Source organism: Eutrema salsugineum, unplaced genomic scaffold (assembly GCF_000478725.1).
Source record: "Eutrema salsugineum unplaced genomic scaffold, Eutsalg1_0 scaffold_6, whole genome shotgun sequence".
NCBI classification, from domain to species: Eukaryota; Viridiplantae; Streptophyta; class Magnoliopsida; order Brassicales; family Brassicaceae; genus Eutrema; species Eutrema salsugineum.
Genome location: NW_006256547.1, coordinates 9,145,431 through 9,289,609, shown reverse-complemented (window position 1 = coordinate 9,289,609; position 144,179 = coordinate 9,145,431). Strand labels below are relative to the sequence as shown.

General features: G+C 38.5%; 8 protein-coding genes, 3 non-coding genes and 1 pseudogene across 12 annotated transcripts; 7 read left to right on the top strand and 5 right to left on the bottom strand.

Annotated features, from left to right (window-relative positions):
* The first annotated feature begins 5,869 nt into the window (after window positions 1–5,869).
* On the top strand, window positions 5,870–7,387 carry LOC18012189 (protein-tyrosine-phosphatase IBR5). Its single transcript, XM_006395887.2, has 5 exons — window positions 5,870–6,195; window positions 6,699–6,798; window positions 6,900–6,957; window positions 7,047–7,153; window positions 7,244–7,387. Exons 1-5 carry the CDS (start codon window positions 5,971–5,973, stop codon window positions 7,381–7,383), a joined length of 630 nt encoding a protein of 209 aa, XP_006395949.1. The 5' UTR covers window positions 5,870–5,970; the 3' UTR covers window positions 7,384–7,387.
* Window positions 7,388–7,434: 47 nt separating this feature from the next.
* LOC18012188 lies at window positions 7,435–11,078 on the bottom strand. The gene is made up of 11 exons (XM_006395885.2): window positions 10,944–11,078; window positions 10,516–10,834; window positions 9,650–9,853; window positions 9,478–9,558; window positions 9,301–9,387; window positions 9,128–9,223; window positions 8,977–9,030; window positions 8,134–8,885; window positions 7,982–8,030; window positions 7,842–7,881; window positions 7,435–7,750 (listed from the first exon to the last, which is right to left on the bottom strand). The coding sequence occupies exons 2-11, from the start codon at window positions 10,798–10,800 to the stop codon at window positions 7,596–7,598; spliced, it is 1,803 nt and encodes a 600-aa protein (XP_006395947.1). The 5' UTR covers window positions 10,801–10,834; window positions 10,944–11,078; the 3' UTR covers window positions 7,435–7,595.
* Window positions 11,079–14,723: 3,645 nt separating this feature from the next.
* LOC112083456 lies at window positions 14,724–21,011 on the top strand (annotated as a pseudogene).
* A 5,252-nt stretch (window positions 21,012–26,263) lies between these two features.
* LOC112083455 lies at window positions 26,264–27,482 on the top strand. Its single transcript, XM_024151483.1, has 5 exons — window positions 26,264–26,404; window positions 26,489–26,753; window positions 26,910–26,988; window positions 27,067–27,197; window positions 27,472–27,482. The coding sequence occupies exons 1-5, from the start codon at window positions 26,264–26,266 to the stop codon at window positions 27,480–27,482; spliced, it is 627 nt and encodes a 208-aa protein (XP_024007251.1).
* A 1,094-nt stretch (window positions 27,483–28,576) lies between these two features.
* On the top strand, window positions 28,577–31,589 carry LOC112083454. Its single transcript, XM_024151482.1, has 7 exons — window positions 28,577–28,714; window positions 28,806–28,973; window positions 30,748–30,895; window positions 30,974–31,036; window positions 31,264–31,287; window positions 31,383–31,467; window positions 31,538–31,589. The coding sequence occupies exons 1-7, from the start codon at window positions 28,577–28,579 to the stop codon at window positions 31,587–31,589; spliced, it is 678 nt and encodes a 225-aa protein (XP_024007250.1).
* Window positions 31,590–57,865: 26,276 nt separating this feature from the next.
* Window positions 57,866–85,762, bottom strand: LOC112083453. The gene is made up of 8 exons (XM_024151481.1): window positions 85,560–85,762; window positions 85,148–85,436; window positions 84,881–84,967; window positions 84,292–84,802; window positions 83,693–83,952; window positions 83,566–83,611; window positions 83,180–83,475; window positions 57,866–58,000 (listed from the first exon to the last, which is right to left on the bottom strand). The coding sequence occupies exons 1-8, from the start codon at window positions 85,760–85,762 to the stop codon at window positions 57,866–57,868; spliced, it is 1,827 nt and encodes a 608-aa protein (XP_024007249.1).
* LOC112083593 lies at window positions 62,851–62,957 on the bottom strand. Its single transcript, XR_002897729.1, has one exon. It is a non-coding gene; the product is annotated as a small nucleolar RNA R71 (small nucleolar RNA).
* Window positions 85,763–98,534: 12,772 nt separating the features above from the next.
* On the bottom strand, window positions 98,535–99,434 carry LOC18012187. Its single transcript, XM_024151480.1, has one exon. The coding sequence runs from the start codon at window positions 99,432–99,434 to the stop codon at window positions 98,535–98,537; it is 900 nt and encodes a 299-aa protein (XP_024007248.1).
* Window positions 99,435–100,503: 1,069 nt separating this feature from the next.
* LOC112083704 lies at window positions 100,504–100,610 on the top strand. The gene has a single exon (XR_002897840.1). It is a non-coding gene; the product is annotated as a small nucleolar RNA R71 (small nucleolar RNA).
* A 1,811-nt stretch (window positions 100,611–102,421) lies between these two features.
* LOC112083549 lies at window positions 102,422–114,962 on the top strand. Of its 2 annotated transcripts, none has more exons than XM_024151764.1 (3): window positions 102,422–102,604; window positions 102,706–102,757; window positions 114,347–114,962. In XM_024151764.1, the coding sequence occupies exons 2-3, from the start codon at window positions 102,723–102,725 to the stop codon at window positions 114,747–114,749; spliced, it is 438 nt and encodes a 145-aa protein (XP_024007532.1). In that variant the 5' UTR covers window positions 102,422–102,604; window positions 102,706–102,722; the 3' UTR covers window positions 114,750–114,962. The 2 variants fall into 2 exon arrangements, with proteins under 2 accessions (XP_024007532.1, XP_024007531.1); XM_024151763.1 differs by having other exon boundaries at window positions 102,695–102,757.
* Window positions 114,963–116,345: 1,383 nt separating this feature from the next.
* Window positions 116,346–133,238, top strand: LOC112083452 (the record flags this gene model as incomplete). Its single annotated transcript, XM_024151479.1, has 2 exons — window positions 116,346–117,278; window positions 132,489–133,238. Coding segments are annotated over exons 1-2 (1,683 nt in total), but the record flags the coding sequence as incomplete, so codon positions are not given.
* On the bottom strand, window positions 130,080–130,186 carry LOC112083603. Its single transcript, XR_002897739.1, has one exon. It is a non-coding gene; the product is annotated as a small nucleolar RNA R71 (small nucleolar RNA).
* Window positions 133,239–144,179: the final 10,941 nt, after the last annotated feature.

Sequence of the window (144,179 nt, the reverse complement as noted above, 5' to 3'; positions counted from 1 at the left end):
CGTATCATTTTTCCAACCTCAATTCCGGAACCCTATACACCAGAGAGTATTAGAGACTATAAATACATGTCATTTAGGTCGTTTTTTAAGAGAGAATAAGAGAGGCAAAATACTTTTACAGAAATTTTACTTTAAGCTTTGTTTTTAGGTTTTAGGGAGAGAGAGATCTGTCTCTTGAACCCTTGTTCTTTCTTTTCAATTTCGGTTTCTATTCTACTTTTTAATACTATGCTTTTGATTTCGTTTATTATGTCTGAGTAGTTTTATTGTTGGGATTAAGGGATTTTCGATGGGGATTTATATGTTCGGTGAGGATTCCATGAGCTTTTGAGCCAAATCTTAGAACTTTTTCTTCTGAATTCGTTTTTACTGCATAAGAGTAGCGTCATGAACTACAATCTGATTCAGATGCTTGGTGACACGAAAGTGTTCATCCGGTGTCAGATCTAGTTTGGGAGAGCAAAACAAACATAGGAGTGGAAACCTAGCTATGGGCGATTTGTGAATGCTGACGAGTCTTAAACATAATGCATCTCTTCTTTTCCAGGGCCAGAGTGGAAACCTACTGGTCAGGGTTGAGAAAGATAGTTGTCTATGATCACGACAGTGGCGTATTCATATGTCCGTGACTCCGGTTCGAAAAGTTTAAGCTAAGATCTTATCAAATTTACTCTCTAGCAATGTTTTGAATCGTTCATACCCCTGAGAAAACTTCCCTGAACCCCAGCGCCTTTTTTCTTATAGATTTACACCGATTTTCATTCAAGCTTTAGTCTAGTTTATTTGCTTTTTCAATCGATTTTCATTTAAGCAATTAGGTTAGCCGTTTTTCTCGTTTTTACCCGTTTTCGTTAAGTTTAGTTATTAGGTCATTAATTCCCGTAGTTTCTCTTTAAAATTCGTTTTTACATTTTAAACACACCACCAAAACCCTCACAAAACTCGCCTGGTTCTAGACTTCCTTACTTTATATTTCTTTCGAAGGCTTTTGCAGGAAAGATCCTCCTTCCCTGTGGATTCGATCCCTAAGTACTACAATCGATCAGCTGTGCACTTGCGGCTATTGATTTCATTTAGGGTAAAATATAACAACCCTCAACACCACACCGCATCAAGTTTTTGGCGCTGTTTCCGGGGAAGGCACGCGTTTTCTTTTCCGCAAAACCCTAAGAAAGGTTGGTAAATCAACTCTAGAACCCTTTTTCTGCATATTTCCATTTTTCGGTTATTTTGTTTCATTTCAGAAGATATGGATCCTATAAATCGAAATCCACACTATGAGGAAGGTTTCTATAACACTCCTCAAGCCACCAGACGCAGAGAGAAGCAATACTTACGCGATCTCTACGAAGAAATTCGAACCGAAGACTACAGAACATTCCAAAACGAGCCATACGTACCTCCAATGGCAAACCCTAGACATCCTGTTCGTCGTGTGCCTTACCAAGACGAAAACGTCCAGCTCAGTCATCGGTTGAGTCGACTAGAAACGGTGGTCATGCACTTAATCGCCGCTCAAGCGACATCAAGAGCCGCCCTTCACGAGAAAATTGACAACATGTCAACTCACTTTAACAAAAAGCTTGAGGATCTTTCTGCTCAAGTTAAAACCATCGAGACTCAAGAAAACAAGGATGCTGAGACTATCAAGGAGAGGATAGAAGCAGTCGAAGGACGAGTTGGAGAAAATGAAGTTTGCATTCGCAAAGCCAGTGGGAACATCCGCACCTTAGAGGTCAAGCTCGATGAAGCAGAACAAACTATTAACGACCACAACAACCAAACTTACTCTTATGTGGAAGAAATTTGGGATGGAGTACACAAGGTTCAAGACAAAGCCGAAGAAATCGACTCAACCGTGGACAAAGTAGTTTGTGCCCTAGATGAAGTTGAAGGGAAGGTCGAAAAGCTTATGAAAGGATGTGAAACGAACGGCTCGGCGCTTCCCATCAAAGATCTTGACCTAAAAGAAGAGGAGACAGAGTTGGAGGACCCAAAAACCAGTTTAGATAGCAAAGGAGAAGATGAAACAGCTAAACCCTCCCGATGTCCCTCTCCCGCAGTCACGACTCACGCGACTGCGGCCAACAATCCTCCAGCCGCGGTCGTGAGCCTCCTACCCGCGGCAAACCACTCTCCACACGCGGTCGTACAGCCTCCACCCACGGCAAATAGTCGGTCAGATACGTTTCAGCCCCTTTCTATTCTTACAGGTCAATGTTCATTAGATACATCTGCTGGGATGGTCAAAACCCCTTTTCATGAGCAAACGGTGTACGCCATCAGCTCCAAAACATCTCAAGAAGAAAATGAGGTACTTCCCTGCAACATAGTTTTAGCATATGAGGATGAATATGAAGGGCAATACCTCGAAGATGAAGACTACCGTCTGTTCATAGAAGGAGGCAATCCAGACAAAATGATGGAATTAGGAGCACCGATCTCCAGGGAAAGACTCATTGAATTCAACAAGTTTGTGAAATCGATCCATCTTTACACAAGTTTCGATGATATATGGCATCTTGGTTGTTTGCAAGTTTTCTTTAGGTACAGCAAGGAGACAAAAAGAGGATATCCGAACCTATTTTGGGAGGGCCAGACGCCTGACTTTTCCTAGAACATCACCTGATGCTGCAATCTATTCAATCCACCTTCAAAGACCTGAAGAATGCAGCCACTACACCAACAAAAACAGCAAAGAGAAGCTCGATGAATTCAATGATGTAGTCCGAAATTTGCATGAAGGAATCACCTTTGCCAGAGCTTGCAAGGACTTCATGATAGGCCATTACTTCTGTGAGAGCAAGGAATCAATTCCTGAGATAGAAGACTTGTTCAATCATGCCAGAACAGGTAAACCTGTTCGAACACTTCACAAAATCGAAGGTGTAGGTCAGTTCCTTATTTCTTGTTCTATTAGAGGAGAAATGTTTAAAAACGTGCTTTGTGATTCTGGAGCTTGTCTTAACATGATGTCCAAGGCAATTGCTTTGAGACTTGGTATTAAACACCTGCGCAGGACTAGAGAAAAGATTAGTCTAGCTGATGATTCCAATGCAACGCCTCAAGGAATAGCTCATGAAATTCCTTTGAGAATAGGAGATTGCATAGTGCCTGTCGACTTCTACATTGTCAAAACGAGAGACGCAACATATCCAGAGATTCTCGGATGGTCTTTTCTAGCAACTTCTGGAGCTATAATGGACTGGCCAAACCGGTGTCAGATCTAGTTTGGGAGAGCAAAACAAACATAGGAGTGGAAACCTAACTATGGGCGATTTGTGAATGCTGACGAGTCTTAAACATAATGCATCTGTTCTTTTCCAGGGCCAGAGTGGAAACCTACTGGTCAGGGTTAAGAGAGATAGTTGTCTATAATCACGACAGTGGCGTATTCATACGTCCGTGACTCCAGTTCAAAAAGTTTAAGCTAAGATTTTATCAAATTTACTCTCTAGCAATGTTTTGAATCGTTCATACCCCTGAGAAAACTTCCCTAAACCCCAACGCCTTTTTTCTTATAGATTTACACCGATTTTCATTCAAGCTTTAGTCTAGTTTATTTTCTCTTTCAATCGATTTTCATTTAGGCAATTAGGTTAGCCGTTTTTCTCGTTTTTACCCGTTTTCGTTAAGTTTAGTTATTAGGTCATTTTAATTCCCGTAGTTTCTCTTTAAAATTTGTTTTTACGTTTTAAACAAACCACCAAAACCCTCACAAAACTCGCCTGGTTCTAGACTTCCTTACTTTTATATTTCTTTCGAAGGCTTTTGCAGGAAAGATCCTCCTTCCCTGTGGATTCGATTCCTAAGTACTACAATCGATCAGTTGTGCACTTGTGGCTATTGATTTCATTTAGGGTAAAACTTGACAACCCTCAACACCACACCGCATCAAAGATCCGATTCCGAAGTACTGTGCTGATATCAAATGGTTAACTCAGGAGGTCAAAGAACGTGATGAGAAGGTCGAGGCAATGGAGCAGCAGCATGAACAGTTGGCAACCGCTCACACCGAGACCCGAGATGAGCTAGCTAAGATGAAAGTAATTATTGAGTCGCGTTTTCCGGATCTATTTAAATAGTTTTGGTTTTTTTTTATTATAAGAATAGTTTTTTTTGACAATTTATGTTTTTTTTTATATTTGTGAACAATGTATGTTTTTTTTGTTTTGGAATTTAATTTTGAATTATGATTTTTAAAATTTAATTAGTAATTATTATTAAATTATTTTTTTATTAAAATAGGAATTATTTTTTATCCATCAGAAAGTCGTTGGAAAGGGTCCGTCGATAATTCGTAGGAAAACTGACTGATATATTTCCGACCAAAACTGACACTTTCTTTCAGACGACTTTCCGACGGTTCTACGAAAACAGGTTCCGACAATAATAAGTCGGAAATTCATCAGAAAGAAAATCGTTAGTTTTTTGTCAGAAATATTCGACGCTTTTCTAACGACCTATTCTGATGGATTCCTGACCACTACTTAATTTCTGACGAGCTCAAAATCGACAGATTGATTTGGTCGGTAATCCGTGGAAAATGGTGTTTTCCGACTGATTAGAGACGGATATGGCCGTCAGAATTTCCCTGTTTTCTTGTTGTGCAAGAAAAGATTGTGTTGGAAATCAGGTGCTGATAAATACCAGGTGTTTTTACTGCTAAGAAGACGTGGCAGAATAACCCGCAGACCCATACTTCAATGGATTGGTATGAGAGAATTTAGTTTAATCACTTTACTCCTAAATACTCTTTTTTAGCATGGTTAGCGATTCATAATTGGTTAGCTACAAGTGATCTCATGCAAAGTTGGAATGTTGGTGTGAACTCTAGTTGTGTGTTCTGTCTTGACCCTTTGGAAACATGTTCACACCTGTTTTTCTCGTGTCATTATGGGAAAGCAGTATGGATGGCGCTTAGTAGAGGTCTGCTCGGCTCATGTTTTTCAACGGACTATGGAACTCTTTTGAGCATTATCAGAAGCACAAACACAGATTGATTGAAAACTTTCCTTATCCGTTATGTCTTCCAAATTACTACTTATAGCTTTTGGAGGGAATGAAATAGCCGAAAGCATGGTGAAACACCAGTCCCTTAAGATCGGCTAATCAAGATGATCGACAAGCAAGTGCGAAATAAACTTTCACCGATTCGAGTTTCAGGTGCTAGAAAATACGATGAGTGCCTACAACTATGGTTTGCCACAAGAACCTAAAACTTTTTTCTCTATTGCTTTCAAATTTCTATTTAATGTAACATTAGTTATATAAATCAGTTTTTTTTGTGAATAGAATTTTATACTCATTTAAAAAAAGTACAAAAACAGATTGTCGTGCTTTCGGTGTAAACATCATTTTTACTAATACGAAATAATCTAATGCAAAAACTATAGCTATATTTTGGTTTGCAATCATGCAAGTCATAACTGATATGAAAACTTTTTGTTCAAACGTATAACAAAAAAGATTTCTTTTTTGTTATCTAATCTAAAATTCTCAGAAAAAAAAAAATTTTAGTCCACGAGACCTAGAGATATTGTCTATTTTCTGAGAAAACGGCCAATTCTTTTCTAAACTCTTCCAAATGATTCCGATTAGAATATGAACAATTTAGATGTCCAATTTCATATCTCTAACTCTTTATAATTTGAATTTTCATACGCAAACTATTTTTTTTTCCACCGTACAATATACTCGGTTCTACCATGGATTGACAAATTGTTTTAATTATCATTTAAAAAAAAGTTCAGAAATAAACACAAACTTAAAAAATAAATAAATAAGAAAGCCTATTGATATATACACTCTGTTAGTCTGTTCTTTGCTAATATATATATATATTCTGTTCATGTCTACTTTCTCGGTTCTCCTCACATACTCGCTCTTCTAGGTCTTGGAGAGTCCTTTCTTCTGATCGTCGATCGTCGAGCCTGAAAACCATTACTGATCTTGATTTTGCCGACTGCAATGGGGAAGAGAGAAGGTGAAGATCCTTGCCGTGTTTGTCGGCATTATCATAACTACGAGAAAGGAGAGACCTGCGACATCTGCGGCCACTACGGTAAGGCGGCGCCAATCCAAAGCAGCTCTTTTCCTTCGGAAATTTTGCCGGAATTTCTCTATCTCGGTGGATACGACAGCGCTTCGAACTTTAAAGTTGATGAGACTCTGGGAATCTCTCGCATTCTCAATGTAAATTCTTTGATCCAAAAATCACTTATTTTTCTTTCACCGTAAAAAAAGATCGCAACTTTGAAGATTTAATTTTGGTTTTTTGATAAAAGATCACAACTTTGGATGATGACAATGATAGTTTGAATAGCTCACATGGTATAGTTTGATTTTCTGGTGAAAGTTGCTGTCTTTCACCATTAAAATATAGCAACTTCAGGGTTTTAGTTTGGTTTCTTCAAAAAAAAGATTGCAACTTTTCATTGGTTACAGTGATAAATTAATTTGTCTCCTGAACTAATCACCTAATCAAATGCGAGGTTCACATGTTATAGTTTGGTTAATAGTGAAAGTTGCAATCTTTCACCATTGAAAAGATAGCAACTTTAAAGTTTTTAGTTTTGTTTCTTCCTCGTTGGTTTACTGGTGAAAGCTTCCTGAAAGTTTTTATCTTTCACCATTAAAAAGATAGCAATTTTCAAGGTTCTTAGTGTGGTTTCTTCCTCCTTGTTGGTTTTACGCAGACAGTTCCTTTGTGCGAGAATCTCTACCCAAGATCATTCACGTATCATCGTCTTCAGAATGAAAAGGCTTTAGAATTTGACAGTGCCATCCACTTCTTAGGTTTGAATTTTTTAGGAAAATCTTTCTATTTGTTTTCCGCCTCATTCTTGGGTATGAGAAGAGATGTCTCACTATTGGTTTGATTAACAATTTTGTTTCAGAAGAATGTGAAAATGAGAAGTCTCGTGTTCTTGTGCACTGTATGTCAGGGAGAAACAGGTGAGTGATTAGAATAGAAATACAACAGTGTTATTAGAGACACTTCTTGTTAAATTTCTCTTACACAAGTAGTGATTTGTTTCTGACAGATCACCAGCGATTGTGATTGCTTACTTGATGAAACGCAAACGGTGGAGTTTGGCTGAGAGTTACCAGTGGGTCCAAAACCGAAGACCATCGATTGATATAAGTACAGGTAAATCTTACTGGACAATGGATACTTTTAAGCTTTGGATTGAACAATCAAGTTAAAGTTCCTGATATTGTTACTTTTGGTTTGAAACAGAGTTCCAGCAACAGCTTAGAGAGTTTGAAAAGAGGTTAACTAAATCAAGAGATGGCTATGGATTACCTGAGCTCAATAATCAACTTCAAGACTTGGCTTTCGAACCGGTGAACGATGATATTCGCATGGATACCTGTTAACACTGAGGGCCGATTTTACTTGTAGATACCTTCTGAGAGTTCGGTTTGAGGAATTTTACAATGTTTTAACTCTCTTCTTGTGATGATTTACCTTTTTAAATTTCTATTGATATCATGTTCTGCTGTACAGTCAGCAGATTCACACATTCCATTTAACAGAACCACTTCTTATAAATTCAGTCTTTACAGTGTAACATGTACGTAATATTTGGCTACGAACCTGTGGTGTGTGATTCGATCATGGACTTAGCAATCCACAAGAGGCCTGGGTCATTACGTTTCAGTACCAAATATGGTTCTTGTGTTCCAGTGTTTTCCCATACCATCTCTTCGACAAAGCCAACCACGGAAAGGATCTCAACGGCAGCTGCAAAAAGCCAAAAACATCCCACCCAAGATCGGTTAACACATATATCTTATTATACACAATCTATTATCAGAAGATAAAAAAAAAAAACCTGCAAAGTTGAGTATCTTGCGCTTAATTGCAGGGTTTCCCTGAAATGGCAGTCATGTAGTTTTTAGAAATCAGACGGTCCCTTAATATATTAACTCAAATAAGGAACTAAATGATAATCAAAGGCTAATGATTCCATACCTTACGCAGCCTTCTAAATTTCATTTCATTTGGCTGTTCAATTATGTTCCTGGAACATTCCAAAAAAAGTAATAAGTCAGTATCTTCACTCACATAACAATGGACTTAAATCTGCAGACACGGTTGTAAGTTGCCAAGAGCTGACAAGGTACCTCACTATTTTGAGAAGCATTTGCAGCACATTGGTCGCTTCAACAGTGCTAACTCCAGTTTTCAAGGCATTTATGGCTTTCTTGAGACGGTTAGAGATGATGGTAACAGAGTCTTGGATCCTTTGAATCTCCAAATCATCTGGATCAGGCTCATCAACCACAATGATTGTTTCATCTGCATTAGGCTCTCCAGGAGGTCTCTTCAGATCATTTGAAATTTCCATATTCTCAACATCCATTATACTTGTGAGTGTTTCTAAGTCATCCGGATCAGGTTCATTATCATCTTCAGCATGGCCAGGAAGATTACTCGCCATTTCAGTTGAGCCTGAGTGATGTTCTGGTGCAGATGCATCTCTAGAATTTGATGGAATCCATGAGTGACCTTGATCGATTTCTGTTGTACCATTTTCAGTGGTTTCATCTGGATCAGGCTCAACTTTAGCTTTAGGGAGACTTGGCTGATTATTCTCATCACGAACATCAACCAATTCATCAGGATCAGGTTTGAGTTTCGAAACACCAGCGTCTTTGTTTTCACTTGCGTGGGAGAGACGGCGATAAGCAGCAGCAACAGACGATTCACGAGCATTTCTCAGATTATCGTATTGATTTCCACCAAGCCTCTGAGAAAAAGTTTCATGTTCATCAACGAAGTGGTCTTCCTCATCATAGTCATTCATAATTTTCGTTCCATTTAAAGTGTGACCCCTTGATTTAGTCCAATCTAAGCTTTCAGCTTCTTTATTCAACTGTCACACAAACACTCATTTGTAAAATCTCCACCAATATAAAACTGAGATAACAGAGACATATTTGTTAACCGTTGTATATATAAATTACCTGTCTATCAAGAGCATAAAAGTTTTCATCATGTTCCGTGTATACCATGTGAGCCTGAGATATTGATTCAGAGAATATTAGCTCTTAAATGAAACTCATGCAGTAATGTTCAGATTTTGCGGAATTTCAAGTTGCACAGTAATTAACGTACAAGCTCATGCAATAGAGTCTTTTTTATGCTCTGGTACTTTCTGAATCCCTTGAGATCATCAGTCCGAAGACGTAGAGAAATCTCCTCTCCTTGATTCTACATGAGCCAATGTCAAACATTTGAGAAAATCAACGCAAGAACAGACAAAGGAACAGAGGACGTGATAGTGTTACCTTGTTGAAGCCTAGAAGACATTTCGGACTGACACCAACATAACCAACTGGGGCGAATTCTGACATAATTCTTACTCTCCAACGATGCTACAAACGCAAAACGAAACCCGATTGGTATATTATCGATATATGCTGACTCAGATGCATGATAAGTATCTCATTACATGTAAATATAACCTTGTTCATAACCGCGACAATACCAGGGTCTGCTGCAAGCATGTGCATTCTCTTTAGAGCATCAGAAGCAGGAGGGTTTAACTGCATGAACAAACGTCTCGAGTGTCAATTTATATAGACGCAAAAACACAAGTATAAATTTTAGACATGGCAATTTGGGGATATTACTTACCACTATACCCGGGATTTGAAGAGTACGGAAATCACAGAAGATGTAAGGTCCCTGTGGAAGCTTGATTGACGTGTTAGACAACTTCTTTTGCCTAAGCCTTCTCTCTTCTTCCTCAAAGCCAAGTATTCTCATGTCAGGCATTGCATTTTTCAGAACACCGTTGACCTCTTCTTCAGACACTCCCATCATTCTGATAGCTTTATCCTAAAAACAAGAAGAAAGTAAATCAATAATAAGAAAAGATTACAAGAGCTTTTGTATACTTTAAAAAAAGAGATAAACTAAACACATTTGACAAGCTTTGGAAAAATGCGTAGTGAGACTAAATACATACACTTTAAGTGGTGAATAAATCAATCGATATGGGAATACAATAACTGTTTAAACAACCAAAACAATGAACAAGATTGAATTCTCGCCTACTTTGCTACATATTGATTATCCCAATGCACCCTTTCTTTTATTCGATAACTGGGGTAGATATTGGGCCGAAACCGGAAATTTTAGCCACTTAAAGCGTCTACAATAGCCAAAAGGAACAACAACGATATTCGTATTTGGTAGAACTTGTTCCAGAGTCCTCTATACACATGAACAAACCACTAGACCACACACTAGTTGCTTAAAGATTTGTAACTCCAACTTTATGGCATGTCCCGGAAGAGACTCCCAATTCAACCTTAAGCTATAATTACAACAATGATAGCAAAGTCTACTAATTAAACCAAATTAAGGAAAGAGCGTTTTCTAAATTCTTGTATCTATCTATTTTATGTAATTTCCTCACAAATTTTCAGTTTAATAGAACTAGTGTTCCTACAACAACAACATTTCAGGAAAAATCAAACGAAAACGAAAAATCGAACCTCAATTATGGAAGATTCTTGCAAGCTCAAGCTCGAGTGTTCATCAGAGAAAGGCAAAAACAATCTTGACCCTTTTTCATTCAACCGAGGAACGATCAAACGGAGCGTCTCCGCCGTAACGCCGGTTAATTTCATCAATTCATAACCCAAATCCTTTAGATTTGACCCGGAATCGATCTGGAGAGTGTATTTGTTTCCTTTCCATACAACAGAAACTTTCATTGTTCTTCCAGAATATTCTTCCATGCGATGAGATAACTCTAAGCTACTATCGCCAACGGCCATGGATCAGGAATTGGATCGATCACATCTACAATTTCTACATATGAATTGAGTTTTTCACCCCAAAAATAAACAAAAATCCAGCGGAAAATTCAATTTCATCTCAAATTCCAAGAGCGAAGAACAGAGATATGATTGAGTCGTACCTTGATTTCCGACGAGCTCGAGGTTTTGTGGCGAAAGCGAATTATATAGCTAACAAGATTTCAATTAGACAGAACAACAAAGATTAATAGGAATGAATTATCCTTTAGACTTGTCGAAGAAGAGAAGGAAAGGACTCTATATATATATATATCCAATATATTAAAGTGGAGACATTATTTAATTCTATGATTAAAATTGATATTTAGATACATCATTAATTTATTTAATTTTAATTCTCCTATTATCTTTATATCTAAACAGAACGTTATTTTTTAAAATACATTTAACTGCAATAATTTTTTCAAATACGTGTTCTTCATATATTTTATTATTAACTGTATATTTCCATCTATAGTTTTATTAATCATTAATTTTCTTCTGATCTTTTTGAACTTCCAAATATTATTTTTGTATTATGTATATATTCTCTTATTAATTATTATTTATACAAGTTGAATGAACATAATTTTACAATAAATATTTGCAAATTAATATTATTAAGGAGATTACGTTATTCATAATTCACGTTATACATTATTTCTACCTTAACTTATATATTATTCACAAACATATAAACATTTCTATATTAGTTAATTATTTAGGTAATTCGTTTATAAGCATCAACAATTCCAAAACTAAAAATGTATTATTTTAATATCATTTTTTAAAAATGTTTTCAGTATTGATTACTCATTTTTTAGGAAGATCGGATAAAAATTTAAACTTGAAACGCATAAACAAACTACCTATATTTTCGCATATTCTACATTGAATTATTTGGTTCCAATATCTTCGCATATCTTCGCATATCTCCACATTGAAAACATTGTTCCTATATTTTCGAAAGATAGATATTTTCTTTGAGCAATTTTATCAACAACTAATAACAATAATTTAAACTTCAAACAGATTAAGTAAGTATCTATATTTTCGCATATTCTACATTGAAAATTTGGCAAATTTTTAAATAACTAAATAAAGATCCATATCAGTAACTCAAATTGCGGAAGGTATATTTATTCCTAAACGAAGAATATCCGAGATCCTTGGATTAGATTAACAAGAAGAAAGTTCTAAATTTGAAATATTTAACCTAGCAATACGATGTTCTCTTAATACCGTATATATATAGATGTAACGTTTCTCCAATATTTCCTCATCCCTCACCTTTCAATACATTTCTGAATCTAAAATTGTCATCTTGCTATTATGTCTTCTTTCACCGATCTCTACTCCGTGAAGCCCTTCAAAACTCAATGGAGAGTTTATGTGAAGATATTGAAGGTGTGGAAACAGTACTTGAATGCTGTCGAGACGTTGGAATAGTATTCAAACATAATTTGTCTTTGAAATCTTATGATCATCATTCAAATGAAATCATTGATATATTAAATAGTACTCAAACATAATTAGCTTATACTCAATTTTTAATGTATTATTCTTTATTTATTTATGGAGTATTATTTCAAAAATTGTAAAGAAATTAAATATACTTATACGAAGCTATATATCCAAAGATCCGTATAACTAATAACCGAAAACAAATTCCATCAATAGCTAAAACTGAATAATGTATTATAACTTATATCTTTTAACCGTATTACTTACTTTACTTAACTATAATTATCCTTTTAATTTGGCAATTTGTAACTAAATTGATTCTTCCTCTATATTTACGATCTATATTTGTGGATTTAGATATATGAATTTAAATGTAGAATATTTGTTTTGCTATTCATAAGGGATCACATTTAGTTTGAATTTTCGAACAAACAACCATTCATTCATATAAGTAAAGTTTTCCGCTTCATAACATTCTTTGTGTTCACGTTTACCTCTATTTACACTTATGTTCACTTTCTTATGCAATGCATAGTTCTAAAAAAATCGTTATGGATACGAAAATGATGAAAACAGAATTCAAAATAAACAGAAGACAGTATCTACAAGCCAAACACATTCCACAAAGCCTATTTCTGGTGCATTTGATATGATATTTAGAGATTTAAGCAATTCAAACGATTTGGTGAAGAGTTCATCTCGGATTACATCTGACATATCTACTTCAAGTGAGTTTTTATCTATTATTTGCTTTACTCAATAGTTTATACTTTGAATTATTTTTAAATTGTGTTGTCTTTTTTGTTTATATACATAGATGAAATTTAAACGATTTGGTGAAGAGTTCATCTCGGATTACATCTGACATATCTACTTCAAGTGAGTTTTTATCTATTATTTGCTTTACTCAATAGTTTTATACTTTGAATTATTTTTAAATTGTGTTGTCTTTTTTGTTTATATACGTAGATGAAATTTTTAGAGATGTCAGCAACTCTGGGTTGTTTCTCTATACGGTCAAATACACCTAAATCTCAACAGTGTATGTGAACTATGTTTTATTTAAAAAAATCGTTTTATGAATTATCTTATATGTTATATATTATGATATTGTTTGTCTTCATATAGCATTACCAAGCTCATTAAAAGAAAACATGCCACCTATAAAGAGACCTTTGCAATGCTCACCATCTTCTGACGAAACGGGTTACCTATATCTCAACTACCATTTTTCATTTCTTTCTTTTATATATAGTAAGCTTATATGTTATACATTCAATGCTAACATATATAATATTTTCAGGTATTAGGTTTGGTAACATCATACCTGAAACTCAATTTTCACGGCCTAAAATTGCAAAACATAATACAACAATTCCTGATCTAAACCTAGCAAGCAACGTTATTCATGGTGCTGGTGTTATCCAATCATCATGGCAAACTAATAGTAATGAAACCACTACCTCTAATATTACGTATGCGACACGCCCATTTATTGTTAGCAAATCTCGAACAAATCCTAATTCACGGAGGCTAGATTCTGGTATTGCTAAATCTGTACCTTTACAGCCAAGTAAGAAGAATTCCATTTATTAATAGTAGAATGAATTGATAACATTTTATCTACAAAAATTATTAACTCATTGTTTGTTTTTGAATTATATTATCAGATGGTATCCTTTCATCAAATGATACTAATGTATCTGAATGTACAACCTCAAATACAACCTATGCGACGCCACCATCTGTTGTTAGTAAGTCTCGAACAACTCTTGTTTCACAACCCCATCATTCCGGTCTTCCTAAACAAGTACATAGTGGTCCAAGTAAGATTACTGATTTGTATTTATATCTAAAAGATGTATCTGATTTAATATAGAACATTCCTTTTGATTCAATATTCTTTGGTTATATGTTTTCACCAGAGAAATCAAACAAGAATACATCAAGCTCAGACACAGTTGATGGAATAGAGAAGTCATGTATCCTTATCTTAGTTAGTAATTCATTTTTCCTATTAGTTTTAGTTTTTATTATCCTTTAATACATATTAATGTAATCTTAACTCTGAATCTAAGTCATTATGTGGTGGAACTCTTCTGTTGACAAAATCATTGCTAGAGAAAGACATAATCAACTATCTAAATCTTTGTTCGAGAGACAGCGAAAGGCCAGACATAACAGGTAACGTTTAATGAAGGGGATTAAGTTTAACGAAAGTCCTCATGGAACTGATACATAGCAGATGATTATGATCATGAACGTAAACCTATGATATTAGAAAATGGTTATGTCTCTAATTTTACACATTTATATTGATACTTTTTCCGTTATATTATTAACTGTATTAAATGTTCAATTATCTCGAATGTTATATTACCTCAGGATATTATGATGATGGTGATCCGGTGTATGAATGCACACACTGCAAAGCAAGGATGTGGTTTAATGAACGCATTCAGAAAAAGAAGAAGAGTGCAACATATATATTTACTATATGTTGTTTGCAGGGAAAAGTTAAGCTACCCATACTTAACCAACCTCCTCCATTTTTGATATATCTCTTCTCGAGTGATGATGAAATTTGTCGCCATTTTCGTGAGAATATCAGAGCTTACAACATGATGTTTTCTTTTACATCTATTGGTGGAAAGATAAATTACGATATAAACAAGGGTCGTGGTCCACCCATATTCCAACTACATGGTGAAAATTATCACTTAATTGGTTCTTTGATTCCTCAGAGGGAAAAAGAAACCAAAGTTCTGTCAGCTGTATATCCATGATACAGCTAATGAGATAACCAACAGAGAGAAATCAATCAGGTATACACTGTACGCACTATTTTAATATCCATTAACATTATTGTTTACTAATGGTTAATATGTTTATCATACATTACATTTAATTATGCACTTTCTTACTATTTCAGCAAGAAGGTCTCTAGCTCGACCAAGTTAAGGCCGGCGTTAATTGAATGTCTCATGAAGATGTTAAACTTTTGTAATCCAATGGTGAAAGCTTTCCGTTCATACAAAGACAGATACAATATTCAACAACCAGAAGACAACGTCAAGTTAGTTCTCATTGCTAACAGGAATAAAGATGCTAGAACACATAACATGATGCGATCATGGACAGCCTAGAGGACTTGGAACTTGGAGCTCAAGAAGTTGGACTAGAAGAACAAGAAGAACCGGATATAGAAGAAGCTTTGGAGATGCCAGCCGGTCCAATAACTCGATCTGGGGGGGGGGGGGGGGCTTGAATCGAGAAATTCAAGACAGGCTGGAAATGCAACATTATGTTGAGGTGGAGGAGATGCTACACAAAGCCATACTGATCGAGCAACAACTCAAGAGACGTGTACCCACTAAGACAAGCTATGGAGGTGGAGCAACCGTTACTAAACCCATTTACCCGAAAGAAGAAAAAGCAGGATCTTTTCAGAGAGAAGGAAAGCAGATCGCCTACCCAAAAGCTGAAGCCAAGTCGTATCCAGTTGCTCAAGATCACAAAGGAAAGGCAGAAACTACTAATCCAAGATCAAGAGATGTCAAGTGCTTTAAGTGTCAAGGCAGGGGACATTACGCGAATGAATGTTCAAATCGAAAGAACATGATTCTGTTGGATAATGGAGACAAAGCGTCTGATGAGGAAGAGTCTGAGGTCGCAGCTGAGAAAGATCATGAGGAACTTCCAGCTCAAGGGACTTTATTAGTGGCTAGACGATCTCTAAGTCTCCAATCCAAAGACGCTGAGCAGGAACAAAGAGAGAACCTGTTTCACACCCGGTGTATCGTTCAAGGAAAAGTCTGTAGCCTCATTATAGATGGGGGAAGCTGCACCAACATGGCTAGTGAAGTGATGGTTCAGAAGCTAGGCTTAAAGATGGAGAAGCACCCGAAGCCGTATAAGCTGCAATGGCTCAATGACAATGGAGAACCTAGAGCGATCATGGACAGCCTAGAGGACTTGGAACTTGGAGCTCAAGAAGTTGGACTAGAAGAACAAGAAGAACCGGATATAGAAGAAGCTTTGGAGATGCCAGCCGGTCCAATAACTCGATCAAGGAGCAAGAAACATAAGGAAGCTATCAGACCTATGCTTAGAACCAGTTAGAGACAAACTAATGTCTTAAGCCAGGAGGGAGAAGTTGCTATACAAGCCGCATTGGTTTCTATACAGGCTCAAGATGATCAGTGAATGGGCATGTGACCCGTTTGCACTCTTTTTCCCTCTCCTTTGGTTTTGTCCCAATGGGTTTTCCAAAGGGAGGTTTTTAATGAGACAAACGGCTCACATCATATCCCTCATTCGCTGATCCAACAGAGGCCCAACACTTGAAGTATCGGCCTGGAGAAGAAGAGTTTCTTTCTTGTTTCTTCCTTATTCAAACTTAGTCTTTATTGTCTTATTTATTTCCGAGACAAGTCTTGGCTGTCACAGACTTGTTCTCTTTCTTTTTAAACCCTTGTACGCTCCTTGTTAAACTCATCTATCTTTTCTATCAAAAACTCTTTCTAAGTTAGATCATTTGTTCTCTTGAACATCTTAGCTTGTAAGTGTGTTATATCTTTCAAGCAAACCGATTCTTTGGTGTGTCATATCCATCGAATCACCCTGGTATATCAAAGGCCTTCCGCATCCTTTGTGTGACCTATCATTCCCACAGTTTCTATTCAAAGTTCATATCCAAGTTTTACCCAAATCGTGAGATCTAGTGCTTAGAGTGAAGATCTAAAGGAGGAACGTATCATAACATGCCAACTTCCACAGAAGTCGCAGCCTTGATTCCGGGGGATTTTCAAGAAGGAATGGATATACGAGATATTGTATTAGAGACTACACACGGAAACCTCAGAAGAATTAGTGAACTATATGTGGGTTATCTAGCTCTTCAGTATCCATTATTATTTCCATATGGTGAGGATGGATTCACTGTTGGTATTGAAGACGGTTTTGATGATGGCAACAAACGGAAACGGAAAACTATAAGCATGCGAGAATTCTATGCTTATAGAATTCAAGATAGGTTAATGGAATCTCAGTCAGTCATTCGGTCAAAACGATTGTATCAGCAGTTTCTGGTTGATGTGTTTACTATGATAGAGTCTAGCCGACTTCGATATTTCAGGAACAGTCAGAAGAAGCTTCGTTCAGACAAGTATATGAATCTGGTTGAGGCTGAAAAGGAAGGTACCTCTGATTTATCCAACAGAGGTAAGAGGATTTTGATACCTGCATCATTTACCGGTGGTTCACGCTATATGAACAATAACTATTTGGATGCAATTGCCATTTGTAAGCACTTTGGATTTCCTGATCTTTTTATAACTTTCACCTGCAATCCAAACTGGCCTGAGATAATTAGATATGCAAAGAAGCGAAATTTGAATCCTGAAGATAGACCAGATATCTTCTGCAGGATATTCAAAATTAAGCTAGACAGCCTTATGAGTGATCTCACTGAAAATAACATTTTCGGAAAAAATGTTTGTGGTATGTTAAATTTACATTCTTAATATTTTTATTTATAATTTGATTAAAATTGTTATAGTAATCCATATTTGGTTGTTTTATATTAACAGGTATGTATACTATTGAATTCAAGAAAAGAGGACTTCCACATGCACATATCCTACTATGGATGGCGGAAAAAAGCAAATTGTCTACTGCTGAATATATTGATAAAGTTATTTCTGCTGAGATTCCTGTAAAAGATACTGATCCTTCTTTGTATGAAGTAGTGAAGCAAAACATGATACATGGACCTTGCGGAGTGATTAACAAAAGTGGTCCATGTATGGTAAATTGGAAGTGTTCTAAGAAGTTTCCAAAGAAATATTGTGAAAGAACTACCATTGACAACAGAGGGTTTCCATATTATATGAGAAGGAAGACTGAAGCATTTGTTGAGAAGAATGGACTATAAATTGACAACAGTTTTATTGTGCCTTATAATAGAGAGCTATTGTTGCGATATAGAGCTCACATCAATGTTGAATGGTGTACTCAGGCAAGGTCAATCAAATACCTTTTCAAATATATCAACAAAGGACCTGATCGTGTTCTAGCTACTATTGAACATGATGTAAATCAAGGTGCAGAATCTGTAGCATGCGCAAATGTAGATGAAAACGGCGAGGATACTACAGATGAAATTAAGGAGTTCTTCGATTGCAGGTAATATTTAAGTGGATAGAGATTGTATGCATATTTTATAAGTTGTAAAAGTTTTCATTACAAACTAAATGTCTACTGATTTCTTTGTATGTAGATATGTTTCTGCATGCGAAGCTACATGGCGTTTGCTAGCATTTCTAATCCATTTTAGGACGACTCCAGTGGAGAAACTCTATTTTCATCTTGAAAACGAGCAATCAGTACTTTTTGATGATGATGATCCAGTTGAATCTGTTCTAAATCGCAGGTTCGTACAGAGGTCAATGTTTTTAGCATTTTTTGAAGCTTGCAATAAGTATCCAGAAGCTGAAAACCTAACATATGCTGAGTTTCCTACAATGTTTGTTTACGATCGTACAAATATTGTACTACCTTCGTGTTCTACTCAACCGACACAAATGTCCTAAGGGGTTTGATGATTTGAAGACAGTTGATTGTGTTTTACATCCTACATACAAAGATGGGTGTTATGCATTGGGTTTACTAGATGATGATAGAGAATATATAGATGGGATTAATGAAGCAAGCGTGTGGGGTTCTGGTGACTTCCTTCGAAAACTGTTCTGCGTTATGCTATTGACTGATAGCCTAATTAATCCATTTGAAGTTTGGGAAGAAACATGGAATTTGCTATCTGATAATATTCTTTACAGAAGAAGATTAATTGAAAACAATCCAGGTATTTCTTTTATTTTGAAATCACGGTCTCTAACTATATATCTTATGAATACCATAATACTTTATGCAAATATTAAGTATTGGATTTATATAAATATGATGTGATCATTTTGCAGAACTGGACCTCTCTGATGAACAGCTAAAAAATTACACATTGGATGCAATTGAGACTATACTGCGAAGCAATGGTGGTTCTCTTTCAAATTATGATGGAATGCCTTTGCCAGAGGGTGATTACAACACAGCTGGTATCAATAGGTTAATATACTATGAAAGAAACTATGATAGAGAGGAAATGAAGGCTATTGTAGAACGAATGATTCCTGGTTTAACTGACGACCAGATGAATGTCTACAAAGAGATCATAGAATCTGTCACAGAAGATAAAGGAAAAATATTTTCTTATATGGGTTCGGTGGTACTGGAAAAACTCATTTATGGAAACTACTGTCTGCTGCTGTTTCTGCTAGGTGAAATTGTTTTGAATGTTGCAAGTAGTGGAATAGCATCTTTGTTATTGCCTGGTGGTAGAACCGCACATTCCCGTTTTGGTATACCAATAAATCCAGATGATGACACTACTTGCAGTATTCAACCTGGAACAAACTTAGGGAATTTGGTTGCTGAGTCAGCTCTTATCACATGGGACGAGGCACCTATGATGAGTAGATATTGTTTTGAAAGTTTGGATCGTACTATGCGTGACATTATTAAGCGTCATAAGGAAAAACCATTTGGAGGAAAAGTTGTTATGTTTGGTGGTGATTTTAGACAAATTTTGCCCGTTATCAGTGGTGGAGGAAGGGAAGACATTGTTATGGCTTCTATTAATTCGTCATATTTATGGAATGATTGCAAGGTGCTCAAGCTTACAAAAAACATGAGGCTTTTGGCTAATCTTGATGAAAGCGTAGCAGAGGAAATCAAATCATTTTCAGAATGGATTCTTAAAGTTCGCGATGGTAAAATTAATCTACCAAACACAGGAGAAGTTATGATCGACATTCCTGATGAACTTCTAATAAAAGAATGTGATGATCCCATTAAATCTATTGTCGAGGAAGTTTATGGTTTAAGTTTTGAAGAGCATACCGATCCTCACTTTTACTAGGAAAGGGCTATTTTGTGTCCAACGAATGATGATGTATGCCTCATCAACGAGTACATGCTTTCTATGTTGACAGGTAAACACAATTATCATTGTTTATCGTTTACTTCATTTAATTTTTAAGTTTTCTATTATATTGATATAATATACTGATATATCTATAAATTTTTATTATCAAGGTGAGGAGAAGACTTATCTAAGTTCTGATTCTATAGATCCATCTGATACATCTAACCAGGATAGCAGAGTATATACTCCTGATTTCTTGAATAATATAAAGTTGTCTGGTTTTCCTAATCATTCTTTGAGATTAAGAGTAGGAACACCAGTTATGCTATTAAGGAATATAGATCCAAAGGCTGGTTTGTGCAATGGGACAAGGCTACAAATCACCCAATTAGCTGATCATATCATCGAAGCTATTGTTTTGACTGGTGACACTCATGGTCAGAAAGTTTATATTCCAAGGTTGAATGTCGCACCTCCTGAAGGAAAATTTCCATTCAGAATGCGAATAAGACAATTTCCTTTGGCTGTTGCCTTTGCTATGACCATAAATAAAAGTAAGGGTCAGACACTTTCAAGCGTCGGTCTATATCTGCCAAAGCCTGTTTTCTCTCATGGCCAGTTATATGCTGCTCTATCTAGAGTAAAATCAAAGGATGGGTTAAAAGTGCTTATTATTGACAAAGATGGTAAACCTCAGAAACAGACAATGAACGTTGTATTCAAAAAAGTGTTCCAGAAGATATAGTTTCAACATTACTGGTAAGTTATAACTTGAACAGTATCTACGTTTGCTTAGTATGATTTTTTAATTAACGTGTATGATGGATTTGTAATGTATTCAGGAAGTTGCAAGAAAGCTATTGATGTCGTGTTGGTGCAAATGATCATGATATGTTCTGTTGTCCGCAATATATTGGTCTACTATTTGATATTTATGTACTATTCCCCCTAATACATTCACTTTCGTTTTATTGGTTACTCAATTTGAATTTATGATTTGTTTCACACAGCTCATATGTTACTTTGATATATATCAACATATAATTTGTTTATATAGTCGTAGGTTACTTATTTTCGTTATATGTAATTGAGTTTTTGACAGACTAATATCATGATCACTTCATAACAGGTTCATATGTAAACAAACATAAATTATTCAAAGTTAGTCAAGTTCATTATCTATTATATTAAAACAGAAGCACATTTAGTGCTTGCTTCCAAACACTCCCATAGTTTTTTAAAACTTATTTTATTTTATATTTATATTTAATTACGAAAATTAGGATTAGTTTAGATATTTTTAGATTCTCCTTAAATATAGATGATAATTAATTTTAAAAAATTATTTTATATTGATATTTAATTTCGAAAATTAGTTATTAATTTAGATATTTATAAATTTCTTGAACTATAGTCATATTTAAATAAAATTTCAAATTATTCTAGATTTTTAATAATTATATTTAATTACAAAATTTAGATTTAATTTAATTTAAAATTAAAAAAAATTAATTTTTATTACAAAAATTTAGGTAATAATTTTAATTACTTTAGAATTCTTTAAATATAGGTTAAATTTAATTTTAAATTTATAAATTTAAATTGTACTTTTAAATTTAAAAAATGATTTAAGGCAACTAAACAGATAGATTTGCCAAATCATAGATATATAAATTATTTATATGTAAATTCACATAATTAAAATTACATAATTAAATTTACATAATTAAAATCACATAATAACAAAGTTTATAATTAACATTAGATCGAAATATATTTAATTAACTCATATTCTTATTCTACAATTATACAAATCTATACTATTTAAAATTAAAACATAATAACAAAATGTCCAATAAGTGATAAATTGATGAAAAGTTTAACACATCTTATTCTCATTATTTTTCATATTTGAAAAATTGAAAAATAAATATTCTTGATTTAAAAAAATAAATAAATAATAAACAACTTATATTTAAACAAAAAAATAAATATACAAATTATATTAAAAATAAAATAAAAAATTTCCGTGCGGACGCACGGAGTTAGAATCTAGTTTAAACATTAAATAAAAACGATTTTCTCCATATATTAATTAATATGGATTATTAAAAACATTGCTGAATTTAATTTACGGATATTTGAGATTACAACATATATTGCACGAAGATATCGACTATGTATATCCCGAATATATCTCTATTAGTTAGTTTCCCTTATACATATTAGATATTATTTAATTGAATACCCTATCACAGAAGTTATCCATTATATAAAGATTCTATTGTCTAAAATTTGTCTGCCATTTGAAATCCTTATATTGTTTACCGTCATGATTTCTACTTACGATTCTACATCCGATTTAAATCCGTCTACTACTGATTGGAAAATTAGGGTTAAAATTACTAAGAAGTGGAAACAATATACTCCACATTGAGGAACTACTCTTAATATGAAACTATATGACGAAGAGGTAAAGTGTAGATTTCATTATATTCATTTTCAGTATGTTACATAATGAATACTTTCAAAAACCTTTACTCTTTCTTCATTTTACAGGGCCATACAATTTGTGCTATAGTTTACAGAAAATACATGCAATTCTTCAAAAATAGTATTGTAGAAAACTCATGGTTTGTAATTGAAGATTTCACTCTTATTCCCGTTAATGCTGAATACATTAACACAACATCCCTTTTCAATATTCAGTTCATAATTTCTACAACTATCACTCCTATCAGATATGTGGAAGGTATTGAAATTATATTTATTTAATACTATTATTTTATACCATGCATGTTAATGAAATATCAGAACTCTATTGATGCAGTTTGTAAAACCAGTCTCCAAGGAATTAGATGTATCTTCCATTAGAAATGATAGTAAGTATTGTATGTACTCAGTGTTAAATCTACAAGTTTTATATTTATTCGAACTCAATAATTTTTCTGCTTACTCACTATTTTGTTTTCATTTGACAGCATTTATAATAACTGCAAGTGGTTATACTCGAGCACAAGCACAAATCAACCTATAACTAGATTTAGACCCATGCTGTGCACCTTTAATTTCCTATAAGCACCTTTAAATTATTTAGACTATTAGATTGTTCCTTATTAAATTTTCAATTTATATATCAATAATAAATAAAGTTTTGTTTGACATATGTAACTTTTCTATTTTTAATGTTATGCTTGTTTTATAATAATCTCCAAACTCTGCAATTACCAAAATAGAGACATTTCGATAATCAGACTTACTTCATTCAAGCGTGATATATATCTTGAGAAATAATCGGTGATACATTTTCCTTTTTTAATATTATAACACTTATGTACATATTTGAATATAAAATAGTCTCTGCTGCTTTATTATTGATTAGAAAACACAATGACATAAAACTGTTTTCCTTTTATGTTTTCAATACATATATTGAGTGGCTGTGTAAGTTCCTTTTTCGATATGATAAAATATACTGTATAAACCGATGACATATTTGGATATTTAGAAAAAAATAATATATCACAAATTTAAAAAGCAATCTGAAGACATTATTGTTTCCTAGATAAGAGAGATCTCATTACCCTTTTTTTTCAAACTTTCAGTTACTATTTTCTAGAACCGAAAAAGCTCTCTGGCATATCCTTCAATGGAAGACTATGACCTAATTTCAGATCTGCATTGTGACCAAACAAATTGGACTATAAGATGCAAAGTTTTGAAGAAATGGCATGTAAAATATCCAAGAGAACGTCCATCGTTACAGTTTCTGTTGATGGATGAAGAGGTATTTAGTTTGTTATTATTCTCTTATCTTTTAAACTTTTTGTTATACTATATTCAATCAGGTTTTTGTATTCTATAAATTATTAATAAATACAGGGTGAAACTATTCAAGCTTTTCTCTATATTACCGATTTAATCAAATCATTCGACAAGACAATTGAAGAGGGTGAATAGAAATGTTTTTCTGAATTCGTGGTCTTTGATGATACATCAGGCGAACCAAATTCTCCTATTGGTAGTTGTATCAGGTTTCTAAATAACACAGAAGTAGAAGACATAGAGCCTATCGAAGTCAAAATTGTATAAGGTTTTGTTTCATTTTCTGATGTGCATGGTGCTAAAACAGAGGCTGGTCTTCCTATCGGTATATTTATGCCTTTTATTAATAATCTCATTTTAGACTAAAGTTTCTTTTATTTATAAAGTTCTTCAGATATTCATAGTTTTGTTATCAGTATTGATCCTCTGGTTACTTTTAATGATGATTCCTACCCTGAGAGACATGATAAGAAGACTACCAGTATATCATTCACATTGAAAGATTACAAGTAAGCTCCAATTATTTTTTAATATCTGATTTAATATTCTGTTTATTTGTTGTTTTAAAATTTTAAATTTATATGTAGAGGGTTATTGTTATCGTGTGTTGCATTAGGACCACTTACACTTGATTTTAATGACAAGATTTTCAGTGAGAAACAATTACCATTTGATGTTATGTTAACCGACTGGTCTGTTAAACAAGGAGAAGGTTAGTTTTTGTATACCAATAATATTGATTAATTATTTAATGTTGTATAGCTTTGTATATGAAAATAACAATTATATTATTTTCCTAGCTGGATACTATCTTCGGTCTAGAGGAGGGATTTCTGGAATCGAGTTTCATCCTGACTGTCCAAAAGCCAAAACTTTGGTTAAGAGGTATTTTGTTATAAGCAGTTAATTTCTAATATAATAAAATATGTAGCTTTTTGAATAACTGCTTACATGAATTTATTTATCTGCAGGTTTTGGAATAACCAAAACAAACATACCAATGTCATTGATTTGAGTAGTAATGATGATGAGGCAAGTCCATCTTCTGTGAAGAGTAGAGACTGATTGCATTTCAAATTTCTTATCTTTGTATAATTCTCTACTTTTATATGATGGTATTGGTTTCTATGTTTTTATCTACAATTAATATTATGTGATGTTTTAAATATTGGAGATACTTATTTTATATGAATTTTCTATTAAATATGTAGTAACCATAATTATATCTATTATGTTTAAAATGTTTAAATTTTTTTTTACTACATGTTTTCAAATATGAACTATCGAATCTTAAATATACTGGTTTAACATTCAGTTGAACTATATATAGGGTTATGTGATTTGTTTATGTATTCGTATTATAATTAAGTTTGAAAAATCAAGAACGCAAAATCACGCATAGAAAAATTTAAGTCAATGTTTCTATGTTAAAAATTTAGTAACAACTACATTAATATTGTATGGTAGTTGGTTTGTTGCTGAATACTTAATTTTATGACCTGTGCATGCAAAGTGAAGATATTGAATTGATTTGATCGATATCTGATTGCAGCTTTTATTAAGTGCTATTTTCATTAATATTTTTTTTTGCATGTATACATTTATATTGAGGAAACTTTACTAACATAAATATCACTTTCCAATTTTCATATCTATATATATTTTATACACTAATGAGATCTTCCTTTAAAATATAAAATATCTTAATCACTAATACTATAGTATATGGTTTATAAATATTGTAGGAAATAAAAATATTCGCCACATTTAGAATGTTATATCCCTTGGATTCCCAATATATAGTTTAGGAAGTTTTCAACCATGAATAAATATAGTAGTTGAAAGTTTGCATATATATTCATGTGATTTGATAGAAATATATTTATATCTTTACATTTGTAACTTCCTTTTTATGCACCAGGAATATAAACAGAGACATCTACTGACATCTTACACCGAATGAACTATACTCGGTGAACTTATTCTTTTTTTTAACAAATTAAATGAACCATTTTTGTATTTACTACAATTAAATGTTTTCAAACCATCGCAACTTTACCATAATAACCGTCTAGGTCTTCTATATATAAAAGGAACTTTGTTCTTTCATAACTTCATCCTTCACAAAGAGAAAACCTACAAAATTAACATCAATATCTCTGACTAAAAAAGATGGCCGAATATCAAATGGTTAGCGATTTAACACCATGGGAGGAATACAAGCAAACCATCAAAGGGAAAGTTCTCAAGCGTTGGGAGACTGTTGATTCAAACGGAAAGGATGGCATGTATCTTATCCTGGTTGATGAAAGTGTAAGTATCGTGTTTTCACTAAATAAGTTATCTATTTTTGTAAAGTCTCTTTGTTGTGTATTTGTTTAGATTTTTTTTTTTTAGGGATCTCGAGTTGCTGCTACCGTTGATGAAACACAACTCTCATATTTTCAACATGTCTTTCAAGAAGGAGTTTGGGTTCAGATTTCCCAGTTTGGCTTGGCTAATTCCGGGTGGAATGATAGATCCACTAAACATGCTTACAAAATCATCCTCTTTCAGAAAACAAAGGTGAATTCTATCAGACCATTAACCGACCATCCTTTCATCAGTTTCGTTGATTTTGCGAGTGTTCACAACCGTCCTTATGCTCACTATTATCCGATCGGTTAGTTCTCTTTTACTATTATTGTTAATTTTTGTAAAATGCATCAGTATTTCTTAGTGGTTTGCATGGATTCATAAAAAGATTTATGTTAAATAAAAATAACCATGCAGTCATTTATCTGTTTAAAATACAGATTTGCTGGGTGTTTTCGACAAGGATTCAGAGATATTGTTGAAGTTATTGGTAACTATGGGAAAACGGTTCCAACTCTGCATTTTCGTATCAATGATATCGAGTAATGCCATTCTTAAGTTAAATATTTTTGTTTTTATTATTTAAATGTCCTTTAGTATTAATGTTTTTCCATTTTTAGGGGAACTACACTTAAGTGTGTTGCACATGGTGATTTGGCCTATTATATAAAGGAAAAATCTAACGGTGAGATACTGAATGGACCAACTCCCATATGTGCATTGACTGATTGGATGGTCAAGAAAAGCTTCAGTAAGTAATATCGTATAGTTAGTGTTGTTTTTGTACCATATATTATAATCGATTGGATATAATTTTAATATGATAAATTATTGTTTATATAGATAAAATCACTATCAATTATTATAAAGGAGGATAGATATCACGTTTCTTGGTTCATCCACCACTCGATGAAGTTTACACTCTCCGGGCCAAGTAATAATTATATTTGTTTACTTATTACATGTATAATACGTTTGATTCATATACTTATACTTAGTTATGTTTTATTTATGTTTTTGTTCAGGATGTGGGTAAAGGTGAGGGATTCGGCCCACAATGCTTCATCTTCTAGATCAAGGGATGCTTAGTTCGGCCCATCCTTATCTTATCTTAATATCTATCTTTTTTTTTTTAAGACTTTAATCAAAAGGAGTGATGTCCTCCTATGTTGTTGAATGTTAAGACTTTTACTTATTTCGGATTTCGTTTAATTTTAAATATTTGCTGTTAACTTTTTAATTTATGATTTGAAATCTTTTTTATTTTCATATAATCGTTGCATGTTTAATCAGATTTTGAATTATGCTTAACAAATGAAACTAATTAACATAGGACAATGTTTGCATTGTTATTTTATCAATATCACCTAATTTGAACTTAATTTTTGATATGAATACTTTCGATTTAACTTAAACAAAGAACTAATAAATTATGTACTAATGAATATATCTTTAAAAAATCGTATGCATACCTAATTCTAGAACGAGGTAAATATTTGGTTACATATTAATCAATTTTATGTTCGATATTTTGTATTAATTATTCCGTATTTAAAAATACAGAAAGTTGTGTTACGTTTCCAAACTTCTGCCTTCTTATAATTCTACATTTGGAAAACAGTATAATTAGTTTGCCGATATAATTGGGATATGATAATATTATAATATTAAAAGCAAAATGTGATATTAGGGAAACTAATTCCTTATATTCATCATCCTGAATATCTGATTAGATATTGTATAATCATCTTCCTTACCTACTCGAGCTAACCCATAACATCCTTAATATCTGATTAGATATTTGTTTTCTTAAAAAATTACCTTTTAGATTTTCAAAATTTAGTTTTCCTAATATGGAATCTTTTATCTGTATAATATACTTTTTGCATCACAAACTAAATTTAAAATTTAAAATTCTAGAAAACCATCCAGAATCGTTTAATTCTGGCATATAATATCTACCTAACAATATACAGTTTCTTTAAATCACTAACGATTTCGAATCTTTTTCTATTCAATCGTATCTACTCAAATATTTTCGGAACGTACCATTTATAAAATACTAACTTACTCCTATATAAACCTATTTCACAACCTAATTTATTCATCTAAATCCAATACACAAACACAATGTGTGAGTACCAAATGGTTCATGAGTTACCATCTTGGGAGGATGGTTGGACAATCAAGGTCAAGGTTTTAAAACGATGGGGGGCATTTGACACTCAAGGACTTCGCGTGATGAATTTCATATTGGTTGATGAGAATGTAAGTTTGATACTAAATTCAATCAATCTTTCTTATCATTACTACTTGATATTCTTTTACTAATATTCTTTTGTGTCTATTACCCTAACAGGGTTGCAGAATTTCTGCCTACGTTGGTAACCTCAATCTATCCTATTTCAAATACGTTCTGCAAGAAGGAAATTGGGTGCAGTTATCCAAATTCAAACTAATTCCTTCCAAGTGGGAAGAACGGACTACAAGACACATTAAGCAAATAATTTTAGATGGTGAAACTAAGGTCAGTTCCATCTGACCTTTGACTGGAGATCCTTTCCTTCGTTTTTTTTATTTCAGCCGTGTTTACAATAAGCCTTACAGCCACTTCTACCCAGTTGGTAAGTATTAACATTTATCTTTATTAATTATGTATTTAACTATGTTAGGGTTATAGATTATAGTATTGTATGATTAATTGTGTTAAACCAGGTTTGATTGGTGTTCTGGATTAGTTGTGGTACTACAATATTTTTTAAACCAGATTTGATTGGTGTTCTGGATCATGTCGACAATATGGTAACAGTTGTTTATCCCGATGACAAAAGTGTTCCAACTTTGAGATTCCGAATTAAAGACCTGCAGTAAGTAATATAATGGTTTCATGTTTTTATATTATTATTTGAGAAAAAATATAATCATAATAATTATATTGTGTAGGAATTGTACTCTTAACTGTGTTGCACATGATGACTTGGCTTACGAGATAGAAGGGAAATGCAAAGGTCCTGTAGGGAAGAGTCCATTTGCTATTTGTGTCTTAACTGATTGGTTGGTTAAGAAAAACATTGGTGCGTTTATATGATTTTCATATTTATAAGACAACCTTATTCATAGTCAAAACTTGATTGCCTTATCTTATTTATATATTAGATGAAATGACAATTGAAAATTACGAGGAGGGATCGCTTTCACGTTTTGCTATTGCCCCGCCATTGGATGAAGTCAAAAGCTTTGGGATCAAGTAATAATCGTTATTAACATTCAATAGTTTTAGATTATGATTTTTTTGTTTACTGACTAATTACATGAAAAATATTCTTCTCAGGCTTGCAAATTCTGATGACGGAAGTATACGTGAGTGCTTCAAGTTCTCAAGGAAGAAAGGATTATGACTTATTTTATGCTATCTTATAATTTATATTCTATTTTTATTTTGTTAGGAGTGGTGTTCTCCTAAGTTTGTTTTAATAAAGACTTTGTTTCTCTTCCTACCATATTTAATTTGATTTCAATAAAGTGTATTATTTGAATATTAATTTTTTGCATTATTTATTAGTCATATATTTTGCCTTTTTATTCGCTGATGAGTAGTAGAAATTTAAAATAGACATGTATTACCAATCCTTAACACGCAACCAACATAAAAAAGTTTTATTCTGTTATATTACACAGTTTATATATATCATTGTACTTCTATATAAATAGTACTATCATATCACCAATAAATAAAAAATCACTTAGATTTAATCAAAAATAATATATGAATTTATTAATGAATTTTTAGTTTCTAATTTTGAAACTACACATATAGATCCTGATCTTAGAAAATATTTATACGAGATATTCGGTTTCCATTAGACATATTAATTTAACTGTATTACTATAAACCTAAAGCCTCCTATATATATTGGATTTTGCAGTTGTCTAAAACCTAGATACCACATCATACCCTTTCACCATGGAACTCTATCACCGAGTTTCCGATTTGCATTCATGGAGATCGGACTGGAAAATCAAAATATTGGTTTTAAAAATATGGGAAACTCTTGGTCCACAAGGAATTGAAGGTTTGGAATTTATTCTGGTGGATGAAGAAGTAAGTTATTGTTATTAACTTCATAGTAGTATTATTATTCATAAAAATCTAAATATATTTATACTGAAATTTTCATGGATGCAAGATTCAAGCTTCGATGACTAATCATGTGTTGGTTTCGTATTATGATCAAGCTTTGCAAGAAGGACAGTGGAATACTCTACATAATTTTGTTGTAAATGATTCATTTTGGTTTCAGAAAACAACTCATCATAAATGGAGGATTTTTCTACTTCAGAACACTACTGTCAAAAGGCTATCTGAAATCCCCACCGATACTCAATTTATGTCTTTCTCAGAGTTTGAGGATATTTTGGATGGGACTATTGATCATAAGTATCCTATTGGTATTTGTCTTATACAATTCTCATTGATTTTCAATTTAAAATCTTTTAAATATCTTTTGATACTTTATGTGATATTAGATTTACTTGGTGATGTTGTCCACGTTGGACGACTTACAAGGATTAAGGATTACGGACTAGATGGTGATTTTCGTAGATACTATAGTCGACTACGATTTACATTGAGAAAATCTCAAGTAAGTATTTGAATCGTTACCCATTTAATTGTATGTTATTAAGATAACAATATATTTTGTCAATATATTGTAGGAATGTTGAAATTAGTTGTGTTGCTTATGGTAACTTGGCTGATGATTTCCAATCACAATGGTGGTCTGCCTGTGGTTCTAATATAACATGTGTATTGACAGACTGGCGTATAGCTTACAACAATGGTTTATTTCTAACTAAGTTCTTAACATTTAATCATGATAACAGTAGTTATTATGGTTAGATCAAATATTAATTATACGTTAAATCTATGTTTTAGGGACATTGACTGTTTCAGATGCAAGAGGGATGTCAAGGTTTCTTTTTGATCCCCATATTGTCGAAGTTGACAAGTTCAAAGATAGGTAAGTACTATATAAATATTTGATATTTTTCTAAATGCCAGTAATAACATATCTGTATATAATTATTTAGGTACTTCAAATCCAATAAAATGGAGAACAATGATATTGAGATTAAAGACTAATCTCATATATCATATTCACCTATTAGTTATGGTTGGAGGTTCAACTATTCATGTCGTTTACCTACAAAGGTGACCAAATGAAGTAGTCAACATTTTAATTCTATGTACTTATGTCAAATTCAGGATTTATTAATAAGAAAGATTGCTTTCATTATTCTCTATAGATGTTTGCTCATTACGATATATATATATGTATATATATTCGTCTAATACTATATACGTATATATTATGTAGACAACATTGAAAATTTAAATAATATCATCCTCAATTATAAATAACCAAAACCATACCAAGTTAATATACATTCAAGTAATGCGACAAATATATAAAATTGTTCTTATAACCTAACTATTAACATACACACAAATAAAAATTCAAATTGTATATGCTCTCCAAACTTGAAATCTTTATAAAAAAAACTTCCTGTGCACAGCACGGGTCTAAATCTAGTATATATATATTTAAGGCACTCGGTGGTTCTGGAAAAAAAAGGATTTATGATCATGATACGTATGTACATACGATGATGAATGAAACTTTTTTTTCCCTCTTTTCTTTCTCTCTCTTAAAATCTTATCCTCTCGCTTCTCTCCTCGTCTTCTCCGCCCAGATCTCGTTTTCGGCCGATGTCCGTGGGCTTCCAAAGCCACGGAGTCGGTTCAGCTTGTGTTTTATTTGTTTTTTCATCTTTCTTTTTGTTTAGCGATGCTGTTCATCGTTTTTAGATCTATCTGTTTGGTTATTTGCATTTCTTTCTCAAGCATATGGTTCAACTCTCGTGAAGACTTCTATTGGGTGAAAAGTTCATGTTTGACATCTCATAGTTAAAGAAGATGTAGTTTTTGGTGTTGATGTTCCCTCGGCCAGCCGTTTAAAGTCCTTCTTCCCGCCTATGGAAGAAATTCTTCTCTCGTTTGGTACATGGATCATTGGATTGCATAACGCTGTAGGTACATGAGTCACATCCAAAAAAGAAATTGAACAAGTAGCGGTTAACTATTTTGATGAATTATTTACTTCGACTTCTCCAATGGATTTTGAGCAAGTATTGGGGGGAGATAAAGCCATTAATTATGGAACAAAATAATGAGATGCTCATGCCAATAGCCACTGGGAAGAAGTACGCACATCATGATGCATCCATAGAAAGCTCCGAGACCATAAAGGGTGATATCACTTTTTTACCAGCAATCTTAGCAAATACCTAAGGTGGATATTGTGAGATTAGTTAACAGTTTTCTGGTAACGAAGGTTTTTCGATCAAAGATTGAATATGACAAATAACTGGTTAATACCAAAGACTGACCTACACGGATGACAGAATTACGACCTATAAGCCTTTGTGAGGTATGATATAAGATCTTTTTCAATGTACTGTGTCACAGGTTAAAACGGTTGTTACTCGATGTAATTTCAGAAACTCAATCAGTCTTTGTGTCAGAGCAGCTAATCTCAGATAATATTCTTATCGCCCAAAAAATGTTTCATGGGTTGCAAACCAATAAATTATGCAAATGTAGATATGTGGTGATCGAGACAGACATGAATAAGGCATATGATAGGGTTGAATAGTCTTTCATCGAAAATCTTTGGAGAAGAATTGGTTTTGCAGAGAAATGAATAACATAAATGATGTGGTGCATCAACTCAGTAGAATACAAAGTCATTTTTAATGGTCAACCCAGAGGACATATAAACCCGAAAAGAAAGCTATGTCAAGGAGATTCTCTATCACCATATTTATACTTAATATCCGATATAAGCAAGGTGGAAAGAGAAAAATTACTAATGGGTCTAAAGATTGTGAAAGCAAGTCCATTAGTTATACATTTACTTTGATAGCTTATTTTGTAAAGCTAATAAGGAGGATTGCCAAAAGATATTATACATACCAAAACAGTATGAGAATGTGTCGGGACAACTAATAAATTTTTTGACAAATCCTCTCTACAATTTGGTCATACGGTACCTGATGTGGTGCCAAATGAGCTAACAAAACTATTAGGAGTATCTAATAATGGAGGCACAATATCTTATCAAGGCATTCCAAAGAGTCTAAGCGGTGCAAAGAATAAGATCATTAATTTTGTAGTGGAGAGACAACATAACCGAATTAATGGATGAACATCGAGATCATTATAAGAACGGGGTAAAGAAGTTTTCATTAAATCAGTGGCATCCGCTGTCCCTACTTTTGTTATGTTTTGCTTTCGGTTACCCAATACTACAACAGCAAGGCTACCTAGTGGAGTGGCACATTACTGGTGGAGGTCAAATGGCCAGCAAAAAGATTGCATTGGATAGCGTTGACGAAAATGTGCCGCACCAAAACAGAAGGGGGTATTGGTTTCGAACTGCGGATTATTTTAATATGATATTATTGGCAAAACAATTATGGCGACTGATTGATAGACCAAATTTATTGTTTGTGCGGGTATTTAAGAGACGATATTTCTGGAACAGAGATCCCTTGGATCCAATATGATCATACTCTCCGTCATATGGATGGTGAAGTATAATCTCGACTAGATCTTTGGTTTACAAAGTGCTAATAAAAAGAATTGGTTCAGGATGTTCTATCTCAGTATGAAATGATCCTTGGATACCAAGTTCTCGCCCGAGATCAGCCATTAGTAAGGCTGATTGACTTGGTTGGTATTTTACAAAGTCGAGAAGATATACGGTACTCGGGGTATCAAATTGAACTACAATTTCAGATTATGTTTCTAAGATCTTCTATGGTCCAGATATAAAGAAACAACAAGCATATACACGAAAATAAAAATGTTCACCGAAATTAAGACACTTTATTTGGCAAGCAATATTGGGATGTCTATCAGTGTTGGCCAGATTACGAATTCGAAGAATTCATTGTAATTCACGATGTGCAAGGTGTAGAGCGGAGGAAGAAACTCTTAATTATGTTCTTTTCGAATGCCCACCAGTATTACAAACTTGGGTTCTATCTTAATTACCAACACCCCCAGGTGTCTTTTCAATGTTGTTGGTTTACACTAATTATGACCATCTTTTTTGGAGACTTTCAAAGCAGAAAAAAATACACAATTATCCTAGATTGTGTGGTATATTTTGAAAGCAAAAAATGGTAAGGTATACTTGAATGTGGGCAGAGATGCACAAGTAACTCTGGAAATTGCGGAAGCTGAGGCGGCAATCTGGGAGGAGGCCCAAAGGACTGAACAAGAAACAGTATCTCAAATAAAATCAATTCTTCTGACAATCCGGTATTTTGCAGTATGAATGCTGGTGGTATTATATTAATGGCTCTTGGAAAGAGACGAATGTTTTGTTAGATTTAGAATGATATTTTTTTCAGGAAGGTGTCGAGGAGACAATAATGGGACTAAAGAATGTATGCCAAAGCCTTACTCATTTACATGCTAAACTAGAAGCTCTCATATGGGTTATGCTCTATACAATAGCAAATCAGAAGATGGTGGTTGCATTTGCAGCAGACTGTTATGAGTTGGTAAAGATGCTGTCTGCATCCAAAGATTGATCAACTTTTGCTTTACATATAGAGGAAATTAAGAGGAGTAAGAAATTTTTTACCTTCTTTTCAAGAACACTCATCCCACCCGCCATGAACACAAAGGCAGATAACTTAGAACAGAGTGCTCGAGTCTACCCCTAAGACATATGTCTAGGAAATTGGTACCATCGGTTTGGACTACTGAGTTGTTCTAGGTATTAAGGCTGATGACAAAAAAAATCATGACCATAAAATATCATCATCACCATCACTATCATCATTTTCATCCTCTAATCAAACTTAGCCGGGGGTACGATCAACTAGATAAACCAGAGGAAAACATATAAACCAAGTGTTTCCCTGAGCACCAAAAGATGAGATAATCTATCTGAATGAAAGCACATCCCAAGAAACACGTCCATACTATGATGAGGACATCGAACCCAAAGATGATGAAGCCAGAGAAGATTCAGGTCGAGACATCACGGTGCCAGTCATGAGGGAGGCTCCACGCACACGGTCAAGGACTAGAGCAGCTTGTGATTTATTTGACAAATCCATATGGATCCTACTCAAACAAATGGAACTACTCAGCCATGCAGAAGTTGAACAAAGGATCAATTCCAACCGAGAGACCAAGAGAAGGACCAAATCGATATGGTTGTTATGTAATATCACACAAAGAGGCAAAACAGTAATTAGATCGAAATTTGGTTTTATTAATATCAGATCGGAGAAATACAACTGAGTTCGTTTATAAGATGATTACAAACAAACTGGGACTTAGAAATCGAGGTGCCTAGAATATCTTAGCTTTGAATCTCTTAGTCTCCCCTGACTCAACTGAGTGTTCCTGGTGACGAATCCCCTTCCCTTTTATATGGAACCTAAGTCGGTCCTCCGTGAGGTTCTTTTCTCCCTTTGCGATGTGGGACTCTAGAGAGCTTCCTTTCCTCAAGGTTGAAAGGGAAAACTTTCCTTGTTCATTTAGGAAGTTTCCACCGATTATGTGTTCATGGGCCTAGGTCGGCCCTGGAGTTCGTTCGTCCCAGTTCTCCCGGTATTCTTCCATCGTTAACCGGGTTTACTCATGCCGATCTCAGTTTGTACCAGAGAAAACCGGGGGTGTGGTTTCACCTCCAACACTGGTGCAAGAAAATGACATGAGCTTTCTTTTTCATCGACCAATCAAACTTTTAAAGGAGATCGAGCGTGAGACTTTGGAGAACGAATGTGGAAATTCGAAGAACATGTTGAAGAGCCTTGAAACTAACTCAGCCAAGCTTAACGAAGAGGATACATCGGCCGGACAAAGCCCAACATCAAGTCAAGCCTTGATCTGCGTGGACTCAGCTGAAGACAACTTCAAGAACCCATCAAGAGCCCAAGAAAGCCTCAAGACACTCCACAATCCGCATTGGCCCTACATCACACCAAATAAGAAAACTTGTGTCTTCGAGATATCTCCGACATAAAAGACGCACCTAGACGCCTTCTTGAAACAAGGTGAGTGTTTCAGTTTGAATCTCTAACGAATTTCTTTGTTTGTTTTGCAGGATTTTTCTTCTACTCCTTCTAGTTAGACTTTTCTAAACATTTGTCCTAGTATAAGCGAATAGTATTTTTCTCTTTTCTTTTTGAGAGTCTGTCATATTGTTTTCTTTCTTTGCATTTAGAGTCAAATCCTAGAAGGTTCACAGCTGACGGGCTGTTCATAAATTCTCACATGCATCTTTGTAGAGACCACCCTTTTTTACCATTATCAATAAAAATCGAACTTTCTTCAAGAACTTGTCTCGTGAGAATATCCGAGATACTTAAGCTTTGTGAGGATCCCCGTTTGCTTAGTGTTTCATGAGACTTATCACAGATTTACCATCCCTGTGTGGTGTCTTTTCACTCTTTCTTGTGATTGTCAAACCATCCCATCTTGTCGTAAAGACAAGGAGAGCCCATCGGCCAATATTTTTTGCTCCATCTCGATCAATTTTATCACTCCATCTCTTGGTGTAGACAATGCGAGCCCCTCAGCCAATTGTCTCCACCCCACCAACTCCCCACGTGTAGCACCACCCCTTGGTGCCTACATTATACTAGCTAGCTCTTCTTCTCTGTGGATAGATCTTTAAAATACGTGTTCCAACAAAACCTCTGAAATATCAAGAATCTTAGGCTCTTAGCACATCTAAAAAAACTTGTGTGCAAAAACTGATAATTATGCTAGAGCAGATGTTATAAAAATCACTTGAATCAGTTATATTTGTGAGTGTTAATGAAACTGTATGTATCATATATAGTGGAAGATCACATTGAGAGAAGCTTAACCAATCTTCGTTTTATTTCCAACAACTGGCTTAGGAAAAGTCCTTTTGGATAATTTCTCGAGGTATACTGTTTATTATTTTATGTTAACAACCCCAATTAATAAAATGTTTGTAACCCACAAAAAGAGTGCAAAGCACAGGTCCCTGAAATATATATTACTATTTACTATTATTTTCTTTTGTTTTTAAAATGCAATTAGAATTTGTGTAAGCTATTGTGCTCATCTTTGCTTAACTATACAAATTTAGCTGCTTTTTTTTGTCACAAGAGAATACATTCATTAGTACGAATTTACCAAGGGTGAATTTTCAACATCTAACCTGAAAGACACCGACATGCTCACATAAGAGAAAACACGATTTCGGGTGCGGGCGCTCCTAGCAAGGAAGTCTGCTAGTTGATTCTGGTTCTCGGTTCAAATACTATGTTGATGTTGGGGGGAGGCCACCAAGTTCCTCGAATTCTTGCAGCTCTGTTGCAAATGCTGGCCATTCTTTTGGTCTAGTAACCATTTGTACTAACTCGTGCGAGTATGTAACAAAGTAATTACAGTATCGGTTGTGTCTATTTAGACATCTGAAGGCCCATATCAGACTGAGTAGTTCAAGATAAATAGAAGAGATTCCTTGGTGACTCCCTTGTAGGCCTAAGAGGTATATAGATCCATCTTAAAGGTGTAAATTCCAGCCCACCCCGCTTCTAGGATCATCTTCTTTCCAAGATCCATCTATTCGACAAGTGAATACTGGTGGATCAATAATTTGAGAATCTATATCTTCTGTTGAAGGATCAATAGGGTCGGTATCTTGGTTAGCTAAGAACCATGCTTCACTTTACCGTAGTGCAAGATCAAGTGTTTCAGATGGAGATCGGTCTTGTCCATTGTATAACTTATCATGCTTTCCAAATATACCAAACAAGCCAAGGGAATACCCTAGTTGACTCAGTAATGTTCTCTCTATTGGGGGTTGTTGATAATAGGTAATCCACATTCTGGTAGAGATTTTGTGATGGGAATACCTCTGTGGCAGAGGGAATTGAACATTGGAGAGCTGGTCGACATAATAATATGGTGTGATTGATACAGAGCAAGTTCCCATTTTTGAGAGATTCCAACAATATCCATCGTCTTTAGGTGTGTGACTTATGTGGATACTGAGTACCAAGGGTATATCGCGAGGGTCTATGACATCCCGAATAGATAGATCTTTTCAGTGGACGAGCTAATGTATCAGGTAACCATGGATCTTCCTAGACTAGGGTTTGGATTCCTGTACCAATAGTTCTGGGAGCACCTTTAGAACTAGTTCTTTTGCCGCACACATACTTTTCCAGCCATAGGATGGTCTGGACACTTTGGGGGCTTTAAACTGGTGCAAATTTTTGAAATATCTGCCTTTTAACACTTTAGCCAATAAAGAGTTTGGATGTTATTCAAGGCGCCATAATTCTTAGCCAACATGGCCTGGTTAGAGATCAAAAGCCTAATCCTCCATCTTATTTTGGCACACAAAGTTTGTTCCATGCAATCCAGTGCATTCCTTTGGAGTAAGAGGCTGAGTTCCACCAAAAATTGGAAATATCACTAGTTAGGTTCTTACATAGCTCTTTCGGAAATAGGTAGCATAAAATTTCAAATGTCGGGATTGCTAATCCTATGGATTTAATCATTATTTCCTTGCTGGCTCTTGATAGAAGTTTTGCGGACCATCCGTTAATTTTTTGATGGAGTCGGACACGAATATATGCAAAGACTTGTATCTTTGATCCTTGGAGTTTCTCTGGAAGGCCTAAGTATTTGCCAGACCCTCCATCTGCCCTGATGCCCAAGATGTTTTTTAAATTCTCTCTACTTTCTGGCGTGACTTTTTTTCCAAAAGTGATGGCCGACTTCTCAAAATTTTATTCTTTGCCTGATGCATTTCCATAGATTCTTAGGATGTCTAGGAATGAGTTACATTGGGTGGAATCTGCCTTATAGAAGAAAAGGCTGTCGTCTGCAAATAACAAATGCGAAATCGCTGGGCTTTCATGAGCCACTTTCAGCCCAGAGATTAGGCCAGCTGACTCTATCGCTTTGATATTATAAATCAGGACTTCTGTGCATAGAATAAAGAGATATGGCGATAAAGGGTCTCCTTGTCGTAATCCTCTAGATGGAATTATTTACCCTGTAGGGGATCCAGTTATGAGGATACTATAGGAAACTGATCGCACACATCTCATTATCCATGATGCCCAGGTATTATGGAATCCCATTTTAGTCATCAGAGCTTCCAAGAAGTTCCACTCCACTCAATCATATGCTTTATCATATATGTCTTGATGGCTAAAAATCTGACTTACTTCTTCTTGGATGAGTGTTTAAAGCATAGAAAGCTTCTTGAGCTAACAGAATATCATCTGAGATTAACATCCCTGCTACAAATGCAAATTTTCCTCCAGAGACAATTTTCGGGAGAACTGATTTTAGCCTTTGACACAATATTTTGGAGATAATTTTGTAACCGACGTTACATAGGCTAATGGGGCAAAAATTGGCCATGTCTCTTGGGCATTCTGTTTTTGGTACCAGACAGATATTGGTCTCATTTAATTTAGGATAGAAAATCCCTGAAGCAAAGAACTCTTGAACCATATTAATTACATGAGATCCGATGGACAACCAATATTTTTGAAACAGAGCTGTTATACCCATCAGGGCCCGAAGCTTTCCCTAGATGGATTGAGAGTAAAGCCTTTTCTTTTTGTCTCAAGAGGGGTGAATTCTTTATACAATCTCTCATTCATCTCAGGGGAGATGCAATTTGGCAGGTTATTGAGATAGACTTCAATATCTGAAGTTGTCGATGATTGAAACATATTTTTGAAGTAGTCTATCGCAATGGCTTTAACATTTTGCTCATTCTTTGTCCAAACTCATCCAGAGTCATTAAGTCCAATGATGCGATTACTGGCTCTTCTTTGCTTAGTAGAGGCGTGATAGAATTTTGTATTCCTATCTCCATCTTTCTACCGTAGGTTTCGGCGTTTTTGTTGACAAAACATCTCTTCTTCATCATGAGATTTTTTGGATTAATGAAACCTCATCCGTAGATAATCTCTTGTCAGACTGACCTTTATCTAGTTCAGAATGAAGATCCTCTAGATTTTTTTGAAGAGTTTTTTTGGTTATATAGAGGATCGACAATTACTTATACGTTCATGGAAAGACACATTTCTCTCCTCATCATTTGACAGCCAACCCTCTCGGATAATATTTTCAAAACCTGGTTTAGAGATCCATCGTTTGTCAAAGCAAAAGTTCTTTTCTTATTTGGTTTTACGTGAGGAGATATATGTGAGGACCAGACAGTTGTCCGATGATATGTCGCGGTGAGGGTGTCAAGTTTTACCCTAATAGAATCAATAAGCCGCAAGTGCATAGCTGATCGATTGTAGTACTTAGGGATCGAATCCACAGGGAAGGATGATCTTTTCCAGCAAAAGACTTTGAAAGAAATATGAAGTACTAAGGAAATCTAGAACTGGTCAAATTTAAAAGGATTTTCTGGGTGACACTAAAACGTAAATTCTAAACTAAACGAGAAAAGGATACTTAAGAAAATTGGCTGGAAAACTAAAGAAAACCTAATCTAAAACTTGAAAGAAAATCGGCTGGGAATGAGAAATAACCTAATAACTAAAAGCTTGAAAATCGGTGTAAGACAATAAAAATGAGACGCTGGGTTTTCAGGGATATTACCTATGAGGAATGAACGATTCAAAACATTTCTAAAACGTGTTTTAGAAGACACCCTAATTTTTTTGTTGTTGATTGTCATTTCAAGCTGCTCCAAATGGTTACTGATCTACACGTTCTCATCCTGCTGAAGGATTTGGTGAGGTATGCGATGAACATATGGTCTACGGTTGACCATAGGAGGCGCGTAGGGATCATCTTGGTACAAAGAAGGCTCGCGGCGTCTGTACAGCTGGTGGTTCGGATTAGGGTTCCAAACAGAGTTGAGAAGATCGCACATATACTTCTCTTCTCTACGTCTGGTTGTTTGAGGAGTGTTGTAGTCCTACGAATATGCTTAATATCAAGCCTCAAAGCAGTTGCTTTGGACATCATGTTGAGACAAGTTCCAAAATCACAAAGAACATGTTTAAATCTTTCACCTCTAATGGAACAAGAGAAAAAATTGACATCTGTCTTCAATATTATGCAGTGTTCGAACTTGCTTCCCTTGTTTGGCATGAATGAACAAGTCTTCTATCTCAGGAATAGATTCCTTGCTCTCACAGAAGTAGTGGCCAATCATGTAGTCTTTGCAGGCTCTGGCAAAAGTGATTCCTTCAGGTAAGCTTTGAACCACATCGTTGAACTCATCTAGTTTCTCCTTGCTGATCTTGTTGGTGTAATAGCTGCATTCTTCTAGTTTTTGGAGATGGATTGAGTAGACAGCAGCATCAGGATATGTTCTGGGAAAAAGAGAGACGTCTGGCTCTCCCAAATTAGGTTCGAATATTCTCCTTGGTATCTTTGCTGTATCTAAAGAATACTTGCAAATAGCCAAGCTTCCAGATATCATCGAAACCTTTATAAATGGAGATTATCTTCACAAAATTGTTGAACTCGATGAGTCTTTCCCTAGAGATTGGTGAGCCTTGTTCTACTGAACTGTCTGGATTTTCCTCTTCAATGAACAAACGATAGTCTTCAATTTCAAGGTATTGCTCTTCGTATTCATCTTCATAAGCCAAGGCTATGTCGCATGGTAGAACCTCACCTTCTTCTTGAGATGCTTCAGAGCTGATAGAATAGCCGGCTTGCTCACAGAGAGGGACTCCAGTCATTCTAGGAGGTGCATCAGTCGAGCAGTGGCTTGTATGAATCAAAGGGGACTGATGGGAGTCTTGCCGATAGTTGGCCGCGGGTGAAAGCAATGCGACCGTGGAGGAATGACTGATGGCCACGAGTGGAGATGACACGACCGCAGGATGAGGGCTGTTGACCACAGTCCTGGGAGATACGGCCGCAGAGAGAGGACTCCGAGGTGACTTGGTTGATTCATCTTCTCCCTTGTCCTCTAAGTGGTTTTCTGGATCTTCTGCCTCGATATGCTCCTTTCTTAGGTCAAGATCATTGTTGGGAGATGTTGAATCATGCACTTCACATCCTTCCATAATCTTCTCAACCTTTTCTTTGACTTCATCAAGAGCATAGACAACTTTGTCTATAGTGGAGTCTAAATCATCTGCCATGTCTCGAACCTTGTGTACTCCATTCCATAGTTCTTCCACAAAGAAGTAAGTTCTGGCTGTTATGATCATTTATGGTTTCTTCTGCCTCATCAAGTTTGATCCCTAGAGTGCGGATGTTTCCGTTAGCTTTGCGGATGCTGATTTCATTCTCTCCAACTCTTCCTTTCCACTTCGTCTAGCCCTTTTTGGATAAATGCAGCGTCTTTGTTTGCTTGAGTTTCAATGGACTTGAGTTGGGCGGAGAGATCTTCAAATTTTTTATTTAACTGAATTGACATAGTGTTGATACCGAGTATCATACAAAGGATTAGGAGATTTTATTGATTTTTTAGATGAACTCAATGTGAGCTGCCTACGTACCTTGAAAAGAGGGATCAAGCCATTCGTAGTTCATATTACTAAGAGAATAAGAAAAAGATCTGTTCTAAGTCTTCTGTAGAGTTGTGAATCCCTCTTGAATGAATGATGTGCTCTCTATTTATAGAGTTTGACATCTGTTGATTTTGCTTTTCCTTTTTGACTTGATAAAGCAAATCTCTTTATTTCCCGGACTAGATAAGAATAACTTACTTTTTTCTTGGAGATTTATCTTTTTGGAATATTTCTTATTTCCAGATAAGATTTAGGAAATATTCTGCGAAGTCCCGATGTAAAAGTCGACACTGTAAATCAGTTAGTGGAGCGAATGTTCTTCGGATATGAACCATTGTAAATCGGGATCAATTGGACCGATCTCGGTTTATACCGGGCTATACTGGGGGTGCGGAGTACACCACCAATAGTAAGCCCCCCCCCCTCAGTCCGACGAAAGAGTATATATAGGAGTTCGGCGGATTTCATGAGTAATTTTTAGTCCGGTGTGAACTGAGATTAGATTCTTGCGAGGCTATTTGATCGGCTTATATTTGTGATGAGTTCAACTCAATTTGTTGCGAATTACAATAACTCAGCATACATTTGCGAGTGTTGAGAACTCGGCGTACGGTGCGAATCCAAGGTTTTCGGCTTAATTTGTGCGAGTTAAATGAACTCGGTCTGGGGGACCCAAGTGAGCTTTCTCGTGTGTGGAAGAGTGGAGTTCGAACTCTTGTAAACACACGATACAGACTCAAGGTTTCCTAAGTCGAACTAGAGTGTACGAGATGGGCTCGGCTTATAATTTTTGGTGACTTAGGAATATAAAAATGCGTGACTGGCCTCGGCTTTTAAAGTGTGGATTTTACCACGACATCATATGGATGTTTGCGAGACGGATCTCGGTTTTTGTAGTTTGCATTCATGAGAAATGCTATCGAACAAATCGCTAGGAAGTCGATGTAATACCAATGAGTTCGGTCGGGACTGCGAACATGTGAGTTCGGCTTGGAGGGACATACCCTGAATTTGGAGGATCTCGGTTGACGAGCTGGAAAATTTTAGTAAACGAGTATAGTTTAGCTCAGTTGAAGAGAGTGTGTAGCTGATGAACGATTTAAAAATTCAACATGACGGGTTAAGGGTAACACACTGAATCTGACGAGTTGAAAAACTGAACCAAGCTAACAAATTGAGAGTCTGAACCGTAACTCTGAATCAAGATTGAAACTCTGAATTTCTGAATTTAACGAACTCAAGTTTATGGCCTGAAATTGAAACCCGATACTTACGAACTGAAGCAGTAACCCGAAATTGACAACTGAATTTGAAACCCGAAACTGATGAACTCAAGTTGATGAATTGAAATTCTGAAATCCAAAACTGCAATTAGAGAACCGAAATTCTTAACCACACTGAAGTTCAGCCGAGCTGAAACTCTGAACCAAACCAGCACCGAACTGATAAAGTGAACCAATAAGATGAAACCAGAGATTTGAAGCTACCTGAACTGAAACTGACAAACTGAAATTGACGAGATATAAAGAAATTGTGGCTGAAAAACTGTATCAATAGCAGCTTAGCTCGGTAGAGGTGCTGAAGTTTAAGCTTTAGTGGGAGCTCGGAGCTTGTTTATGGAGAGCTTTAGAGAAGCGTCTCTTTATTTTTTGTTTTGTGAACAGTAGTTCGGCTTGAGGGACTGACCCTGTCTCTGAGCCAGAACATATAATATGTTTGAGTGATAGATAAAGATATCGATTGGTGATACCAGGATTTTGGGGAGCTCGGTTGGCGAGCTATTTTGTGTTGGTGTTGAGATGGTAAAACAGTACTACTTCACATGAGTCTCTTTCTCATCAAGAATTTTTTGTATCTCGATTGTAAGTCGTTGTAATGGCTTTTGCGTTGCTGAAGCGTCTTAGCCGGAGCTGCAACTTTTGTACTCCTGCGAGATTTGAATAAAGTTTAAAGTAGATTTATTTTTCTCTAGATTTTAAACCATAGTACGTAGCAAAGAAACTGATACTTAGCTTTTGCTGCAGGTGCGTTAATGTTGAGCTCGCTCTTTTGGTGTTCTTTTTTAGTGGGAGTGAATATCGTAGATGATGAGCTTGTTGTATTGACAAAGAACCGAGCTCATGGAGCGAACGTGTACGGTGGCACTATTCCAGTGAAAACTTGCAGACATCTATTTTCAGTAAACTTGCAGACATCTCTCTTTCTTTATCAAGGTGATCGAACTCAGCTATCATTTTTCCGCTTCCCAGTTCCCATAGAGTTTTTCGGGGAGAATATAATGAACAGAGCCTTTGACATGTCAGATAAATTCCAGATAAGAATATCAAAATCAACCATCTCCGAGTCGAAATTCCAGAGTAAACAAACCAAATCTCCGACGATCTGAAGTCAGTTTATTGTGAGAATTCTCAAATTAGTTTCAACATCAAGGTGAAAGGAGCAGCAATAAATTATATGAAGTTGGCCGTGCAACTGATTTCAGAGAGAAAATAAATCTTGGTAAGTGTAACAACCAGACATCCTAATGTCGGTTGTTACCAACTCGTAATCCGATTTAATTTAATTAAAGCATTTCCTTTTTAATTAATCTTTTCGAATCTCTTTTTAATTCCTGCGAAGCCCATTAGTCCAGCAAAACTAAACTAAACCCTAGCTATAAATACATTCTCTAATCCCTTTCTAATATTTTTAGCAAGGACAAAACCCTAGCCTCTCTCTTTTTCCTCTCTTTTTGTCACCTCCTTTTTCCTATCCGCCGCCGACTTCCGTGACGATTTTACGGCGAACCGTGAGGAGCCACACAACAATCTACCCATCAAATTGAAGCCTCGAGTGTCAGATTTCTAAGAAGACCAAGTTTGCCCAGATCGGAGGTCTGTGCCAACAGTTATCACTGTTTTCGTGCCAAGTGTTAGATCTGCCCAAAAAAGAGGAAAAAGTGTATCTTCTTCCATAAAGTCATCTGTTAGGACTTCTAGCTTCACCCTCTCTTTCATATGCATGGTTATTTTTAATTAGTATTTTCATAAATCAAAGCTTAGATCTGATTGTTAGGGTTGTTAGAATTGATTACGACCTGAATCCATGTTGCCTGATTTGTTGATGATTTCTGGTTGATGGTGGAATGTAATGCAAGAAATCTGAATATGGATCAGGACTTATGAAACCCTAAAACTACTAAGCTGTTAAATGAGTTAAGGAAGTATAGAAAAGCCATAGGGTATTCTCTTGATGACATACAAGGAATCTCCCCAGACCTCTGTATGCATAAGATAAATCTTGAAGACAATGCCAAGAATTTGATTGAAAGCCAAAGGAGGTTGAATCCAAACCTGATGGAAGTGGTAAAGAAGGAGATCATGAAACTTTTGGAAGCAGGAATCATATTCCCTATCTCGGACAGCACTTGGGTTAGTCCTGTGCATGTTGTCCCAAAGAAAGGAGGAGTGACTGTTATCAAAAATGACAAAGATGAAATGATTGCTACAAGAACAGTGACGGGACATCGAATGTGCATCGATTATCGATCAAAGGAGGAGTGACTGTTATCAAAAATGACAAAGATGAAAATGACAGATGCTTGGAAAACTTAGGGAAAGTTTTGCAGCGCTGTGAAGATAAGCATCTTGTCCTTAACTGAGAAAAATGTCACTTCATGGTACGCGAGGGAATTCTGCTTGGACATAAAATATCTGGAAAAGGTATTGAAGTTGAAAAAGCAAAGATTGAAGTCATGACTAGCCTACAACCTCCAACTAATGTGAAGGGAATCCGAAGTTTCCTTGGGCATGCTGGATTCTATAGGCGATTCATAAAGGGCTTCTCAGAGATTGGTAGACCTCTCACACGTCTGCTCTGCAAGGAAACGAATTTTGAATTCGATGATGAGTGTTTGGCAGCATTTCATAAGATCAAAAACGCCTTTGTCTCCGCTCCAGTTGTGCAACCACCTGATTGGGAACAACGGTTTGAAATCATGTGTGATGCAAGTGATTCTGGTGTTGGAGCTGTTCTTGGTCAGCGGAAAGAAAAGAAACTACACGCAATCTACTATGTGAGTATAACTCTGGATGAAACTCAATGTAATTACGCGACTACGGAGAAGGAGCTTTTAGCAGTCGTTTTTGCATTTGAGAAGTTTCGATCCTATCTCGTAGGATCTAAGGTTATCGTCCATACTGACCATGCTGCAATCAAGTATCTCATGTCTAAGAAATATGCAAAACCGAGGTTGATCAGATGGATACTCCTGCTGCAAGAATTTGATATTGAAATCCGAGATTGGAAAGGAGAAGATAATGGAGTAGCAGATCATCTTTCTAGAATTCGAGTAGAAGAGAAACTCCCTTGAATGATAGTTTGCCAGAAGAAAATGTTTATGCTATGGAAACTATACCTATTACCGTGCAAGAAAAGTCATCCCAACCTCCTATATGGTGGTCAGATGCTTTTGACACCCCATGGTTTAGGCATATATCAAATTACTTAGATGCAGACATCAAACCTCCACAATTCTTTGGCTATAAAAAGAAGAAATTCTTAAAGGAAATCAGGCATTATTTCTGGGATGAACCTTATCTCTATAGGAGATGTGTAGATGGTTTATTCAGAAGGTGTGTGGCTGAAGAAGAAGTAGAAGGAATACTGTTTGGATGCCATAGTTCAGCATATGTAGGACATTTCGCGACTTACAAAACGGTTTCGAAAGTTCTTCAAGCGGGATTTTGGTGGCCTACTATGTTCAAAGACACTCACGCCTACATCTCACGCTGTGATTCATGCCAACGAATGGGCAACATCAGCAAGAGGAATGAGATGCCTCAAAACTTCATTCTCGAAGTAGAAATCTTTGATGTATGGGGAATTGATTTCATCGGACCTTTCCCAACTTCTTTCGGAAACCAATACATCTTAGTAGCGGTAGACTATGTCTCTAAATGGGTAGAAGCAGTCGACAGCCCTACTAATGATGCAAAAGTGGTTATAAAGCTGTTTAAATCAATCATTTTCCCTTGTTTTGGAGTTCCTCGAATTGTTATAAGCGATGGAGGATCCCATTTCATCAACCGCGTCTTCAAAAATCTGCTAAAAAAGAATGGAGTCACGCATAAAGTTGCATCTCCATATAACCCTCAGACAAGTGGACAGGTGGAAATCTCTAACAGAGAAATCAAATCGATTTTACAAAAGACAACTGGTGTAAATCGCAAAGATTGGTCTAAAAAACTCGACAATGCACTTTGGGCCTATCGGACAGCATACAAAACTCCTTTAGGGACCACGCCGTTCAACCTTGTTTATGGAAAAGCATGCCACCTCCCTGTAGAGCTGGAGTACAAAGCACAATGGGCTATTAAGGAGATGAACATGGATTTTAAAGCAGCTGGAGAAAGAAGAATGCTTCAAATGCACGAATTAGAAGAAATCCGCCATAATGCCTATGAAAACTCCAAGATATACAAGGAGAAGACGAAGGCGTATCACGATAGAAGGATCATACATCGGTCCTTTGCTCCAAATGACAGAGTTCTTCTTTTCAATTCTCGCCTTTAGCTATTTCCAGGAAAGCTACGATCTAGATGGTTTGGACCTTTCACAGTGAAGGAAGTCAAACCGTATGGAACACTCAGTCTTAGGGGGTAAGAAAGGAGATACATTTGTCGTCAACGGACAACGCGTAAAACCATACCTCGCAGAAGAAGAAGAAAGAGAAGCAATGCTCTTGGCAGACCCACCGGGCTAGAGCATCATCAAAGTCAAGCTAATGACTTTAAGCAAGCGCTTAGTGGGAGGCAACCCACTTGGTATTTTACTTATTCCTTTTGATTTCCTTTTTCTATTTTAGCTGCTTTGTTTTTGTTTTCTATAATTTCAGGTTTTTAAGCGAAGAACGAATAAGAGGTGAACAGAAATCACAAACCAGAACGCACATCACCAGGTAAGCACACCTAAACATTCCAAATTTCAGTCCATCATTATCCCATCCTCTCAAAGATTTGTCACACTGGGGGCAATGTGATTTAAGTCTGGGGGAGGATGTTCATCCTTTACTAATGAAATTTGGTTTGTCTTGAGTGTGTGTTTCATAAAAGTTTTCAAAACAGGAACACCGGAACAAAATCATATGCTTCTAGACTTTACATGTTAGTTCTTTTGTGGTTAGTACTAGACTAGGCGGTAGCTAGAGTACTTGCACTACGAACTCCCACCAGAGGATTTCTATTCATGGAGACCTTTTCCGCCAGGATACACTAGCTCATTCTACTTGAACATAATCTTGACATCTAATTTTCTCATCATTGGTTTTAGGCAGGCATCATGATACACATCTAGGACATCTTTACATCATTATTACCACTCTTTGTTGTCCTAGATGGCCAATTCATCTTTAGCTGGTACCACACCCTTTACCCAAACCTTCATGTTTAAACTTCATGCATTCTCTTTTTAGTTTATATCGACAGATATGTGCGAAAACGCCGGAGAGGAGGAACAACATGGTTTTCAGTCACTCAAGAGAAAGACTGAAGAAATTTGGGAAAGTGGAGCATCAAGAATCTATCAAAGCTCAATGGTGCCTCAAAAAGCTTGAACTTTAAGGTAAATTTCGTGCTTCCTAAGACTCTACATCAAAAGGCGGTTTCCCTTTTCAAAAAAAAAAATTCTCGAAAAAGAGAAAAAGAATAAAAGAAAAGGAAACCAAAAGCCTAAAAGAGTATAGGATGGCCGAAATTATTTGAAGCAAAGACTACAAGTATTCAATTGTGAGCATTGGTTTTAAACCTGGACAAGTCTAAGTCTGGGGGAGTCATGAGGAGGATCTGAAGAAAGGAGATGAAGAATCTTAAGGCAAGAAGAATGTGACTGAAAACTGTGGGGGCATAAACAATTCCATCATATCTTGCTGTTTTGCATAATGTCCCGTCTCTCCAGAAAAAGGTAACCCTAAACACTGAGAACCTCACACTTTAAACAGCCATTTTGAACACCTAGCCTTGATTGCTTTACTAAAATCCTTTTAATGAGAACCACTGAAATTTATAAATGAATGTTAAGAGCTAGTTGACTGGAGGATAGGTTTATGTGTGTAGACTTTCGCATGACGGATCAACAGACTAGTTATGCTTGTGCTTTGGTGAGAATTTTCTAGACTATCCTTGATTTGAGCATAATGACTAACTCTGGTTTGGAAGCATTTTCTCTGAGATTTCGTTAGTTCCTGCGATTTTCAAACCTCTTTTCCAGGTTCAGATCTTTGGTTTTGTTTGAGGACAAACAAAGGTTTAAGTCTGGGGGAGTTGATAACACCTGATTTTGACCATTTTTATGGATCACTTTTAATATCTTATGCAGGTGTTTTCACTCAATTTTAAAGGTTTTTAAATGATTTCTATGTTTTAGAATCTCAAAAGAGTTTTCAGGATATTTTGACAAAAGAAATGCACTTGTGGGACCAAAAACCATAATTTTGGATAAATTCAGACCGTTGGAAGTTTGGTAACAAATGGAAGCCTTCCCACCGTCTGATCATCCCCAAATGTTGACACGAGATAGAAGCGATAACTAGCTTTCCAATGCAAGTGGAATCAGAGCAATTCAACGGTTAGATCTCCAGATATGGTCAATACACTGAAGGCGAATCATCACAGTCGGAAGCTCACCCGCGGCCAGAACATCATCCACCGGGGGTGCGAAATTTTAGACCGCGGGGAGCTCAATTCCTAGCCTCAGAAGCCCATATCAAAGCCCAAGTCACTCCCGTCATTATTCCTGCAAGCCCTAGGCGTTCCCGAGGACTCAAGACACTATATAAACCCCTTTTAAGTCGTTTAGAAGGGTGTGCCACATTTTTCACCAGGAACCCTAGAAGAGAAGCTCGCCCAGAAGAGGAGCCACCGAGAGGGGCACCATTGGCCCTCCTTCTTCAACCTGTTCTTCGTTTCTAAACTCTGTCTATTTCAATTCTCTGCAATTCTAAATACTCATGTGATGTTGAATTCATCTATGTCTGAGTAGTTTTCCAGTTGGGTTTTTAAGGGATTTTTTCAAAGGGAATTTCATGTCTTGATTTTATGTTTTGTTCGATTTAGGGTTATTGATCTTCTAGGAGTCCTTCGTTCATTCTTATTCACTATGCTGTTTCTGTTGCTAGCCGCTTAGAAATTGATTTCAGTAATTGGAGCCACGAGAGTGCTGTATCGAATTACTAGACCTAGAAGTGATCGAACGAATTCGCTACAGGAGACGAAAGATACCTGTAGAGAATCGTGAGCGTGGATGAATTCTGTTTACAATGAATAATCTTATTCGCAGCATGAGAGCGAGAGTTAATTTGTGTGTTGAGTGATTAGATGATTAGGGTGATGACAGTTGGCTAATCTTATATGTGTCTATTCTAGTTCGAGATCCTCATTTGATGATTACCTTTATCGATTTGTATGTCTTTTGATCAGTTCATGAACCCCTGCGAAAACCCTTTGAACCCAGCGACTGTTTCTTATTGTTTTACAACTTGCTTATTTCGATTTACGCTTAGATTTAGTGACACCAAAACCAAAAACCCCCATTTGCTTGTTCTGCTAGTCTTAAGTCTTGATTGATTCGCACTGAAAGCTCAAAATTTCTGTGGTTCGACTCCTAAGTACTACAGCATACATCTGTGCACTTGCAGATATTTAGGGTTATAAATTTAAAACGTGAAGCTAGAAGTAACCCTTGATTCTCTTAGCATCAGGACTATTCTGGTTTTGCCCCTCCGGGGAGGCATGGGGGACCGAGGGATTATACACTAGAACTGGTTTTAACCAGGGCCCGCTGTTTGGTAGTTGTATGCTAGGGTTACTCTTGCTTGTTTTGTGATTGATTATTGGAAAAAAACTTGAAATGTTTTATTAGAATATTTTATGATGCTTGGGCTTGTTTTAGGATTAGGCTTTTTGAATATAATTCATGTTTCTCTGATGGTACTGTGGGACTCCTTAATGTCTATCCTCGCTGAGTAATCTCCATTACTCACCCCTCCTCTTCCCTTGTTTTATTTTTAGGTATGTCTATGTTGTTGATTGTTACATGAACATTTTCCTGGCAATCGTGTGTGCTCACCAATCGGATCAAACCAGGTGTCTTACCAAATGCCGTTTAGATGGCCAACCTAACATATCCGATTTCTCCGCCTCTCAGAAGTCCGGGATAGGGATGTTACAATTGGTATCAGAGCCCAGGTTTAGATCACTCTAGCTCCGTTCTAGAGGGATCACGCCCTTTTTTATTATTAAATGATTTGTGAAACCATTTTATTAAAAATCTTTTGAATGTAAAATGTTTTTAAACCTAGAACAACAACAACATATAGACGCTGATCTGATAGATGTTCTTTTTGTATCCTTTTCCTTTCCTTCTTCCTTTATTTTTTTTCTTCAAGCTTAGGGGAACTGCCGCGCATGGGATAAGCCAGACCTGGAGAGTCTATTCAGCAAAGTCTTGTCAGATTTCATCATTAAAGAAGATCCGCCCAAAGTCTCTGTTAATGATTAAAAAAAAGAGTTTTCATAGGAGTAGAACTCTAATTTTGTTTGTTTCATTGACTGCTCTTAGGTTCTTTTAGGAATTAGTTAGATTTTATGTTGATGCTTTCTTTTCATTTTCTATTTCAAAACAATATGTTCTACTCCTCTTTGTCACATTAATAAAGTGGTTTTTTGGCTTTTAATCAAAATGTTTTTATTACATCATTTCTTAAATCATAAGATCATTCTATGATCTTAAAACCTGAGCCTCTATCTTCTTTTGGAGCCATGAGTCTTATGATTCCATTTCTAATTATTTCCTTTCCTTTTGCGACCAAGCTCCCCCTTGTCTCTTGTGCTATTTATTTCTCTTGGTCTTGAGCTTCTCGAATTGCCTTCCAAGAACTTCTCTCCTAGGATTCGGGGAAGAATCCTGTAAAAAAAAGGGAGGATTGTAACAACCCGACCTCCTAATGTTGGTTGTTACTAACTCCTAATCCGATTTAATTTAATTAACCTATTTCCTTTTTAATTAATCTTTTCTAATCTCTTTTTAATTCCTGTGAAGCCCATTAGTCAAGACCTACTAAACTAAACCCTAGCTATAAATACATTCTCTAATCCCTTTCTTATTTTTTTAGCAAAGACTAAACTCTAGCCTCTCTCTTTTTCCTCTCTTTTTCGTCACCTTCTTCTTCCTATCAGCCGCCGACTTCCATGATGATTTCACGACGAATCGTGAGGAGCCACGCGACAATCTACCCATCAAATTGGAGCCCTGAGTGTCAGATTTTGAATAAGACCAAGTTTGCCTCGATCAGAGGTCTGTGCCTGTAGTTATCACTGTTTTCGTGCCATGTGTCAGATCTGCCCAAAAAGGAGGAAAAAGTGTATCTTCTTCCATAAAGTCATATGTGAGGACTTCTAGCTTCACCCTCTCTTTCATATGCATAGTTATTTTTGATTAGTCGTTTCTTAAACCAAAGCTTAGATCTGATTGTTAGGGTTGCTAGAATTGATTAGGACCTGGATCCATGTTGCCTGATTTGTTTTTGATTTGGTTGATGGTGGAATGTTGGTGGGCTTGCGGGCGTAGGGTTGTTTTTTTAACAAGCCCGTTGGTCCTCCTTAAGGTTTAAATTTATAAAACCCTAGTGTCTGCAAGTGCACAGATGTACGTTGTAGGACTTAGGGTGTCGATCCACAAGGAGGATGTCTAATCTGTAAGAAACAACAAACTGGGAAGTATGCAAACTCATAAACAAATAAAAGATTTGGGGTTTTTGGTTAAGATCTTAAACTAAACCTAATCTAGTATTCACAAGAGATGCAATGCAGGATGAATAGTTAAAAGAACATCTAAAGCATATCGACTCAAACTAAAGACTCTTAAACTCATAGGTGGCGATTTAGACTTCTCTGGTTTACTCTAATCGATGCATGGTGGCATTTCCAATTAACTTCTGGGCGATTTATCTTCATCTGTTTCTAGGAATCTGCATTGAACTAGAATAGACACATGTATGATTAACCAATTGTCGTCACCTTAATCAACTAATCTCTTAGATCTAGCAATTAACTCTCGCTCTCATGCTAAACTTAAGATCATGCATTGGACACTGAATTCGTCTGCTCACATCTTCTCTATAGGTAGCTTTCGACTCCTATAGCGACTATGTTCTTCTAAAGCTAGGTATGGATGATCTCATACAGCACTCTCGTGGCTCTGATCAATCCAGGCTCAGAGAATAGGTCAAGAGTCTACTCTCATGATTTACGAATGACTTAGAACAGATGAGATCCAGAATATGGCTAAGAACAATAGAAATCCTAATCGATATATATGCTTATCGATATCTTCAAACAACTTGACTCTCTGGGACTAATCTACGTGATGCAATGAATGATGAAAGACATAGAAGAATGCAAAAGAATGAAACAGAAGAGTTGATAAGATAAAAAGGAGGAAGAACAATGGATCTGGGGAAGAATACCCATCTCCATCGCCTAACCCTAGAAAAATAAAGTTTGGTGGCTCAAAATCTCATTACAGGAGCACACACCCGTTTAGGGCTGCTAAACAATGTATTTATAGGTCCTAATGTCTTCCAGGTCTCATTTAGGGCTTCTCTGAAGAGGAATGGCGAAGTGGACTTTGATGTTGGGCCTTGTGGCTCATCCTAAGGTCAACCGGGGGTGAGAGTCTTCCAGGGCAGGTAAAACATGTGTTTCCCGCGGGTGAGAGTCTTCCGGGACTGGTGAACCGGGTCAACTTGTTCTCCATGTATCTTTTGATTGCACCGTTCGTCCTTTGTGATGTAAAGTGCTATGGAAAGCTGGTTGTATCCTCTTGAATTGTCTCCAAATTTGAGCAGGATCGGACGGTGAGAAAGTCTTCATTTGAGGCTGAACTTCTGACGGTCTGACTCTGAGCTAAAAATGTGGATTTCTTCCATTTTTCCATCATATTCCCTAAGTTTCCTGAAAAGAGCCTTGAAACTACAAATACATGGAAATCATAATAAAAGTTCCTAAAATAAATTAAAACCTTTGAAATAGCATTTAAAATCAATGGTGATAAGTGGTCAAAATCAGGTGTTATCAAATGTAATACAAGAAATCTGAATATGGATCTGGACTTATGAAACCCTAAAATATGGTTTGTGTGATGTTAACCTGTTTAATGTCCTTTTTTGTTACAAATTGGTATCAACGAATGTGCATCTTAATAATGAAATGACCTTTTAAATAAAAGAATGAATTGATTGTTTGGGTGGATAATGTGTGGATAGTAGAACTTGTTAGGTCCCTAGCTCCTGGAATTTGGGGGTTAGTGTTGTTTGTTGGCTGGGCTGATGTCTGTGTTACAATACAGCAGTCATTATTGGGAGTGGATAGAGCGATTCACCAAGTGTTTAAATAGCCTGTCTGTGTGACCGGTGGGACAGTCTGTGTGACTAGGTGGAATGGGCCAGTGGTAGGGTAGTCATTAGTCCGGAGTATTCTGGTTTTGCCTCTCCAGGATGTAATGGGGATCCGAGGGACTGCACACTAGATTTTTGACCAGGGCCCGCTGTTTGGTAGTTGTATGCTAGTGTTACTCTTGCTTGTTTTGTGATTGATTGTTGGAAACAACTTGAAATGTTTTATTATAATATTTTATAATGCTTGGGCTGGTTTTAGGATTAAAATTTGTAAATATAATTCATGTTAGTCTGATGGTGTTGTGGGTCTCCTTAAAGTCCATCCTTGCTGAGTAATCCCCATTACTCACCCCTCCTTTTCCCTTGTTTTATTTTCAGGTATAGTTAGATAGGGATGTTACAGTAAGAGTCCTTAATCTCTTAAGTTTTCTGAGCCCAAAGGATGATGATGATAGTTTTTGAGATCGATACTGAAGAAATTTGTGGACATTGATCGGTATTATCTTGATGGAGCTGCCTCAGATTCACCGTCGAGAAGGCATCGTGAGGAGATCGTTAAAGGTGAAGATAGTGTGGGAGATGGGCTTCAATATTTACATATACTTGCGCCAAAATCTGGGCCCGATATCTAATAACATTGCACGGGCCATAAACCTAATTAAGCCCAATAGAAAAGAGAATCTGATTTCCAATGACAGCTTGGTTTGTTGCAGGAATGGCGTTGATGGCGGAGCTCCGGAAATCTCGAATCGGTGACGGATTGCTGACCATGATCGTGGTCGTGATAAGATATGAGAACGGAGATGGCGTTGAGCTCTCCCCTTATTAAGGCACGGTAAAAAGTGCGATTCTGATTCATAGTCTCGGCGAGTCATTTGTTGTAGGCTTCTCTGGATTGTGAGTGTTCTAAAATAAATAAATACAAAGAGACGACCAAAAATTAAAAATAAAAGGCTGAGGTTGAGGTTGCAAGTCAATGGTGTTGAGGTTGACGTCGGAGAAGATGGGTGAACAAGGGTGTAACGCGGGGACGACGGCAAATGATGGGCTTCATAGTGCCTCCTAGCCCCTACTCCCCCTCTCTCTTTTTTGTTTTTTTTGAAATAAACGAGCTTGGCCGCCATGATTCCATGTTCTTGGTGGATTGTAAGTCTTTTTTGTTTGGATCCTCTTCTTCTTTTTTTTTTTTTGTTGAAATTTTCTGTCTTTCTGTTTGCCTTTTGTTTTGGGCTTCTCTTTTTGATCACAGAAAATAGTCTCATGTTGTTTTGTCGCAATTTACTTTAAGATGAAGTCATGAAGTTGAGGAGATGTGTTTATGGCTTGGAGTTCGGATAGCAACATGATGTGGAGATCAGAGATCGATGTAATGCAGAGCTCGGAGAACGTCGTGAGGTGGACAATAATTCACTAGGATTGTGCTTGAATCTCTTTTGCTTAGAACCTTGGCGGAGGTTTAGTTTGGTCGTGAGAAGCTTGAGGGAGCGCATAATCTTTATTAGCTAAAGAGTTTGACGTAAAGCACAAAAAACCGAATTGCTTTATATGATGGAGACGGTCTTGGTTGTGTTGTAAAAGAGTTGTGTCGGTCGTCGGAGATCATGGCAGGTAGAGACAACGGAAGAGATCGGAGACATACTGCCATCATTCCATTTTTCGGTTTTGAAAAGTTTCGTTCCACACAGACGGCGCCAATTATTAATACCGAGTATCACACAAAGGATTTAGGAGATTTTATTGATTTTATAGCTGAACTGAATGTGATCTGGCTATGTACCTTTGAAAGAGTGATCAAGCCATTCGTAGTTCATATTATAAAGAGAATAAGAAGAAAATCTGTTCTTTAGTCTTCTATAGAGTTGTGAATCCCATTTGAATGAATGAAGTACTCTCTATTTATAAAGGTTGAAGTCGGTTGATTTTCAATTTCCTTCTTGACTTGATAATGAGATTTTCTTATTTCCCGGAGTAGATAAGAATAACTTCTTTTTTTTCTTGGAGAATTATCTTTTGAGAATATTTCCTTTTTCGAAATAAAATTTAGGAAATATTCTGCGAAGTCCCGATGTAAAAGCCGACACTGTACCGGGGTATGAACCATCATAAATAAGGATCAATTGGACTGATCGCGGTTCATACCGGGCTATACCGGGGGTGCAGAGTAGTACACCAACACATACTACCAATTCTCTCATGAAGTGTGGCCTTGGAGACGGCTTGAGCATCGATAAACTGCTAGATTATGGCTTCGAGCTGCTCCAAACGGTTACTGATCTGCATGTTCTCATCCTGCTGAAGGATTTAGTGAGGTAGGCGATGAACATATGGTCTAAGATTGACCATAGGAGGCGCGTAGAGATCGTCTCGATACATAGTAGGCTTGTGGCGTCCGTACAGTTGATGGTTCAGATTAGGGTTCCGAACAAAGTTGAGATATCGCGCATATACTGGTTTTCTCTGCGTCTGTTGGCTTGAGGAGTGTTGTAGAAACCTTCCTCATAGTAGGGACTTTGGTTCATGGGATCCATTGCTTCAAAAACCTGAAAAAGAGAACCAAAAACGAAAATAAGTAGAAAAAATGTTATAAAGTTGATTTACTAACATTTTTTAGGGTTTTGCGGAAAATGAAACAGGTGCCTTCCCTGGAAACGGCACCAAAAATTTGATGTGTCGCGGTAGGGATGTCAAGTTTTACCCTAATAGAATCAATAAGCCGCAAGGGCACAGCTGATCGATTGTAGTACTTAGGGATCGAATCCACAGGGAAGGAGGATCTTTTCCTGTAGAAGTGATGCTAAGAAAATCAAGGGTTACTTCTACCTTCACGTTTTAAATTTATAACCCTAAATATCTGCAAGTGCACAGATGTGCGTTGTAGTACTTAAGGGTCGAACTATAGAGATTTTGAGCTTTCAGTACAAATCGATCAAGAACTTATTGGTAATAGAACATACACAATGGGGGGTTTCGGTTTTGGTGTCACTAATCTAAACGGAAAACAAAGTAAAACGGTTTTAAAACAATAGGAACTAAGTGTTGGGTCAAAGGGTTTTCGCAGGGGTTCATGAACTGATCCAATGACAAACAGATAGATAAAGCTAATCAACTAGTGAGGATCCCGAACACGAATAGGTGCATGTATGATTAGCCAACTCTCGTCACCCTAATCAGCTAATCATTCAACTCGGCAATTAACTCTCACTCTCATGTCGTAATTAAGTTCATGCACTAACAACAGAATTCATCCATGCTCACGATTCTCTATAGGTAGCTTTCGTCTCCTATAGTGAATTCGCTTGTATAACTTCAGGTCAGATGATCGATACAATACTCTCGCGGCTACAATTACCTAAGATAAGTTTCAAACGGGCTAACAATAGAAATAGCACAAAGAACAAGAATGAGCGAAGGAATCCTAGAAGATTATAAACCCTAAATCTAATAATTCACAAGATCAAGACATGAAACTCTCTTTAAAAAATCCCTTAAAAACCCAACTGGGAGATTACTCAGACATAGTTGAGTTTAACATCACATAAGCATTTAGAATTGCAGAGAATTGAAATAAACAAAAGTAAGAAACGAAGAACATAGTGAAGAAAGAGGGCCGATGATGCCCCGATCGGTGGCTCCTCTTCATGGGTGACGGATCTCTCTCGAAATCTTGACAAAACGCGACACACACATTCTAAATGACTTATAAGTGGAATATATAGTGTCTTGAGTCTTTGGGAACATCTACGGTTTGCAGGAATAAGGAAGAGAATGACCTGGGCTTTAAAATGGGCTTCTGAGGCTCGGAAATAGGCTCCCGCGGTCTATAATGTTGCACCCGCGGTGGATGATGCTCTGGCCGTGGGTCAGCTTCCGACTGTGTTGATTCGCCTTCAGTGCATTGATCTCCTTTCTTCAGGTTCTCCTCATAACTCCCCCAGACTTAGATTTTTCTCCATGTTGTGAAACCGTAACTCCATAGATGAATATTTGTGGCCTTTGCTCAAGTAATTTTGGCTTCTAAGATTCTTTATGCTTTTTGTTTCCTTTTCATTTTTTTTAAAGGGGAAACCGCCTTTTGACATAGAGTTTTAGGGAGTACGAAATTTACCTTTAAGAATGAGCTTTCTGCAGCATCACTTAGCTTGATAAGATTACTGATATGTTCATAATTTGCATCATTTAGGTTGTATATTTCATTCCAAATCATATCTTATTCCATGCATTTTAAGTCTTTAGTGTTTGTTTTAGGACCTAGGAGATGCATTAGGTCCCAATGAGTCTTTGCATGTTTTGAGTGTTTATCAGGTGTATTTGGAGCTATTTGGAGTTGAAAAGATGAATCCAGGAAGAGAAATGGTGATCAAGGCTTGAAATGGTGAAAATGGGTTTTGGAGGTTCTCCGCCATTCTCGCGTACCGCAGGAAGGTTTTTCTCGGCCATTCGTGGATTCCTCGGCCAAAACGCGTACGGGCTAGTTAAGTTTCTCGGCCAAAATTTCCGGGTGCAGACACATTTCCGAAATCGCCTGTCCGGGGAACCTTCCAGTCCGATTCAGCTGTCGGGTGCTTCATCAAAGTTGGAGAAGATTGGATCATGGTTCCAGAGCAGGTGGAATCATAGGATTTGGAGGCGTGATCAGAGAGTTAGCCTCGTCGGAAGGAACCCCTGTCTCTCTGCCGTTTTGGATCGACCCGATGAGCTTCGAAGAATGCGAAGGACGGTGCACTTCCAGACCGATTCAGTTTACAGCGCCTTCATCAGAATCCGAGATATTTGAGTCCTCTTTCCAGAACGTCTGAGATCATTCAATTCGGAGCTATGAGCAAGAAGATAACGTTTCCGGAATGGACACATGTCTAGAAGCCTCTTTCTGATCGTGTCAATGCACTGCGAAGATGAGCCCTCCAGGAAACCTTCCACTTCCCAAGTACCGAAGGTTCCTTCACCAAAGTTGAAGATGTCTGAGTCTTCTATCCTCTGAAACTGGAATCATACCATTCGGACCAGTACCCTAGAAGTTATGCTTCCCTGAACGCGAAGTGGTCCGAGGAGCCTGAATGCTGCGAGATTGATAACCCTTATCAAAGCTTAAATTATGGTAAGGGAAAGATGACACGGTGGAATGCCACGGTCCACATCTGACCGTGGCACTTGATTGCAGTTCTTTGGGGTTTAACACGATCTTCATGCCACGGCCTACACTTGACCGTGGCAAGGTAACATTTGGCCGCGGAAGGATTTTAGTTACATTCGCGATTTGACACAACCACACACCACAGCTTTAGACTTGGCCGGGGCAACTTTGTGCAACCTCTCGGCATTTGACACGGTCTCCACGCCACGGCTTTAGACTTGGCCGTGGCAACCTTGTGCAATCTTTCGGAATTTGACACGGCCATGCATCACGACCAGAGGGAATCCGTGGCACCATGTTTCATCCAAGAACAAGAGACACAGGACTTGACACGGTCACTTGCCACGGTTTGACCAAAACCTGTTAGACCGTGGCAAACTTCTTCTTTACCCACCAAAGCCGGGTCAGTACCCAGTTTGTTCCGGGCTGACCCGGTTCGCCCAAGGCTTCTACAAATCTTTTTTAGACCTAATTTGGAGAGAACTTTATCCTATCTTTAATCTCCTTTTCCTTTTTGGTGAAAGAACCACTTGTTAATACCTTGCTTTTGAGTTTAATATCGATTTGAAGAGTGTTTTCCATCTTGTTCTATCATTTCTCATCATCAAATCACACTTCTAATCATGATTAACAACACATCTTGCAAAGGATCTAGTCTGTTGATCATGATTAGTGAGTAATCCCATATTAAGGTCTTAGATATGTAGATTAGGGTGCTTAAGTGGTAGATTAGTGAGCTTAGGGGTTAGATCATGCATATTCCATTCTCTACAACCTGTTCTTAATGCTAGATCCATACAAATCATATGTGGTCTAGATTCTGGACATTTCATGCACCAAAAGTGTTTGATGAAATGTCTGAACCAAGGTTGTTAGAGGTTTAAGTGTTATTCATCATGGGAATGATTGTCTATATGCTTAAATGACAGATTAAACTGATTCTTAATGCTTGTTAATCCATGTTTCACTAATGATGATTAGGTTAGAAACTGTTTTGGCATAGGAGTTGATGCCTTCATGAGAGGATTAACTTAAATAATGATGTTTAAGTTGAATGGTTTGCTTGATCATATGGTTCATTAGCTCACTAGTTTATCCCTGAAGGCACCCTAATCCACTATCATGTATAAGACCTTTCTCATCATCATACATACATTCTCATCACTTGTCATTTGCTTAGTTCTTTGTTTGATCATTTCTCAGTCATTAATCTTGTTTTAAGTTTATAGTTGTCATTAGTAAATCAAAACCACACTTGCTTGTTTGAATTGAGAAACTGATCACATAGCTTAGTGTCTATCACCACATTCTTGGATTGATAACCTCTTTGTGCTACATTGACAAGGGGATTGATAGCCCTGAGACCTAAAAAGTCTTATCTATCAATTGGCGCCGTTGCCAAATTGTGGAGTGTTTAGCATTAAGCTCTGATCTGTTATTGAGATCAAGTGCTTTCTTTTTTGTTTTTACTGTTTCCTTTCAAGTTCTGTTTGTGATTTCAGGTGCATGAACACCAGGTCTAGATCAAGAAGCTGTGGTCCACCTTTTCCTCTCAACGACAACATTAATCTTTTGGTACCAAGGAGGAGAAGGGACAGACGTGGAAGACAGATTGATCAGGCTGATATGGAAGACCAAAGAGAGCATGTGGTGGATATAGAACAACCGGTTCAGGAGCAACAGGCTCAGGATAATGGAGCTGGTAATGGAGTTGGTCAAGGGTTACATCAGGGTAATGTTCATCAGGAACAGGTGCATCAACAGCAAGCTTATGTCCACCAGGGACAAGCTCCAGCTCATCAACAGAGGCATCAGGCCAATGTACAGCAAAGACAACAGGTGCACCACCAACACCAGCCCTTCCAACACCAGCAAAGGAGATATGAGCAGCCATAGGTCTATGTTGGAGAGAATGACAGGGCAAATGCTCATCAGTATGGAGCTGGAATTCAGGCACCACCTGTGCAAAACAACAACTTTGAAGTGAAGGCATCCTTGTTGAATATGGTCCAGAACTCAAAGTTCCATGGATTAGCAATGGAAGACCCCTTGGAACACTTGGATCAATTTGATAAAGTGTGTGACCTGACAAAGATTAATGGAGTTTCTGAAGACAGTTTCAAGCTAAGATTATTACCCTTCAGTCTTGGCGACAAAGCTCACCAATGGGAGAAGAATCTTCTAAGAGGCTACATTCAAACCTGGGAGCAATGCAAGCAAGCCTTCCTATCTAAGTTCTTCTCCACCTCCAGAACTGCAAAACTAAGGAATCAAATCTCTAGCTTCACTCAGCACAGCAATGAGAGTTTTGGTGAAGCATATGAGAGATTCAGGAGCTACACAAACCAATGCCCACACCATGGGTTTAGTGAGGCCTCTCTTCTCAGCACACTTTATAGAGGAGCTCTTCCCAAGATTAGAAACCAGCTGGATACTGCTTCCAATGGGAACTTTCTGGGTAAGGAGATACATGCTGCTTTAGAGCGAGTGGAGAACTTAGCAATGAGCAATGACACGTATGGAGAAGACTATGACAGATCAAATAGATCTGAAGGTTCAAGCTCAGAACAGAGGCTCAGAAGAGAAGTTAAGGAGTTGAGAAGTGAATTGGACAAGTTGAAATTCACCACTCAAAAGCCAATGCACTTTGTAGGAGAGTATGAGGAACCTTCTCAGATCTTTGACAACGTAAGTGAAGAAGGTCTAACCCAAGAGGAGCTTAACTACATTGGGAATCAGAGGTTCCAGAGATATCAGTATGGCAATGCAAATCAGAACCTCTCTTACAGGAATCCCAATGTAGCTAACCCACAAGACCAGTTCTATCCCAATTCTCAAGCTCCAAAGAACTTTTTTCCCAAGAACAACTTTCAAGGGTCTTTCCAACCCAAGAATCAGTTAGCTCAGAATCAGGGTTTTGGTCAGCAACAGCAACCATTTCAGGGTACTGGTTTCAATTCACAACAGCAAAAGGCACCACCAGGGTTTGGTCCACCACAGTTCCAACAGCAGGCACCGGTTCAACAGCAGTTTCAGCCACCAACGGTTCAGCAGCAGCCACAGATGGGGTCAGATATGGTTGGTATTCTGCAACAACTACTTCAAGGTCAACAGATATTTGCAAGCCAGAATGCAGCCATGCAGCAGGAAATCAAGGAACTGAAGCAAAACCAGGCCTCAAGCTCAAGGAACCAAGGTCACCTACCTGGAAAACCAGAACCCAACCCCAAAGAATATGCTAAGGCCATTACACTGAGGAGTGGAAAGGAGTTACCTGGTATTGAGAACAACAATGTGATCATTGAGAACAATGATCAAACTGAGGGGAGGCAGCCTTAAAAGATGATCAAGTTGCTGAGAAACCAAGGCAAGAAAAGGGTAAAGAGGTAGCAAAGGAACCTGAACCAGAAAAGGTATATGTGCCACCACCTCCATACCAACCCAAGCTCCCATTTCCAGGGAGATTTAAGAAACAACTTCTGGACAAGGCAAGAGCTGTATTTGAGAAGGCACTCAAAGAGACACCTCTCACAATGCCTCTAATTGATGCATTTCTAATGATGCCAAAGATGGGTAAGTTCTTGAAGGATTCCATTCTGAACAAGACTAAAGATCTTCAAGGCATGGTGGTACTAAGTCATGAATGCAGTGCTATCATTCAGAAGAAGTCCATTCCAAGAAAGTTAACTGATCCAGGGAGTTTCACACTGCCTTGTGCCATTGGACCTCTTCTATTTTCTGGATGTCTTTGTGATCTAGGAGCATCAGTCAGCTTGATGCCATTCTCCATAGCACAGAAGCTGGGCTTTAGAGTTTTCAAAACTGCAAGGATCTCTCTTATCCTTGCAGATAGATCAATTAGATTGCCTGTTGGTATGTTAGAAGATCTGCCTGTCAAGATTGGTGGTTTTGAGGTTCCAACTGATTTTGTTGTGCTGGAAATGGATGAAGAACCAGTTGATCCTCTTATCTTGGGCAGGCCATTCTTGGCAACTGCAGGAGCTATTATTGACGTGAGAGGTGGGATAATAGAGCTTCAACTTGGGTCTGAGAAGCTCAAGTTTGATGTGATTGAGATGATGAAGAAACCCACCATTGAGGGTCAATGCTTCTATGTGAAAACAATTGATCGGTTGGCTGATGAGTTGCTTGAGGAGCTGAACACTGAGGATCCTCTCCAAGCTGCTCTAACTCAAGAACAAGGAGACAATGGGCTCTTAGAAGAAGAAAGTGAGGGGTATAAGCTGTATTTGGATAATGCTAGAGAGCTGGGTCCTGAGACAAGGTTTTTGGAACTGGAACAAAGTGGCTCTGAGGTCTTGGCTATCAAAGGAGCAGACATGAGCCAATGCAGCTTGGACAAGGATTGGAATGAGGCTGATGCACCCCCTATTGAGCTCAAGCCTCTACCAACAGGGCTCAGGTATGCTTTCTTGGGCTTAAACTTTACATATCCAGTAATCATCAATGATAGTTTATTAGAGCATCAAGAGAGTGCATTGCTTAGTGAGATAAGAAAGTTCATGAGAGGCATAGGATACTCTTTGGCTGATATTAGAGGGATCTCTCCTGACATTTGCACCCACATGATACACCTAGAGGACCAATCTATGTCCTCTATTGAGCATCAACGACGTCTTAACCCCAACCTTAAGGAGGTGGTTAAGAAGGAGATACTCAAGCTTCTTGAGGCAGGGATAATTTACCCAATCTCTGACTCAAGATGGGTATCTCCTGTTCATGTTGTGCCCAAGAAGGGTGGTATCACAGTGGTTAAAAACGAGAAGGACGAGCTGATAGCTACTAGGACTGTAACTGGACACAGAATGTGTATAGACTATAGAAAGCTCAATGCAGCCTCTAGGAAGGATCATTTTCCTTTGCCTTTCATTGATCAGATGTTAGAGAGGCTTGCAAACCACCCCTTCTTTTGTTTTCTCGATGGGTACTCGGGGTTCTTTCAAATCCCCATAGATCCCCGAGATCAAGAGAAAACAACATTCACTTGCCCTTATGGCACATTTGCATACAGGCGAATGCCTTTTGGTCTCTGTAATGCCACATTTGCATACAGGCGAATGCCTTTTGGTCTCTGTAATGCCCCTGCCACATTTCAACGTTGCATGATGCATATATTCTCTGACATTATTGAAGAGAAGGTGGAGGTGTTCATGGATGACTTTAGTGTCTATGGCTCCTCTTTCTCGGATTGTCTCTCTAATTTGTCACAAGTCTTGGAGAGATGTGAGCAGCATAACTTGGTGTTGAATTGGGAGAAGTGCCACTTCATGGTGCAGGAAGGAATTGTACTTGGGCATAAGATATCTGAGAAGTGCATAGAGGTTGACAGAGCAAAGGTGGAAGTGATGGTGAATCTGCAAACTCCCACTTCAGTCAAAAGGATAAGGAGTTTCCTTGGGCATGCAGGGTTTTACAGAAGATTTATCAAAGACTTCTCAAGAATTGCCAGGCCCTTGACAAGGCTGTTGTGTAAAGAAGTTGATTTCATCTTTGATGCTGAGTGAGAAGAGGCCTTCAAGATGATCAAGGATGCATTAGTCAGTGCACAAATTGTCCAAGCCCCAGAGTGGTCTCTTCCTTTTGAGGTTATGACAGATGCATCTGATTTTGCAGTTGGAGCTGTACTTGGCCAGAGAAAAGATAAGAAGCTTCATGTCATCTACTATGCCAGTAGAACACTTGACTCTGCCCAAGAGAAATATGCTACCACTGAGAAGAAAATGTTGGCAATAGTCTTTGCCTTTGATAAATTCAGAAGCTACCTGGTGGGATCAAAAGTCATTGTATATACTGATCATGCAGCCCTCAGGTATCTGATGACCAAGAAGGATGCTAAGCCAAGACTATTGAGATGGGTCCTTCTACTTCATGAGTTTGATATGGAAGTACAAGATAAAAAGGGTATAGAGAATGGAGCTGCAGTCCATCTCTCTAGGTTGAGAGTAGACTCTGAATTCCCTCTTAATGACAGTCTTCCTGAGGAATCAATGATGGTGCTCCATTCTTATTTGGAGTTTGAAGAAGTGGACAGCATCCAAGAAAAGAGAATGTCCTGGTTTGCTGATATTGTGAACTTTCTTGCTTGTGGAGTAGAACCACCTGAACTTGATGCTTACCACAGGAAGAAGTTCTTCAGAGATATCCAAAGATACCATTGGGATGAGCCCTACTTATATGTCTTGAACAAAGATCAGCTGTATAGAACGTGTCTTGCTGAAGAGGAGATGCAACCTATGTTGCAAGAGTGTCATGGTTCAGCTTTTGGGGGTCAACATGGGAGCATTCAAGACTGTGGCCAAGGTTCTTCAGAGTGGGTTTTGGTGGCCCACAATGTTCAAAGATGCTCAGATGGTTGTTTCAGCATGTGATGCTTGTCAGAGGCATGGGAACATATCAAAGAGGAGTGAGATGCCTCAAAATCCAATTCTAGAAGTTGAAATCTTTGATCGCTGGGGAATTGATTATATGGGACCTTTCATTTCATCTTATGGGAATCAGTACATTCTTGTGGCTGTGGATTATGTGTCCAAGTGGGTTGAGGCTATTGCTTCCCCTACCAATGATTCCAAGGTAGTAGTGAAGTTGTTCAAGAGCATTATCTTCCCAAGATTTGGAGTACCCAGGGTTGTCATCTCTGATGGAGGATATCATTTTGTGAAAAAGACCTTGGAGGGATTGCTGAGAAAGCATGGGGTGAAACACAAGGTAGCTACTCCTTATCATCCTCAAACTAGTGGCCAGGTTGAAGTATCTAATAGACAGATCAAGGCCATTCTTGAGAGGACTGTTAGCTCAAGCAGAAAAGATTGGAGCAAGAGGCTAGATGATGCATTGTGGGCTTATAGAACTGCCTTTAAAACTCCAATTGGGACATCACCTTTCAATCTGCTATATGGGAAGAGCTGCCACCTTCCTGTTGAGCTGGAGTACAAGGCTTTGTGGGCTGTGAAGTTGCTGAACTTTGATATCAAGACAGCTCAAGAGAAAAGGGTCATTCAACTCCATGAACTTGAAGAGATAAGGCTTGGGGCTTTTGAGAGCTCAAAGATCTATAAGGAGAAGACCAAGGCTCTGCATGATCAAAAGATTCTGAAAAGGGAGTTCAAGGATGGTGATCTGGTGTTGCTGTTCAACTCTAGGCTTAAGATGTTTCCTGGAAAACTTAAGTCTAGATGGTCTGGTCCCTTTAAGGTTCTTGAAGTCAGGCCATATGGAGCTGTTGTGTTAGAAGGCAAGAATGGTCAAGAGTTTGTGGTAAATGGCCAAAGGATCAAGCACTATCTGGTTTCACAAAGGAAGGAGGAAGCTACATCAGTTCCCCTTCTTGATCCACCACCAGCCTGTTAAACAGGTTTCCAAAGTCAAACTTAGAGACTTTAAACAAAGTGCTCTTGGGAGACACCCCAAGCTTATCTTTTGTAAATATGCTTTTAATCTTTTGATTTCTTTCTTTTTTATGTTTTAGGATGTTTTGATGGGTTTGTTTAGTGTCTACAGGTTACAGGTTTGAGTTTGAACCCTTGGGAAGTGAATGCAAGATGAAAAGGAATGAAGGAATGGACAAAAGCTTGTGCTCGGTTTTGAGCATGCTCACCAGCCACGGTCAGATAACAAGGCGTGGCAAGCTTTTAAGCTAAGCCACGAGAGAGGAAGCACGGTCTTAGGTGTGGCCGTGGCAAAAGAAGTAACCATTCGGGGTTTGCCACGGTCAAGGAACACGGGATCGCAGCCGGCCGTGGCAAAGAAAGGAGGAATGAACCATCGTTCGGTGTTTGCCACGGTTAAGGGACACGGGACCGCAGCAGGCCATGGCAATACAAAGAGGAAGGAACCAATTTTCGGGTTTAGACACGGCCAGATGACACGGAACTGAAGCTAGCCGTGGCAAAACAGGTTTGGAAAGACAAGGGTTCGGGTTTTGACACGGTCGGAAGACACGGGTAAAAGGACCTGGCCATGGCAAAGAAAAAGATGAACGACCGAGGTTCGGTGCTTGCCACGATGAGTTTGCAACGGGGAGAACACTTGGCTGTGGCACAGGTTGAAAAAGGAGCAATTGTTCGGGGATTGCCACAGTTAAAAGACACGGAAAGCTCCAGGCCGCGGCAAAGAAAGCACAATTGGTCGGAGTTTGACACGGTCACATGCCATGGTCAACGATGGCGCGGCAAAATTTTTGAAAAATCGTTGACCGTACGGACGTTGACCGGTCAAGGACGCGCCCTTTACAGCTGTTCCCCACCTGGTCTTCTTTTTCACACGAGTTTGCCCCCTTCTCTCCATTTCTTGAACTTTAAACACTCATATCTCTCTCGTTCTTGAACCAAATTGAGGAATTCCAACTGCATTGAACTCGTAATCCTGTCTAGTTTCTTGCTGCACATTCGTTTAGAACAACAATGCTGATATACAAAGACATTTCTTTGAGTGAGGGTAAAAGGCAGAAGCTCACTAAGTTGCACAATGGATGGTTAGTGACTAAGATTCTGAAAGCAAGAGGTTTTGTCTTTGATGATGTTGAGGTCAAGCCTGAGTTGATTGATGAAGCAACCCTCACCAAAGTTGGGTTTTTAACAGAAAGCAATGGTGAAAACTTCTTGTACACCTTCAAGCTTTTACAAAATGAGAAGGTCCAAGTTCTGTTGCCACACCCAGCGATCACCACTCTCACAAAAATGCACAATGTATATTTTATTCTTCTAAAGGATCAGCTTTACAACCCAGCCATTGACCCTCCAATTCACAAATGCAAGAGGACAGCAGAATCCAAGGGTAAAGAGCCAGTTGAAGAGCAGAGCACAGCTAGGGCTGCCGGTTGTGAGAATGAGGAGCCAAGAGATTTTGAAAGAAGGATGGGAGCAGGCCGGTACCATTTTGATCCTTACTTTTGGGGTGAACCTGAGTATCACACAAAGAAGCTGTATTCAAGAGTTAACAGCCTTCAGAAATGGTGCAAATGGCAAGTTAAAACGATCCATAGGCAAGTTGACTGTGTTAGGCAACTAAAGAAGAAGGTGAAGAAACTCACAGCTCCAGCCACCTCACCCAAACGAGATACACGAGAAGATGTGGGAGAAAGCTCAGCAGCTCAGGACATTGAGCTCCCACCAGGAAAAGAAGACTGGATCAACCCGGCCACAGCGTTCCTACCAGACTCACCTGAGAGCAGCCCACCTAGATACTCAACTCCATCATGATCCACCTCCAACCCATCCCACTACCTGGGATCAGACCTCAGCGATTGAGGTAAACACTCAAAACTCTGTACATATGCATGTAGATCTTCTTTTACCCTTTTGCATTTTACTTGTTTGCTTTGCTTTAACTCCTTTCTCATGTATTGGTTTCCAAAAGAAGTTGGGAAAGGTCCCATGAAATCAATTCCACATACATCAAAGATTTTGACTTCGAGAATGAAGTTTTGAGGCATCTCATTCCTCTTACTGATATTGCCCATTCGTTGGCAAGAATCACAACGTGTGATGTAGGCGTGAGTGTCTTTGAACATAGTCGGCCACCAGAAACCAGCTTGAAGGACTTTGGAAACTGTTTTATAGGTTGCAAAATGTCTTGCATATGCTGAACTATGGCATCCAAACAGTATTCTTTTCATTTTCTTCTTCGGCGACACATCTTCTGAAGAAACCATCTACACATCTCTTATAGAGATAAGGTTCATCCCAGAAATATTGTTGAACTTCCCTCAAGAATTTCTTCTTTCTATAGCCAAAAAATTGTGGGGGGTTCTATGTCTGCAGCTAAATAGTTCGCTATGTGTCTAAATCATGGGGTATCAAAAGCATCTGACCATCGTATAGGAGGTCGAGATGTTAATAGGTATAGTATCTATAACATAGACATTTTCTTATGGCAAACTCTTGTATTCCATTGTAAAAAGATGATCGGCTACTCCATTGTATTTCTTCTACTCCATAAGTTTTTCTTCCACTCGAATTCTAAAAAGATGATCTGCTACTCCATTGTATGCTCCTTTTTGGCCTCAAATTTCAATATCAAACTCTTGCAATAGGAGTATCTATCTGATCAGCCTTGGTTTGGCATCTTTCTTAGACATGAGATACTTGATTGCAGCATGGTCGGTGTGGACGATGCCTTTAGACCCGACAAGATAAGATCAAAACTTTTCAAATACAAAAACGACACCTAATAGTTCCTTCTCTGTAGTCGCATAGTTGGATTGAGCTTCGTCCAAAGTTCTACTCGCATAGTAGATTGCGAGGAGTTTCTTTTCTTTTCACTGACCAAGCACAACTCCGACTGCAAAATCACTTGCATCACACATGATTTCGAAAGGTTGTTCTCAATCGGGTGGTAGCACGACTGGAGCAGAAACAAGAGCGTTTTTGATCCTATGAAACACTGCTAATCATTCATCATCGAACTTGAAGTTCGTTTCTTTGCATAGCAGACGTGTAAGAGGTCTAGTAATTTCAGAGAAGCCTTTTATAAATCGCCTATAAAATCCGGCATGTCCTAAGAAACTTTGGATACCTTTCAAATTAGTGGGAGGTTGTAGTCTAGTCATGAGTTTAATTTTTGCTTTGTCAACTTCAATGCCTTTTTCCGAAATTTTATGTCCAAGCACAATTCCTTCTCGAACCATGAAGTGACATTTTTCCCAGTTCAGGACAAGGTGCTTGTCTTCACAACGCTGCAGAACTTTACCTAAGTGCGCCCAACGTTTTTCAAAAGAGGATCCATAGATAGAGAATTCATCCATGAAGACCTCCATGAAATCTTCGATAAAATCGGTGAAAATAGACATCATGCATCGCTGAAAGGTTGCAGATGCATTATATTATCCGAAAGGCATTCGCCGGTAGGCAAAAGTTACGTATGGGCAGGTGAATGTCGTTTTTTCTTGATCTTCTGGCCTAATAGGGATTTGGAAAAATTCGGAATAACTGTCCAGAAAGCAATAGTATTCCTGATTTGCTAGTCTTTCTAGCATTTGATCAATGAAGGGTGAATGGAAATGATCTTTCTGAGTTGCAGCATTCAGTTTTCGGTAATCACTGCACATTCGATGTCTCGTTACTGTTCTTGTAGCAATCATTTCATCCTTATCACTTTTGACAACAGTCACACATCCCTTCTTTGGGACAACATGCACAAGACTAACCCAAGTGCTGTCCAAGATAGGGAATATGATTCCTGCTTCCAAAAGTTTCATGATTTCTTTCTTTACTACTTCCATCAGGTTTGGATTTAATCTTATTTGGCTCTCAATCTAATTCTTGGCATTGTCCTCAAGATTTATCTTGTGCACAAAGGTCTGGAGATACATGGTATGTCATCAAGAGAATAACCTATGGCTTTCCAATGCTTCCTTAACTTATTCAATATTATAGTAGCTTCAGCTCTACTTAGACCAGAATTTAGGATGACAGGGTAAGTTGAATTTGGTCCAAGAAAAGGATACTTGAGTCCATCACGAAGAGGTTTAAGCTCGACTTTTGGGGCTTTGTGCTCGCTCCATGGGTCGTTCACTGCTGCCAAGGTATCTTTCGGAAGAGTAGGGATATGAGTTTAATCATTTTCTTTTTTTTTCTCTTATTTATCTTTGGGTTTTTCTTTTTTATCATCTTTTCCTTATCTGTATTCATAGTTTTCCACCTTTACCTCTCCTTCTTCTCTCACGTATTCTTAGTTTCCTTTTATTTTTTCTAAATTTTTTCTTCATTCTATATGTCTTTTCTTACTTCTTATTCTTTAGGTGTTTTTATCACATCATCTTCTTCATCGTGTTTTCCACATCTTATCCTCATCTTCTTCCTCTTCTACATCTTCTTCCTCTTCAACGCCTTCATCATCTTTGTTCTCTCTGAGTACTTCATATTCTTCTTGTTTTCCTTCGTCTTTTATATCAATGAAATACATGAACCTTAAAACTTGAACTCTTTTTCTCCCCCTCCATGCGTCCCTCCCTATCATTATCTCTCTCTTCCTCCCTCTGGTTCAGTATTTCTCACTCTTTCTCTCATTTTCTTCCTCGTCCTAAGTTGTATATATCATATGATTTAGACAACTACATTTAAAGTAAGAAGTGTTTCAGATATAAAAAAATAGGAACACAAAAAAGACGAACTAACATAGATTTAGTGTCATATACTTAGAATGTTTAACTCTCTCTTTCCTCTTTCTCTTATTCTCTCTCTCTATTTTTCTCACTCACTGTCTCTCTCTCTACATCTAAATGTCCCTGAAAGCACTAACTCAAGTTCTCTTTATCTCTCTCTCTCTCTTTCCCCAAATTCATCATTATCTTCCCATTCTTAATTTTCAACATTTTTTTCGTGTCATAATTTTTTATTATGATTTTTATTTTTATTTTTCGGTCTTCTCTTCATCTTTTCCTTCTTCTTTATCATCGACTTCAATTTTCTCATTCGTTATGTTTTATTTCCTCTTCTTCATCGTCTTCTACTTCTAATTCAATTCCCTCTTCAGATTTGTCTCCTTCTTCTTCCTCTTCTATTTTGTTCCAATCTTCTTTTACTCTTTATCTTTTGGTTTATTTTTTCTTTGTATTTTCCTTAATCTTTTTTTTTCTTTGGTTTTTTCCGTCTTCTTCTTCATTCTCTAATTTAAGGCCTTTGTTTCCTTTGTCTGTCCCAAATTCTTCATCTTCTTCTTCCTCATATTTTTCTTCTTGTTCCTCATATTTTTCTTCTTATTCTTTATCGTCTTTGACTTGTAGTTTTTTTCCTTATTCCTCTTATATATCTTTCGATTTTGTTATTCTTCACCATTTTCTTTCATCTTCATCATCATTTTTGACAAGCAAAGGATAAGTGTGGGGGAGTTGATATATTCATAAATTGCATCATTTAATGTACATATTCTAGTCAAAATCATGTCTCATTTGCATGCATTTTAGGTCTTTAGGCATTGTTTTAGGACTTAGGAGATTGCATTAGGTCCAAGAGAGTTTTGCATGTTTTGGAGTGTTAAACAGGTGCTTTTGGAGCCAATTTGGAGTGGATGATGTGATTCAGATGAAGAAATGGAGTTGGAATGATCAAAAATGGTGAAAAGGAGCAATTTTGGGTTTCTCGGCAAAATGGTGTACTGAAGGTCGAAGGTTCTCGACCAAAATCCTTCCCGCGGGTAGCTTTCTCGGCCAATAACACGTACCGCGGTCAAGTCTCTCGGCCAAAATCTCCGGGTGCAGACACGTTTCCGAAATCGCCTGTCCGGGGAACCTTCCGGTCAGATTTAGCTGTCGAAGTCTTCATAAAGGTTGGAGATAATTGAGTCAAGAGTCCATAACAGTTGGAATCAAGGCATTTGGACCACAGAACTGAAAGATATGGTAATCGGAAGACGAACAGGTCTCGCACTCATTCCGGAGCAATCCGATACCCCTGAATGATCGCCTGTCCGGGGAGCCTTCCGGTCCGATTCAGACGGCGGGTGCTTCATAGAAGTTGGAGAGCATTGCATCACGGTCTCTTAGCAAGTAGAATCGTGGAATTCGGACGCGTGAGCAGAGAGATAAGCTTGTCGGAAGGAACCCCAGTCTCGCAGGTATTCCGGACCGAGCAGATCAGTTCTAAAGGATGCGAAGGACGGTGCACTTCCAGGCCGATTTAGTTTCCGGGTCCTTCATGAGAACCATAGACATTTGAGCCTTCTTTCCAGAACGTCCAAGAGCATTCAATTCGGATCTATGAGCAGAAAGATACAGTCTCCGGAATGGACACATGTCTAGACGCCTCTCTCTGGTCGTGTACATGCACTGCAAAGATGTGCCCTCCAGGAAGCCTTACACTTCCCAAGCACCGAAGCTTTCTTCACAAAAGTTGGAGATAAATGAGTCCTCTGTCTTCTGCAACCGAAATCATTCAATTCGGACAAGTCTCATAGGAGTTACACTCTCCGGAATGCGAAGTGGTCTAAGCTGCTCTGGATGCTGCGAGTTGGAGAGGAAGGAGACCAAGCCGCAGCAACACTCGCAAATCACTCCGACTTGAGCCTGCGACCTAGGTGCAATAGAGACCAACCCGCAGAGTTTGTACATTCCCCAGAAACCGCCTTAGCCCTGCGAGTTGGAGAGGAAGGAGACCAAGCCGCAGCAACACTCGCAAAACACTCCTACTTAGGCGTGCGGCTAAGACAAGGCGATTCAGGCTTCACAAGACAAGTCTTCATCTACTGCGACTTAGGTGTGCGACCTGGGACATACTGGACTGACCCGCAGGATTTCCACTTGACCCAACTGAGCCGGGTCAGTACCCAGTTTGTCCTGGGCTGACCCGGTCCATTAGCACTAGGTATATATAGTTTTTTGGGAGAAAAACCCAAGGAGGTTATCTTCTACTTAGTTTTCTCTCTAGTTTTCTTTCCTTTTGAGTGTAAAAACGTTTTTGATTAAGAGATATCTGAAGGGATTTGATCATTCCAAGTCTGTTTCTTATCATCTCATCATCTCATTTCTACTTCTAATCATGATTAACATCATCTCTTGCAAAAGATTAGATGTGTTCTTCATGATTAGTGAGTAGTCATCTTTTAAACTTCTAGGTGTGTAGATTAGGGTGCTTAGATGTTTGATTGGTGATGTTTAGGGTTTAGATTCTCATTCCATTTCCTTAGTTAGTTGCTCCTAATGCCAGATTTCCTTGGGAAAGTGAAATCTGGGTTCATAGGCATTTCATGCACCAAAAGTGTTTGATGAAATGCCTGAATGAGCTAACTTAAGGGTTTATGCCTTTTTCATCATGGGAATGATTTGTTAAATGCATGAATGACATATTAGAACTGTTTCTTAATGCTCATTGATTCATATTTCACAAATGATGATTTGGTTTGAAAGTGGATTAGTGTAGAGATTAATGCCTTCATGAGAGGATTAGTCTAGATTAGAGTTCTAAGTTGAAATGTTTGAGATCATGTGATTGCTTGTTATGTCTTTCTGTATAAGATTCAGTCTTCTTGGTTGAGAGATTGTTTGGTCACTTATTAGGCTTGATGCATTATGCTTGCTGATTGCTTGATTATATCTAATGGTTGTTAGACTTGATTAAGTGATTTGCAAAGGGATTATTGTCATGGGAATGAATTAATCTGATTAAGAAGCCTAGACTAAAGAGTAGCAAGTGTTGCATTATGTTCTTAGCATCATGATTCAATATCTAAAGCACCCTAATCAATGATCACATCTAGAGGTTTAGCTTTTATCATTTGCTTAATCACCATCATCTTGTTTTGTTTGCTTGCTTAGTTCATTAATCATAGCTTGTTTGTTTCTTGTTTTATGCTTTCTTGTTGCTGGTTTCACAAAACTCATCTTTGATTACTTGACTTAAGAACCTATCACATAAACTAGTGCCTAACTACCACACATATGGATTGACACCCCTTATACTACTTTGACAAGGGGATTGATAACCCATCTAAGGCTTTAAAAACCTTAGTTATCAATTCTCTCAGTTCTTCTTCTTCTTCTTCCTCTCTTTTGATTTTTACTAGCCTTCTTTATTCTTTACTTCTTATTCCTCTTTGGTCTTCGTCAAACATATCTTCTTCTGGTTTTTCTTAATTTTTTTTTTAAATTTCATGTACTTGATTTTCCCATTTCTTCTTCTTTTATCTTGTTTCTTCATCTTTCATTTTTTTCTTCTGTTTTTCTTCTTCAACTCGAACTTCCTTATGCTTCTTCATTAGATTGGGTTATCGACCTTTTTCTTTTTCTTTTTGGATTTAATTGATATGACTTTGTCTTTTTCTTTTTTGACTTCTTCGTCGTCTATTTGTCTTCTTCTTCTGCTTCTTTTTCTTTTGTATCCTTTGACTTCTTCTATAGCTTTTTTTTTCTCTTAGTTTGAATAGGAATTATAATTGATAGTTGTATTGATTTGTACAGAAACAATTTCCTTAAAGGTAGTATAATAATTCTTGTGTAATAATAAAAAAAAAAGAACGTATGATTTGTGGGCTAACATGTTTTTTTCATCGTTGTTTTGCTCTGTTTATGCTACCTCTAATGGATGTTTTATAAGACTTATTTTCATTCAATCAAAATCAAATTCAGATGAAACACATTTACAGTACACAACTTTTCAAAAACGATATCTCATTGCTCTCATTGGAAATTAGACCACTACGTCCGTTTTCACATGTAAAATAATAATAAAATGATCAAAATTTGCAACAAAGCTGTAGAAGTTCAGGAACGAATTCCCCGTCATGCTTATTCCCTATTTTGTTCTCTTAGTTTGCTTTTAATCATCTTGGCCATCTCTTCATTCTCCTTCTTCATATCAGTCGCACATTTTTTTGACATCAGAATAACTTCATTATTTCAAGTATTATTTCCTTGTATCTTACATTTACGAAACCACTTATATATTTAAATTATCTAAATTTGAAAAATAATTACAGTTATTATATAAACTGTATTATAGTATCTATCATATATAAATAATATGTATCTACATGTGTAACCTATGATAAAAAATATATTTTTTAAAAATGATATACTAAAATATGTTTCTTCTTCATTTTTTCCTGCTTCTTCAATATCTTCGATTTCTTCCTGCTTGTTTTTATCATCTTCATTTCTTCCGACTTCTTTTCACTGTCTCCAATTTCTTCATTTTCTTTCTTATCCTTTTTATCATCTTCGTCGTCTCGATATACTATTATTCAGGTTTTTCTTCATCTTTTACTTTTCTGCTTTGTCTAATTTAACTAATTTCTTTTTGCTGTTATCATGTATTATATTAAATTGATTAGAGTGTTATATCTTTTAAACAAAAAAAACAATCAAGACCGTCTTAAATTAATCGGTTGAATTGACTTTAAAAGCTATATCTTTATTAAGATTAATGAACATGAATAAAAAGGCTATAAATTTTTAGGAAAAAAATTAATTAAACTGGTTTCACTTAATCCATTTAAGAAGGATCTAATTTTTTGATCCAAAATCTCGAGCCTTGTATATATGTATCAAGACTAATACAATAAAAAAATAATCATAAAGTAAAGCCCTAAAGCTGAAGTTTTTTTTTCTCTTTCTTTTGTATGTTTTTCTTAATACATGAAAGGGGGAGAGTCGATCAAGTTGTGTCCTTGTTCTAGTTATGCTCAGCAGATAAAATTCCTCAAGTATATACTTTTTACATTCAAACATCTGATAAGCAAATATCAAAACATAGACGTATTTCGGAGTCCTCGGAGTCATCTGGTCAGTCACATTGTTGTCGCTTCTAAGTTTGACAAATTTTAAATCACGGTCGGTGTTTACTTACACACACACATCATAGGTGTCACATAAACCACCAGACACAAGATACAGAGAGACCAACTTTAGCTCATGATTTTAAAGCTAACGTGAGCTCCAATCCAAATCAAAGAATGCTACTACTTTAACATTGTTTACATATACACACTTCCCGCTTTTGTTTATCTGAACTGGTAAACCGTAGTTATGGAACACCCTAATCCTACCATCCCAAGTTGCTGTCACAATCACATGGCCCCACTGGTGCGGCGTACAAGGGTGGACGTTCTCGCACACGTTCCTGAAGAGCCTCAGCTTATACCTGATGCTGGCTTTAGCTGAAATCGCTGCTGCACCTGCACCTGTTACTACGCAAAACTTCTCTTCTGGCCACTGATAACACCTGATTTTGACTCATTTTCACCATTGATTTCAAATGCTTTTTCAAAGGTTTTAATCAGTTTTATGAACTTTTATTATGATTTCTATGTATTTGTAGTTTCAAGACTCTTTTCAGGAAACTTAGGGAAAATGATGGCAAAATGGAAGAAATCTACTTTTTCAGCTCAGAGTCAGACCGTCGGAAGTTTTGTAACAAATGGAGGCCGTTCCACCGTGTGATCCAGCTCAAATTTAGAGACATTCAAGAGGAGACAACCAGCTTTACATAGCATTTTACATCACAAAGATCCAACGGTGCAATCAAAAGATACATGGAGAACAAGTTGACCCAGTTCACCTGTCCCAGAAGACTCTCACCCGCGGGAAACTTATGTTTTACCTGCCCTGGAAGACTCTCACCTCCGGTGGACCTTACGACGAGCCACAAGGCCCAACATCAAAGCCCACTTCGCTATTTCTCTTCATAGAAGCCCTAAATGAGACCTGGAAGACCTTAGGACCTATAAATACATTGTTTAGCAGCCCTAGTGTGTGCTCCTGTAATGAGATTTTGAGCCACCAAACTCTGATTTTCTAGGGTTAGGCGATGGAGATGGGGATTCTTCCCCAGATCCAATTTTCTTTCTTCTTTTTATCTTATTAACATTTTCATTCTTTTGCATTCATCTATGTCTTTCATCATTCATTGGATCATGTAGATTAGTCTTAGAGAGTCAAGTTGTTTGAAGATATCGACAAGCATATATATCGATTAGGATTTCTATTGTTCTAGAAAATATTCTGGATCTCATCTCTTCTAAGTTGTTCATAAAGCATGAGAGTAGATTCATGACCTATTCTCTGAGCCTAGGATCGATCATAGCCACGAGAGTGCTGTATCAGATCATCCATACCTAGCTTCAAAAGAACATAGTCGCTATATGAGTCGAAAACTACCTATAGAGAAGATGTGAGCAGACGAATTCAATGTCGAATCCATGATCTTAAGTTTAGCATGAGATCGAGAGTTAATTGCTAGATCTAAGTGATTAGTTGATTAAAGTGACGAGAGTTGGTTAATCATACATATGTCTATTCTAGTTCCATGCAGATTCCCGGAAACAGATGAAGATAAATCACCTGGAAGCTAATTAGAAATGCCATCATACATCGATTAGAGTAAACCGAATAAGTCTAAATCGCCACCTATGAGTTTAAGAGTCTTTAGTTTGAGTCGATATGCTTTAGATATTCTTTTAACAATTCATCATGCATTGCATTTTATTTCTTGTGAATATTAGATTAGGTTTAGTTTAGGATCTTAACCAAACCCCAAATTTTTTATTGGTTTATGACTTTGCTTACTTCCTAGTTTGGTGTTTCTTGCAGATTAGACATCCTCCCTGTGGATCGACACCCTAAGTCCTACAACGTACATCTGTGCACTTGCAGACACTAGGATTTTATAAATTTAAAACTTTTGGAGGACCAACAGGCTTGTTAAAAAACAACCCTAGGCCCGCAAGCCCATCAGCCACGTTATTGCTTCTTTAATTGGAGAGAGACAGACCATCCAAAACAGGAAATGAGCAAAAAATTTTTTCGCAGATCAGCAATGAAACTGTCCCCCTCTTTCCCCTTGCCTAGCCAAGGTATGGCAACAGACATAAGACCTGATCATTTTTGGTTTCTGAGAAGAAACAGCCTTCTTATTTGGTTGAGAGTAGTCCCATACATGAATCACTGAGCCCTATACTGCTAACACAATGTGTTTCTAACAAAGCAGAGGTTGGTCTCAGTGTTGTCCTAAGACTGGAAGCTGCAAAACATCCACCAAAGAAATAAGAAAAAACGATTATATCAAAATAAACCCATTGAAGTATTCACCTCAGCACTGAAATTCCACTGTCTTTAGAACTTCATACCAAAACCGAAGCAATTACACGTGCAAACCATCAAACGTGATACACAAGAAACTTGTATCTCGACAAACTAAAAAACAACAAAGACAAAGAGAGCACTGATCCAGTATCCCAATAGTTAGATCCACTTATAAAGAAATAGACAAAGTTCTTTTATCAAACGCCGTTTTTTTCTGGTAATACAAGGCTTATATCGGCTTGTGTCATAAAGAGGACCCGAGCCTAAATTTTATAAAGAAACAAAGAAAAAAAAGTTTCCTTTCAGTAAAACTGAGGACTGTGAATCTCTAAGGCAGATATCAAGTTACATCTCAAATCAAGTGTACATCGATCCTCCTCATGTATTCTGTTAGGATCTAGAACATAAGTAAATGTAACAATGGAAGAAACTAATGACAGAACCATGTGTTGAAAAAAAGAGGAGGGGGGGGGGGGGCGCATGTTATACAAACGTTGATATGAAATGTCTCAAGAATCTAGTAGACAAAAAACAGAAACAGCAGAACATAGTACACATAGATTGTGCCATTAAACGTAGAGTGACAGAAATTCTGAATACTGGATAATCTGAGCTTCGCCAAACAAACGATTATAATCCATCTAACCCATAAATTGTGTGCGCCTCTCAAGGTGTCTTGACATGTCAAAATTGTAATAATCTTTTAGAAGAACATTAAACTATACATGTAAGTGAATAATAACAAAATACAAATGCAAGTAATCACGAAGAAGAGAAAATCGTGGAGCCAACTTACTTGTAAGGAACAATAACGTTGTAACAAAAAAAGGAATATAGACTTACACTTACGACCTTCAGGTTAACGATCAGGTTGAGGCATGTTGAAAGAAAGAGAAAATTCAGACAAATTACTTCGGCATTGTAATTCAAACCATGCATCATTCAACTCGACTTTGCAATATTAGAGATGCATCTTAAAATCATAATCACAAAGTATAGAATTAGAATTTTTTTTTTTACAAAATGATGCATCTCTAAAAACTATAAGCGATGCATCATAAATTGTCTAATTGTATAAAAAGTAAACCGAATGAATATAACAACAGAAAAAATCCATAAGTCTACCTCTTGACATGTTGTCCATTGTATAAACCACCAACGGAGATAACCTAATAAAATTAGCATGATGGAAGGTATATATTAATGTAAGACTACAAAATTGAATTAAAAAGAAACAAATTCAAACACAAAACAGTGAAGAGAACATAACAGAACTAAATATGTGTTCGGTCATGAAGATCTTGAATAACAAATATTTCTTAAAAGCATATGTAACAAACACGACCACATATATTGCTATTTGTCAAAGATTTTCAACACAATACGAAGCGATGTATAGATAATACACGATCCCGTATCATAATGAACACTAAAAACACACAGAAAGAGATCTATGAATCAATTGACATATCTAAAAAAATGATAAAAAACTAATTAACAACAATTATTATTTACAACTACCTGTTAGATCCATTGGAAGATATGATTCCAAAAGTTCGAGCCAATCAGATATAGTTTGCGGGATGAACTCTAGGTTTAAGGAAAAACAATAAAGAAGCTCAGGTTAATTTATATTTACAAACAATAACTGATTACTCCTAAATATTTATGAACACGAATATATAAAAAGACGTTTACGAATAATAAAGTAGAGGGACACGACCTACGAAGACAGTGAAGGTTGTTGTATGTTTAAAACATATGTAGACAATACAAGCATATATAGAGTAGGATAGATCTTTAGGGTTATAGGGTTTCTATGTTGTTGGCCCATTTAAGATATTCGGTGGCTATGACCGAGAACAAAACCACTGTCCCATTTACAAACTCGATGGCCTATAATCGATAAAAAGTCATGTCACATATATTGACACATATGATTAATGATCTTTATATCAGAATTATTAAAATGCCACATATTTTTTTAATAATGACACATAAGCGAATAGCTGTGGAGACGACACATAGGATTTCTGACTTCACAAATAATAGTATAGATTCATTACATGATCCACATGATATCAAGGAAACAAACTCAACAAATCACAATCAGAGCAGATAATTTTTGCTGTTGCAAATTTGCAATTATAAAAGGAGAAATTGTGGATAAAATCTTTGACTAGGTTCTCAAATTTCAATAAAAAGTTAGATATCAAAAAGCAGTGATAATGTTTTAAACATGAAAATCCGCTTATGTATGAATCTTTGATTCTGTCCACTTCTAATCAGCGGAGCTATATAATATGTGTAAACACCAATTTTAAACACCAGCCATTGTTCTAGCTCTTTTTCTTTCCCCTTTAGATGGTTCTTTCAAACACTATCTCCAACACAAGCTCTGAAACAAGGAATCACAATCGATTTGCAAGATATATGTATAATCTGAAGGTTATGCTAGAGCAAGACTTATACAAATCATATTGGTTCATTTGGTGATATGATCCTAGATGAGGATCAAGCCCTGGATTACTCTCCAATGATTGTGAATTCAGTATTTGGTGACTTGAGGGGGTTGCGGAATGAGGTGATTTGAAATAGCTTTTAAAATAAGGAAGAATAAGGTGAGCTTGCCTTGATACTTCTAAGAGAGATGGAAGATCTCTTAGACTATCAACAGAATTTGGTTAGTTTGTAAGGCAAGGATAAAGATCCGAATACACTTAACAAACAATGATCAAACGTTTTCAGAGAAAGAGATTATAGAAAAAGGTTTGATGGATTAAAAGAAGGACAAGGAGTTGTACATATAGAGTTTTAGAACACTTGGGAAACAACAAAGACAGCTAAGAAAACTGAAAGACTCAACGACTCAGACTTAAACGAGTTTGAATTTGAAAACAGGCTCTTCTCTTCTTTGATCAAATCTGGAGAACGAAATGGGCTGAGTTTTCATCAAGAGGCCGTTGTAATAGTGTTATGAACAAGCCTCATCAAAAACCTTGTTTAAAAAACCCAATTGGGAAAAAACCAAATGAAGGGAAAAAGAGCACAAGTCACAACACCTCTCTTGATGAACTCTAAAGAGGCTTGTATCACAACCAGAGTAGTTGGATTAGCACACTCAAGATTTCCCTGAATGGTGTGTAATAGCTTGTGGAAAGCTTGTTTGAACTTCAATGCCCTTGATCTTGTCATTGGACCAATCGGAAGATGCAAGTCTTTATCTTCGTCTATACTCGCTTCCTCGGGTTTCAGCTGTTCTTGGTCTTCATTAGATTCTGGTTCATGCTCTCCTTGTTCTCCATTAATATCCTCAGTTCCTAAGCGGGTCTTGATCATATCATCCTCTCCCACTTGAAAAGGATTTGTCCTCAAATCTGTATCTTCTGCAAGAAAAGGAACTCAGTCAGAAACATTAAAGCTCGAACTCACAGAATACTTACCTTGAAGGTCCAGCTGGTAGGCATTATCATTGATCTTCTTGATGATCTTGAAGGTTCCATCAATTCACGGCATAAGCTTAGACTTTCTTTTATTCGGAAATCTGTCTTTTCTTAAGTAAATCCACACCATGTCTCCTTCTTCAAAGACCATTTCCTTTCTGTTCTTGTTAGCATGTTTGGCATAGTACTTAGTCTTGTTCTCGATGTTGATACGCGCCTTCTCATGGATCTTTTTCACTAGCTCTGCCTTTTTCCTCCCATCCAAGCTAACTCTTTCACTCAAAGGTAAATGCATTAGATCCAAAGGTGAGATGGGATTGAACCCGCAAATGATTTCAAATAGGGAAAACTGAGATGCAGAATGCTTAGCATGATTATAAGCGAATTCTACATGTGGTAAACATTCTTCCCAAGTTTTAAATTTCTTTTTAATCAATGCACGCAACAAGGTAGACCCTTCTATTAACTACTTCTGTTTGACCATCTGATTGCGGGTGACATGTGGTAGAGAAGAGCAGTTTAGTTCCTAACTTAGACCAGAGAGTTTTCCAAAAGAAACTAAGGAACTTAGTATCTCTATTAGAAACTATAGATCTAAGCATGCCATGCTATCTTACGATGTCTTTAAAGAACAAATTAGCATCATTCATGGCATCATTTAATTACATGGAATGAAATGAGCCATTTTAGAAAACCTGTCCACAACCACAAAGATAGAATCCTTACCTGTCTTGGTCCTAGGCAATCGAACTACAAAGTCCATAGACATATCATGCCATGGATGCAATGGGATAGGCAAAGGAGTATACAAACCGTAGGGTTGTTTCTTAGTCTTAGCTTGCTTGGAAGTAACATCGTTCACATGAACGCCAAAGTGACCCATTAGTCCACCTGCTTGAGCTTCTTTGACAAAGAGATCTTGAATAGAAGAGTTAGGCACACATAGACGATTCTCAAAGAAAAGAAAATCATCAGCTCTATAGTATTTCCCACTACCAAACTTCTCACATGAAGCATATATATCTTTAAAATCAACATCAGTAGGGTATAGACTCTTAGTGTGTTCAAAACCGAGCAGTTTAGCCACTAAAGAGTTCAAGAGAACATACCTGTGAGATAATGCATCAGCCACCACATTATCTTTACCTTTCTTGTACTTGATGACATATGGAAAAGTCTCAATGATCTCGATCCATTTAGCATGTCTTTTTTCCAGCTTCTGTTTGCCCTTAAGGTACTTGAGAGATTCATGGTCAGTGTGAATGACGAATTCTTTAAGCTAGAGATAGTGTTGCCACGTTTGGAGAGCTCTCACAAGCGCATAAAGCTCCTTGTCATATGTAGGAAAATTCAGTATAGATCCTCCAAGTTTCTCACTAAAGAATGCAATGGGTCTTTTCTCCTACATAAGAACAGCACAAATACCGATTCCTGAAGCATCACATTCTATCTCAAAAGTTTTATTAAAGTCAGGGAGAGAAAGCACCAGGGAATGAGTAAGCTTATCCTTCAAAGTTTAAAATGCTTCTTCTTGGTAACCAGGAGAGAAAGCACCAGGAAATCCCACGTTTTTCTTGATAACCTCTATGAGAGGCGCTGCTAGAGTGCTAAAGACTTTGAAAAATCTTTGATAGAAACCCGCAAGTCCATGAAGGCTTCTTACTTCACTGACAGACTTTGGACTTGGCCAGTCTTTAATTGCCTTTATCTTCTCCTCATCAAACTTGATTCCATCTGCACTCACAACAAAACCTAAAAAGACAAGGTTATCTGTTCCAAAAGTGCATTTCTTTAAATTCGCATACAAGGTTTCCTTTCTAAGCACTTCTAAAACCTTTCTAAGATGTTCCACATGTTCATCTAAGCTTTTGCTGTAGATTAAAATGTCATCAAAATAGACCACAACAAAATGACCTATATAAGCTCTAAGAACATGATTCATTAGTCTCATAAACGTGCTAGGGGCATTAGTTAATCCAAATGGCATGACTAACCATTCGTATAAACCCTGCTTAGTCTTAAAAGCAATTTTCCATTCATCACCCTCTTTCAATCTAATCTGGTGACATCCACTCTTAAGATCTACCTTAGAAAAGATGCTAGAACCATGTAATTCATCAAGCATTTCATCTAATCTAGGTATAGGGTGTCGATACTTCCCCGTGATATTATTGATGGCTCGGAAATCTACACACATTCTAGCTGCCGTCTTTTTTGGGAACAAGTAAAACCGGTACTGCGCATGGGCTCATGCTTTCACGAATGTGTCCTTTGTCCATGAGCTCAGTGGCTTGTTTTGTAGCTCTTTGGTCTCCAAAGGATTGGTCCTATAGGCTGGTTTGTTCAGAAGAGAAGCCCCGAGTATAAAGTCAATCTGATGCTCAATGCCACGTATTGGTGGCAAGCCTTGTGGATTCTCCTCTGGAAACACATCTTTGAATTCTTCCAAAAGTAATCTTATCTTGCTAGGAATATCCTGCGTAGGCGTGTTTAAATTAAATCATTCTTTAAAAACTAGTAAAAAGTTTTGGAGTTGACTTCCCTTTGGTTTAGTGATCATGAGGCTCGTAGATGGAGAGACTGTAGAAGTAGTTTGCACTTTGCTCTTCTTCATAGCGATCTGGTCTTGCTGAACCTCTTGAGGAGTCAATGGGACCAAGATAGTCTTCTTACCGTGATAATCAAATGAATAGCGGTTGGTGAAACCATCATGTATAACCCTTCTATCAGATTGCATGATCTCCCAAGTAGAATATGCCCCGCATCCATAGGCAAGACATCACACAGAATCTCATCTTTGTATTTTCCTATCCACAAAGGCACCATAACTTGATTTTTGACCTCCATTTCTCCTGCCTCATTCAGCCATTGAAACTTGTAAGGTTTCGGCCTTTTCATCACTTTTAACGCCATCTTTTCTACCATAGACTCACTAGCCACATTAGTGCAACTATTGCCGTCTATAACCAAGCTGCACACCTTGTCTTGAACTATACATCGGCTATGAAATAGATTTTCCCTTTGCTCATCTCCATCGGTCTTGGTTTGAACATTCAGAGTCCTCATGGTAACTAATAGTTCTCCTCGAGCAGGCATCTCTATTTGTTCCTCATCATCTGACTGTTCATCTTCGGTTTCCACTTCCCCATTATCTTTAATGATTATTATCTTCTTGTTGGAACAGCTACTCGCATAGTGACCATACCCCTTGCACTTGTAACACTGAATATCCCTATTCTTGGAGGTAGTCACCAGTTCTTTTCTTTTGACGCTTTGTTCTTCACTTTTAGACTTGGAGAATGGCTTAAACTCTTTTTGAAAACTCGTTTTCTCATCCTTTTGGTAACTAGGCTTGGTGGACCCGTAGTTAGTCTTGTAGTTTCTCCTCTTGAGTTGCTTTTCAAACATGATGGATTTGTGCAGCAGCTCCTCTAGCTCCACATAGTGATGCACCTCTAAACGATATATAATTTCCCTGTTTAACCCCCCCCCCATGAATCTAGCCTTGGTGCTTCCCGATCTTCACGGATATCAGCTCTCATCATGAGCGTTTCCATCTCCTTGTAATATTCTTCGACAGACCGACTTCCATGGGTTAAACTTCTGAGTTTGAAGTGCAGCTCTCTGTGGTAGTGACTTGGTACCAAGTTTCTTCTCATGATGGACTTCAATTGGTTTCATGATTCGATGGGATCTTCTCCTATTCTTCTTCTTGTTGTAACTAGATTATCCCACCAAATTAGAGCATAATCTTTAAACTCTGTTGGGGCCAGCTTTAGCTTGTGTTCGGTGGTGTAGTTTCTGCAGTTGAAGACAAGTTCAATCTTCTTCTCCCACTCCAAATACTCTTCAGGGTCACCCGTGCCTCTAAATTCAGGGATTGTGAGCTTGAGACGACCCATAGGATCAATAAACCGTGGCTTCATTTCTTCTCTATCGCTTCCTCTCCTCTTTGATGAACGAGCCCTAGAGGAGTTGCTGTAGTATTGCTCCGAAGTGAAATGGTCACTGTTCTTTCTTTGTTTGTCTGAGACCATCTTCTCCATGTCAGATCTCATGCTTTCAAACTCCCGCCGCATAAGAGACATCATTTGAGTCATCATAGCATCCATCATAAGTTTGTTTGCTGATCCACTTGGGTTTGCAGGATCTTCTTTCTCATGAACCTATTCCTCCGTTGTACCTCTTAAGATGACAAGAAAACGACCAGTAAAAGAGCTTGCGGAATACACAAACTAGTTTTCAAACAGATCAAATTCGATACAAAACATGATAAATGATTTGGACTTTTAGAAACCCTAATTCTTTCTCTCTACGTTTTCGAAAAGTTCTTTAAATTTTCTGGTGACTTGTAAACATAAACTAGATTGATCGGATGCTAATGAACACGATATTGACTAGTTTCACACAAAACGTCACGATCAAATCAGAATATGAAAAGTCACAAATTGTTAAACATGAAAGACACAACCTGGGTTTAGAGATTTCCTCTGATACCACTTGATATGATCCTAGATGGGGATCAAGCCCTGGATTACTCTACAATGATTGTGAATCCAATATTTGGTGACTTAAGGGGGTTGCAGAATGAGGTGATTTGAGATAGCTTGTAAAATAAGGAAGAATAAGGTGAGATTGCCTTGATACTTCTAAGAGAGATGGAAGATCTCTTAGACTATCAACAGAATTTGGTTAGTTTGTAAGGCAAGGATAAAGATCCGAATACACTTAACAAACAATGATCAAATGTTTTCAGAGAAAGAGATTATAGAAAAGGGTTTGATGGATTAAAAGAATGACAATGAGTCATACATATAGAGTCTTGTAAAACTTGGGAAACAACAAAGACAGCTAAGAAAACTTAAAGACTCAACGACTAAGACTTAAACGAGTTTGAATTTGAAAACAGGCTCTTCTCTTCTTTGATCAAATATGGAGAACGAAATGGGATGAGTTTTCATCAAGAGGTCTTTGTAATAGTGTTGTGAACAAGCCTCATTAAAAACCTTGTTTGGAAAACCCAATTGGGACAAAACCAAACTAAGGGAAAAAGAGCACAAGTCACAACACCTCTCTTGATGAACTCTTAAGTGGCTTGTATCACAACCAGAGTAGTTGGATTAGCTTGCTTGAACTTCATTGCCCTTGATCTTGTCATTGGACCAATCGGAAGATGGAAGTCTTTATCTTCGTCTATACTCTCTTCCTCGGGTTTCAGCTGCTCTTGGTCTTCATTAGATTCTGATTCATGCTCTCCTTGTTCTCCATTAATCTTCTCAGTTCCTAAGCTGGTCTTGATCATATCATTTGGTGTCGAAAGTATACATAAAAGTGCATGTCTTGGGTATGGTAGAAAATTGTGTTAGTAAATAGCTCACTCACACTAATTTTTATCGACAGATCACATAGATATTTTGAGATCAGATATCGCATATGTATAAATTCACAAAAAACTGATAAACAAAATATAATAAACATATGATAAATAAAGTATTTATTAAATTCGTACGTCTTGCTTATTAAATATCTTACCGTTACCTAATTTTTATTTTTATGTTTATTGGCTAAACCATTCATATTGAAATCTATCTATTACTATAGTATTTTCAGGACGTAGGATTTAAAGTTTAATTTTATTAGTCCATATCAACTTATAAAATTAGAAAAGTTTCCAATTTTAATTATTATTATTATTAAATATAAAATATAAGAAAATTATATTTAAAATTTATATTACGAACAAAAACACCAACATAATATTAAAGTTGTGATACGATCATGGAACCAGAAGATGAACCGCGGGTCGAGGATCAGGTCAAGAATGAGGTTCCACACAAGACCTTGGTTGTTCCGGAAGGACCGATGACAAGATCAAGAATCCGGGGACTTGCAGGAGCCGTTCGAGAGCTACTTATCGAGATCATGTACAAAAGGAAGGAACCTACTGATGCAGCAGCACTCTAGAAGCTTCGATCAACAACTTTAACGGCTTTCCTTTTTCTTAATTCATAGTTTCCTTTCATCTATTTCCTTTCATCTATTTCCTTTTCTAATTGGTTTTCTATTTTTAGTAAAGAGTTGTTTTTCCTATTTCAATGGTCTAGGAGTCCTATATATAGTCAACCTCTATTAGCTTTGTAACGCAGACTTTTGAGAATTAATAAACAAGCAATTCTTTTCATTCCCTGAGCAAGATTTGATTGAATTCAAATTTCTTGAGAAGCAGGTCTCTAGTGGTTCTCTTTGAAATCCCAAGATTGAACTGAGTTCTGTTTTTACCCTCCATCACCTACACCTAGCGCAATGTCTATTCTCATGTACTCAGGTCGTTGCTAACTTGGTCCGGGTGTTTGATTTGATACCCTTTTTCCTTGCATACGGGTTTGTCCCATTGAGTTTAACGGATGGGTTTAAATGAGGTTAAGTTATGCACCCACCTCACAACCCAAGTTCAATCACGGCTTCGTTAGATCTGTCATTGTGGTTCACTAATCACGGGTCCTGCCCCGTTAAACCCGCCGCGGAGCAGGTGCGGGTTGGCCAATTTTAAACTATGCGGGTTGGGGATTACGGGGGTTGTGGATTATTAAATGCAAGGCAGGTGCGGGTGACAGTTTTTGGAGAAACGGGTTTGCGGGTATCCGCATCTGGTCCTGATTTTTTAAATTATATATTTTGAAAGTATAAGAAGCTTTTAGTTGGTTTTTTTCCCACTTTTTGTGTTAAAAAGATAAGTGGATAATACAGGCCTTATTTGAACAGGTCCAAGAATGGATTCTACTAAACCAGGATATGTTTTTATAAAATCCAACCAAACCAGAATCAATTTTAATTATGTCTTATGTCTCAAACCCTAGATCAACTAAATTCTTGCAAAATTTCCAATCCTTTACGGCGTAACGAGTCTCTGCAACTCTCTTTCACACAACTAACAAGGTTTATGCAACTCTCTCTCTAAGAACTTAAATCGATTCTGTAACTATTTCTTTCACAACACAAAGTTTATCATCTTGTGACTCTTGCTCTCTCAAGTTTATCTTTTCATTTTTTCATTTTCTCTTCTTTTTAACAGATTCTGGGAATGGATTCTACGAAGCCTAATCCAGCAGATTCTAGGAATGAATTCTGTTTTCACATCTTTAATTTTTTTTTTTTGCTTAAGTTTGAATACTGTTTAGTGTTTTGATAACTTATGTTTAACTTATGCTTTATTGTAACATAATCACTTATGTTTATTTCCATTTAAAACTTATGTTTCAGTCATAATCGTATGTATTTTGCCATTTTTAAATTTTCATATGTGGCGTGTTACCCGCCAGACCCACTTGATTAATGAGAGGCGGGTGCGGGTATCTAGTCTATAACTCGCAGGTCTTGAGGATCCTGTTTTGCGGATAATCCTAACCCTAACCTGCGGCGGGTGGGTCTGGCGGGGCGGATCCGACCCGCATGACAGCACTAGGCTTGGTCCATGGTTTGGTAGTCCAAACGTCACTTTCCGCAAGCAACTCAAGGGTCGTTTCTGGCTAGCCGAGGAGTCATTCATACGTATCTTTATTTTAGTCAAACTTTATTTATTTCTTTTTGTAATTCCCTCTGACGACCGATGGTTTACTTTGCCTTCTATATAAGGCTTCTTATACTTAGAATATTTTCATTCACTTTTTATCAATAAAATTTCAGAGTTTTCTCTTTTGTTCTTTTCAGAACTTCATCGATTTTTCTTGGTTGTTAGCCATTATCATTCGATTTATCAAGTACATATCATAGTGCTTGACGCTGCCTTCATTCCAGGGTTTGGGGAGATTTCGTTTTAAGTAGTAATTGGGGCTTAGGAATTTTTGAGAAAACTCTTTCACACGCCTTAACATCCTTTTACTGCGAAGTCTTTTCTTCTCTGAAGTCACCCACTTGTTTTGTAACTTTCTCTTGAGATTGGGCCTAAGGATTAACATCTTTCCCAGCGAATCGACCAAAGCCAAGGATCTATCAACCTCAATCTCGATCAAGTGTGTGAAGTCCTAAGGGTGTTTCTATCATGTGGTATCAGAGCCATACATTTGAAAATTCGGTAGTATCTATCCGTTTTGTCTTTTTAAATTCTGCCTTTTCTTATTCTTTCTTTTGTTATATAAAATTAAAAAATATCATGATCTAGTTGCTTCAAAAAAAATCAGAAAAAATAGTCTGGTGGAATTGAAATCTTTTCTTTTTATCTTCTCTTTTCTTTCTCCATAATCGCTTGATAATCTGTTTGATTGAAGGCTTAAATCAAGTTGTTGATTTAGTTCTTTTAGAACCGAGGAGAGGCTCTTATGTGTTGTGAGGATATTAAGAGTGCTGAGTGAAATACCGAGAGAAACCTAGTGAGTTGCTTACTAACCTGTTTGTTTAATTTTAAGAGCTATTGTATTCTATGTCTTCTGACGGTTCTATGACTCATAGTAGCGATGGATATTGATATGTCCATAATTTACATCATTTAGGCTGCATTTTAGAGTCCCAATCATGTCTTTTCTCTTACATTTTAGGTCTTTAGGCATTAATTTAGACCTTCGGGTTTACATTAGGTCCCAAAGAGTTTTGCATGGTTTGAAGTCTTTATCAGGTGTTTTGGAGGTTGTTTGGAGTTCAAGAGGTGTGATTAGGAATTGAAACAGTGAAGAAAAGGGTTAAACTAGTGAAAACGACTTAAGGGAATTCCTTGGCAAAAGCATGTACCGGCTAAATCAGTTTATCAGCAAAAAATGCTATCGGGTGATTTCTCTCGGCCAAAAATCTGTATCGGGTGAAAATATTGTCGGGTGAAGTTTTATCCCGAGACAGGAGATTGTTATCGGCAAAAAAGCTTACCGTGGTATATGTTTCTCAGATATTTTCCTTACCGCGGGAAGCATTTCTTGGCTAAAAACCTGTTTACACCTGAGCGCGTCAAAGATTGCAAATCCGGGAAAGTTTCTGGTCCGAATCAGTTAACGGAGTCTTCATCAAAGTTGGAGATAAACGTGTCAAGATTCCAGAATAGTTAGAGTTACTGAGTTCGGAGCAGTGAGCAGAGAGATATCGCCACCGGGAGATACACTTGTCTCGCATGTATTCTAAAGCCGATCCGATGAGTTTCAAAGATTACGTGAGACGATACCTTTCCATTTCGATTCAGTTGTCGGCGCCTTCATCACTATTCAAGGTCTTTGAGTGCTCTTTCCAGAACACTTAATATCACCCGTTTTAGAGCTGTGACCAGAAAGATATCGTCTCCGGAGTTAAGATGGGTCCAAGAGCTGTTTTCTTACCGTTCTGATGCGATGCAAAGATGAAATACCTGAACCAGGTTTAGTAGAGGTTTAAGAGTCTTTCACGCCTGAGAAGTGTTCGCTGAAATACCTGAACCAGGTTTAATAGAGGTTTAAGAGTCTTTCATCATGATAATGATAGTTTGTTTCTCTTAAATGACTTATTGAGATGCTTCTTAAAACTTGATGATTCATGCTTCTCAAAAGGGATTTTGGTATTAAAGAGGATCAGTTTAGAAGCTTTATACCTTCATGAGAGGATTAACTTGTCTTTGAGTTCATGTTAAATTAAGTTGCTTGATCATTTTGGTTCATTAACTCGCTGATTGAACATTTTGGTTCTTAAACCGGAACTTCAATTCCCCATTTTACTATGGGTTTTAACCGGGAAGTTCCCAAAGCATAATTTCCATGTTAAACACGCCAGGTAAGTCTTCTAAACTTTTAAAAATAATTTTTTTCTAAGGAAAACACCTTTTTAAAAGAAAAAGAGGATTTAAAAGATCAAAAAGGTCTTTTCTCTTCATCTTCTCCAACAAGTTTGGAGATCTAGAGAAAAAAGACAGATTTCAAACTTGACAAATCCCTTCCAAATTTTCGAACATATCCCACTCTTTTTCCAAGGAGATTTCAAATCTATCATTATAACACTTTCATCAAGGTATGAGCTAAAATTTCTCACTTTTTCTTAAGAACTCAGATTTGGGGTTTTCTAAGAATGAGTAGAAATTCACCTTATGATGATTGGAAACTGTCTTTGGACTTAAGAATAGACTACTGGGTAGTTTAATTGCATAATTAAACATTTAGACCATGGAGATTTGAAATTTTCGAAAATCTGAGATTTGGGACTTTGAACAAATCGAAATTTGGAGATCTGTTTGGTTCAGCTTTGCAAATCTGATTTGTTTGGTTCTTGTTGATAAGAAAACTAGATTACATTACATGTGAGTGAGCATAAACAACATTCTGGTTTAGAAATCTCATGTGTTGAACATCAATATATCGAACTTGACTAGAAATTCTCAGATTTTGTAATGTTTGGTACATTTACAGTTTGTTTGTCAAGATAATGTGTTTGTGATTTCTCTATAAACACCTTGTTCTTAAAAATCGATACCAAAGCAGCCTGATTTATCCTTTTTCTCGAGAATCTTGTTTTTGCAGGTCATGGATCTCTCTCAAGTTCGACTGATTCGAACCAAGACGAGCCCTCATGCGAAAAAGCCCCATTCGCAGGAGGCATATGATGCATTGAACAAGACACAACTGAGTGAAGATGAGCCACTATCCACCTTCATTTCCGCGCAAAGAAGAATCTTTTCAAGAGAGATTGAGCAGACCTCCACTCAGCTATCTTTCCCTCGAAGAAAGTGAAGTTTGTTGGTAAAGCCATTGACCCAGACATCGATTACTTGGCACAGCTTGAGAAGCTGAAGATCAAGCCAACTCCAGCAATTGACTACTCAACTCTTGAGATGCTTGGAATCAGAGAAGATGTGATATGGTATCTTGATAGGCTTAGAATGAGATCATTCATGGAGTAGAACTTTCAGACCTATGAGAACCACACTAAAGAGTTCCTTGCATCAGCAACTTTGAGCTACAAGAAGAGAGCTACTCCTAGAGCTCTAGATGGCAGACTCTCCTTCTCTATTGGAGGTCATCCTTACTCTCTTACAATCTTAGAGATATGTGATGCTTTGAAGTTGCCTTATTGTGATGAGATTGCATTGGAGAAGGATCCAGATGAGGATCTTTGGTAGCTGATGGGTTATGGAGTTTACGACAAAGGAAGGTCCAAGGCATCATTACTCTCTCATCCTGCGGTTCGCTATGTTCATAAGCTACTAGCACACACTGTGTTTTTGCGAGCCAATCAAGCGAATGTCATTAAGCTAGAGTTGGTGACACTACAGCTACCATTCGCAGATTACCCCAGGTTTCCTTGCTTTGCTTGTATCATTGCAAGGAACCTAGTGAAGGTTAAGCATGAGATGCTTACATCTGATTGTCAGGACTACTCACCAGCTTTTGGGAGCATCATCACTTTGCTTATGATAGCAGCAGGAGTTGATCTTTCAGCTGAGACACCTCTTAGAGAGGATTGGTTTGATCTTTCTCAGTTCTCTAGAGACAGGACTATCACCAGGGCCAAGGTGGACCCAATTGGATTTGCTTACAAGTTCTCCACCAGTTCCACCGAGTACAGGGTCGTTCTACCATCGGATTCAATGCCCCGTCTCCGAGATGATTCAGACCCAGGATGGAAACCAGAGACTAGCGACTTCTTACCATCTTTGCCACTCTTACCTATGACCATGAAGCAATTTCTGGCTGCAAAAGCCAACAGAGAGGTAGCTGCAAACAGCAGGAGACTACAGCCTGCACCATCTTCATTATGAGCCAGTTCTTCTCATCTCAGAGCATCCACTAGGAGTGGCAGACTTTGCAGCTTTGAAGAAGAAGCTTGACCAGCAAGAAAAGATCAACAGGCGCATAAAGAGACTACTGAAGAACCACCGGTTTGATGATGATTCCTCATCTACAGAGACAGATGACAGCAATGAGACATAGGCTCATATCCATCACCACATCATACCCACGGTTCTATCACCATTTTTCGTTTCCTCTATTTTAGACTCTTTTGCTTTTATTTCACCATCTTCTCACCAACTTTTTCACACTGGGGAAACTGTGATTTAAGTCTGGGGGAGGATGTCTATCTGTACTAATCTATTTTTCTTTGTTTCTTATCTTTTTCTGCAATTTTTAAATTTTTCTATGCTTATTAAAAGACCTTGAGTATTTTTTCAGGAATGTTTGACACAAAACTATGATGAGTAAGACCCATGTGCTTCTAGACTTTACATGCTAGTTTCTTTTGTGGTTAGTATTAGACTAGGCGGTAGCTAGAGTGCTTGCACTACGAACTCCCACCAGAGGATTTCTATTTATGGAGACTTTTCCTAACAGGATATACTATCTCATTTCACTTGAACATAATCTTGACATCTAATTTTCTCATTATTGGTTTTAGAAGGCATCATGATACACATCTAGGACATCTTTACATCATTATTACCACTCTTTGTTGTCCTAGATGGCCAGTTCATCTTTAGCTGGTACCAAACCCTTTACCCAAACCTTCATGTTTAAACCTCATGCATTCTCTCTTTAGTTTATATCGACAGATATGTGCAAAAACGCCGGAGAGAGAGGAGCAACATAGTTTTCAGTCACTCAAGAAGAAGACTGAAAGAATTTGGGAAAGTGGAGCATCAAGAATCTATCAAAGCTCAATGGTGCCTCAAAAAGCTTGAAGTTAAAGGTAAATTTCGTGCTTCCTAAGACTCTATGTCAAAAGGTGGTTTCCCCTTTAAAAAAAACAAAAATAAAAAAAAGAGAAAAAGAATGAAAGGAAAGGAAACCAAAAGCCTAAAGAATCTAAGGGTAGCCGAAATCATTTGAAGCAAATGCTGCAAGTATTCATTTGTGAGAATTTGTTTTAAAACCTGGACAAAAATCTAAGTCTGGGGGAGTTATGAGGAGAACCTGAAGATGGGAGATCAAGAATCTTAGAGCAAGAAGAATGTGACTGGAAAATGTGGATATCAACAGCTCCACCCTCTCTTGCTGTTTTGCATATTGTCTTGTCTCTCCAGAAAAGGTGATCCTAAACACTAAAAGTCTCACCTTCTAAACAGCCATTCACTCTCGGCCGAGAAACCCAAGGGCCATTTCTGGCTAGCCGAGGAGTCATTCAAACTTATCTTTATTTTAGTCAGACTTTATTTATTTCTTTTTATAATTCCCTATGTACGATCGATGGTCTACTTCGCCTTCTATATAAGGCTTCTATACTTAGAATATTTTCATTCACTTTTCATCAATAAAATTTCAGAGTTTCTCTTCTGTTCTTTTCAGAACTTCATCGATTTCTTGGTGGTTAGCCATTAAATCATTCGGTTTATCAAGTACAGATTATAGTGCTTGATGCAGCCTTCATTTCAGGGTTTGGGGAGATTTTGTTTTAAGTAGTAATGGGCTTTGGGATTTTCGGGAAACTTTCTCACGCCTTCACATCCTTTTACCACGAAGTCTTTTCTTCCCTGAAGTCACCCCTTTGTGTTGTAACTTTCTCTTGAGATTGGGCCTAAGGATTTTTGGGACATGTCCCATGTCTTAGCATCTTTCCCAGCAAATTGATCAAAGTCAAAGATCTATCAACCTCAATATGGATCAAGTGTGTGAAGTCATTAGGGAGTTTCTATCAAGTTGTTAGATTTAGGATAGTGTATATGATTCTTAGTCTTATTGTTGTTTGTTACTTCATGTTGTTTGATTGATCACCTAGCAACTGATTTAAGTAAAATGAAACCACTTCCATGCTGATTTTATTGACCTGAACTAGAGTAAGCAACTATGTTGTAAGATACAAAAGTATACTTACGGGCATTGTGAGAATCTTACAAACATGTATTTACTGCTGATTTCTTCCTAGCAAGCAACAAATGCTGACTTGTTAAGTTATTTAGATCTAGTTTAAGAACCACTAGTGGACTAAGTCGCTATAAATCCAAACTAATGCTTGTTTGATTTGATCCATGAACCTCAGAGAATTCTCGGCTGTCCAGCCATTTTAATCATGAAGTGTACATCATTTATTTTCTGATTTGCTTTTTTATTTTCTTTGCTTCAAAATTCTGAAAATCTTTTGAACTGGATTATTTTAGTTACAAAATTATGTTAGATCGAGATCCTAAGCACACTAGTCCTTGTGAATTTGATACTCTTTATATACTATTGTGATTGTTGTGCGCTTGCAGTTTTATTAGGAGAAAACTCGTTATATTTTTCACCGTATCAACGAATCCAATGAGACTTGAGCCCATAGTAAGTTTTCGACGTAACAGTGCACCATCAACCTTAGGAGGAAACAATGCATTCACCCAAAGAAATATCAAGACACAAGACACCCGGGAACAATCAGCATTTTTTTCTTGGAAAAAATTAAATTTAGTTTGTTTTCTGTTTCAAGCTTATTACGTAGTTTGATTAAGTACAATGGTTCTTCTTCCAAAAGAAAGATATTTGTTCGGGAAAAGACTTCACTTCTCCTACAGAACCCAAGCTGCAAATATAAAGTATTTAGTAGTAGTGTGTCTCTCTCTTGGAGGAGCCCTCTTCCAATGATGGCTTCTTTCCCTTTTTATACTGTTCTTCACTTCTTCCTTTGTTTGAGCTCCCCATTGTGTAACGTCTTTTTCTCCTTTAATGGCTCATTCTCAGCTATTAATTGGTGTGAATAAACCGCCAAATTCATGATGAAATAGAAATAACATCATCTTAATGTTGTCATTAACTTTGTTGGATCTGTCATGATTAATATTCCTTTAACTCTCTGCTTCGAATGAGTCTTTGGTCTTGCATTGTTGACTAAAAAATTCTACATTTAATCTCTTTTGACCGTAGATTTTTATATAATCATTTATAAATTATTTCGGGTTCAGATTCTATTAATACATCATGCCATTCTTCCTTTTGTTTTTAATGAAACTCCACTAATTTAATAAAAATTTTACGAAAATTTATTTTCCACTTTGTCAAAGTGAAATAATCCACCCAGATTGGGGTGTCACAAAATTATTTGACTACAACATAAGATTTTTGACATCAAAACCTTTTACGCCTCTCTTCGTACTTACGAGCCCAAATATGTTTTCCAGACCAATCAAACTTGTTGAGACTGTTGCCTTTGAGTATGCGATCCACGGTAACGACCGAGTCCAGAATGAGCCTTGCATATAGTGATTGTTGCTGACCATTTTTGTTGAAGGAGTTTCCACTAACATCTGGCATGAAAACGCCTACAACGCAACCTTCTCCATATTTTTGGGTGAAGAGTTTCTTCACTTCCGCTTCTGACACTGGAAACCCACGAGAAAACGTTAGAAATATGGTTCGATCATTCTCAGTTGCGATGCATGTAGTATGCCAACCCCAAAGATCACTAGGGATCAGGAATGGGTTGTTGGGGGGGATATTATTCCCGCAAACAACATGAGGCATCACGACGATGTTCCCAAAAGTTGGATGAGGGAAGCCAGGGATGTTGAGAGGGCTGCAGAGTCTGCTGAAGTTGGAGGATGATAAAGGATACAGAAGAGCTCTTTGAATTATATCGGAGAAAATTCTAGAACAAACAGTGCTTAAGAAATTTTTGATTCCTATGATGGCACTGTATCGATATTTGTAGATTATTTGAAGAGATATATCTTTTTCCATGAAACTTGCAGTGAGAGGGATCTGTTTAAAGCCATTTGGTGGTTCGTTAAACTCAAGGCACCGGAAGCACGAGACAGCCTCGTCAGCAAGAGATAGAATTAAAGGATCGCTGAGAGACATGATGACTGAGAAGATATGTTCAAAGCCAAAGTTTTCAAGCCAAAACCATGTGGCCATGACAAGAAGGGACTCAGCTGTGGCTCTTGAGAATTTTAAAACCAGTTTAGCGAATACCTCTCTGTCTTGAGAATGGAAATCATGTAGTTGTTCAATGGTGGAGAGTGACATAATTGGTTTGAGATCTACAGAGGATATTAGAGAAAAAAGCGTATGCAGAAAGTTTGAAGAAAATGAAAGGTGGTGATAAATTATTGGAATATCTCGTAATCGTCATCTAATCTCGTAATCGTTTTATACACATATTAAAAAAATGTTTAACTTATAAGATAAGGAATGCAAGATTTTGTTATCTTTTTAACCACATATTAATCAGATGTTTTTTGATAGTTTTCAATTAATGGTAACAAATATATATATATATATATATATATATGAACAGTTGTTATGGAGTTCGAGTTATATTTATATGTGATGTTTATAATTTCAGCCCCGAAAAAATTCATTTAGAATTTTATTGACTATTGACATTGAATTCTAACAATGTAAAAGAAAATAACCTTATATGTTAATGTGGTTTGGTGTATTCAGAAATAAAATCTTATGTATGCTAAGTTGACTCTTTAAATTTAGCAAATCATGTTTACTATATATGGCTAACTGTAACTGGACACCTATCTTTCTTCTAATAAATGTGTTCAATAAGAATTCACCACTCACTTTTATTAATTATATGCAATGCAATGTCTATATGACATACTTTATTTTCTATGTATGGTGTACTTTCTTTTTATACTGGATAATATTTTATAATTTTATTTATTTTCTATTTTTGGGATTGTTTATGGAGAATGGTAGATATATTTTTGGGTACTTTTGAAATATTTTTAAACCAATAAATGGTATTTGATTATTTTTTTCTTTTGTTTTAAATATCATTACTTTTTACAGCTTTTCAAGGCCTTAAATTTAACATTCTATTTTATAATATGGTTCTTTAAAATAATGTCTAAAATAATATGATATTTTGAAATAAGTTATATATGGTTTTACATAGTTCCATAAGTGATTATTGGTTGAAATTATATAAGTGTCATTGCTCATTGCTAAGTTCTCTACCAGCTCTAAAGCAGCATGAATCTCCTTTCCCAGAAAGTTTCTATTTGATGCAGTATCCAGCTGATTGCTGATCTTGGGAAGAGCCCCTCTATAAAATGTGCTGAAAAGAGAAGCCTCACTAAACCTATAGTGTAGGCCCTGGTTTGTGTAGCTCCTGAATCTCTCCAATGCTTCACCAAAACTGTCATTGCTGTGTTGAGTGAAGCTGGAGATTTGGTTTCTCAGTTTTTCTGTTCTGGAGGTTGAGAAGAACTTAGACAGAAATGCCTGCTTGCATTGCTCCCAAGTTTGAATGGAGCCTCTTGGAAGATTCTTCTCCAATTGGTGTGCTTTGTCACCAAGACTGAAGGGGAATAATCTGAGCTTGAAGCTGTCCTCAGATACTCCATTTATCTTTGTCAAGTCACAAACTTTATCAAAGTGGTCCAAGTGTTCCAAAGGATCTTTCATTGGCAATCCATGGAACTTGGAGTTTTGGACAATGTTCAGTAAAGATGCTTTCACTTCAAAATTGTTGTTCTACACCTGTGGTGCTTGAATCCCTGCTCCATACTGATGAGCATTGGCCCTGTCATTTTCTCCCACAAACACAGGTGAATGATCTGGTCTCCTTTGAAGGTTGATGCTGAGGAATGAATTGAGCCTGTTGCTCATTCCTATGAGCCTGCTGCTGATTCTGTTGAGCCTGCCTCTCATTCCTTTGTGCCATGTTTATATTAACAAAGGCTTGTTGCTCATTTCTGTCATTTTTATGCATAGTATATTTTCTTTTTAATACTGGATAATATTTAATAGTTTTTATTTATTTCCTATTTTTGGGATTGTTTCTAGAGAATGGTAAATATATTTTTGGATACTTTTGAAACATTTTTTTAACCAATAAATGATATTTGATTATTTTTTAAAAATATCATTACTTTTGACAGCTTTTCGAGGTCATAAATCCAAAATTCTATTTTATAATATGGTTCTTTAAAATAATGTCTAAAATAATAGGGTATTTTAAAATTTATCTATAGTTTTACATAGTTTCATAATTGATTATTGGTCGGAATTATATAAGTGAGTTAAATGGTTCTCTTACAATTTTCTTTTTTGCAAGAAATTAATCTTTTCTAAAAACAGAATTATCATTTTTCTTGAGAAAAAAGGTTCAGAAAAAAAATGAAGTAAAAAAAAGAACCACAAAACTTAAGTTGTAACAAAAAATTCCCAATAAACTACAATCCATTCATGTTTTTTCGCACACGCTAACAGAACAGAAACCTAAAAGGAATCTTGACACAACCCGTTCAGCATCTGATACCACAATCCAACCAAGATACCAGCCAGAGACAGAAGATGAAGTAACAAGACGATGGCATCAGAATTTTAGTTTTTAGAATTTTAGAATTTTTTGTTTTGTTATGGTCAAGATTTTTTGAATTTTCTTAAAAACATATATTCATTTGCTAATTTTTTTTATCAATAAACAAGTTTATAAAGCATATATATAGCGGATATAAGATCTAGGATCTTAAATCGGAATAGTCACTCGGAACCTCCTCCATTTGGATGGCTGAAATTCAATTTCGATAGTAACTGGAGAAGCGATTCAGAAATTTCAGGTATTGGCTGGATCATTCGAGGTCATACTGAGGCATACATTTGTTGGGATGTATACCAGTAGCAGCCACGTCTTCTTCTTTCCAAGATGAAGCAATGGGTTTTTTTACAAGCTTTTCACATCGTATGGATGAAAGGATGGAGAGATTATCTGGTTTGAAAGAGACAAGTTGGAGTTGACAAAGATGATTAACCAACAAGAGGACAATAATGAAATTGGGATCTTGTTAATTGATATCAAACATTGGATGGGTAAGCTTCCAGAATGTTCTTTGGACCATACCAACCGAGAGAGAAATTTTGCTGCAGATGTATTGGCTAGGAGGGTTTTTTTGTCAATATTCCATGTCTGGAATCCCAAGGGCGAATAACAAGATCAACATGAAATAAAACACGATACATGTCAAATACATGTGTTGTTAAAAAAAAAACAAGGGCACATGGAAATACGGCAGAGGAAATGCTGCATCACCATCGAAAACTCCGTCAGCAGCGTTCTTCTTACCGGTGGTGATCTCCCCACCAATCACCAACAAATCTCCGGCGCCATGTGAAGGTTCCACCTTAACACCTCTGCTCCTTCACTTCCTTTTACTTACTCCTCTGTTTTAGATCTCGTAAGTATCACTGGCCAGAATTTTAATTCTTCAAATAGCTTTACCGCCGTTCATCTTTCACTCAAAGACTTCACCCTTTACATTGACAAGGCTCTATATAGGGATTTGGGGAGAACTCATGCTCTCAGCCGATAGAGGACGAAACCTGATGTGGTATGAGTGCGGGAAAAAGTTTTACCCTAATTGAAATGCACAACTAATCGATTGTAGTACTTAGGGATCGAATCCATAGGGAAGGAGGATCTTTTCTGCAAAAATCTTTGAAAGAAATTAAAGCAAGGAAGTCTAGACCTAATCAATATTTTAAACACTACAAGAAATCACCCATTTCACAACGACCATATTCGTCGTTAAATCGTTGTGAAATGAGGTTTGCGACGATTTAACAACGAATGCCAGTTCGTCGTATATTGATCGTCGTAACTGGTAATTCGTCGTAAAATCGTCTTTAATTAGCGAGAAACAAATAATCGTCGTTAAATCGTCGGGAAGCATTCGTCGTAACTTCGTTGTAAATGTAACGACGATTGAACGACGAAAAGCTTTCGTCGGCAATTCGTTGCAAATTCGTGGCAGAAGAATCATCCTTAAGTCGTCGTTACTCTAGATTCGTCCCTAATTCGTGTATACATTTCGTCCCGAATTCGTCGTAATTTACAACGATTTAAGGACGAATGTTTATTTATTTTTTAAACCCAAATTTTTTTAAAATAATAATTAAAAATTAAATAAATTAATTTAAAAATAAATATGAAAATAAAATTATTTTAATTAAAAACAAAACAAAATATTTTTATTACAACAAAAAGAAATCATATTTAAGCATCATAATCAATTTCGAAATCTCCAAAATCGTCCACAAGATTAGTAACCGGAGCATGTGATTGATCTTCTCCACCACTTGTAGATGCTAATTGAGTACCCGCAGCTTGTGTCGCTCCACCACTTGTAGATGCTCCTTGAGTACCCGCAGCTTGTGTCGCCACTCTCCGTGCCGCCAATCTTGCCTCCTTTTCCGCTGCACGTTTTTGACGTTTTGCTCGCAAGGCATTTGCAACATCTGGGATTGAGAGGGCAATGATATCGAAGATGGAGTCATACTCCAAAAGCTCCTCCTGAACTTCCTGGTGATTTGCGCTTTGAGACTCCTCTAAAGGTGCAGTCTTGGCCCGTAGAACGACTGGATCATCTTCTGGTCCTCAGCGGCGTGGTGCGGATGACAAAGCACTCGGGACGAAGCACTCGGGACGTCTCTAATATTTTTATTACAACAAAAAGAAATCATATTTAAGCATCATAATCAATTTCGAAATCTCCAAAATCGTCCGCAAGATTAGTAACCGGAGCATGTGATTGATCTTCTCCACCACTTGTAGATGCTCCTTGAGTACCCGCAGCTTGTGTCGCTCCACCACTTGTAGATGCTCCTTGAGTACCCGCAGCTTGTGTCGCCACTCTCCGTGCCGCCAATCTTGCCTCCTTTTCCGCTGCACGTTTTTGACGTTTTGCTCGCAAGGCATTTGCAACATCTGGGATTGAGAGGGCAATGATATCGAAGATGGAGTCATACTCCAAAAGCTCCTCCTTAACTTCCTGGTGATATGCGCTTTGAGACTCCTCTAAAGTTTTCCCGCCTCATGCATGAATCCCTCAACCCCCTCACTGAATTCTTTTGTCAACGATCCCGTTGAATCAATACGATTGTACATCCATTTCCGAATTTCATATATGGACGACATTTCGTATATATATTTAATATTCACTACCAAGTGAATATTTTGAAATTTTATACTTGTTCCCAATTAAGTGATCAATTCAATCACTCTTATTTAGGAGCATTGTGATTTTTTTTGGGTTATGGGAGGCCCTATATATAGATTTTTATTCTGCTTACCATCGAATTAACAACGTTATTTAACAACGAATTAACGACGAAATGTAGTTTAGCGACGAATTAACAACGAAAATGAGAATCGGGTTTATTCGTCGTTAAATCGTCCCTAAGTTACGACGATTTAACGAGATTCTTATAATCGTCGCCAGATCGTCGTTACTGCACGACAATGTAACGTCGAATTCTTTTCGTCGCCAATTACTGACGATTTGGCGACGGTTATAAGAATCGTCGTGCTTTGTTGTTAATTCGAAGGGAATTTGCGACGATTCTTAATCGTCGTAAAAAATCGTTGCTAATCGTATACTTTCTTGTAGTGAAAAATATTTTTGGGGTGTCACTAAAACGTAAATCCTAAACTAAACGGGAAAAGGAAGAAATTATTAAAACTAAAAATGACCCAATCTAAAGACTTAAGAAAATCAGCTGGAAATATAAAGAAAACTTAATGTAAAAAGCTTGAATATTAATTGATGTTAACTTATAAAATGAGTTGCTGGGTTTTCAGAGAAATTATCTCCGGGGTATGAACGATTCAAAACATTGCTATAAATTAATTTAAAAGATCATGGCTATTTAAGAACTACAACTCGAAGGTATGACTATATCATTGTCGTGATTGCAACCAACTATCACCAACGACCCTGACCAGTAAGTTTCCACCCTGACCCCGGAAGCGAGTGTACGCAATCTTGCACTAGACTCATCTACATTCACAACTCACCCATAGGTAGTTTTCCACTCATATGGCATAATTTCTCTTCTCTAACTAGATCTGGCCCCTAATGAAAACTTTCGCAACACTACAAACCTAAATCAGATTATAGTTCATGACACTACTGTCATGCATTAAAAATAAGTTTAGAAGAAAAAGTTCTAGGATTCAGCTTTAGTATCTAATCGAATCCTCATTGAACATATATAATCCCCATCAAAAATTCCTTTAAACCCAACAAGTAAATTACTCAGACATGATTAAAGAAAGCAAAAACATTGTATTGAAATACTTAATAGAAATCGATATTGAAAAGAAACAAAAAGGGTTCAAGAGATAGATCTCTATCTCCCTAGACCTAAAAGTTAAAAGTATGAAAAACACAACTCTTTAAAATGAATAATATGATAAGCATACAGCCTAGGGTTCATAAAACATGTATTTATAGTCCTCAACTCATTTCTGGACGTCACTTAGAGTTTCTCCAAATGAAGACATCGATTTGGGTTTTGAAATGGGCTCATTGGTCGAGCAGAGTATTCTCCGCGGTCAGAGGGTATGCGACCGGTGGAAAATACTTGCTGGCCGCGGTCAGTAATGCTGGCCTGCTGGTTGACGAGACATCTTACTCTTTGCGTAAATTTTGACTGAACCGTTGGATTTTCCAGCTGTCAAGTGTGCTGGAAAGCTAGCTCCTCCATCTTTAAGATTACCAAATTTGAGCTGGATCAGATGGTAAGAAAGTCTTCATTTGAGGGTGAACTTCTGACGGTTTGACTCTGAGCTGAAAATCTGGTGTTCTATCCATTTTGCTAAGCTTTTTCCTAAGTTTCCTGAAAAGACTCATGAAACTATAAATACTAGAAAACTATAATAAAAATACTAATAAAAAATAAAAACCATTGAAAAAGTATTTAAAAACGATCCATAAAAATGGTCAAAATACGGTGTTATCAACTCCTCCAGACTTAAACCTTTGTTTTTCCTCAAACAAAGCAAAAAACAAATTAGGTGAAGTAAAACAAAAATTGGGAATGCATAAATCTCAGAGACATGAACCTCTAACCTACGACCAACGATCGTACAACAATCGCAACAATCGCAACTTAGTCTAGAAAATTATCACCAAGACACAAAAGATACTAGTCCACTTTTTCTGTCTTGCAAAATCTTAACAGTCTAAATATCTATTCCAGTGAACTAGCTATCTACATTCATTAAGTGTATAGTGAATTCTAATCAAAGACATCATTCAGGGTAGATGGCGTTTGGTATTAAAGGCTTTTTAAGTGGTGGAGTTAAAATGTTTCGGGTTACCTGAAGATCTGGAGGATGCTAGACATTATGCAAAACCGCAAGAGAGAAAAGGACTTGTTGATGTCCATAATTTTCAGTCACTTCTCCCTGTCCAGTGTTGTTGCATAATCCTTCTTCTTTTGTTGTAAACAGCTACTTCCCCTAGACTTAAATCTTTTATGGGAATCAGAAAGATAATCTCCAAAACTGAAAATAATCGAACCACAACTTGCCTCAAAGATAAAATTTGATCCTCCTAGACTCCTTGAGGTTTTTATTTCCTTTCATTTCTTATTTTCCTTTTCTTTTCTTCTTCTTCTTTTTTTTCGTTATTCTTTTATATTGAAAGGGAAAACACCTTTTATTAAAAGAGAGAGTCTAAGGGACAAAAATATACCAAAGTTTTGAAGTTTTTCCGAGGCAAATTGAGCTTTCTCCCTTGTTGAATAATTCTGGTCAAATCGCAGGTCTTGGTCTTTAGTGACTGAAAATTGTGTTATTCCTCTTTCTCTTCGAAGTTTTTGCACATGTCTGCATATAGGACAATGAAAAACAAGAATGCATGTGGTTTGAAAGAGGTTGGGTTACGGTGGAGAACTAGCTAAAGATGAACTAGCCATTCAAGATCAACAAAAAGTGGTAAAAAGGATAAAGGAGTCCTGAATGTATGATTCATTTCCCTGATCTAATGCTTCAGTGAGAAAGTTAAGTCAATGTTAAGTCCAGATAAAACAGAGCTTGTGTATTTATTCATCTAAATCAAAACCATTCAAATTCCTCTGGGGGGATTTTTTTTTCAAATGTGCTTAGCTACCATCTAGTCTGGTCCTAAATCATGAATGAGCATGTCAATAGGGAATAGTCTAAAAGCACACAGTCAATTATCATCGATTTTTATGTTCATCATTCCCTTTACAACGTATTTTGTTTTGAAAACTGTTTATGAAAAACTTTTAAAGAAAACACGAAAATAGTAGATAATGCAAGACTCATGAAAGAAAGGTGGTTGGAAAGGGATGAAATCCTCCCCCAGACTTAAATCACACTGTCCTCAGTGTGAAATAAATCGAGTTTGGATGAGAAAAATGCATGAATGTATGGAGAAAGGTAAACAAAAGAAAACTTACCTGGACGCAGGATGCAATGAATGATGCAGATGTTGGCGGAATGCATTAGCGGATGGTGTTGATGATGCAAATGATGCTGGGGTGGACGAATGACACATGAACTTCGAATCGGGATGCTGACGGGAATGAAACGGATTGATGCACAAAGATGCGGGAAGATGCTAAAAGGTGATGGGAGGTGGTGGGAAGTGGTGGATGGGTGGAATGAGACAGCGTGAGGTGAAATGGGGTGGATTGGGTCGGAGGCTGGATTGGGTCGGAGCTGCGGTCCGGACTCACGCGACCATGGGAAACTTGGTCTTGGTCGCGAGTAGCAATCTGGGACCATGGTCGACCTCTTCTTGGCCGCGGTCCGATTGAATGCGACCGCAGCCAGCTTCATGCGGCCAAATCCTGCCTCCCCTTGGTTCATGCTGGGCTGAGAACCAATCTTTCTTTTTGGTTTTTTTGGTTTTTTTGGTTTTTTTGGTTTTTTTATTTTTTGATTTAGAAGAAACACCTGAAACTAAGAAAAAGAAAAAGATCAATAGAAAAAGAAAGAAAATCCTAAGGAAAAACAATATCTAAATGGGTTGCCTCCCATTAAGCGCTTATGTTTTAAGTCGTTTAGCTCGACTTGGTGTAGGAAGTGGCTCAGTTCGATGAAGACTTTATCCTAAGACAAGTCTATTTTGAATTTTCCTTGTTTTTCCTAGCAGGTTCTTCGTCACTCCAATGTTTTGCTTCAAACACCTCTGTTGCAGGACGTTTTCCTACTCTGCTGTTAAAAGAAACAACATTAAAGAAGATGTCCTTTGTCGACATTAGCAAATGAAATCCTCTGGTTTGGCCAATCCATGATGGCTCCAGCAGTTGCTAGGAAGGATCATCCAAGAATGATCGGATGTGAATCATATTTGGTCTTGACAATATAGAAATCAACAAGAACAATGCAGGTTCCTATCCTTAAAGGAATGTCATAAGCTACTCGTTTAGGTGTGGCACTAGATTCATCAGCTAGGCTGATCCTTGTTCTAGTCCTGCGCAGGTGCTTAATACCAAGACTCAAAGCAGTTGCTTTGGACATCATGTTGAGACAAGCTTCAGAAGCACATAGAACATGGTTAAATCTTTCACCTCTAATGAAACAAGAGATAAGAAATTGACCATGAATTTCGATTTTGTGGAGTCTTCGAGCAGGTCTTCCTTGTTTGGCATGATTGAAAAAGTCTTCTATCTGAGGAATAGACTCCTTGTTCTCACAGAAGTATTAGCCGATCATGTAGTCCTTGCAGGCTTTGCTGAAAGTAATTCCTTGTGGTAAGCTTCGAACCACATTGTTGAACTCATCCAGCTTCTCCTTGCTGATATTTTTGGTAAAGTAGCTGCATTCTTCAGGTTTTTGGAGATGAATGGAGTAAACAGCAACATTAGGTGATGTTAGGTGTCTGGCTCTTATGAAATAAGTGTGAATGTTTTTTTACACTCTTTGTTGTATCCAAAGAAAACTTGCAAACAACAAAGCTCCCAGACATCATTAAAACTCATGTGGGCAAAGATTGTCTTACCAAATTTGTTAAATTCAATAAGATTCTCCCTGGATATGCTACTGGTTATCACTTCAAGACTTAGTGAGTTGCTCCTTGATGAGTATTCTGCATTTGTATATTCAACAAGCAGACCATACTCTTTATCTTCAGAAAATCGTTCTTCATAATTATCTTCACAAGATAAAGCCATGTTCCAAGGTAGGGACTCATCTTCATCTTGAGATTCCTGAGTGCTGATAGAATAGATCACTTGCTGGAATGGAGGATTTCTAGTCACTCCAGGAGGTGCATCAGATGAGCAGTGGCCTGTATGAGCCGAATGGGATTGATTAGAGACGAACTGATGGTTGTGTGCGGCTGCAGGTGACGTGACGGTGGGGAAGTGACTGTTGGCCGCGGGTAGGACAAGCACAACCGCAGTAAACTGCTTGTTGGCCACGGTCACAGGAGATGCGACCGCAAGGAAGCGTCTCCGAGGTGAGTTGCCTGATTTACCTGCTCATTTGCCTTCTAAGTGGTCTCTTGGGTCTCCTGGCTCAGTGTACTTCTTTCCTAGGTCAAGACCGTCAGTATGAAGTGCTGAACCTTGTGCTCCACGTCTTTGCATAATCTCCTCACTTTCTCTTGAACTTCATCAAGAGCATAGAAAACTTTGTCTAGGGTAGAATCAAGCTCTTCGGTAGTCCATGACCTTGTACACCTTCTCTGAAACTTTGGCTGTGAAGTCATAAGACTCGTTCTTGGCTTCATTGAAGGAGTTTTCCACATCGTCAAGGTCTCTGATCTGTTTCTTAGCATTGCGAAGCTCATAAGTGTGTTTGGCTTGCTCTTCCTCCATGGTGTCAAATCTCTTGGCTATGGTGGCTGCATCCTTGTTTGCTCGTTCTTATATTCACTTGACTTGATCAGAGAGGTCTTCAAACTTTTTGTTGAAAAGAGTTGATATACCATCAGTTCTCTCATGAAGGGGGGTTGTAGAGACGGCTTGGCATTGATGAACTGCTTGATTGTGGCTTCAAGATGCTCCAAACAGTTACTGATATGCACGTTTTCATCCTGCTTGAGGATCTGATGAGGTAGGCGATGAGCATATGGTCTAGGGTTAACCATAGGAGATGGAAAAGCTTCATCTCAGTACATGGGAGGCTCGCGGCGTCTGTACAACTGGTGGTTGGGATTAGGGTTTCAACCAAATTGAGAAGATCACATATATTGCTTTTCTCTGTGTTTGGTTGCTTGAGAAGTGTTGTAGAAACCTTCCTCGTAGTAATGATTTCGGTCCATAGGGTTCATTGCTTCAAAACCTGAAATAAGGAAAACCAAAAAGGAAAATAAGTAGAAAAAAGTGTTCTAGAGTCGATTTACTAACCTTTCCAGGGTTTTACGAAAGAGAAAACGCTTGCCTTTCCCGGAAACGGCACCAAAAACTTGATGTGGTGTGAGTGTGGGAACAAGTTTTACCCTACTAGAATCAATTAAAGCCGCAACTGCACAGCTAATCGATTGTATTACTTAGGGATCGAATCCATAGGGGATGAGGGTCTTTTCTGCAAAAACCATTGAAAGAAATTAAAGCAAGGAAGTGTAGAACTAATCGATATTTTAAAGGGGTTTTTAAGGTGTCACTAAAACATAAATCCTAAACTAAACGGGAAAAGAAAGAAACAATTAAAACTAAAAATTACCTAATCTAAAGACTTAAGAAAATGGACTGGAAAAATGAAGAAAACTAAATGTAAAAAGCTTGAATCAAAATCGATGTAAACTTATAAAATGAGACGCTGGGTTTTCAGGAAAATTACCTCTGGGGTATGAACGATTCAAAATATTGATAAAAAGTAATTTAAAATATCATAGCTAAAACTTTTAGAACTCGAGCTCAAAGGTATGACTTTGTCACTATCGTAATCGGAACCAAATGTCACCAACAACACTGACAGTAGGTTTCCACTCTGGCACCGAAAGGGAGTGTACGCAATCTTGCACTAGACTCATCTACATTCACAACTCACCCATTGATAGTAGGAATTTTTCAATCCTTGATCAATTCCTCAACTACTCATGTCATTGTAGCACTTGAGGTATCAATCCAAATGGAGAGATTCTAGACACTAGAACTATGAGGATCAATTCTTAATCCAAGTCTAATAAGCAGATGAGTTGGTAACCAAAATTATCTAAAAGCATATAACAAAACAAGCAAGAACAAACAGTAATTAAGAATTAAACAAGCAAGAGAAACTAAACAAACACTCAAATTCAAATAAAAAGAAAGCTAAACCTCTAGATGTGATCATTGATTAGGGTGCTTTAAATGTGAATTCATGATGCTAAGCAAACAATGCAACACTTGCAAATCTTTAGTCTAGACTTCCAATTCAGATTAATTCATTCTCATGACAGAAATCCCTTTGTTAATTACCAATTCAAGACTAATTCCCATTAGTGAATAAGCAATTAACAAGCATAAGGTTCCAAGTCTAACATGACCAGACAGCCTCTTTGTGCATCAAAATAAGAGCTAAGAAAGACTGAATCTTATACAGAAAGATAAAGCAAGCATCACATGATCTCAAATTCCAATTAACTTAGAACTCTAATCTAGATTAATCCTCTCATGAAGGCACTAACCTCTACACTAATCCATTTTCAAACCAAATCATCATTTGTGAAATATGAATCAATGAGCATTAAGAAACAGTTCTAATATGCCATTCATGCATTTAACAATCATTCCCATGACATTAATGCATAAACCCTTAGTTAGCTTTCATTCAGGCATTTCATCAAACACTTTTGGTGCATGAAAAACCCAGATTCTAGACCCAAGTGATGTGCAAGGATCTAGCATTAGGATCAGCTAACTAAGGAAAGGAGAAGAGAATCTAAGCTTAAACAATCATTAATCTACATCTAAGCACCCTAATCTACACACCTAGAAGCTTAAAAGATGACTACTCACTAATCATGAAGAACACATCTAATCTTTTGCAAGAGATGATGTTAATCATGATTAGAAGCAGAAATGAGATGATGAGATGATAAGAAACAGACTTGGAATGATCAAATCCCTTCAGATATCTCTTAATCAAAAACGTTTTTACACTCAAAAGGAAAGAAAACTAGAGAGAAACTAAGAGAGAAGATGATATACTTGGGTTTTTCTCCCAAAAAACTATATATACCTAGTGCTAATGGACCGGGTCAGCCCAGGACAAACTGGGTACTGACCCGGCTCAGTTGGGTCAAGTGGAAATCCTGCGGGTCAGTCCAGTATGTCCCAGGTCGCACACCTAAGTCGCAGTAGATGAAGACTTGTCTTGTGAAGCCTGAATCGCCTTGTCTTAGCCGCACGCCTAAGTAGGAGTGTTTTGCGAGTGTTGCTGCGGCTTGGTCTCCTTCCTCTCCAACTCGCAGGGCTAAGGCGGTTTCTGGGGAATGTACAAACTCTGCGGGTTGGTCTCTATTGCACCTAGGTCGCAGGCTCAAGTCGGAGTGATTTGCGAGTGTTGCTGCGGCTTGGTCTCCTTCCTCTCCAACTCGCAGCATCCAGAGCAGCTTAGACCACTTCGCATTCCGGAGAGTGTAACTCCTATGAGACTTGTCCGAATTGAATGATTTCGGTTGCAGAAGACAGAGGACTCATTTATCTCCAACTTTTGTGAAGAAAGCTTCGGTGCTTGGGAAGTGTAAGGCTTCCTGGAGGGCACATCTTTGCAGTGCATGTACACGACCAGAGAGAGGCGTCTAGACATGTGTCCATTCCGGAGACTGTATCTTTCTGCTCATAGATCCGAATTGAATGCTCTTGGACGTTCTGGAAAGAAGGCTCAAATGTCTATGGTTCTCATGAAGGACCCGGAAACTAAATCGGCCTGGAAGTGCACCGTCCTTCGCATCCTTTAGAACTGATCTGCTCGGTCCGGAATACCTGCGAGACTGGGGTTCCTTCCGACAAGCTTATCTCTCTGCTCACGCGTCCGAATTCCACGATTCTACTTGCTAAGAGACCGTGATGCAATGCTCTCCAACTTCTATGAAGCACCCGCCGTCTGAATCGGACCGGAAGGCTCCCCGGACAGGCGATCATTCAGGGGTATCGGATTGCTCCGGAATGAGTGCGAGACCTGTTCGTCTTCCGATTACCATATCTTTCAGTTCTGTGGTCCAAATGCCTTGATTCCAACTGTTATGGACTCTTGACTCAATTATCTCCAACCTTTATGAAGACTTCGACAGCTAAATCTGACCGGAAGGTTCCCCGGACAGGCGATTTCGGAAACGTGTCTGCACCCGGAGATTTTGGCCGAGAGACTTGACCGCGGTACGTGTTATTGGCCGAGAAAGCTACCCGCGGGAAGGATTTTGGTCGAGAACCTTCGACCTTCAGTACACCATTTTGCCGAGAAACCCAAAATTGCTCCTTTTCACCATTTTTGATCATTCCAACTCCATTTCTTCATCTGAATCACATCATCCACTCCAAATTGGCTCCAAAAGCACCTGTTTAACACTCCAAAACATGCAAAACTCTCTTGGACCTAATGCAATCTCCTAAGTCCTAAAACAATGCCTAAAGACCTAAAATGCATGCAAATGAGACATGATTTTGACTAGAATATGTACATTAAATGATGCAATTTATGAATATATCACCCATAGGTAGTTTTCCACTCCTATGGCATAATTGCTCTTCTCTAACTAGATCTGGCCCCTAATGAAAACTTTCGCAACACTACAAACCTAAATCAGATTATAGTTCATGACACTACTGTCATGCATTAAAAATAAGTTTAGAAGAAAAAATTCTAGGATTCAGCTTTAGTATCTAATCGAATCCTCATCGAACATATATAATCCCCATCAAAAATTCCCTAAAACCCAACATGTAAATTACTCAGACATGATTAAAGCAAGCAAAAACATTGTATTGAAATACTGAATAGAAATCGATATTGAAAAGAAACAAAAAGGGTTCAAGAGATAGATCTCTATCTCCCTAGACCTAAACGCTAAATGTATGAAAAACACAACTCTAAGAATGAATAATATGAAAAATATACGGCCTAGGGTTCCCAAAACATGTATTTATAGTCCTTAAGTCATTTCTGGACGTCACTTAGGGTTTCTCCAAATGAAGAAATTGATTTGGGCTCGAAAATGGGTTTCTTGGTCGAGCAGTGTTGATGAGGACATCGAGACAAGCCTAACACTAGCTGATGAAGAGCCGATCAACATACCCACCATGAGACATGCACCAAGGACAAGGTCAGGTACTAAGAGTCTAAGAGAGGAGTTCAACAAGTCAATAGAAGGGCTGATCACACTTATAGAGCACGAGGAACTCAAAGAGGAGCTACTCAAAGGGGAGATCACCCGAGAGACACCAATGGACGTGGGAGACACGGCCGGTTCAAGCCAAGACCTTCAAGAACCAAAGAAAGTCAAGGAGACACCGAGCAATGACTACTCTCAACTTAAGTTTCAAGCCATATCATTCCTACCTGTTTTACAAGGCATCAAGGATGCTACTACGTTTATCATCTCCAAGCAAGTGGAAATACCACTCATCAAACCAATGTAAGTATTTACAATTGGATTATATCTCACGAGCTTATTGTTTTTTTTGCAGGAGCTTTTCTTTGCCTTAGTCGTTTTCCTTAGTTTTTAGAACTTTTCCATTTTGTTGCTTTAGTTAAACAATGAGTTTTGTAGTTTCCTTTTCTGTATTTTTCGGCCAGGAGAAGCCACCCCGCTGTCGAACCATTATATAAGGTTCCTTCTCAGCATGTAAACTTTTAACCTATAAATAAAATAACCTGAGTTTTTTTTGAAAGCAAAAACCCTAGCCACGACTAGTTCTCTTCCTCTTCTTTGGTGCGATTCCTTTGAAGCTGAAGAACAAGACTTATCACAGATTCTTCCATCATCTGTGTGGCGTCTCTCGATCCATTGTACCCTTGTCACCTCGATTCATCACTCCTTTCTACCGAGTCATCTAGAGAGAGTCGTACGGCCAGCTAGAGATTCACCACCTTTCCATCCAAGTAAGAACAAGTCACTCTTGTTCCTACATCATCTGGTATCAGAGCTTAGGCTCGTGTCAGGTGAATCTATCCCCTTGTTACCTTCTAGTTTCGTTTCATTCTTGAAGAAAAATCAAAAAAAAAAAATTAGATCTCTTTGTTTAACTCATTGCATCGTGTTAGGGTTCTCTAGAAAATAAAATAAAAAGTACCGTTTGTTTCAAGTTTACATTCATTATCTTCATATCACTAGGGTTCCTTAAGAAAAGTAAAAAAAAATCTTATTGCATCGCATTAGTAGTCTTGAATCCATTTTATTGCCCTAGATACATTGTTTTAATACATCGGTTACCTCATATCCTATAGTACTATCATTGCATCAAAAAAAAAAAGAGAAAAGAAGAGAGAAGAATCTTCATACTTAGTAGTTTTGTTATTTGCGTTCTAGTAGCCAAAATTTCATACCGTACCAATTGCACTTGATCTTTAGTTGTTTTTGTTGCACGCCAAAACGAGAACAAGGAGAGGTTAACATGGCTCAGATACTTGCTAATATCCAGGCTCAACTTGCCACCTTAGGGGAGCGAATGACACAGATTGAGCAGCCACCACCAGCCCCAAGAGGACCTATTAGAGGTGTAAACGCATGAAGGGGCAACCAGGACGAAGATGAGGTCATGGAGGATCTTGACGATGGTGATCCACCAAACCAAAACCAACCATGAGGACAAAACCAACGAGGCCGAGGCCAAGAAGAGGGCAAAGACCTCAAGCTCACCGCACCAATATTTTTCGGCAAGGTGAACCCTGTTGCGTATCTTGATTGGAAAAGGAGGATGGAGTACATCTTCGATTATTACCTATACTCGGAGGCTAGAAAGGTGTCATTAGCGGCTGCACAGCTAACTGACAATGCCTTGGCGTGGTGGGATCGAGATGTTTCCGAAAGAAAAAGGCATAGACATGGACAGGTCAATAATTGGGAGGACATGAGATTCAGCCTCAGAAAGAGATATGTCCCAGCCTACTACCACCGAGTCTTGCAGAAGAGATTTCGCAAGCTCACTTAAGGAAGCAAGACCGTGGAGGAGTACTTCGAAGAGTTTGAGACTCTTAAGAACTGGCTTGAAGTAGAAGACTCAGCTGAAACCCTGATGGTCGAATTCATTGATGGTCTCAAAGATCGAATTGCTAGAAAGGTCGAGAGGCATACTTACCATGATTTGGAGGATGTGTTACATCATGCCGTGCAAGCTGAGCAACACATTAAGAGGAAGAACACTTCTACAAACCGGAGCAAAACAACTTGGACACCACAACCTCAGCGAGCTCTTGACAATGGCAAAGCTGTCGAAGTGGATAACCAATTCCACAAGTCCACTCCTGAAACTTCCAAAGCCAACAGACCCGAGGTAAGTAAAGCTTCCACACAACGAGCTAGAGATATAACTTGTTTCAAATGCCAGGGCAAAGGACATTATGCGAGGGAGTTTCCAAACCAAAGAGTGATGATCCTCAAGTCTAATGGTGAGTATGAATCACAAGACGAAGGAGAGGAAGCCGAAGACACTGATGAGGACATAGTCGACTACCTTGACCAAGGAGAGCTCTTAGTAGTGAGGCAAGCACGTAGTGCACTTTTTGAGCCAGAAACCATCCAGAGAGAGAACGTATTCCACTCTCGGTGCACTATAAACACTAAGGTATGTAGCTTGATCATTGATGGGGGTTCTTGCACTAACGTGGCTAGCAAGTATCTTGTAGATAAGCTAGGCCTCACCAAGACTAAGCATCCTCGACCCTACAAGCTCAAGTGGTTGAATGATGAAACCGAGCTCAAGATTACTGAGAAAGTAACCGTGCCCTTTAGCATTGGTAAGTATACGGATCAAGTGGTGTGTGATGTGGTCCCTATGCAAGCCGGGCACTTGCTCATAGGGAGGCCATGGCAATTTTACAAAGAAACTCTACACAATGGGCGCACAAATTACTATACCTTTACTCATAACAACAAGAAGCATAACCTAGCACCACTCACTCCGCAAGAAGTGCATGACATGCACAAGGCCATGTCTCGAGGCTCAGAGGTAAGCAAGACTGTGTGAGCCAAAACTCGCACAACCAAAAATTTGTTAAGGAAAACTTTAAGGGATCCAAAATTTCTAGGGTTTATCGGAAGAACAATAAGATCAAAAGAAGGTTTTCGCTGAAAAGTGTTTTAGTCTTATTGCTCTCGAGTTGTGAAAAATTACATCATGAATTGTTTACAGCGACTATTTATATAGAGTCTATGAACCGCCTAGCCGAGAATCTCGGGAAAGATTTTCAGAATATTTCCTTATCGCTTCGTGCGGCCGCCACCATAGCACTTTGCCTAGGGTTTTTATGGGCGTAGTTCCTTTACGATCTTTGCTCATCTCATTAAAGAAGGACTGGCTCGGCCCAACACGAAGAAAAGCGGCTCGGCCCATTCTTCCTCTTGCTCAGCTCGGCCCACTCTTTGTTCTTCTCACGGCTTGGCCCATTTATCTTCTTCCACGGCTCGGCCCACTCATAGTGGGACGGCTTGGCCCATATTCGGTGGGTAGCTGTTCCTTCTTGCCAAATCGGTTTTCTCCAGTACTTAGTCATTTTTGAGATGGTTTTTTCCGCTTGGGGTGAAACCGACCCCAACAGTTAGCCCCCCAGCTCGTCAGTTTCGGAGATGAGAATCACGAGGTTCATTGCTCCTGGCCATGGGATAAACCATCGAGTTAGGCCGTTGCGAAAAAATTCCAGGTAAGGCATTTTGGGAATAAAAATGCCGAGCCTTTCTTTGACAAAGCATAATAGCGAGCCGTTTTTTGGCGAGGCTGTTTGAAAGAAAATGCCAAGCCGTTCAAAAGATGAGGTTACTTTGACAAAGATAGCGTCGAGCTGTTTTCAACGACGTGGTGTTTACGTAGTGCCGAGCTATGTTTAGCGACGAGGCGTTTCAAGATAAAAGATAATGTCGAGCCGTTTGGTTAAAGGCGAGGCGTGGCGCAGTCTATGCTGCTTGATGAGATATCCTTGGGAAAGAGTGTACGCGAGGCGATTTGATAACGGGGACAGACGAACTGTTTTTCCCCGAATTTCTTTTAAAATGACGAGGCGTTTTTGTGAAAACTGTGTCGAGCCGAATAAACGACGAGGCGTTTTGTGAAAATTGTGTTGAGCCGAATAAACGACGAAGCGTTTTGCGAAAACTGTGCCGAGCTGAATAAGCGACAAGGCGTTTTGCAAAAGCTGTGCCGAGCCGAATAAGCGACAAGGCGTTTTGCAAAAACTGTGACGAGCCGAATAAACGACAAGGCGTTTTGCGAAAACTGTACCGTTCTTAATGACAAGACGCCCATAGTGCTACAGTGCACAGAAAGACTGATACTAAAGCTTTTCCAGAAAATACAATGCCGAGGCGTGTTAGATATTGCCGGGGGAGAGTGTTACGCTGATGTGTGCTGTCGTGAGGGTTGTCAAGTTTTACCCTAAATGAAATCAATAGCCGCAAGTGCACAGCTGATCGATTGTAGTACTTAGGGATCGAATCCACAGGGAAGGAGGATCTTTTCCTACAAAAGCCTTTGAAAGAAATATAAAGTAAGGAAGTCTAGAACCAAAACGGTTTTGTGGGGGTTTTGGTAGTGTGTTTAAAATGTAAAAACGAAATCTAAAACAAAACTACGGGAATTAAATGGCCTAATAACTAAACTTAACAAAATGAATAAAAACGAGAAAAACAGATATTCTAATTGCTTAAATGAAAATCTACTAAAAAGGAATGAGAATATTGAACTAAAGCTTAAAATAAAAACGGTGTAAATCTATAGGAAAGAAGGCGTTGGGCTTCAGGGAAGTTTTCTCAGGGGTACGAACGATTCAAAACATTGCTAGAGAGTAAAATTGATAAGATCTTAGCTTAAACTTTTCAAACTTGAGTCACGGACGTATGAATACGCCACTGTCGTGATCATAGACAACTATCTCTCTTAACCCTGACCAGTAGGTTTCCACTCTGGCCCTGGAAGAGAAGAGATGCATTATGTTTAAGACTCGTCAGCATTCACAAATCGCCCATAGGTAGGTTTCCACTCCTATGTTTGTTTTGCTCTCCCAAACTAGATCTGATACCGGATGAACACTTTTGTGTCACCAAGCATCTGGATCAGATTGTAGTTCATGACGCTACCCTCATGCAGTAAAAACGAATTCAGAAGAAAAAGTTCTAAGATTCGGCTCAAAAGCTCATGGAATCCTCATCGAACATATAAATCCCCATCGAAAATCCCTTAATCCCAACAATAAAACTACTCAGACATGATGAACGAAATCAAAAACATAGTATTAAGAAGTAGAATAGAAACCGAAATTGAAAAAGAAAGAACAAGGGTTCAAGAGACAAATCTGTCTCTCCCTAAAACCTAAAACTTAGAAGTATTCTAAAACAATAAGAAAAATAGCATATATCCTCTGAAATAGGGTTCCTAAGACATGTATTTATAGTGCTCAAGACATCTCTGGACGTCACTTAGGGTTTCTCCAAATGAAGGAATCATTGTGGGCTTCAGAAATGGGCCTTCGGGCTCGGAGTTGGCTTGCCGCGGTCGGGAGGGCTGTGACCGCGGGGAACGGACTGCTGGCCGCGATCGGGATGCTTCTGACCGCGGGAAATGGCCTGTTGGCCGCGGGTGGAATTGCTTGCTGGCTGGTTTACGGGACATCTTGCTCTTCGCGTATCTTTTGATTGAACCGTTGGATTGCTAAGCTGTAAAGTGTGCAGGAAAGCTGATACTTCCATCTTTAAGGTCTCCAGATTTGAGCTGGATCAGACGGTGAGAAGGCCTGCAATCAGGGGTGAACTTCTGACGGTTTGACTCTGAGATGAAATCTGGTTTTCTATCCATTTTGTTAAGCTTTTCCTTAAGTTACTTGAAAAGAGTCTTGGAACTACAAATACTAGAAAAACGTAATAAAAGTTGTGTGAGCCAAAACTCGCACAACCAAAAATTTGTTAAGGAAAACTTAAGGGATCGGAAACTTCTAGGGTTTATCGCAAGAACAGTAAGATCGAAAGAAAGTTTTTATTGCTGAGAAAGTGTTTTGCTCTTTTTGCTTAGGGTTGCAAAAAGTTACATAATGAATCGTAGGAATCTCTTATTTATACTAACTTCTTAAACCGCCTCTCCGAGAATCTCGGGAGAGATTTTAGGCATATTTCCTTATCGCTTCGTGCGGGCACCGTCATAATACTTCGCCTAGGACTTCTGTGGGCTTTTGACTTCCAAAGCCTTGGTTCGGCCCATATAGAAAACCGGCTCGGCCCAACACCTAGGGAATCGATTTGGCCCATCCCTCTTCTTGCGCTGCTAAGCCCGCTCACCGTTCTTCTCACAGCTCGGCCCATCTAACCTTGTCCTCAAACAAAGCAAAAGCCTAAACTCGTTAAGTGAAAACAAAAATAGGTAATGCACAAATCTCATAGACATGAACTCCTGAACTAGGACCAAAGATAGTGCATCAATCCACAACTTAGTCTAGAAAATTCTCACTAATGCACAAGAGATACTAGTCCACTTTTTCAGTCAACTAGCTCTCTACATTCATTAAGTTCAATAGTGAGTTCTCATTAAAGACATCATCCAGGGTAGACGGAGTTTGGCATTAAAGGGCTGTTTAAGTGGTGGAGTTAAAGTGTTTTGGGTTACCTGAAGATCTGGAGGATGCAAGATAATATGCAAAACCGCAAGAGAGATAAGGACCTGTTGATGACCGCAATTTTCAGTCACTTCTTCTTGCCAAATTTTGTTGCATAATCCTTCCTCCTTTGTTGTAAACAGCTATTCCCCCAGACCTATATTCTTTCCAGTAATCAGAAAATAATCTCCAAAACTCCATAAAATTCGAACTCCAGTTGCCTTGGCACTTAAAATTCGACCTCTCTAGACTCTCTAAGGCTTTTATTTCCTTTCTTTTCTTATTTTCGGATTTTTTTTTTTAGAATAGGAAATGCCTTTTAAAGAGAGAGAGACTAGAGGACGAAATTGTACCAAAATTTGAGATTTTTCTAAGGCAAACTGAGCTTCTTCTTGTGTTGAATCCTTCCGGGAACTTTTCCGGCAAATCGCAGGTCTCTGTCCTCAATGACTGAAAACTGCGTCGTTCCTCTTTCTCTCCAACGTTTTTGCACTTATCTGCATATAAGACAATAGAAAACAAGAGTGCATGTGGTTTGAAAGAGGATTGGTTAAGGTGGGGAACTAGCTAAAGATGAACTAACCATTCAGGATCAACAGAGAGTGGTAAAGGGATAAAGGAGTCCTAAATGTATGATTCGTTTCCCTGGTCTAAAGTTTCAATGAGAAAATGAAGTCCAAATTAAGTCCAAATAAAACAGAGCTAGTGTATCCCTTCATCTAAATCGAAATCATTCAAATTCCTCTGGGGTACTTCGTTTCAAATGTGCTTAGCTACCGCCTAGTCTAGTCCTAAATCATGAATGAGCATGTCACTAGGAACAGTCTAAAAGCACACAGTCAACTATCATTGATTCGTGTTCACCATTCCCTTTTAAAACGTATTTTGTTTTGAAAACCGATTTTGAAAAACTTTAAGAAAAATGCAAAAAGTGTAGATAATGCAAGACTCATTAAAGAAAAATGGTTAGAAAGGGATGAAATCCTCCCCCAGACTTAAATCACACTGTCCTCAGTGTGAAACAAGTCGAGATTGGATGAGAAAAATGCATAGATAATCGAATTGGTAAGGCTAAAGAGAACTTACCTGGATCCGGGATGCTGGTGGAGATGAACCAGATTCATTCGAAGAGGTTTGGGAAGGTGATTGGTGGTGATGAAGGTGGTGGAGGGTGATGAATGAGGTGAAGTGGGGATTGGTGAGGTGGAATGAGGTGAAGTGGGTGGTTTGGGGTCGGGTTTGATCTCAACGACCAATTGCCGCGGTCAGGAGTCACGCGACTGCAGCAAACAGGTGCTTGGCCGCAGTCAGAATCACGTGACCGCGGTCGATCATACGTTTCCCGCGGTCCGAACGTCTGCGACCGCGAGGGCTTATTTCGAGGCCTCTTCCTGCTTCTCCTTGGTTCCTGCTGGGCCGAGCAGTCAGGTACCATCCTTCTTTTTGGTTTTTTCGGGTTTTTTGTTTTTTTTTTGGCTTTTTTGTTTTATAAGAAACAACTGAAACTAAGAAAAAGAAAAAGATCAAAAGAAAAAGAAAGAAAAATCCTAAAGAAAGCAATACCTAAATGCATTGCCTTCCATTAAGCGCTTTTATTTTAAGTCGTTTAGCTCGACTTTTGGTGTTGGACGTTGCTTAGTCCAATGAAGAAGACTTTGTCCTGAGACAAGTCTTTTTCGACATCTCCTTGCTTTTCCTAGCAGGTTCTTCGTCACTCCAAAGTTCTTCTTCAAACTCTTCTGTTGCAGAACGTTTTCCTGCTTTGCTGTTGTATGGAACAGCTTCTGTGAAGACATCTTTCTCGATATTAGCAAATGAAATCCTCCGGTTTGGCCAGTCCATTATAGCTCCGGAAGTTGCTAGAAAAGACCATCCGAGAATCACTGGATATGTTGCATATCTCGTTTCGACAATGTAGAAGTCGACAGGCACTATGCAATCTCCTATTCTCAAAGGAATTTCTTGAGCTATTCGTTGAGGTGTTGCATTGGAATCATCAGCTAGACTAATCTTTGCTCTAGTCCTGCGCAGGTGTTTAATACCAAGTCTCAAAGCAATTGCCTTGGACATCATGTTAAGACAAGCTCCAAAATCACATAGCACCTTTTTAATCATTTCTCCTCTGATAGAACAAGAGATAAGAAACTGACCTGTAGTCTTGACCTTATGGAGAATTCGAACTTGCCTTTCTCTTTAGGTGTTGGCTGGTGTCTCGAACGCAGAATAGGATTCACAAAAGAAAGCTGCAGCGTCATATTCAATGATTGAATCGATGTATGGCATCTTTATCTCGCTGCATGTCTGGTCTTCTTGGATTGAAGAGTCATCTGAATCTTCAACACATTCCTTTGCCATCATACAAGGTAATGATTCCTGCCAATCTGTTTCTTCATCTGAAACTTGGTTTTCTTCTTCCTGAGTTGCTTTTTTAGTGCTGGAGGCTGAAGCTGGGACAGAAGATGTATTATTTTCCTCTCAAAACCCGGAGGTGCATCTGAACGACCAACTCCCGCGGTCAGAGGAGTCGCGACCGCGGGGAACAGGGTCTTGGCCGCGGTCGGAACACTCGGACCCGTGGCTCCGGATGAAATCTGCTCATAGTCCGTCTCTTCCTTCTTGTACTTGATACGAACCTCTCCAGCTTCTTTATTGGGTAGACTAGCATCATATGAACTCATACCAGGGCGTTGTTGTGCATCTTCATCAGGATCTTTGGGAGATTTCTTAGAAAATCTCTCAATTTGCTCAATGTTGGGCTTCTGCTCCATTCTTGCATCAATCTCCCGTGCTTTGAGCTCGAGTTTGTTCAGCCTGTGCTCGATCTCTTGTAACTCTTCGTCTGTCTTCTCTCTATACCAGGAGGCGGATTCTCTGACTTCTTTAATCTCCTGTTTTGATTCGACAATATCACTTGAGTTTTGTATGATGTCATACCCTTGTCTTGTCTGCTCTGTTGCGACTTGGTGGATCATCCCAGCTAGTGTTTGTGAGTCCTTGTGGGTTTTCTCTTCCAAAACTCGAACATGATTGGCCATATCATCGAATTTTTTTGTTGAACTCTTCAGAGATTGAATCAATTTTCTTGAGCAGGGTGTTTTCGGTGAGAATCTGCTGATCAAGGAACTGGTTTATCATCCATTCGAGGCGTCCCAAACGTCTGCTGATCCTCAAGTTGTCCTCTTGCTGACTAGGGTTCTGCAGTGGAGGATTATAGGTGTGTGGCTCGAAGTAGGTTGGAGGAGGACCCTAACGATCTTCCCGGCGTCGAACAGTCTCTCTGCGCCGGTGGTATGGATGGTTTGGCTGGCTGTATCGATCCATGTAGCTAAGATTTCGGGCTTGGTGTTCTTCTCTGCGTCTGTTGGCTTGAGGAGTGTTATAGAAACCTTCCTCATAGTGTATATTTCGATTTATAGGATCCATATCTTCTGAAATGGAAACCAAATAACCGAAAAAATGGAAAATTGCAGAAAAAGGGGTTCTAGAGTTGATTTACCAACCTTTCTCGGGGTTTTGCGGAAAAGAAAACGCGTGCCTTCCCCGGAAACGGCGCCAAAAACTTGATGTGTGCTGTCGTGAGGGTTGTCAAGTTTTACCCTAAATGAAATCAATAGGCACAAGTGCACAGCTGATCGAATGTAGTACTTAGGGATCGAATCCACAGGGAAGGAGGATCTTTTCCTGCAAAAGCCTTTGAAAGAAATATAAAGTAAGGAAGTCTAGAACCAAAACGGTTTTGTGGGGGTTTCGGTGGTGTGTTTAACATGTAAAAACGAAATCTAAAACGAAACTACGGGAATTAAATGGCCTAATAACTAAACTTAACAAAAATGAATAAACACGAGAAAAACGGATATTCTAATTGCTTAAATGAAAATCTACTAAAAAGGAATGAGAATATTGAACTAAAGCTTGAAATAAAAACGGTGTAAATCTATAGGAAAGAAGGCGTTGGGCTTCAGGGAAGTTTTCTCAGGGGTACGAACGATTCAAAACATTGCTAGAGAGTAAAATTGATAAGATCTTAGCTTAAACTTTTCGAACTGGAGTCACGGACGTATGAATACGCCACTGTCGTGATCATAGACAACTATCTCTCTCAACCCTGACCAGTAGGTTTCCACTCTGGCCCTGGAAGAGAAGAGATGCATTATGTTTAAGACTCGTCAGCATTCAAAAATTGCCCATAGGTAGGTTTCCACTCCTATGTTTGTTTTGCTCTCCCAAACTAGATCTGACACCGGATGAACACTTTCGTGTCACCAAGCATCTGGATCAGATTGTAGTTCATGACGCTACTCTCATGCAGTAAAAACGAATTCAGAAGAAAAAGTTCTAAGATTCGGCTCAAAAGCTCATGGAATCCTCATCGAACATATAAATCCCCATCGAAAATCCCTTAATCCCAACAATAAAACTACTCAGACATGATGAACGAAATCAAAAACATAGTATTAAGAAGTAGAATAGAAACCGAAATTGAAAAAGAAAGAACAAGGGTTCAAGAGACAAATCTCTCTCTCCCTAAAACCTAAAACTTAGAAGTATTCTAAAACAATAAGAAAAATAGCATATATCCTCTGAAATAGGGTTCCTAAGACATGTATTTATAGTGCTCATGACATCTCTGGACATCACTTAGCGTTTCTCCAAATGAGGGAATCATTGTGGGCTTCAGAAATGGGCCTTCGGGCTCGGAGTTTACTTGCCGCGGTCGGGAGGGCTATGACCGCGGGGAATGGACTGCTGGCCGCGGTCGGGATGCTTCTGACCGCGGGAAATGACCTGATGGCCGCGGGTGGAATTGCTTGCCGGCTGGTTTACGGGACATCTTGCTCTTCGCGTATCTTTTGATTGAACCGTTGGATTGCCAAGCTGTAAAGTGTGCTGGAAAGCTGATAGTTCCATCTTTAAGGTCTCCAAATTTGAGCTGGATCAGACGGTGAGAAGGCCTTCAATCAGGGGTGAACTTCTGACGGTTTGACTCTGAGCTGAAATCTGGTTTTCTATCCATTTTGTTAAGCTTTTCCCTAAGTTACATGAAAAGAGTCTTGGAACTACAAATACTAGAAAAACGTAATAAAAGTACTTGAAAGCAATTAAAAACATAGAAAAAGTATTTCAAAATGATCCATAAAAGTGGTCAAAATACGGTGTTATCATACGCTGACGCACGTGATCTAGATACGGCTTGTTACTGGATTAAGTCAGGAGATGCCAAACCGACAAGGTCAAAAGATGCATAGACGACAAGGCAAGACAGTGCCTAGAAGATGAGCCGAGACGATGGCTAGGAGAGAAGGCAAGAGGATGCCTAGGCGACGAGGCAAGATGACGCCTAGCCGACGAGCCGAGATGATAGCTAGGCAACAATGCAAGAGGATCCCTAGCTGCCGAGCCGAGTTAACGGCTAGGCGACAAGGCAAGAAGATGCCTAGGCGACGAGGTAAGATGATGCCAAGTCGACGAGCCGATGATGGCTAGGCGATGATACAAGATGACGCTTAGGCGACAAGCCGATGACGGCTAGGTGATAACGAAAGAGGATGCCTAGCCACCGAGCCGAGTTAATGGCTAGGCGACAAGGAAAGAGGATGCCTAGGTGAGGAGGTAAGATGATGCCTAGGCGACGAGCCGATGATCGCTAGGCGATGATACAAGATGACACCTAGCCGACGAGGCAAGATGATGCCTAGGCGACGAGTCGAGATAATGCATAGACGACGAGCCGACCTAATGTCTAAGAGACAAGGTGAGGTGATGCCTAGGCAAGCCGATGATGGCTAGGCGACGAGATGATCCCGACGAGGCAAGATGATGCCTAGGCGAAAAAGGCAAGATGATGCCTAGGCGAGAAGCCGAGATAATGCCTAGGCGACGAGCCAAAATAATGCCAAGGCAACTGATATGTTCATAATTTGCATCATTTAGGTTGCATAATTCATTCTAAATCATGTTTTATTCCATTCATTTTAGGTCCTTAGGGTTTGTTTTAGAACATAGGAGATGCATTAGGTCCCCATGAGTCTTTGCATGTTTTGAGTGTTTATCAGGTGCATTTGGAGCTGAAAAGATGAATCCAGGAGGTGGAATGGTGATCAAAGCTTGAAAAGTGGCAAAATTGGGTCTTTGGAGGTTATCGGCCATTCTCGCTGACCAGGAAGGTTTTCTCGGCCATTTTCGCGTACCAGGAAGGATTTTACCGGCTATTTTCACGTACCGCGGGCAGACCTTATCGGCCAAAACGCGTACCGGCTATTGAATCTCTCGGCCAAAATCTCCGGGTGTAGACACGCTTCGAAAATCGCCTGTCCGGGGAACCTTCCGGTCCGATTCAGATGGCGGGTGCTTCATAGAAGTTGGAGAGCATTGGATCACGGTTTCATAGAAAGTGGAATCGTGGAATTCGGACGCGTGAGCAGAGAGTTAAGCTCGTCGGAAGAAACCCCTGTCTCGCTGCTGTTTTGGACCGAGCCGATGAACTCTGAAGAATGCGAAGGACGTTGTACTTCCAGGCCGATTCAGTTTCCGGGGCCTTCATGAGAATCAGAGAAATTTGCGTCCCCTTTCCATAACGTCCAAGATCATTCAATTCGGAGCTATGAGCAGGAAGATACAGTCTCCGGAATGGACACATGTCTAGACGCCTCTCTCTGATCGTGTAAATGCATTACAAAGATGTGCCCTCCAGGAAGCCTTCCACTTCCCAAGCACCGAAGCTTCCTTCATGAAAGTTGGGATACATGAGTCCTCGGTCTTCTGAAACCGGAATCACTCAATTCGGACAAGATTCGTGGAAGTTACACTCTCCGGAATACGAAGTGGTCCAAGCTGCTCTGAATGCTGCGAGATGGTCTTGCGGCTTGCTTAACCCGCAGGCCTGAAGATGAATGCCTGAAAGCTGATGCTGCGAGTTGAGAAGTTCGGGTAAGCTATCACTGGATGAGGTCTGAAGCTCCCGAGCAAGAGAAATGCTAAGTCCACAATCGTGCGACTTAGGCATGCGAGTTGGCCGCGCCTGGAACCAAGCCGCACGATCACTCGCAATTTACTCCGACTTGAGCCTGCGACCTGAATGCAATGGAGACCAACCCGCAGAGTTTGTACACTCCCCAGAAACCACCTTGGGCCTGCGAGTTGAAGGAGAAGAGGATTAAGCCGCAGCAAGACTCGCAAATCATTCCTACATGGGCATGCGGCTAAGACAAGACGATCTAAGCCTCACAAGACAGGTTCTTCATCTACTGCGACTTGGGCGTGCTACCTGGGACATACTGGACTAACCCGCAGTAATTCCCACTTTATCCATTAAAGCCGGGTCAGGACCCGGTTTGTTCCGGGCTGACCCGGTTCGTTTTTAGAGAAGTATAAATACTTTTTAGGGTTTTTTTTTAGAGAACCAAGTTTTATTCCCTTTGTCTCTTGCCTCTTTTGTGAAAGACTCCATTAAGAAGAGAAATATCTATATTTGAGTGTTTAATCAAGAGAGTTTTAAGAGATCTGGGTGTTTAAAGCTGTTTTCTTTTGAATCTATCATCTCCATCTCTATTTCTCATCATTAATCATGCCAATCTTCTCTACTTGCAAAGGTTTAAGAGAGATTAGTATGATTAGTGAGTAGTCACCTTAATGAGGTTCTAGATGTGTAGGTTAGGGTGCTAAAGTGTTAGATTAGAAGTGCTTAGGGCTAGATTCATTGATTCATCTCTCTAAACAGCTGTTCTCTATGCTAGATCCTTGCATATCACTTGAGATCTAGATTCTGGGAATTTCATGCACCAAAAGTGTTTGATGAAATTCCTGAAAGAGCTGTATTAGAGGTTTAAGCATTTTCTGCATGATGATGTATTGTTAATTGCTTGAATGATCATTAAGAACTGTTTATTAATGCATATTGATTCATATTTCACAAATGGGAATTTTGTTTGAAAATGGATTAGTATAGGGGTTAATACCTTCATGAGAGGATTAACCTAGATTAGAGTTCTTAATCATTTGAATCATGTCTCATCATTGTCACTAGTATTTCTAGTTTAGCACCAAAGCACCCTAACCAACTATCATGTCTAGAATCTCAGGCCTCCATCATATCATATTCACATCATTTGTCATTGTCATTAGTCTTTAATCCTGTTGAAGTTTGTAGTTGTCATTAGTTAACCAAAATAACTCTTGTTTGCTTGAATTAAGAACATAATCACATAGTTTAGTGTCTAACACCACATCTGGATTGATAAACCTCTTTGTGCTACTTTGACAAGGGGATTAATAGCCCTGAGACCTTAAAAAGTCTTGTCTATCAATTGGCGCCGTTGCCAAATTGTGGTTTGTTTAGCATTAAGCTCTGATCTGTTCTTGAGATCAAGTGCTTACTTTCTTGTTTTTACTGATTACTTTCAAGTTCTGTTTGTGATTTCAGGTGTATGAACACCAGGTCTAGATCAAGAAGCTGTGGTCCACCTTTCCCTCTCAACGACAATATCAATCTTTTGGTACCAAGGAGGAGAAGGGACAGACGTGGTAGACAGATTGATCTGGCTGAGATGGCAGAACAAGGAGATCACGTGGTAGACATAGAACAACCAGTTCATGAGCAACAGGCTCAAGGAAATGGAGCTGGTAATGGAGTTGGTCAAGGGCTGAATCAGGGTAATGTTCATCAGGAACAGGTGCACCACCAACAAGCTTATGTCCACCAGGGACAAGCTCAAGCTCATCAACAGAGGCATCAGGCCAATGTTCAGCAAAGACAACAAGTGCACCACCAACCACAGCCCTTCCAACACCAACAAAGAAGATATGAGCAACCCCAAGTCTATGTTGGAGAGAATGACAGGGCCAATGCTCATCAGTATGGAGCTGGTATTCAGGCACCACCTGTGCAAAACAAAAACTTTGAAGTGAAGGCATCCTTGCTGAATATGGTCCAGAATTCAAAGTTCCATGGGTTAGCAATGGAAGATCCCTTGGAACACCTGGACCAGTTTGATAAGGTGTGTGATCTGACAAAGATAAATGGAGTTTCTGTGGACAGCTTCAAGCTAAGACTATTCCCATTCAGTCTTGGTGACAAAGCTCATCAATGGGAGAAGAATCTTCCAAGAGGCTCCATTCAAACTTGGGAGCAATGCAAGCATGCTTCTCTATCTAAGTTCTTCTCCACCTCAAGAATTGCAAAACTGAGGAACCAAATCTCTAGCTTCACTCAGCACAGCAATGAGAGTTTTGGTGAAGCATATGAGAGATTCAGGAGCTACACAAACCAATGCCCACACCATGGGTTTAGTGAGGCTTCTCTTCTCAGCACACTTTATTGAGGAGCTCTTCCCAAGATTAGAAACCAGCTGGATACTGCTTCCAATGGGAACTTTCTGGGTAAAGAAATACATGCTGCTTTAGAGCTAGTGGAGAACTTAGCATTGAGCACTGATACTTATGGTGAAGACTATGACAGATCAAATAGGTCTGAAGGTTCAAGCTCAGAACAGAGGCTCACCAGAGAAGTTAAGGAGTTGAGAAGTGAATTAGACAAGTTGAAGTTGGTAACTCACAAGCCAATGCATTTTGTTGGAGAGTATGAGGAACCATCTCAGATCTTTGAGAACATCAGTGAAGAGGGTCTTACCCAAGAGGAGCTTAACTACATTGGGAATCAGAGGTTCCAGAGATATCAGTATGGTAATGCCAATCCAAACCTCTCTTACAGGAACACCAATGTAGCTAACCCACAAGACCAGGTGTATCCAAATTCTCAAGCTCAACAGAACTTTGTTCCCAAGAACAACTTTCAAGGATCTTTTCAACCAAAGAATCAGTTTGGTCAGAATCAAGGTTTTGGTCAGCAACAGCAACCATTTCAGGGTCCTAGTTTCAGTACACAGCAGAAGAAGGCACCACCAGGGTTTGGTCCTCCACAGTTCCAACAGCAAGCGCCTGTTCAACAACAATATCAGCCACCAACGGTTCAACAACAGCCACAGATGGGTACAGATATGGTTGGTATCCTGCAAAAACTACTTCAGGGTCAACAGATCTTTGCAAGCCAGAATGCAGCTATGCAACAGGAAATCAAGGAACTGAAGCAAAACCAGGCATCAAGCTCAAGGAACCAAGGTCACCTACCTGGAAAACCATAACCCAACCCCAAGGAATATGCCAAGGCCATTACACTGAGGAGTGGAAAGGAGTTACCTGGTATTCAGAACAATAATGTGTTCATTGAGGACAATGATCAAACTGAGGGGGAGGCAGCCTTAAAGGATGATCAAGTTGCTGAGAAACCAAGGACATAAAAGGGTAAAGAGGTAGCAAAGGAACCAGAACCAGAGAAGAAATATGTGCCACCACCTCCATACCAACCCAAGCTCCCATTTCCAGGGAGATTCAAGAAGCAACTAGTGGACAAGGCAAGAGCTGTATTTGAGAAAGCACTCAATGAGACACCACTCACTATGCCTCTCATTGATGCATTCTTAATGATGCCAAAGATGGGGAAGTTCTTGAAGGATGCCATTCTGAACAAGACAAAAGAGCTTCAAGGCATGGTGGTACTAAGTCATGAATGTAGTGCTATCATTCAGAAGAAGTCCATTCCAAGGAAGTTAACTGATCCAGGGAGTTTCACACTCCCTTGTGCCATTGGACCTCTTCTATTCTCTGGATGTCTTTGTGATCTAGGAGCATCAGTCAGCTTGATGCCATTCTCCATAGCAAAGAAGCTGGGCTTTAGAGTCTTCAAGCCTGCAAGGATCTCTCTTATCCTTGCAGATAGATCAGTTAGATTGCCTGTTGGTATGTTGGAAGATCTACCTGTTAAGATTGGTGGTTTTGAGGTTCCAACAGATTTTGTTGTGCTGGAAATGGATGAGGAACCAGTAGATCCTCTTATCTTGGGCAGGCCATTCTTAGCCACTGCAGGAGCTATTATTGATGTGAGAGGTGGGATAATAGAGCTTCAACTTGGGTCTGAAAAGCTCAAGTTTGATGTGAATGAGATGATGAAGAAACCCACCATTGAAGGTCAATGCTTCTATGTGGAGACAATGGATCAGTTGGCTGATGAATTGCTTGAGGAGCTGAACACTGAGGATCCTCTTCAAGCTGCTCTAACTCAAGAACAAGGAGACAATGGGCTCTTAGCTGAAGCAAGTGAAGGGTATAAGCTGTATTTGGACAATGCAAGAGAGCTGGGTCCTGAGACAAGGTTTTTGGAGCTGGAACAAAGTGGTTCTGAGGTTTTTGCAATCAAAGGATCAGACACCAGCCAAAGCAGCTTGGACCAGGACTGGAATGAGGCTGATGCACCCCCTGTTGAGCTCAAGCCTCTACCAACAGGGCTCAGGTATGCTTTCTTGGGCTTAAACTCCACATATCCTGTCATCATCAATGATAGCCTATTAGAGGATCAAGAGAGTGCATTGCTTAATGAAATAAGAAAGTTCAGGAGAGCCATAGGGTATTCTTTGGCTGATATTAGAGGGATCTCTCCTGACATTTGCACCCACAGGATCCACCTAGAGGACCAATCTGTGTCCTCTATTGAGCATCAACGACGACTTAACCCCAACCTTAGGGAAGTGGTTAAGAAGGAGATACTAAAACTTCTTGAGGCAGGGATAATTTACCCATTCTCTGACTCAAGATGGGTGTCTCCTGTTCATGTTGTGCCCAAGAAGGGTGGGATCACAGTGGTGAAAAACGATAAGGATGAACTCATAGCTCAAAGAACCATAACCGGCCATCGCATGTGCATTGACTATAGGAAATTGAATTCTGCTTCTAGAAAAGATCATTTCCCTTTACCATTCATTGATCAAATGCTTGAAAGGTTAGCTAATCATCCTTATTTTTGTTTTCTCGATGGGTACTCGGGGTTCTTCCAAATTCCCATAGATCCCCGGGATCAAGAGAAAACAACATTCACATGCCCTTATGGCACATTTGCTTATAGGAGAATGCCTTTCGGTTTATGTAATGCACCGGCCACTTTTCAAAGATGTATGATGCACATTTTCTCTGACATTATTGAAGAGAAAGTTGAGGTGTTCATGGATGACTTTAGTGTCTATGGCTCCTCCTTCTCGGATTGTCTCTCTAATTTGTCACAGGTCTTGGAGAGATGTGAGCAGCACAACTTGGTGTTGAACTGGGAGAAGTGCCACTTCATGGTGCAGGAAGGAATAGTTCTTGGGCACAAGATATCTGAGAAGGGTATTGAGGTGGATAGAGCAAAGGTAGAAGTAATGGTGAACCTGCAAACCCCCACTTCAGTCAAAGGGATAAGGAGTTTCCTTGGGCATGCAGGGTTTTACAGAAGATTCATCAAAGACTTCTCAAGAATTGTCAGGCCCTTGACAAGACTGTTGTGTAAGGAAGTGGATTTCATCATTGATGCTGAATGTGAGGAGGCCTTCAAGTTGATCAAGGAGGCATTGGTTAGTGCACCAATAGTTCAGGCACCAGACTGGTCCCTTCCTTTTGAGGTCATGACAGATGCATCTGATTTTGCTGTTGGAGCAGTGCTTGGGCAAAAGAAAGACAAGAAGCTACATGTCATCTACTATGCGAGTAGAACACTTGACTCTGCACAAGAGAAGTATGCTACTACTGAGAAGGAGATGCTGGCAATAGTCTTAGCCTTTGATAAGTTCAGAAGCTACCTGGTGGGATCAAAAGTCATTGTATATACTGATCATGCCGCCCTCAGGTATTTGATGACCAAGAAAGATGCCAAGCCAAGGCTGTTAAGATGGGTTTTATTTCTCCAAGAGTTTGATATGGAAGTGCTTGATAAGAAGGGGATTGAGAATGGGGCTGCAGACCATCTCTCAAGGCTGAGGATTGAAGAAAAAGTCCCAATGGATGATGCTTTGCCTGAAGAGTCTCTGATGGTGCTCCATTCCTACTTGGAGTTTGAGGAAGTAGAGAGCATTCAAGAAAGGAGGATGCCTTGGTTTGCAAACATAGTGAATTATCTTGCATGTGGGGTGGAGCCTCCTGAATTAGATGCTTACAAGAGGAAAAAGTTCTTCAGAGATGTCCAGAGATACCATTGGGATGAGCCCTACCTCTATGTCCTGAACAAAGATCAGCTGTATAGAAGGTGTCTTGCTGAAGAGGAGATGCAATCTGTGTTGCAAGAATGTCATGGTTCTGCGTTTGGAGGTCACATGGGGGCATTCAAGACTGTGGCAAAGGTTCTTCAGAGTGGGTTTTGGTGGCCTACAATGTTCAAAGATGCTCAGTTGGTGGTTTCAGCATGTGATGCTTGTCAGAGGCATGTGAACATATCAAAGAGGAGTGAGATGCCTCAAAACCCCATTCTAGAAGTTGAGATCCTTGATTGCTGGGGGATTGACTTTATGGGGCCCTTCACTTCATCCTATGGGAATCAGTATATACTTGTTGCTGTGGACTATGTGTCCAAATGGGTTGAGGCCATTGCTTCCCCTACCAATGATTCCAAGGTTGTAGTGAAGCTGTTCAAGAGCATTATCTTCCCAAGTTTTGGAGTTCCAAGGGTTGTCATCTCTGATGGAGGATCTCATTTTGTGAACAAGACCTTGGAGGGTTTGCTGAGAAAGCATGGAGTGAAACACAAGATAGCTACTCCATATCATCCCCAAACTAGTGGCCAGGTTGAAGTATCCAATAGACAGATCAAAGCCATTCTTGAGAGGACTGTTAGCTCAAGCAGAAAAGATTGGAGCAAAAGGCTAGATGATGCATTGTGGGCTTATAGGACTGCCTTTAAAACTGCAATTGGGACATCACCATTCAGTCTGCTATATTGGAAGAGCTGCCACCTTTCTGTTGAGCTGGAATACAAGGCTATGTGGGCTGTGAAGTTGCTGAACTTTGATATCAAGACAGCTCAAGAGAAAAGGATCATGCAACTCCATGAACTTGAGGAGATTATGCTTGAGGCTTTTGAAAGCTCAAAGATCTATAAGGAGAAGACCAAGGTTCTGCATGATCAAAAGATTCTGAAAAGGGAGTTCAAGTATGGTGATTTGGTGTTGCTGTTCAACTCTAGACTTAAGTTGTTTCCAGGAAAACTTAAGTCTAGATGGTCTGGTCCCTTTAAGGTTCTTGAAGTGAGGCCATATGGAGCCATTTTCTTAGAAGGGAAGAATGGTCAAGAATTTGTGGTGAATTGATATATTCATAAATTGCATCATTTAATGTACATATTCTAGTCCAAATTATGTCTCATTTGCATACATTTTAGGTCTTTAGGCATTGTTTTAGGACTTAGGAGATTGCATTAGGTCCAAGAGAGTTTGCATGGTTTGGAGTGTTAAACAGGTGCTTTTGGAGCTTATTTGGAGTGGAGGATGTGATTCAGATGAAGAACTGGAGTTGAAATGATCAAAAATGGTGAAAAAGAGCAATTTTGGGTTTCTAGGCAAAATGATGTACTGATGGCCGAAGATTCTCGGCCAAAATCCTTCCCGCGGGTAGCTTTCTCGGCCAAAAACACGTACCGCGGTCAAGTCTCTTGGCCAAAAATCCCGGGTGCAGATACATTTCAGAAATCGCGTCACCGAAAGCTCTTGCCGGCCGATTCAGCTTACAGAGTCTTCCGAAACGTTGGAGATAATTGAGTCAAGAACCCAGGACAGGTTGAATCAGGGCATTTGGAGCACTGAGGTGAAAGATACAGTCACCGAAAGACAGACCTCTCTCGCATCCATTCCGGAGCAATCCGATACTCCTGAGTGATCGCCTGTCCAGGGAACCTTCCGGTCCGATTCAGTCGTCGGGGGCTTCATCAAAGTTTTAGTAGATTAGATCACGGTTCCAGAACAAGTGGAATCATGGAATTCAGACGCGTGAGCATAACGTTAAGCTCGTCGGAAGAAACTCCTGTCTCGCTGCCGTTTTGGACCAAGCCGATGAGCTCCGAAGAATGCGAAGAACGGTGTACTTCCAGACTGACTCGGTTTCCGAGCCCTTCATGAGAATCAGAGATATTTGAGTCCTCTTTCCAGAACGTCCAATATTATTCAATTCGGAGCTATGATCAGGAAGATATGGTCTCCGGAATGGACACATGTCTAGACGCCTCTCTCTGATCGTGTAAATGCACTGCGAAGATGAGCCCTCCAGGAAGCCTTCTACTTCCCAAGAACCAAAGCTTCCTTCACCAAAGTTGAAGGTATATGAGTCCTCCGTCTTTTGAAACCGGAAGCACACAATTCGGACAAGTATCTTAGAAGTTACACTCTCCGGAATGCGAAGTGGTCCAGACAGCCCTGAATGATGCGAGCTAAGTGAAACATGACACGGTTTGAATGCCACGGTCTGGGACTTGACCGTGGCAACTTTTACACACTTTCGGCGATTGACACGATCTTCATGCCACGGTCTACACTTGACCGTGGCAAACAAACACTTGGCTGGGAGGAACTTTACAAGCATTCGGGTTTTGACACGGTTTGAATGCCACGGTATAGGACTTGACCATGGCAACTTTTACACACCTTCGGCTTTTGACACGACCACTTGCCACGGGGCTTGACCAAGAGCTACTAGACCGTGGCAATCCAAGAATTTCATCACCCAAACCCAGAAAAGAAGAGACACGGCCACTAGACATGGTGTAAATCAAGCCATGGCAACCTTGATCATGAAGAATCTGTCCAAGAACTTTGACACTATCAGTTTGCCACGGTCAGTTTGCCACGGTCTGTCCAAGCATCATCTGACCGTGGCAAACCACACCACTATCCATCAAAGCCGGGTCAGGACCCAGTTTGTCCTGGGCTGACCCGGTCCGCAAGAGACACTATATATGCTTTTTAGGGTTTTTTCCAAGACTAAAGCTTTGTTTTTCTCTTGTTTCTCTTTCCTTTTTAGTGTAAAAACGAGTTTGTTAAGAGATATCTCAAGGATTTAATCAATCTAAGTCTGTTTCTTATCATCTCATCATCTCATTTCTGCTTCTAATCATGATTAACATCATCTCTTGCAAAAGATTAGATGTGTTCTTCATGATTAGTGAGTAGTCATCTTTTAAACTTCTAGGTGTGTAGATTACGGTGCTTAGATGTTTGATTTTTGATGTTTAGGGTCTAGATTCTCATTTCATTTCCTTAGTTAGCTGCTCTTAATGCTAGATCTCTCATTATAAGCTTGATCTAGAACTTAGGCATTTCTCCACCCACAAGGTGTTTGATGAAATGCCTGAATGAGCTAACTTAAGGGTTTATGCCTTTTTCATCATGGGAATGATTTGTTAAATGCATGAATGACATATTAGAACTGTTTCTTAATGCTCATTGATTCATATTTCACAAATGATGATTTGGTTTGAAAGTGGATTAGTGTAGAGATTAATGCCTTCATGAGAGGATTAGTCTAGATTAGAGTTCTAAGTTGAAATGTTTGAGATCATGTGATTGCTTGTTATGTCTTTCTGTATAAGATTCAGTCTTCTTGGTTGAGAGATTGTTTGGTCACTTATTAGGCTTGATGCATTATGCTTGCTGATTGCTTGATTATATCTAATGGTTGTTAGACTTGATTAAGTGATTTGCAAAGGGATTATTGTCATGGGAATGAATTAATCTGAATTGGAAGTCTAGACTAAAGATTTGCAAGTGTTGCATTGTTTGCTTAGCATCATGAATTCACATTTAAAGCACCCTGATCAATGATCACATCTAGAGGTTTAGCTTTCTCTTTATTTGAATTTGAGTGTTTGGTTAGTTTCTCTTGCTTGTTTAATTCTTAATTACTGTTTGTTCTTGCTTGTTTTGTTATATGCTTTAAGATAATCTTGGTTACCAACTCATCTGCTTATTAGACTTGGATTAAGATAGCTCCTCATAGTTCTAGTGTCTAGAATCTCTCCATTTGGATTGATACCTCAAGTGCTACAATGACATGAGTAGTTGAGGAATTGATCAAGAATTGAAAAATTCCTACTATCATGAATGGACAGAGAATCAAGCATTACTTAGTTTCACAGAAGAAGGAGGAGGCTACATCAGTTCCCCTTCTTGATCCACCACCAGCCTGTTAAACAGGTTTCCAAAGTCAAACTTAGAGACTTTAAACAAAGTGCTCTTGGGAGACACCCCAAGCTTATCTTTGTACATAGTTCTTTTGATTTCTTCTCTTTTCTTTTATATTTTAGAACTTTTTGATGGGTTTTGTGAGTTGGTCTCAGGTTCTAGGTGATTTTTGGAGGACATAGCTCAGTGATGAAAGGAATGGAGTATGTGAGAGGGCTGAGGGAAGTGTTTAAGGACTGAAAAACTTGGAGAACGCCTCAGTGCTACCTAGGTGTGCGGTTTGGATCAAGGAGAGCCCAGGCTGCAGCAGGACTCGCAATTTACTCCGGCCTGGGCGTGCTACCTAGTGAAAGAGGACTAGGCCGCAAAAAGAAGAAGAACAGGCCATGAGTTCTAAGTCCCAAACCCTGCGACTTAGGTGTGCTACCTGGGAACAGAGGAAGCCAAGCCGCACATACACTCTCAATTTACTCCAAGTTGGGCGTGCTAGCTGGGAATATGAAGACCAAGTAGCAGCAAAAAGAGGAACGGCCAGAATGTCTAAGTAACAAACCCTGCGGCTTAGGTGTGCTACCTGGGAACAAAGAAGACTAACTCGCAGCCCAACTCTCAATTTACTCCAAGTTGGTCATGCTACCTGGGAAGAATGAGTCCAAGCCGCAGCAAAAGAAGAGTGCCCAAGCTGCCTAAGTCACAAAAGCTGCGGGATGGTTGTGCTACCTGGGAACAAATGAGACCAAACCGCACATCCATTCGCAATTTAGTCCGAGTTAGGCCTGCTGGCTGGGAAAGAGGAACTTGGTAGCAGCAAAAGAAGAAAGGCCTGAGTTGTCTAAGTCATAAAAGCTGCGGCATAGGCGTGCTACCTGGTGTAAGGGTTCCACGCCGCACAAAATGAAGAGTGGCCAAGATGTCTAAGTAACAAACCCTGCGGCTTAGGTGTGCTATCTGGGAACAAAGAAGACTAACTCGCAGCCCAACTCTCAATTTACTCCAAGTTGGTCGTGCTACCTGGGAACAGAGGAAGACCAAGTCGCACATACACTCTCAATTTACTCCGACTTGGTCGTGCTAGCTGGGCACAAGGGAACTAGGTCGCAGCAAAAAAAAAAGGGGGGCTAAAGTGTCTAAGTCCTAAACCCTGCGCCTTAGTCATGCTACCTGGGAACAAAAGGAACCAAGCCGCATATATGTTCGCAAATTACTCCTACTTGGTCGTGCTAGCTGGTCGCAATGGGTTCCAGGTAGCAGCATGGAGAAAAGACAAAACCGAGCTGAAGGATTTTACTGCGACTTATTCATGCGGGGTAGGCACAGAAGATCCCAGGTAGCACAAAAATATTTCCGGTTCTGCACCGAGATGGTCACGCGGCTCGATCCTGACGGTTCCCGGACGCACAAAAGAGAGAAAGGAGGCCGGTCAACAAGGAAAAGATGGGTCAAAGCCTTGACTGGTCAAAATAGATCTATTGTCCACCAGTCCAAAGGCTTGACCCTGTCCCACACTCTCTCTTCCTCACAACAAACCCGAGTTTGCAACTCTTTCTCTCATTTCTTTCCATTGTTTTCATCATATCTCTCTCGTTTCTCCACCAAATTTGTTGATTCAAAGTGCTCTGAGCTCGTTTTTGAGTTGTTAACATCATCCTGATTGCATTTCGAACTCGTTGCATCTTAATCCCAAGGTATTTCATCCTGTTAAAACTCACCTTTTTCCATGTTCTTCAATGGTGATTTATGAGCTTCAAAGTGTGGAATCGATTTTGATAGGTTGTTTTAGACCTTGGGATTATTTTTATAAATGCTAGGGTGCTAGATAATCTTGGAAAACAGAGCACTTTGTTGGTGATTCCTTGTTCTTGAGTTTTGAAAATTGTTGCAACTAATTCATGAGAAAAAATCGATTTTTTTTAAAAAGGAGATGAATTGGTTTCTTGCTGAGTCTTTGCTTTGCACTCTTGTTTTTGCATTGCTATGAACTTATTGGATTACTTCTTGGCTAGAGAAACCTGTTCATGTGGTTTAAAATCGATTCTTGCATCAATTTTTTTTTAAAAAAATTTTGGAGAATTTTTGTGAAGCTTGTTCTTGTACTAACATTGTTTTTGAGAATCTCTTGGCAGATGACTGAAAGAACAAACTCTCTGGCCAAGAAGAAGGGCACTGCATCAAAAGGCAAAGGTTTGGTCTCAGGGTCTTCAAAGCCAACAGAAAAAGGTCAAGGTGCAAAGAATACCATAAAGCAAGGGAAGTGTGATCCAGCGCCAAAAAGGACAATGCCTGAAGGAAAAGCTTTGGTGGTTGCTTCTGGTTCCAAGAAAAAGGGGAAACAGTTGGCTGTGGTATCTGAGAGTGAACAGACTGAAAGTGACTCAAGCAGCTCAGCTGGTGGTTCCCAAGGCACCATTGAAGAGGGATCAAAGAAGTTCAAGACAACTGAACCAGAAACACTTGATTATCTGGCTAAGTTTCAACATATAGAGATCTAGCAAGGGAGATTCCCTGATTTGGACTTTCTGAAGAAAATTGGCATCTATGAAGATGTCAAGACTTTGCTTGGGAACATGGGTGTTGCGTCACTTTTGGAGATGAGAGAGATCGCTTATGAACAAGAGTCTCAAGAATTCTTGGCATCCTTTGAAGCTTTCATTTACTACCCAAGGGATTCAAGAATTATTCAAGGAGATGGGCTTGGACATGTGGAGTTTACTGTGAAAGGGAAGGAGTATTCAGTGTCATTCAGAGAATTGAATGAGATTTTTGGGTTTTCATCACCTAGAAATGAACTTCTCTCCAACCAGGTCAATCTCAGAAAAGATGAGATCCAACTTCTATGGAGATCAATTGCTTCTGGGAAGTACACAGCTGGAACAGCAAAGTCCTCTTGGATAAGGAATCCAGTTCTGAGATATCTACACAAGATTCTCTCTCACAACTTCTACTTCAAGATTGATGTTGGAAGAGTTCACAAAGGAGATCTGATGCTTCTTGGTGTAGGGCTGAGACCGCTGATGCCAACACATGAAGATGGGGAACCCTATGAAGGGTATGAATACCCACTTTGCCTTGCCTCTGAATTAGCAAGGTCTTTGATGTTCTAAAAAAAGTGCATGTGGGGTTCTACAAAACAAGATGCAAAGCTGGCCCATGGATGGGTGGTAACAAAGATCTTGAAAGCCATGGGGTACAGATTCAAGGAGAACAAGGCAAAGTTTGATCTGATTAATGAAGCACATTTGTGTAAGATTGGCTTCCTCCAAGGAAGAGTGGGTACCAAGGTAGTATACAACTTCAAGACACTCATCAGTGAACCAGCCCAAGTTCTCCTGCCCAATCCCTCCATCACCACAGTTCAAGTTAAGAGGAACATTCACTTCTTCTTGCTGAAGGAAGAGCTGTACAATGTCCAAACTGATCCACCAGTCCTCACATACAAGCAAGCTTGCAGAGAAGAAGCCTCCAAGGGAAAGAAAGCAACCGCTGAAGATGGTACCACAAGTGCTGCTGGTGCTCAAGATGCTGATCTGCCTCCACCCCAAAAACGTTTTGGTGGAAACAGATATCACTTTGATGATTACAACTGGGAGTAGCCAGGCACTTCAGGGTTCAGGGCTCAACAAAAGATTGGTATTCTCCAACAATGGTGCAAGTACCAAGACAAAACCATCCACAAGATGGCCAAGTGCATCAAGGAGATGAAGAAGAGGATCAAGAGGCTTGAAAACCCTTGCAAAGGTGGGGCTCCAGCACCGGTTTCACCAAGGAACAGAGAGGAAGTAGGAGAGAGTTCCATGAACTGCACAGCCTTGGTCACACATGGAACCACTTCGGTGGATCTTGACGACGGGTCTGATGAGGCAAGCCATCATTCTTGGGAGACACCATCCGGCCACACTTCAAACCCCTCCTACTCATTGGGGGTCTGACTTCAACAGCCACTAGGTAACACTCAAAACCTTGTAAATAGCATGTAGTTTTCTTTTTCTTTTGCATTTTACTTGTTTACTTTGTTTTAACTCCTTTCTCATGCTTTTATAACACAAGGGACTGTGTTATTTAAGTGTGGGGGAGGAGTTTCATCCTTTACTAATCATGTTTTCTCTTTTCTTATTTTACACTTTGAGTCTTGAGTCACATTCTAGTTGCATATTCATTTAGTCTCATCTAAGTGCATATAAAAAAACAAAAAATGGAAAAATCTGAAAAATTTACACAAAAAAATGATCATGTAGTTGCATTGTCACTTTTAGGATTGAGTCTAGATTACATATGCATGTAGGTTGCATCTTGCAGGGAGTAATGATAGGTTTCTAGAGAGTACATCACTTTGAGAACTTGAACTGAATATGCTTGTGAATCTTTTTCTGTGCTTGCAAAGTCTGAAATGATCTGAATCTGAGAAGCAAGTTTGAATTGAACTCAACTCTAATTAAGTGAAAACCCTGAACTTGACTTGAAATTATCATTTGGCGCATTGTTTGAATAAGCTTGTGGATACCAATATACATATTTGAGCTAGAATCCTGTTTTTACCATCCTCTTCCTTAGCTCAAATAGCTGAATCTGCATAATAGATCAGTTTTCCTCACCCTGAACCCATCCTTCTTTCAAGCCAATTGTTTGTGTGTGATTGAGAGGCCACCTTGGACCAAACTTAGCAGAAAGTGTAAGGTTTAGGGCGACAAGGGCAAGTCTCATTGAGTGCTAAGTTCCATCATCAAGGAGCTGAGAGATTTGGCAAGAACTAAGTGTGGGGGAATACATGTTGGTGAGTGGAAAAAGAGATATGAGTGGAAATAAAAGGAGAGTGGTGAGAACTAGGGGATAGAAAAAGAAAAGAATTCAGTCTTGGAGTTTTGAGTCAAAAGAAGTGAGCTCTAATGTTTTGAAAAGAAAGAGTCTAGCCTCTAAGTGAAGAGAAAAGAAGCCAAAGAGCTCAAATGTTTTAAAAAGAAAGAAAAAAGAAGTTAGAGGTTACAAAAGAAATGTGAAAAAGAGCTATGGAAAGTTTAAACTCCAAGACTTGTGTATGAAAAAGAAAAGAGAGTCCCCTAGTGAGAGAAGAATGAGTGTGAAAAGTGAGCAAGTGAGGAAACTTTGAGTGGAGTGTGGGGTGGGATGAGTCTTTGCCCTTGTATGCATAGGTTGCCTTTTACCTTTAGCATTCTGCCAAAGTTTGGTCATTCATAGAGAGATCCTTTTGCTACATTGAACCCACTCAAGCATTGATGAGATCATTTTAGTCTCATAACCTCACCCTAGCCAAACTATGTTTGTTTAAACAATGCATCATTTGATCCACTTGGTAAAAAGCTTAATGAATGTTAAAGAGTTGAGAGAGAGAAGAACTTGTGGAGATTCCTTGTTGAGTTGATATATATCTGAGTATGGCTTTGCATTGCATAATTGAGCTTGAACTTGAATTCTCATTGTGATCACTTCTCTCAAAAAGGAAATGTGAACTCCCAATGCATCCAACCTCTTTCTCTCATTTGCTCTTTTTGCTTGAGGACAAGCAAAGGACAAGTGTGGGGGAGTTGATATGTTCATAATTTGCATCATTTAGGTTGCATAATTCATCTAAATCATGTTTTATTCCATTCATTTTAGGTCCTTTGGGTTTGTTTTAGAACTTAGGAGATGCATTAGGTCCCAATGAGTCTTTTCATGTTTTGAGTTTTTATCAGGTGCATTTGGAGCTGAAAAGATGAATCCAGGAGGTGGAATGGTGATCAAAGCTTGAAAAGTGGCAAAATTGGGTCTTTGGAGGTTATCGGCCATTCTCGCTGACCAGGAAGGTTTTCTCGGCCATTTTCGCGTACCAGGAAGGATTTTACCGGCTATTTTCACGTACCGCGGGCAGACCTTATCGGCCAAAACGCGTACCGGCTATTGAATCTCTCGGCCAAAATCTCCGGGTGTAGACACGCTTCGAAAATCGCCTGTCCGGGGAACCTTCCGGTCCGATTCAGATGGCGGGTGCTTCATAGAAGTTGGAGAGGATTGGATCACGGTTTCATAGCAAGTGGAATCGTGGAATTCGGACGCGTGAGCAGAGAGTTAAGCTCGTCGGAAGAAACCCCTGTCTCGCTGCTGTTTTGGACCGAGCCGATGAACTCTGAAGAATGCGAAGGACGGTGTACTTCCAGGCTGATTCAGTTTCCGGGACCTTCATGAGAATCAGAGACATTTGAGTCCCTTTCCAGAACGTCCAAGATCATTCAATTCGGAGCTAAGAGCAGGAAGATACGGTCT

Bases quoted from the DNA above. Each gene is read 5' to 3' on its own strand.
- LOC18012187 (XM_024151480.1), bottom strand. From the start codon at position 99,434: ATGTCACTCTCCACCATTGAACAACTACATGATTTCCATTCTCAAGAC.
- LOC112083549 (XM_024151764.1), top strand. From the start codon at position 102,723: ATGCTCTCAGCCGATAGAGGACGAAACCTGATGTG. The intron at 102,758-114,346 runs GTATGAGTGCGG...TTGGTCGAGCAG, and splicing joins AGAGGACGAAACCTGATGTG to TGTTGATGAGGACATCGAGA.
- LOC112083455 (XM_024151483.1), top strand. From the start codon at position 26,264: ATGGCCGAATATCAAATGGTTAGCGATTTAACACCATGGGAGGAATAC. The intron at 26,405-26,488 runs GTAAGTATCGTG...TTTTTTTTTTAG, and splicing joins TTATCCTGGTTGATGAAAGT to GGATCTCGAGTTGCTGCTAC. The intron at 26,754-26,909 runs GTTAGTTCTCTT...GTTTTCGACAAG, and splicing joins TGCTCACTATTATCCGATCG to GATTCAGAGATATTGTTGAA.
- LOC18012189 (XM_006395887.2), top strand. From the start codon at position 5,971: ATGGGGAAGAGAGAAGGTGAAGATCCTTGCCGTGTTTGTCGGCATTAT. The intron at 6,196-6,698 runs GTAAATTCTTTG...GGTTTTACGCAG, and splicing joins GAATCTCTCGCATTCTCAAT to ACAGTTCCTTTGTGCGAGAA. The intron at 6,958-7,046 runs GTGAGTGATTAG...TGTTTCTGACAG, and splicing joins TGTATGTCAGGGAGAAACAG to ATCACCAGCGATTGTGATTG.
- LOC18012188 (XM_006395885.2), bottom strand. From the start codon at position 10,800: ATGGCCGTTGGCGATAGTAGCTTAGAGTTATCTCATCGCATGGAAGAA. The intron at 9,224-9,300 runs GTAACACTATCA...TGGCTCATGTAG, and splicing joins GTCTTCTAGGCTTCAACAAG to AATCAAGGAGAGGAGATTTC. The intron at 7,882-7,981 runs GTATGGAATCAT...CTGCCATTTCAG, and splicing joins AATTTAGAAGGCTGCGTAAG to GGAAACCCTGCAATTAAGCG.
- LOC112083453 (XM_024151481.1), bottom strand. From the start codon at position 85,762: ATGTGTGTAGATTTCCGAGCCATCAATAATATCACGGGGAAGTATCGA. The intron at 83,953-84,291 runs GTAAGGATTCTA...TACCACATGTAG, and splicing joins ATTGCCTAGGACCAAGACAG to AATTCGCTTATAATCATGCT. The intron at 83,612-83,692 runs GTGTGGATTTAC...GGAACCTTCAAG, and splicing joins TCTTTGAAGAAGGAGACATG to ATCATCAAGAAGATCAATGA.
- LOC112083454 (XM_024151482.1), top strand. From the start codon at position 28,577: ATGTGTGAGTACCAAATGGTTCATGAGTTACCATCTTGGGAGGATGGT. The intron at 30,896-30,973 runs GTATTTGTCTTA...ATGTGATATTAG, and splicing joins TGATCATAAGTATCCTATTG to ATTTACTTGGTGATGTTGTC. The intron at 31,037-31,263 runs GTGATTTTCGTA...GTGTATTGACAG, and splicing joins TAAGGATTACGGACTAGATG to ACTGGCGTATAGCTTACAAC.